The sequence below is a fragment of the Lacerta agilis genome, chromosome 5, assembly GCF_009819535.1.
Source record: "Lacerta agilis isolate rLacAgi1 chromosome 5, rLacAgi1.pri, whole genome shotgun sequence".
Lineage (NCBI taxonomy): Eukaryota > Metazoa > Chordata > Lepidosauria > Squamata > Lacertidae > Lacerta > Lacerta agilis.
In genome coordinates this window covers 33,992,515-34,136,693 of record NC_046316.1, presented here as the reverse complement: position 1 = coordinate 34,136,693, position 144,179 = coordinate 33,992,515, and the positions used below count along the sequence as shown (strand labels likewise).

General features: G+C 41.8%; 2 protein-coding genes and 1 pseudogene across 6 annotated transcripts; 1 reads left to right on the top strand and 2 right to left on the bottom strand.

The window, feature by feature from the left end:
• Nucleotides 1-44,168: 44,168 nt before the first annotated feature.
• Nucleotides 44,169-121,629, bottom strand: MYOF (myoferlin). The gene is made up of 54 exons (XM_033149271.1): nt 121,434-121,629; nt 114,462-114,517; nt 112,679-112,770; nt 105,218-105,326; nt 104,713-104,803; nt 98,928-99,088; nt 98,092-98,220; nt 97,537-97,599; nt 97,397-97,447; nt 96,230-96,260; nt 95,560-95,675; nt 93,706-93,832; nt 92,065-92,168; nt 90,663-90,731; nt 90,522-90,565; nt 89,227-89,309; nt 87,778-87,816; nt 85,641-85,765; nt 84,597-84,713; nt 84,070-84,247; nt 83,623-83,747; nt 81,218-81,324; nt 80,753-80,945; nt 79,256-79,408; nt 76,966-77,097; nt 76,243-76,406; nt 72,204-72,318; nt 71,410-71,515; nt 70,655-70,794; nt 70,312-70,485; nt 69,060-69,171; nt 68,211-68,288; nt 67,265-67,446; nt 67,013-67,171; nt 66,797-66,895; nt 65,688-65,849; nt 63,965-64,130; nt 62,516-62,592; nt 59,130-59,141; nt 57,572-57,670; nt 56,977-57,102; nt 56,654-56,809; nt 55,317-55,408; nt 54,472-54,642; nt 53,228-53,376; nt 52,687-52,826; nt 51,700-51,788; nt 51,290-51,385; nt 50,538-50,679; nt 49,027-49,126; nt 48,699-48,892; nt 47,947-48,056; nt 45,608-45,755; nt 44,169-44,831 (listed from the first exon to the last, which is right to left on the bottom strand). Exons 1-54 carry the CDS (start codon nt 121,519-121,521, stop codon nt 44,787-44,789), a joined length of 6,186 nt encoding a protein of 2,061 aa, XP_033005162.1. The 5' UTR covers nt 121,522-121,629; the 3' UTR covers nt 44,169-44,786.
• On the bottom strand, nt 96,055-96,162 carry LOC117047686 (annotated as a pseudogene).
• A 7,384-nt stretch (nt 121,630-129,013) lies between the features above and the next one.
• On the top strand, nt 129,014-143,593 carry CEP55 (centrosomal protein 55). Of its 5 annotated transcripts, XM_033149268.1 has the most exons (10): nt 129,015-129,113; nt 132,217-132,398; nt 132,711-132,995; nt 135,055-135,114; nt 139,210-139,351; nt 140,512-140,816; nt 141,794-141,865; nt 142,365-142,490; nt 142,625-142,854; nt 143,252-143,593. In XM_033149268.1, the coding sequence occupies exons 2-9, from the start codon at nt 132,240-132,242 to the stop codon at nt 142,832-142,834; spliced, it is 1,359 nt and encodes a 452-aa protein (XP_033005159.1). In that variant the 5' UTR covers nt 129,015-129,113; nt 132,217-132,239; the 3' UTR covers nt 142,835-142,854; nt 143,252-143,593. The 5 variants fall into 5 exon arrangements, with proteins under 5 accessions (XP_033005161.1, XP_033005159.1, XP_033005160.1 ...); XM_033149270.1 differs by having other exon boundaries at nt 129,014-129,113; nt 142,628-143,593; XM_033149269.1 differs by having other exon boundaries at nt 140,515-140,816; nt 142,625-143,593.
• Nucleotides 143,594-144,179: the final 586 nt, after the last annotated feature.

Below are 144,179 nucleotides of genomic sequence, written 5' to 3'. Positions count from 1 at the left end.
AGACTGTTGCCATATTGCGGGCAGGACTCAACTGCATACCAGCAAATTCAGGTTACACAACTTGCTCACAACTCGCAGTCAAAACCACCCGTCAGCTGACAAGGAGGTAAAGCTGAAGCCCTAGGCGCTTTAAGGCACCACATGTCAAATTTGGCCCACGGGGCTAGGATCCGATAAGGATTTGGCCTGCAGAGCCAAAATGGTTCCCCAACCTTAGATGGTGGTCTATTACAAAAATCAAATCTTCAAGTAGACCACAGTCAATACTCAAGAGGTTAGAATCAACAGGTGGGGCCTACGACATTATCTATGTACATATTAGCAGCTTAAAATCCAACAAGGTCATCCACTGCATCTCAAGCCACTTTTTTAATGTTGCTTTACAGACCAGAAATGGAGCAGGGACGTCTTCTCCCCATGCACATTCCTTGATTTGTTTCCCCAAACTCCTATTCAATGCGGCTGTCAAATGCACATTCACAACAGCTGTCTCAAATGCACACACACCTCAGCTTAACTGCGGCTTACACTGTCAAATTCATCTTTTAAGTGGCTGTTATTATTTTAGAACATAATGATACTAGGAGTCTAGGTTATGGAGCCATGACAGTTATGGAGCAGCTCTCCCAAGGTTTTTGTCTTTCAGGATGCATGAACACCATATATTAAAAGCACATGGCATCCCCCAGAGAATCAAGGGAATTGTAGTTTACCCCTCACAGAGCTACAATTCCCTTAACTACAGATTCCAGGATTCCTTGGGTGAAGAAGCCATGTGCTTTAAACATATGGTGTGGATATGACCTGAATTTGAACTCCAGACAAAATAATAATTCGAATATTTCAGCCGTTGCATCTAACTTTAGACACCTGGTTTTCAAACACAGAACCACCTGTTCTTTCTTTGAACAGGACGGACGTACAGTGGAAAAAGGGGAAACCCTTAGGTGAGGTCTGACAAGAGGAAATGTGTAAATGACCCATTCTGAAGCAGACTTCGGAGTTCCCAAGAGTGGTATGTTTTGCAGAGAAATGCATTAAAAAGCAGTTGCTCACAGCAAGAGTTATACTTTCTGGCTATTAGAGTGAATGGAAAGCATCTTGGTTCTTCTTGCCAATGGCAGAAAACAAAGGTCAAGCAAAAATAACAGGACTAGGATTGCATGGTTAGTCCACTCTTATACAATTGAAAACATCAGTTCACAAAAATATGAAAGAAAATGTATTACTAAATATAACAACTGCTAAATTAACTTTTGCAAGAAAGTGGAAGGACTTGTTTTTTTAATGGTCCTTTTGATACCAGGTGAATACTTAAAAAATAAATTTCTCCCAGGCTCTTTAAAATAGAAAACCCCACACACTATGGTTTAACTGTTTTGAACCACTGTGTTATGTGCCATGATCATAGCTGTCAACCTTTCCCTTTTTTTGCAGGAAATTCCCTTATTATAGCATTGGGAAACAGCAGGGAGGGTTGACAGCTATGAAATTGTTGTCATCTAGTACTATTCATGTGTTTTCTTGCATTTCTATTCCACCTTTCTCCCATCATGGAACCCAAAGCAACATACATGAGGTGCCAGGTGTCTCTCATCCAAGCAGTAACCAGACAAAAATGCACTTACCCTCAGCAAGTTAGTGGCTGCATTGCCCTCAGATTAGAATAACTTGTAGGAAGTACCTGATCTTAGATGAAAGCACCAGAGGAAAGATGTATCTTGGTTGTTAGGAAGAAAGGAAGAGCAAAGGGGGAATCTAGTAGATCCTTAGAACTACAGAGATTCCAAAAACTAGAAAATGAAAAGAGGCAGGAAGGAAACGTGCACTAAAGAGGAGGTGACAACACTAGGCCTTAGGACCTCAGGGATTTCTGTAGTCTGGTATCCAAATAACTCACTTATCAGTCACAGTTCCAACTTCACTCATTGGCTAAAAACACTGAAAAGCAGTAGCAGCCAGGCTGGCTTATCTCATAGAAATTGCTCAGAAGGTGCCTGCACATTTTGCTTTATAACTTTTCTTCTAGCATGTCTATAGTAGGCCTTTAAATACGAAAAAAGCTCAGAGTCATTCACACCATTATAAATCCTGCCATGCTGGCAAAGGATCATGGTTTGGTACCTCATCGTTCTATCGACATTCTGCCACTATACTGTATTGTTAAGCAAGTTGTGGTTGGTTTTGTAAGAATCTTAGAACAAGAGTAGGAAAATGTGAACAAAAACAGACTCTCCAAGTGTCCCTATTTTCCAAGTACATCCCTGATTTAGAGAAGCTGTCCCAGTTTCTGATTTGACCCCAGAATGTCCCACTTTTCCTTGGCATGTCCCTATTTTCATTGGAGAAATGTTGGAAGGTATGGAGTTATCTGACCACCAGGCCATCTGAGGCCAACCCTGTATAGGGAAGTTTTTTAAAAAAATGTTTTTTAAAATTATTATTATTATTATTATTATTATTATTATTATTATTATTATTATTATTATTATGTTGTTGTTGTTGTTGTTGTTGTTGTTGTTGTTGTTGTAGTAGTAGTAGTAAGCTGCCCAGAGTGGCGGGGGTAACCCAGTAAGATGTGTGGGGTATAAATAGTAAAATTATCATTATGGAATGGGATGTACCTATTTTCATCGGAAAGGGTATTTCACAGACACAATTGCCTAAGGTGATTGAAAAATTCACTGGAAACTTTCAGCATGTCTGGAGTTTTAAGTTGAGGAATGCTGCAAAAACAGGTGTTGTCTGACACTGGCAATCATTACCTTTCACCTTGATGTATGGGAGTTTAATCTGTCTTTTATATGATAGCCAAAAGCCAGCAAAGTCAATGTCTGAAAGCAGATGAGGTACTTAGTGAGTGCTTGTAGGTGACAAGGAACTATCCGCTTTTCTCTTACAAATGGCATTTTTAATGATCTCTACCATTTCGCCATTAAATTTTAAACCATGATGCATTTTATATTACACTATCAATAAATGCATATTCCCATTAATGGGCTTTTTAATGAGTTCATGATCAAATTAATGGGTTTTGAAGGTTTTACCAAAAACAAACAACCTCATTAGCTAAATTCTGTAGGGAGGCTTTGCAGTTGTTCAAGACAAAGGGCTCCTTGTGGTGAAGGGCAAAGTGTCGGTCACAAAGTCAAGCTGCAAGTGCTGATAACTTTCTTGGCCTGGTGTGAGGTGATGGGTTTGGGTGGGGTAGGCCCCATGTTGAAATCCCCATGGAACTCATAGAATCCTACACTCATAAGAAGCAAGCTACAGTAATGGCTGCCACCAGGGAATAGGCAGTGGTGGTGCACACACCATAGATTAAAGCACATTTGAAACACATTTCCTACCCTCCAAAGAATCATGGGAACTGTAGTTTCTTAAGGGTGCCTGGAATTGTGGTTCTGTGAAAGGCAAACTACAGTTCCCAGGATTCTAAGAGAGGGAAGTGTGCTTTCAATGTACCTTAGATCAGCCTTCTTCAACTTTGGGTCTCCATACGTTCTTGGGCTACAACTCCCATCAGCCCGAGCCAGCTTAGTCAATGATCAGGGATGGTGGGAGCTGTAGTTCAACAGTGTCTGGGGACCCAAGGTTGAGGAACTCTGCTTTAGATTATGGTGTATATACATAAGAACATTAATGGCAGATAAGCCTAACATTGGGTACTAGTTATTGTGACTATATTACCTTCCAGCATCTGAAGCTGTATGTTGCTGAATAACAGCTGCTTGGGGACAACAGTTGGGTGATGATGGCCATTAAGCAAGTGTCCTGCTGATGGGCTTTTCATGGGCAATTGGTTAGCCGTGTGAGAACCAGGATTAGAGAGGTGCTGCTATGTACAACTCTGCACAGAATGGTTGCGAACACAAGCCAAGTAAGAAGATCCATCGAACACATTGTGCACCTAAAAGAATAAGAAACAAGAAAAAATATGGAAGCCTTGCTTCTGTCAAGGTTCAGGGAATCCTATACCTCCCCTAGTGGCAGCCCCAAAAGCAGGTAAACAAGAAGAGTCCTTACCATGTAATGTATTTAGTATTCACAGAGAGAGACAAAGGAATGTAGTCCCTATTAAATAATGGTGTTGTTCTGAGTAAAACCCAACCCCCTCCGTCTCTTTTATCCTACGTCATCCCTGCGCCGGCTGATCTGGGCTATCTGTCTCAGAGCTTTCTGTTTTGGCTACTCCCACTGTACACCTAGTCCTGGGAGAGGGGGGCTCAGGAATGCTCTCCAAAGACAGCTCTCTCTCCCCTGGTGTTTCTTCTTTCTGCTGTTCCTCTCCCAATATTTCCCAGCTTTTACCCTCTGAAGTCTCTGAACTACTGTATGTCCTTCTGCAAACCACTGTTCTAAATCTATACTGTCCTCCTGTTCTCGGGAAGGTTCAGGAGAAAGGGGGGCGGCCCCCACCTTTCCTCCTCTGTCCAGCCCCTGACACCTGCACATGTACAGTAACCAGTCCAATGCCCGCCATTATCTCTATTATCTCTATTGCCAGATGGAAATACTTGACACAAGAAGCACTCAGTCTCTATAAGCTTTCTGCAAAGGTTCCCTCCCTTGGCTGGGATCCAAGGAGCTACTTTAGGTGTGCCTAATGGCTTGGGTATGCCTTGAAATTATATATACAGTATATATGTAATGTGCATTGAGGAGGAAGAAATAGCTGTGCCTCTGTAATCTGCTCCCAGAACAACGGCTTTACTTTAAGGGTGTTGCTACCCCCTGGTTAAAAAAAAGAAAAAGATGGAAGAAAATGATTTAATTGCTTTATGATTTCTATCGATTTAAACTTCTGTAGAAACCTCATGCAACTAAGTGGAAATGGCTGTCTTCTAAAAATAAACTAAGAGCTAGAATGATAAGTGTACAAGTCAAAAATCACCGTTGCTAGAAAATCCTGGAAAAGGATAGAGAAAGCATAGGTGGACCAGAGAGGTGGATGTAGGGATCCTTGCAGTCTTGTGGCCATTGCTGGCCCAGCCACTGGGGCTGATAGAATGGGGTGCTATGACACTTTGCTGTGTGTTATGATGCAGGGCAGCCTTTGGTCCTTAGATGTTGTTGAACTGCAGCTCCCATCATCCCTGACAACTGACCATGCTGGCTAGGGATGATGGGAGCTGTAGTCCAACAACATCTAAGGAGCCGAGGTTAATAAAGGCAGATGCCGGGTGCATGCTGGTGTGTAACCCCTTCATTATGAGTTCATTGGCTCCCCTTGTGTATGGGTGGCATTGTTAGCACAATCCCTGATTGGTTGCCACTTGAGGTGTTTCCAAAGATGTCCCTGTCATTGTTATTCCTTTTTGCAATTTCTAGCTGTGTGTAGGATACTGATAGCTGTTCTGCCAGCATGCCCCCCCCCATCCCAGCACAATTAGAGGATATAATTGTTCTTTCCATTTGTTAATTTGAATTGCATTGGATTTTCAGTACCTGTGGCTCAAGTCAGGGACAATAACAGGATTTGTCTGGAAAAGAAATGTTAAGAAAGATGCCGCCTTCAGGGGTGGAAATGTATTTTCCAGTCTTAAAGGAGGTGCTAAAACATTGCTAAGTGAACACATTTGGTGTGTATACTTTGCTTCCAGCACATTTCAATTCAGTTATGGAGATAGGACATTCTGGCATTCCTATGAAAGGTGGGAATGTTTAAGGGATGAAGAGAAAAGGATGTTTAATCTATTTTCTGCAGTACTTTACACATGTTAATTGCCATCATAAAGATGCCAACATTTGTCCTTTTTGGGTGCCAAAATGAGAGGACAAATTCTCACAAACACATAAGAAATGTTTAAGCGTGTTCCTTTGTAGATAAAATTGTAAGGTTAAATAATATGACCTAGTCATTTACGTAAGTTTTACTTCACACTTGAAACCTCAATATTAATATGTAGCCTGTGCAGGAAATTCAGGTCACAATCCTATACACACATACCCGGGAGTAAGTCCCTCTGAGCCCTAATTAAGTTTATCTCTGAGCAGATGGTAGAAATTTAGAGGATTGCACTCTCCATCTTAATATCAAGACTGTATTTTGAATTTACCTTATTTTCCAGGGTACACATCATCAATGGCCCAGGATACAAAAAGGTTCCCCACTCCTGTGTTACTTGGTTGTCCCAACAAAACTGATTTGAAGGAGGTGTCTTTTGTCACCAGGCCATTGGAACATGGTGAACTGTCACACAACTATCATGAGTTGATGATGCAGGAAGCTACATTAGAAGAGTTGTTCTGCTGCTTCACCTTGCTATCGTTTGGAGCAGATTGACAGAGACAATGTGTGTCTAGACAGATGTGTGCCAAAGAGGAAGGTATGCAGTGTGTAGACATGCTTACTCAGAAGTAAAACACACTGAGTTCAAGGGAGCTTACTCTCTAGTAAGCACGTCCGGGACTTTTACCTTGGAGGCAAATTGCATGTCTGTTGAGGTGTTTTGCATTTAATGTGACTGCCTTCGAGAAGCAAAGTAGCTGGGAACCCTGATACAGCACTTGCAGTGGAGGAAAAGGGCATTGAATGCCTCCCACTTTTGCACCCACAACGTAGAGGTATAAGAAAAGTGTTTGCTGTTCTCCTAGCTGGGCAGTGGCAGGAATAGGGAAAGGGGGAAATATCCTCTCAAAATTAAAACTCTTCAGCCCCCCCCCCAAATCTCAATACTTACTTTGGAAAACATTCTGCATTAAAATCAGATGAACAATCAGTAAAACGACTGTCTGATAATCTGAAATGCTTATGAATTCCTTCCAATACTGTAACAATGACACAAGAGATAGGTATCTGTTTCTTTTTATTTTTCTTTATTGTGCTGCAACATGCAAAATAAAGTTATTTATTTATTCATTAAACTTATCCTGGAGTTCTAGCTGTGCAGGCTTCACACTGGCCCTGCCAGCAATGTGAGAACTGAAAGTTCTGGTGCGTCTCTCCCCCCCCCCAAAGTACTGATATTGCGAGTCAGTGTGGTGTAATGGTTGGAGTGTAGGATTAGGACCTGGGAGACCGGGGTTCAAATCCCATGGAGCTTCCTGGGTGACCTTTAATTGGTCACTACCTCTCAGCCTAAGCTGCGTCACAGGGTTGCTGTGAGGGTAAAATGGAGAGGAAGGAGAACCATGTATGTACCCCACCTTGAACTCCTTGCCAGTGTGGCATAATGGTTACGGTGTTGGACTATGACCCAGGAGACCGGGGTTCGAATCCTCATTCAGCCATGAAGCTCACAGGGTGACCAAGGGCCAGCCACTTCCTCTCAGCCTAACCTACTTCACAGGGTTGTTGTGAGGATGAAACGAGGTGATAGAAGAAGCATGTACACCACCGTGAGCAACTTGGAAGAAAAAGGTAGTCTATAAATGCAATAAATAAAATAATAAAATAAAATAAATATGGGGTATGAATGTAATACTGATAATAATAGTTTCCGCTTTGCTTGGGTAGACAATAAAGAGGAATGTACAAATGTGAAGAAACCAACCTACTACTGCATAAAAGGTAAAATTCATCTTTATAGCTCTGGCCACTTCTGCCTCTTGCCCTGTTTGCCACTGGCATGTGCCCCTGCCCGAAGGTTACCCAGAAGGGAAGATGGGCCTTTGGTCTGAAAATGTTTGCCAACCCCAGTCTACCCCTGATTAGAAATGGCTTTCCAGGGTTTCAGACAGAGGTCAAATCCAGGTTGAGATGCTGGCAATTGAACCAGGGGCATTTCACCTGAGAAGTGTGATTTCTGCTGCTGAATGGTGACCCTTCTCTGTTTATGTAGTTAAGGCATATTCTAAAGACATAGGACCCAAAACATAAACTCTGGAAAAGAGTGATAAACACAGCTATGAAGGTGGTTATGGAGAAACCTGTGATGGAGGGAACTGAGGCGCTAGGTGCCATGTTTTATTGGGGCAATTGAGTCACACACAGAGGGCAGGCAAGAGGAAGCGGTTGTTAAAAGTTAAATAGAACCAATGGCTTTTTAACCACATACTAGAGTGAGCAAGTCAGACCCCCGGACTGGCAGGGATTGTGATCAAATGGAGAAAGACTGTAAAGCCAAGGTGTTAAAGGAGCAGGTGATACAGCAAGCCTGGAGTGGGAATCTGAACCCCAGGTACATGCGGATTAAAGATGTAGCAAAGGGGCAATAAATATTGATACTACCCTTTTGTAATATCACCCCATGGGAAAGAATCTTTGCCGGATGTTCGGGCCTGAGAACGGTTGGGGCTGGGAGAGCTGTTTTGACAGCAAACAATGCGCTGCGAGCCTGAAAGAATTATATGTTCTGCAAGCAAACCGGAACACAGGAGGGAGAAGGCAGGCAGACCCAGCCGCCTGGGAACGCCAACCTCCTGGGCGCTTTGAAGAGGCCTGAAACATAACCCTTTTATATAGAACCGACTAAAAAGACACAGCTGGTTCAGCAGTGTATGTCTTAAATAAAATGAGGAGTAATACTTTTCAGAGGAGAATTAGGGCGAAAGATTAACAAAAAAGGATCCCAATAGCTCGAGGGTGTTTTGTTTTTAACTTGATGGTGCCCTTAACCAATAAGATAGCAAGGAAGTGTTTGGTTCCCAAGGTGTTCAGAGAGAATAAATGCAGGTGGGGAACTAGATACCCCGAGAAACTTGCAGTGGAATCCTATACATGCCTACTCAGAAGTAAGTCTGCTGAGTTCAACTGAATTACTCCTGAATAAGTGGATTGCAGCCTTACACCACAAGCGTGAGGACACCGTTTCTGTGACTCAAAAAAAAAAAAAAAAAGGTGGGTCATTTGGATTCAGAGAAGTACAGTAAAAGTGAGCATTTTTTTTTAAAAAAATATGTTTTTATTTATGTTGGAAAGCACCTAGAGTGGCCAGTCAGGTGGGCGGAGTACAAATAATAAAATTATTGTTGTTATTAAAATAAAACAAGCTATAATCCTCTGGCAGCTCTCACCTGGGCTATGTTCCACTAACTGCAATCTAATGCATGTCTGCTCAAAAGTCCAAGTGAGTTCAATGGGGCTTGCTTCCAGGTAGGCATGTACAGAATTGCAGCCTGGGAGGGGGGGTGGTATGTGTGAGAAATGGGTGGAAATGCTTTTAGCATTGTGCTCACAGTGTAGGTTCCTCAAAACCTTTGGTTGTGTACTAGTAGTTCGAACTATAGGAGGACAGAAGGAGTGGCAGATTCTCAGCACAAGCTTTTGCATCATTGCATGTATGAGTGACATGATTTGATCCCTGGCATTTTCCATTAAGCAATCTTGTGCAGTCATGCTGATGAGTTTTGAGCTCAACCCTTCCAATGAGCATGTCCACGTGTCCCACAGTTGTCCATTATAGCACCCAAACAGCAGACTGAATAGGCATATAGGTCACCATGTCACAGCTGTATTCCAATGTAGATTATGGTAAGGTAAAGGGACCCCTGACCATTAGGTCCAGTCATGTCCAACTCTGGGGTTGCAGCGCTCATCTCGCGTTACTGGCCGAGGGAGCCGGCATACAGCTTCCGGCTCATGTGGCCAGCATGACTAAGCCGCTTCTGGCGAACCAGAGCAGCGCACGGAAATGCTGTTTACCTTCCTGATGGAGCGGTACCTATTTATCTATTTGCACTTTGACATGCTTTCGAACTGCTAGGTGGGCAGGAGCTGGGACTGAGCAACGGAAGCTCACCCTGTCGCGGGGATTCGACCCACCGACCTTCTGATTAACAAGCCCTAGGCTCAGTGGTTTAACCCACAGTGCCACCCGCGTCCCTGCAGATTATGGTAGCTATTTCTAAATTTGCATATAAGGCAAAAATATACAACACATAAATGCAGGTGTCATGCAAATCTGTGTGATCTTTTGCCCCCTTTTTGGTGTCACACTCCCAATTCCTAGAGAGTGGTCCAAACTTCACTGAACTAGGTGGCTCACTGATATAATACAATATCAACAATTCTCTACATACTGTAGGCCAGAGGTCGGCAAGGTTTACCTTGCCTGGGCTGGTTCACTCCAGCGGAGATCCCTCCATGGGCCGGATTGTGCAAGCGCCTGCACAGACGTGATTTTCGGCGCAGCGGAAGCGAGTCCCCATGCTGTGCTGCACCAGTTTAGCGCAGCACGCAGGGACTTGCCAAATGGGCGGCTCGGTTCGGAGGCAGCTCATGGGCTGGTTAAACGACCCCCGTGGGCTGCTTGTGGCCCATGGGCCTTGGGTTGCCTACCCTTGCTGTAGGCTGGCTAGGAGTTCCATATCATTGAAGAGGCTCATCCTATTTGAAGAGTTTAGAGTATTTCCCAGTGGTCAGTTTCAAAGTGCAGAGGCACCTTATGAGAACTGCCATAGCCACAGTCTCAAGGGCGGTCCAAAAATGCAGACAGCAGCACATCCATTTTCCTAGGATCAATGCAACTGCAATTCTGTGCACAGTTGATTTGCGGTAAGCTCCATTAAACTCAGTGGTCCTTACTTTCGAGTTCAACTTGTAAAACACTTTGATTTTAACAAGGAATTCTCCAGTGAGCTTTTAATTAGTAATGCAAACCATCTTTGCAAAGAAGTGTTCCCATTTAAACTGCTAAGGTGAAGTAAGAATCCCATTGAAGAGAAGAAACCTCTGGACAATTATTTCCCTCATTCTCTTCTTACTTCCTCTGTGCGAATCGGCCTCTTCAACTTGAAAGCCTCATTATCACTGCATCCACTTGCCAGAGCAAAGGAAGGTTCATCCATTGTCTCGGCCCTCTGACAGATGATGTCATTATTCCTGCTCTGAAAAAAGTCACGGAGCCGAACTTTCCTGCAAACCCCCCACCCCACCCACCAGTAGTTCCTCGAACAGCTTGCCCATGAACAGTTGTAGCAGGAACAAATTTTAAAGCCCACCGTCTGATGATTGCACGATGAAATCATAAGGAGCTGTAATGTTTCTCTAAATGATTAAATGGTAGAATGGATTTCTTTTTTTAAAACCACCAGAATTTGGCAGCTGGGTATTTATTTGCTTATTCGATAAAGATTTTCATTAGCTGCCAGCCCACTGTCTGCCCCGTTTGTTTCCTCCATATTACGGCTTTTATTTGGAAAAAGCATGCTGGAACAGAGGTAGCCACTCGTTTTTATGGCTGTATCTGATTGAGGCTACTGTAATAAGCTGCTAATGCTTGTCCCAGGACAATTGAAAGGGTGGAGCAGGAGAGGGCAGGAGGCAAGGTCGGAGGTTGGCTTCCTGAGTAGGATGGAGAAAGCAGCAGTTTCAGACTGGAAGTGGCCTTGACACGCAGGTCTCAGTCTCCACAGAGCATTACGAGGGGGGGGGAAGGGTGTCCTCTATCCAGCATTAGTCATTGTCAAGTTGTCTGCCTTAGTATTCATGTCAATATGACATTTTTTAAAAAAGAAAAAGAGAAAAAAAGGACAAGGAGCTCCTTCTCAGGATATTTGAACAAGTTTCCATCCAAAACTCCTGGCTCCAGATGAGTGCCGGATTTATGTATAAGCTAAACAAGCTATAGCTTAGAGCTCCACTGTCTTGCCCCCCCAAAAACAATTAAAGGAAAAAAACACTGGATGTACATTTCCAAAATATAAGATAAAAAACAAAATAAAACCTGCATACAGCAACAGTGTTTTGTGATGTGTAGGCTCCTATTTGTTATGTGCAAATGGCTTTAGATACCTATTAGGTCCATCAATTACCATATAGCATATATTTAACACACAAAAACAGCAACAATTTGTTGTTGACAAAGGACAGCTGGACATATAAAGGGCCCCATTACCTTCAGTAGCTTAGGGCCTCATCAAACTAAATCTGGCCCTGCTCCAGACAGACAGTCAGGCCTAAGATCTGTCAACATCAAAAGCTCAGCTAAGTTGCAACTAACGTGCTAAAAGCAAAGGGGCTTGGTTCTCATCAAGATCTTTATTTTAGATCTTTGAGTCAATGGAGCCACTTTGTGAATGGAAGGAGTATCCATTCACAGAAGGAGAGTTACACTCCTGGAAGAGGTCTTTCCAGGACTGTAAATGTTCTTCCATGAATGGAAGCTCCACACCATTGTATCCCTGCCCTTTGTTCTGGGGTGTACCTGCCGACATTTGATGGAGGGAAAAGTAAGTACATGCTTGTTAAATACAGTAAGATTGCATATATCCATCATGAGCCAAAATCATCATGAATGCACAATAAAAAGGACGTTGGTGTGTGCGTGCAAAAACTATCTATAAGCCTCCTTTGGATAAAAATCTGAGCTGATTTGCTCCAATAGCTTTTGCCTTTGAGTTTTTTAAAATAGGACTTCTAAGAATCCCATATATACGGTAGTAGCTGGCTGAGCAATATAATGTATCAGCAATTTGAAAACAACAACAGCTATTGATTTTGATTTATTTTCCAAACTTTTTCATGATGAGGTGTTTCCTCTGAAGTGTCATACTTGTGCTATAAGTTTACCTTTGAAAAGGACAAGTTCATAGATTGTTTAAATGCTTGCCAGGAATAGTTTGATTTTTCTTAAAGAATGTGTGAGTAACTATGTGTTATGTTATGTGACTAATACTTCCAAATTTATGCCCATACATGTCAGTTCAGAGACAGGTCATGAACTTGGATGACTGCAGAGAACTAGATTACTTCTCATTGTGATATTTCCCCTGTATTGTTACAGTAGCAGTAGTGACAAAGGATCCTAGATTATGTATTCATTTAATTCAGTTGTACATACTCAAACACACATTAGCATAGTAGAAAATGTAAACCAAACAGATTTATTTAGGGCTCTGGGGCCCATGTTAAAGGTTGCATGGGATCATATGGGAGCAGGCAGTTTCTGAGATAGGTAAAAGTAAAGGTAAAGGACCCCTGAATGGTCAGGTCCAGTCAAAGGAAACTATGGGGTCCAGTGCTCATCTTGCTTCAGGCCGAAGGAGCCGGTGTTTGTCCACAGACAGCTTCCTGGGTCATGTGGCCAGCATGACTAAATCGCTTCTGGCGCAACAGGATATCATGACGAGTGCCAGAGCGCATGGAAACACTGTTTAGCTTCATGCCGCAGCGGTACCTATTTATCTACTTGTGCTGATATGCTTTTGAACTGCTAGGTTGGCAGAAGTTGGGACAGAGTAATGGGAGCTCATCAGTACGTTTCCAAGCACAATTCAAAGTGTTGGTGCTGACCTTTAAAGCCCTAAACGGCCTCGGCCCTGTATACCTGAAGGAGCATCTCCACCCCCATCATCCAGCCCAGACACTGAGGTCCAGCGCCGAGGGCCTTCTGGCGGTTCCCTCACTGCGAGAAGCCAAGTTACAGGGAACCAGGCAGAGGGCCTTTTCGGTAGTGGCGCCTGCCCTGTGGAACACCCTCCCAGCAGATGTCAAGGCAATAAGCAACTATTTTACTTTTAAAATACAACTGAAGGCGGCCCTGTTTAGGGAAGTTTTTAATGTTTGATGCTGTATTGTTTTTAATATTTGGTTGAAAGCCGCCCAGAGTGGCTGGGGAAACGCAGCCAGATGGGCTGGGTATGTATAAATAAATAAATAAATAAATAAATAAATAAATAAATAAATAAATAAATAAAATTATCACCGTTGCGGGGATTCAAACCAAGAGGCTCAGTGGTAGGGATGTGGGTGGCACTGTGGTCTTTCTGCGATATCCTGGTCCTAAGTCACCATTGAGTTCTGAAAAGTCAGCATCATGTTAAATTGTTGTGGTTGCATATATACTATAAATTTAAAGCACACAACGTCCTCCTGCCAAGTCCTGGGAAGCATAGAAGCCAACTCCTAGGGGCTGAGGGGTCTTCAGCCCCTCCAATAAAATATTTGAGCCCCCCCCCCAGTTGATGGGCATTGCCATTCAAATGATGTGTGTGCACTGTATCGTGTGATTGATTATGTGGGGCGGGGCTTACCTGCCCCTCTATTTTATTCAAGTTGGCACCCCTGCTGGGAAATGTAGTTTACCCAGCACCCTGAACAAACTATGGGTTCCATGATCTCTTTGGGAAAGTTGTATGCTTTAATGCCATGTGCTTTCAGTGCCTGGTTTGTACACAGTCAACAAGTGAGCAATCAGTGTAAATAGAATGCAATCAATTACTGTATATGCTCCTGTATGGATTGTGGAAATTAAGCAAATTGGCATGTATTTCTTTTTCTTATTTTGGTTCTCCATTAGTTGTGGGGAGGGGGCTAGGGAGATTGCATGGAGAGAAGATTGCAACAAGCCTTGTTTGGACATACTTTCATGCCCATCTTCACTTCCTTCAGAATGCCTCTCTCAATGCTAAGTTCCAACATAAGGGTTGGAGAAAGGCGAGGGGAATCATTTACTAAGAGATGTTAGCAAAGCAGATGACAGTGCATTTTGTCCACCCGTTCCCCTTTCATTCTGTCCCCCAAAGAGAAACTTTAGGACAGTAAATACATGGAATTTCAGCACTAGGCAATTGTGATTAGTGTGTACATTATTTTTTTTTTAAAGGAAATATATCATTTTCCATTAACTTCCAGGCCTGGAGCATTTGAAATAGGATAGGAAGATTTGGTCTTGTCACAAATGCTGCTGCAACTTGTCCTGAGGAAGCCTTCATAATGGGGTCAGGTAGAGTTCAATGATCTACCAGCCCAGCACTATTTCAGAAATGCTAAGGTGCTCTTTCTACTGATCTCCTCTCTCTCCTCCCTCTCCCTCTCGCTGCCTGATATTAAATGGGTAGTTTTTACAACATCAATAAAGAACTTTCCTACCCAATTGCCCCAGACAAAGAACTGAAAGCCAGGTTTTAAAACTATGAAAACTTTGTGTTAGGTTCACATTAGATTGTTTTGCTGTGTCAAATACTCATTTGAGTTCAAAAGTTCAGATGAACCATGAACTTTGTCATTTCACAGCAGGCTGTTCTACAAATATAGCCCCAAAAGCAGGGCGGGGGGGGGGGGAGGAGAGAAGGTGAGATGAGATCTCCTGCAATATTTAGGGTGCCTTTGTTTACTCTGTGCCTTTAATTGTTTATTTAACTTAAAGATGGTTTTGCCAGGTCAAACTATGGAAGAAAGAGCAGGTCTTTCTAAAGAACCCAATAACCTCACAATGGTTTAAAACAACACACATTCAGTGGCTAGTTCTTAATGCACAAGCTAAACCCAGTTAATCTTCTTAATAAATTGTGAAGTCTTGTATGCCTCACGGGCTCAGCGATGGCTTCCCTCCTGTCTGGGACAGCACAGAATATCCAAACAAACGGGTCATGACACTGTGTATTTGTTTAAAACATTTGAATCCATGTTTTGTAGTGATACAGTCTCTTGAACCGAACAGTTACACAATGGTGTATGGAGCTTCAGTCAGGAAACTCAGTCACGGGACACCCTTTTTCTTTCACCATCATCATTTTTCTAAAATGTGGAGGAGACAAAAAAAAATCTATTGAAAAAAGCAATTTGTGAGTTGCATTTTGTTTTATTTTTTTAAAAAAGAAATGAAACCAAATCTCTCAACACTTGTGCCAAGATTTTCACTGCCTGGAACTTTAATTCAGTTCCAGGATGACCAGATACATTCACAGAAGAGGAGATGACAGCAGGGTTAGTTTTCTTCATCCCTGCTGCATCTCAAGACACACCTCTCTAATGTCTCCTTCTCCATGACTGTGCAGAAGAGCCATGTAGTCAGCTAGAATATGTGATGGAGAATCTGCAGCCCTCCAGGTGTAGCTGGACTACAGATGCCATCATATCTGGCCATTGGCTATGCTGGCCATTGGCTATGCTGGCTGGAGTCAAACAACATTCCAGTTCTGGGCACCACAATTTAGGAAGGATGTTGACATGCTGGAACGTGTGCAGAGGAGGGCAACCAAGATGATCAAGGGTCTGGAAACTAAGGCTTAGGAGGAGCACTTGTATGTTTAGCCTGGAAAAGAGGAGATACGAATATCTTAAGGGCTGCCACATTGAAGAGGGAACATGCTTGTTTTCTCCTTCTCTGGAGGGTAGCACTCAAACCAATCACTTAAAGTTACAAGAAAGGAGATTCCAACTAAACATTTGGAAAAACTTTCTGACAGTAAGGGCAGTGGAACAGACTCCCAAGAGAGGCGCTGGACTCTTCTTCTTTGGAGGTTTCTAAGCAGAGGTTGGATGACTTTTTTTCTTGGACTGGTTTTCATTTGGCTCTCGTTTATTATGCACTGCGCTTAATTGCCATATGCTTAATTGAATTCATTTCTTAAAACTTGTGAGGCACTTTGGAAGAACTTTGTTCCTAAATGTAGGATGTAAACAAATGAAAGATGCTGGTAGCATCTTTCTCAGAGACAACAGCGAAGCGCTAGATTATGTCAAACTGAGTATTGTGCTAGCAGACATGGGAGCATGTTTCTGCTTTAATCTCACCTCTGCCACAAACACGCCTATCTTTCACTGCCTCCCGCAGTTTGGCCAAACTCATGCCAGTCGCTTCGAGAACACTGTCCATTGTCCAACCATCTCATCCTCTGTCGTCCCCTTCTCCTTGTGCCCTCCATCTTTCCCAACATCAGGGTCTTTTCCAGGGAGTCTTCTCTTCTCATGAGGTAGATGTTTTTAAAACCTGCTTTTCCCTATCAGGTCCCAGTGTGGATTATAAAATCCTGAATATATAAATATATAAAACATATTTTTAAATGATATAGCATAAAAACACAAGATTAAAACAGGGTGGCTTCATTCAGATAGATAGTTAGATAGATAGACAGATAGCCAAATAGCAGGGTAAAGAGGTGCATTTTCAGTACATGGCAAAATTTGCAAGACACACCTCTATTGAGAGGGCAGTCCACAGGTTTGCATCTGCCAGACTATATAGAAAGTAAAGAACCACCTTCTGATCCTTTGATTTTACGTCAGGCAGCCAGACCTCACCCATACCATGGTTAAGGTGAACTTGACCTTCCCAGTCTGCTGATGTTTGGGAAGCAATGCATCATGACTTTTTCTCTCCCTCACCTTTACTGTTTAAATATTACTCATCTGAAAGATTTGACCTGGGGAATGCCAAGTTTCATTTCTGTGCTGCTTGTGTGGGGAATGTCCTTAACAGTTGCATGTATGTGTGATCAAAGCCATTTATGGGTTCCCCCCTCTTTCCTTTGACATTTTAGCCTATTTCAACGTGATCCATATGTGACAATAGAGCAGCATTTAGAATCCTAGAGTTGGAAGGGACCCCGAGGATCATCTATCCTGCAATGCAAGGAACCCTGCCCTTGGCCATCCATAGGTGGGATTGAACCAACAACCTTCTGGTTCACAGCCAGGCACAAGGACCCATTGTGTCACAGGAGACTTGTACAGTAGCAGTATGAATGCTATGTGTGCAGCCACATCCCAGTCACATGACTTCAGAATGATTCTACTATGAGATCAGGTCTGAGCAGGGCTGGCCCAGGATGTTTCGTTGCTTCAGGCAAAACAGAAAAAAGCCCCTGCCTCCTCTTCTGTCCCTGGCTGCTCCCTCTGCCTCTGCATGTCACTGTCCTGAGGAGGTAATTTTTGTGGTGGTGACAAGTTGTGGCAAAGGGAACGACTGGGTGTGGAGGAGGTGGCAATGAACCGGGACAGAGGAGGCCAGATCTACTGCCTGAGGTAACCAAGCAGTAGATCTCACTTCATGGGTGGGGCGGTTCTGAGTCTGATTTTGTGCAGATCAAAGTCCTATCACAAGTTCCCCACCCCTGATTTATAGTTATTTTTACAAGTTTTGTAAAAATCATTTTTATTAAAGTTTTTCTTGTGTAACAAACAAACAAAGAAATAAAAGTACATATAGTGTCCAATTATGAAGTGCTTTTTCTTTACCAATCTAGTTGAGTCCACTGCACTTAGTTCCCACTGACCTCAGTAGGGTTAACATTACGTAATGATGAAGGGGAGTATCCAGCTAGCCCATTCTATCCACAATGGAACTTCGTCCTTCTCCTCTCCCCACTCACACACTCTCCCCAAAGCTGCTGTGGAGGGTTGGGGAACCCCCAGAATGGATTGAGGAGGTGCATGGGTGAGGAGGTAGGGATAATCCTTGCACTGGCAGAACAAATCATGTTGATTTCAATGGGATCTAAGTGCAGCTTAGTCCGGACCCAACTCAATATACTTCACATTTCATATCATTCAATCCACCATGACAGTTCGTTGGCTTGGTAGCATGGTAGAGTGGCAATGAATCCTGTAGAAGCTCTCTTTCACTTTCTGTCTTTCTTCCCCTCCATCTTTCCATTAAAACTATTTATATTTTGGTTTTGTTAGGCCACTTGACTTAACACCTGCGCAATATTATACAGTCAGATCTTGGAAGTCGAACAGAATCCATTCCAGAAGTCTGTTTGACTTCCAAAATGTTCGGAAACCAAAGTGCAGCTTCTAATTGGCTGCAGGAAGCTCCTGCAGCCAATCGAAGCCGCGGAAGCCCCATCAGATGTTCGGCTTCCAAAAATAGCTTGCAAACCGGAACAGTCACTTCCGGATTTGTGGCATTTGGGAGCCAAAACATTCAAGAACTAAGATGTTCAAAAATCAAGGTACGACTGTAATGTCAACTTCTCTCTCTCACTGGTTATGTATGTATACATGGGGAAAGGTTGTCACTCGGTGGTAGAGCATCTCTTTTGCATGCAGAATGTCCTGGATTCAATCCTCAGCATCTCCAGTTAAGGCCGGGAGAGACCCCTTTCTAAAATGATAACAGTGAACTGCATGGAGCAATGGTCCAGGTAATGTATATGCAGATGTGTATATGTAACTCTCTCTCTCTCTCTCTCTCTCTCTCTCTCTCTCTCTGTGTGTGTGTGTGTGTGTGTAGTTTTTTTTTTTTTTTTGCTGTGAATGCTTACAGCTGAAGAGGAGTTTTGTGGTACATGGAAGCTTGTTTCCAGCCTGCTGAACGTTAGTTGATTGCAAAAAGTTACTGGTACTACTTTGCTTGCACTGTTCTCTTTGTCCGTGGAGAGCAATGCAGCTCTTGTGAATTTTCCTTTTCAATTTGGTATGACACCGGTCCACCCAGATTGGCTATTTCCTTCTAAAGCTTAAAAAAAATATTGCTGGCACAAATTCTCAAAAAGGCATCAAATTATTTAAGATAAATATCTGCTATTGTAGGCAGCTGCTAGAATACAAGTGGAAATCAACTGGTGAAAGGAAACTGCCCAGTTCATGGAAAGGGCAGCAAGGATATAGTGCAGAAAGCCCATGACACTTTGGGATACACATGCTGAAAGAGTTCTCCCGGCTGGCCTGCTACAAATCTCCCAGTAATTCATTAAGGGGAAACGCTCCTTGCAACATTTCACCCCTGTTTTAACACTCTTTGTCTTTACCTTCCATATTTGATGGGTTCATTCCTATGTCAAGTGAGCCTCAGAGAACCAGTCTTTCATTCTTCATAGAGAAGCCCACTGTTTGGCTGAAGGAGAAGATGAAACTAAGGCTTTTACTGTAAGTAAAATGGTCTGCTGAATTTGCCAAGGTTTGGGGTCAAAGAGAGACAGAGAGACAAGCATTTTTTGACCCAGTAAATATTGCAGGAGGGGGGAAACACACCCTAGCATCTCTACTGGCCTAACAGATGTCTGTAGCGAATACATCTCTTGTCACTTTTTTGTTGTTGTAAGGAAGGACGAAGGGGAAAGCTTCCGAGGGAGAGCGTCTGTATTGGAGGATCTCTGTGAATTGCATTAAAATGAAAGAAAAGTCGAGACCATTTTGCAGTTTCAAAATCGGAACCAGCATTGAAATTGAATGGCAAATCCTTAATGACACAAATGTTTTCCTGTGATATTTGGGTGAAATACTGGTGAAGAACTGAATAAGTTCTTGGGACATTCCTGGATTGTTCTAAGAGCAAAATATAATCTTAAATCATTGTGGTTCTAAACAAACAAACAAAAGAACCACCCTTGATCTTTTCGCTTGAAATTATTCAGATGTTTTTCCTGAAGAAGAATCTCTAAATTCAAATTTCACTTTATGCAAAATTGGATGACATTTTAGGGATCAGATAGGGTGACTCCAAATTTAATTAGAATTTTGCTTCAGGCAAAATTTCAGTGAACATTCTGATATTCAGTATTAAAATATCAGATATTCTGATATTAAAAAGGGGCTTATGTTGAGTGACGTCATGTTAGAAATTTCCAGAATTCTTTTCTGCTCTACTCCTCTAAAGGGAAGCAGTTCTTGGTCTGGTTCACATGCCATAGGAAGGCAAACGATAGCTTACTCACCCTAGTCCTTTTTGCTTCCATGCTGTGCTGGGCCTGGACTTGTGGCTAAGATCTAACCACAAGCTGTGGCCAAGAGAGAGCTTAACCATGACAACACACAAAGCCAAACATTGGCTTACCCCAGTGAGGCACAGCATTAAAATGGACCAAAGAAGAGCAAAGCACCTGCGAGCTCCTCCCGGAGAGCCTTCACATTTGTACAGTCTCAGTAAACCATGGTTTGGCTTAACATTATGTGCAAACCTTCTCTTTGTGGCTGACACAGACATCCTGGCAAGACCTTCTTTATTTCTTTGGGACTGGGAAAACTTGGTCCTATTCGCTTGAGCCGTTCGTATTTTAACAATACAATCGTACCTTGGTTTTCAAACAGCTTAGTTCTTGAACGTTTTGGCTCCTGAAGGCCGCAAACCCGGAAGTGACTGTTCTGGTTTGTGAACTATTTTTGGAAGCCGAACGTCCAGCGGGGATTCCATGGCTTCCGATTCTTCTAGAATCTGTATCAGTAGCCGCACTTTGCTTTCCCAACGTTTTGGAAGTCGAACGGACTTCTGGAATGGATTCCGCTCAACTTCCAAGGTACGACTGTACTATCAATGGACTTTGCTGTTGTTTTTACTGCTCTCTGATTGGTTACTTCACATCTCAGGCTCTGTCTTTTTGTTATTTGTACTGATGGTTTTAACTGCCATTGGTTGGTTGTTTCCACTAATGTTTTCAAGCTCTGAAAAATGCACATATTTTGGGTATGAAATAAGACCTGTGTTAGGAAGATCATGCCTCTCTGGCTTTAAGTAGTTTTTTTCATATAGATATCTATAAAAAATTAGGCACGCTACTGAACAATCGCAGATACACTAACATTCTGGATATCTGTTCCCCCAAATCTTCTTCCTCCTCCAAGAAGTTATTTCTCTCTAGATTATGTACCTGACACTCTGACCTGTCCTTTGTCTAATTGGCTAGATCTGCTTTCCTAAATGTCAGCCATTGTCAAGACTCCATTCATTGGCTTAAAAACACTGGAAGGTGGGAGCAGGCTAGTTTCTCATAAAGCAAGTGAGGAACTTCTGGCAGATCCCTTCCACCACTGCCAACAGGTCCATCAGTCTGGCTTTTCAGTGGCCCTCCAGTGAATCTGAAAGGGGGAGTTGTTTGAAGGCTCATTTCCTCCCCTGTACCACAAGATGGCTGATTCATCGTGCCCCTTGTTATAACAGAGAGGCTTTGAATGAAGTGGAGCTTTGCCATGACTAAGTGCATATTTGAGGCATGCATAATGAATGTATGGCCTGTATCATCTCCATAATGTTTGTGATGGACCTGTTCCAAAATCCTAGTTGGTGTGTTCTAGAGCACCATGAATAAATGCAGATTAGTCAGCCCTAGGGTTCACAATAACAAAAATAGAGAAGAATTAGGATGGGGATTGGCTATATGGGTGTGATGCTGTCAAAGGCACAAACTCTCGAATCTACTGGCCTTCCTGAAAAATCATGTGTTCGTTGCTTTTGGGGGGGGGTGCATGTCCCTCTCCCCAACCTGGTTCACCTGTGTCTCCTTCTCCCACTCCCTCTCAGCCACATAACCAGATTAAACATGCAGTTGGCAGAGTGCATGTGCTATGAACCACATGTTTAATTAGGGTTTTAAGCACCCATTAAACACATGGTTGGCCAGCCACTCCTGTTTCAGCAGCCCCAGATCACTCTGGGTGGACCCAATCTGGGGTGATCCAAGGCAACCTTGACCAGTTCCAGGTACATGCCAGATTGACCAGTTTGGTTTTAGGTCTGGGATTTGTCTAAAGCCAGTACATAGCCCTATTGCTTTCCCATGACACTCCAGAACACAATGAATCATGTGATGCTGGTCAATGAAATGGCAACTTTCTATTCTATCCTGCCCATCACTTGGAGGATTGATGGGTGGAAAGATGGTTGTGGGAATAACCACATTTTCAGTCTGGTCCCTTTGATTTCTTGTGTCCCAGAAATAAGTGATGCCAATGGAAAGCATTGCTATGTTTTACAGGGGTGGTTTCCTTACTTCCTATTCTGCAATATTTTATAAGGAAATCCTATGAATTACACCTTGCGATTGTATCCTACGAGCAGGTCTGTGCTCTACTCCCCCCCCCTTTATTTCCTCTTCCTTGCCTACTTCAGATGGTTTCATCAGGGGACCTTATTCATTATCCCATGGGCAATGGTAAGATGTACCATTCTGGGCTTTGGGAAGCACAAAAAGATTCCAAAAAGAATGTGTGCAAGCAGGGGCGGACGGTACATCCCATTTTGCCACCTGAGGCCCCACAGAAAGGTGCTGCCTCCCTCTCCCAGCTGACACCTCCCTTACTGGGGGTGAATGGCTGCAGATGTAGCTTCCAGGTTCTCGCAAGATCTCCCCAGAAGCTCCCATCAGCTTCAGGTATTAGACACACACATTATAATATTATATGTATACATAGTATTTTGAAGGTTTCATGCAGCCCTTAGGAACAATGAGCTAGACCCTTGGTCTGTCTAGCTTTTCGTTGTCTGCATCGACTAGCAGTGACTCTCCAGGGTTTCGTACAAGTGTCTCTCCCAGCCCTCCCTGGAGATGGCAGGGTGTGAACCTGGAAACTTCTGTGCAGAAAGCAGATGCTCTACCTTTGAGCTACAGCCTTTCCTTAAGGTTCCTTAAAGTCTTTCTCAGGAGTATCAACTTCCACAGTATCGTTGAAGTTCTGATTCAGTTTCCCACTTCTCAATGCAATCCCAGTGGCACTACTACCACTGCCACACCTCTGCAAAAATGCTTCTCACCCCCCCTCACCCAGCCCCTCCTCCTGTTAGCCATTTCTTTGTAAGGCTTGTTTATATACTTTGCAGACGATACAAGCACCATCAGTTTACTTTTTTAATGTAAATAAAAAAGCCTATGAATGTATTAGTACAGTGGGTGGTTCAAACAATATAAATGAATGGGTATTTTGGAGATGCTATTTGTGGAAGGGGTTCAACCCAACCGATTCACTGTAAAGCCATGCAAATTCAAAGAGATCCATTTGAATTCTACTGGATCTGACTTCCACCCAGATCCCATGGAAAAGCAAAGTGATTGTGCATACTCTTCCTGTTGGCAGAGTCGGGAGTGCGAGCCAGAGGAAGGGGGCAAGAAGCGACCAGAGAGGAAATATGCTCAGGGCATTCTTTCAAAAGACCAAATGTGCCCACAAGTATCGCAAGCAAGTGTCATGATCTCATCATTTCTGGACATCAAAATCCCTGGGGCAGTTGATTTTGGCTCCCTGATAAACCAGCAAATGCTAGCAGATCTCTGCTTTTATATCTATGCAGTCAAGATAGCGTGGAGCCTGGGCAGATTGGAAGAGGCTATATCACTAGCTGGGTCAGCCACAACAAAGGAATGGACTGACTCAACTTTCAAAGAGTTTCTATAAAGTGACAACAAACTTGATGTCCATCTAAAAGGCAGTGCTCATTTTAGGAATTGTGTAACTACCGGTAAATGAAGGCTGCAATCTTAGATGCTTTCTCCTGGCAGAAAGTCCCACTGTACTCATCATATTTTGATATATTTAATAATGATTGGACATAAAATAAGAGAGCCACGATAACAAATGGAAGACCTGTGCACCCTCCAAAGTTTCAAATCGCAGGCAGAATGTTATACAACAAAAACAATCGGAGGACCCCATTTTATCTTGAACCTCTGCAAATGTTTAATGTGAAAAATGTGTTAATTAGTGTTTCTATACTTATATGCTTAAGGATTCATTACAATTGGCCTTTGTTCATCCCAGAGTTGGCAGCACAGACTTACTACATTTGAGAAGGGAATGTTTGAGGGTCACTTAACATTGTATCGCCCTCGGTGATACAAGAGCTGTTGTAACTCTGCCAAAAAAGTATACAGAGTTCCCTCCAGTCAGGTTTCATCCTGATTTTGATTATTGTTTATAACTAGACCACGTCTGAATAGTTGTAGTAAAAGGGGAGGAAGTTTTACTCCTGGATTCGAGGTCAGTTTGTAATGAACCATGGTTTCAATTGCAAGAACAGCTGCTTCTTTTACAAGCAAAACGGGTTCACTTACAGTTCAGGGTAACACAGTAATAATTTAACAAGGAAGTGCCTGTGTGTGTGTGTGTGTGTGTGTGTGTGTGTGTGTGTGTGTGTCTTTAGCAGATTCCATCCTGAAGCTGAATCCATTTTTAATGGTGCGGATTGCGAAGTGAAGGGATTAATAGGATGATGACCACTTCCATTTTCCTAAAACGGAGGGCAAAACAAGACACAGCTCTGCATACAGTTTTCATATGCATAGATGCAAATCTAGGAATAATTACTGTAATTTCAATACAAACTACATTGCAACCTAGTGGGATGACTGTAAGCAGGTGCCCTGCATACTTTCTTCCAAGAGAGGAGATGTGAATGTCTTCATATGGCTTACATTTTCAAATAATATTGAAGCTGGTTTGGGGAGAAATGCATCAAAACACAATATTTCTCAATAAATTATAGGATTGGTGTGGATTGTGGCTAAGTCATGTATAGTCAGCTTTAGACCTTCAAATATAGGGCTTTTCAAACAGAGGACTGTCCTCCCACAGCCCTTTGAACAGAATATTGTACTCTATAAAGTAGGACACATGCTTGCTGTTGAAACACTGTACAGCTATGCCTTTCAAATGTCTCTCCCCCCCCACAAAGGTGGCATTTATGATTTCAAAATTGTTCTTTTTTTAAGTTGCAGAATAATTTTTTTTAGTTTACAGTTTTTTATTTCAATAAATAAATAAATAGATTCAGAAACTGCTTCTGGGTTTTGTTTTGTTTTGCATATGCAGAGTCACATATTACAGACATTATCTTCCCATTCGCCTCTCTTATTTTCTTTAAACAAATACTGCCGTATTAAAATTGTAGCCAGATGTCATAAAAAAACACAAGACGAGACAATGCTTTGAAAGATGGATCAAAAGCATTTGGATCAAACTCAGCAAGTAAGATCCACAAACTTCGAGCCACCTATCTTTGCACCTGTGAATTTGCTAAATGCAGTAATAAACCAGATTTAGCTCTGAAGCTAAACATTTGGTAGTAAACTTTAGTTACAAAATTTAACAATAAATTAAATACTGCTAAATACAGTAGTTTGACAAATCCCTTCTTCGTGCTTTGTACTTTGCAGATAAAGAACAAGTACAAGTGTGCCCTTCTAAAATGCCACCTTTAGAAATGGAGGAGGAGTAGAAATTCCCCCACTCACTGTCATATGCTGTTGGTTTCCAGCTCAAACTTGTTACCATACACAGTTAAGTCAAGCGGGTTTAAAAGGTGAATGTAACAGCTTTTGAATATTTGTTATCCCTGTGCATTCTGGGTCACTCTTTTTGCCAAAACCCATTGTAGCTATTTAATCGATGTGTTTGCTTTTGGCAGTGTGTAGTTCACCGGAGGGTGAGCCAGCAGACCTCATCTGCATGTTCTTGGCTGTGTCAGTCATCATGAGATCTGAGACAAGTCATCGTGGGCTAGATTACAGAGCTCCACGTTCATTCCAGGTAAACCTATTGCTTTCTTATTAGTTAGCAATTCACACAGCACAAGTGATAGGCTTGCAGGCATTCTGAAATGCACATCATTGGCAAAGTGGCGATAGCAGCTTCTTGCCTGTATTATTCAGTCTCTGTTTTTAACATCTTTGTTATATAGACTCCAAGCCGCACACAGCGCCGTATAAGGTCTCCAATGAATTCACAAAAGAACTGATGGATGCATGCACGTTGCACATGGAGAGAATAGATACATCCTATGAATCGACCAACGTATGGCTTCATTTTTAAGTCGAACATGCTTTTTAAAAAAACAACAACCACAACACAACATGGTATGTCTGAAGATTGGGTAGGCATAAATCAGTTTCTATGAAAGCAGTTAATTAGGTGAAGATCCTGGTGTGGTGAAGTGGAGGACTTGGACTCGGGTAGAGCTAAGTTTAAATCATTGACCTTGAACCTTTTAGTCTATCCTGTCCCACAAGGAACATGCCAATAGATAGCCCGAAGCATGTCACTTTGAGTTTTGTGGGCTGAAGTCAGGGACTGGCTTGCCCAGCTGGAGGAATGGGTCTTTGCCATGAGCGTTGATTTTGTATTTGTTTTTTTTAAATATATCTGCTGTATTTTTAAATTTTAACTGGGGGCTTTGGTTTATGTTTTTTGTTTTTTTGTTTTGTTTTTGCTGTTTTTTACACTGCCTTGATATCACTGTGTAGAAGGGAACTGATGATGGCGATGATGGTGGCAGCAGCGATAATATATGAGACTGCCTTACATTAAATTGAACCATTGGTCTGTCAAGCTCGATACTGTGTACTGTGATTGGTGGTTCTCCAAAGTTTTGGACAGGGTTCTCTCCCGCCCCCCAGCCCATGGGTGTAGCCAGGGGCACGGGGGGGGGGGGGGCAGCTGTCTTCCCCTAAATCAAGTAAAGAAACAAAAAATTCTTAACTAAAAATAGAAATAATCAGAATATTTGAAATTGAAATGCTCGCTGAGGTCACTTGGATGATGTTGTGGAGCATTCTAGGAATGCAACTGGCAACCTCACTGAGCAATAGGTATGGCTTCAGTGAACTGACCAATCACGTCACAATTAGCTTGGTTCTGGCTTTGCCAATGCCCCAGCCTTGTTATTTCTGGTCATTGGGACCTTCTGCATGCAAAGCAAATGTCCTTCTATTGAGCCATAAGCCTGGGGGTGTAAAAAAAAAAGTATATTTCTTCTATTTCTAAAATTCAGAGTTGAGTGTACATCCTTATATAGCTAAAGTGAAACCATCCAATTCACAACACACAAGATTTCAAAGTGGTGTCTCCCCCCCCCTTTAGGGGGGACAATAAGGTGGGGGGACGTCTTTAAACAAACAGTCAAATGATGTGTTCAGTGATCATGGAATGCTGATGGACAGTTGGAGGAAAATCATAAAAAGTCAGGTGGGAGAATGGAATGGTGTGCCTTGAAAACAGGCACGGCTGGAATTCTGGACAGAAGTCCTCCACATTGCAATGCTTTGTTGCAGGCCCCACTTGTTACTATATATTTTTGTTACTGAGCCTGCAATGCTAACTAGGGTTGCCATACACCCAGAATTTCCTGGACAAAGGTGTAATATGGCAGTCGGAAGCAGCATCTGGGCAGAAATTGCTGAAATGTCCAGGAAAAACTAGATGCATGGCAACCCATGTTGGAAGTCTAGATGTTTCCGAATTTCCTTAAAAATAGCTCAAAAACTCTACAAAGCTCAACAACTTTGGCAAAAGAAAAAAGAAAGCTCAACAACTTCTGTCTCCAGATTTTCACCTTGCCAATCAGAAGGTCGGCGGTTCGAATCCCAGCGACGGGGTGAACTCCTGTTGCTCGGTCCCTGCTCCTGCCAACCTAGCAGTTTGAAAGCACATCAAAGTGCAGGTATATAAATAGGTACCGCTCCGGCGGGAAGGTAAACGCCGTTTCCGTGTGCTGCTCTGGTTCGCCAGAAGCGGCTTAGTCATGCTGGCCACATGACCCGGAAGCTGTACGCCGGCTCCCTTGGCCAATAAAGCGAGGTGAGCGCCACAACCCCAAAGTCGTCTGTGACTGGACCTAATAGTCAGGGGTCTCTTTTCCTTTACCTTTAAGATATACTTACCTGGTAGTAAGTCCTATTGAATTAAATGGTACCTTAGTTGTCCTCAGACATGCATAGGATTTCACTGTACAAGTTTAAAAAAGAAGAGCTATTTTAAAACAACAACAACAATTAAATACATTTTTTTAAAAAAATCCAACATCCCATTTATGGGATTTGCAAGCATATAAATTCTAACTTGGAGCGAACCACAAAGTGAACCAAACTGTTGTCCTGGCAAAGACAAATGTCACCCCCCTGACTTCAAGATTTGGGAACTGGCAGGAATCAATGCACTTGAACGGGATTTTCTGCTGTTGCTTCTGCACTGCTGTCACTTCTGTTTTGATCATGCATTTGCTGTAGGAGAAAAGAGACTGTGCAGTGGGGAAATTTGAGCAGGAGCTAAACCAAGCAAAGAAACAAGAGCTGGAACTCCTACTTGGTCAAAACAAATGTGTCAAAAACAAGGCAGCGGGGAGCAGCTTTACAATTAACCATCTTGGAATTGCTGTGAAAGCAGCTCACTGATAACTGCAGTGTTTGTAATATTTACATTTTCTTTGCAGAGAGAGAGAGAGAGAGAGAGAGAGAGAGAGAGGACCATGTTCTCATACATGTGCAGCCTACTTCTATTATGATGGGTGAGCAAAGGAGTTTCTATAAGATCAGCTCAACTTTCCCCTATTTATTATAATTATTATTATTATTACTACTAATACAACTGAAGATCCCAGGGTGGGTTACAATAATTAAAGCACATATTAAAAACAGTTTAAAACAACTTAATATGATCTTGACCAGAACCTTTACTTAATGCTAAAGTAAAGTGGAAATAATAAATCTAGTAGATTGACAGTTATCCTCCCTCCTCCTCCTCTTCCTCCTTTCTTCTTTGGAGATCATTTGTAGCCAAATAAGATTGTCTTCCATAAACACATTTTTAACATAGAAAATGGTTAGGAATGATGGGAAGTTTAGTACAAAAACAACAGGGGGGCTACAAGTTCCCTCACCCATACTTCAACCCTGAACCATATGATTCTTTTGCAAAAGGTACAATTTTTAATGGCATATAGTTTTTTAAAAAAATATTTATGATTTTCAGCTATATACATTTCAATAGTTTTACAATCATTATAACATTTCAAAACTTGACTTCCTTTCTCCTCTTTCTGTGGTCTCTTAAATTCATTTTGGACATTTCCTGCATATTCTAAATTAACTTCAATAAATCATTTCCATTCTTTTATAAAAAGTTTGTTATCTTGATTTCTTATTTTCCCGGTAAATTTCACCATTTCTGCATATTCCATAAGTTTTTGTATCCATTCTTCTTTCATTGGGACTTATTCTTCTTTCCATTTTGGGGCAAGTAACATTCTTGCCGCTGTAGTCACATACATAAAAAGATTTCTATACTGTTTAGGTATCACCTCATGAGTCAACACCCAGACGCTGTTCGAGCACAGTGTTTCTTCTCTAACAAGGAAGTCTAACAAATAGAGCCTCTTTCTGTTCTTCCCTTGGGATATATGCATACAGGAACACATTTGCCCATTTTTCTAAACTATTGATTATATACAGTGGTACCTTGGGTTACAGATGCTTCAGGTTACAGACACTTCAGGTTACAGACTCTGCTAACCCAGAAATAGTACCTCAGGTTAAGAACTTTGCTTCAGGATGAGAACAGAAATCGTGCGGCGGCGGCATGGTGGCAGCAGGAGGCGCCATAAGATAAAGTGGTACCTCAGGTTAAGAACAGTTTTGGGTTAAGAACGGACCTCCAGAATGAATTAAGTTCTTAACCCGAGGTACCACTGTACTGCTTAGACTTCATTGTACAGTTCAGCAATTAAGCCCCTTTGTGGGAAGAAACATTGATTGTACTGAAACAGTGTCTAGGTGTTGACTCACAAGTTGTTGTTGCTTCTACCAAATACATGAGTAAAGAAAAAGACTACTTCTGTAATTTGTTTGTTTCTTTGTTTATACTCCTAATTGTGCAGCAGTTGCCTTTGGCGATACAGTGGTACCTCGGGTTACAGATGCTTCAGGTTACAGACGCTTCAGGTTACAGACTCCGCTAACCCAGAAATAGTACCTCAGGTTAAGAACGTTGCTTCAGGATGAGAAGAGAAATCGTGTGGCGGCAGCATGGTGGCAGTGGGAGGCTCCATTAGCTAAAGTGGTGCTTCAGGTTAAGAACAGTTTCAGGTTAAGAACGGACCTCTGGAATGAATTAAGTTCTTAACCCGAGGTACCACTGTACATTTTTGTGTGACTTTGGCTGTAGGAGTTGCCAGAAGGGACTCAACTTCTTAGCCTTTTCTTCTCCCGAAGATGTCCCGCAAGGCAGTGGGTACAGATTTTTCCTTGGGGTTTACTCCTGAAACCTTTCTCACAAATTAGTTTAGCTACAAGGCAGTGGAGTTTTAGTACCAGAGTTTTCCTTCTCCTAGATGGGCTACCTTCTCAGGTTGACGAGCCCCATCTGCCCCTCACTTCCCTCTACAGCATGTGCAGCAATCACCTTCTTGATTGTTGGACCCACTATTGGTCTCGTCCAGTGCTATTTTTCTAGAAAAATTGGTGCTGGAACTCACCAAGAACACCTCCCTCATTCTCATAGAATGGCAATGGCGCCCACCTGAGAGGTGCCAGAACTGAGTCCTGGCAAGTTCCAGCTTAAAAAAAATAAAATAAGCCCTGGTCTCATTCACTCAATCTGTCGGAGCCTAAACAAAACAAAACAAAACAAAACAAAACAAAACAAAACAAAACAAAACAAAACAAAACAAAACAAAACAAAACAAAACAAAACAAAACAAAACAAAACAAAACAAAACAAAACAAAACAAAACAAAATAAATTCCTTCCAGTAGCACCTTAGAGACCACCTAAGTTTTTCTTGGTATGAGCTTTTGTGTGCATGCACACTTCTTCAGACAGAAGAAATGTCATCTTCATCTTCAGATAGATGAAGAGTCGGAGCCTACTGTAACTCTTCAAGGGGTTGAGACCCATCAGCTACCCTCACCTGGTTTAGCCAGCCAGTCGAAGCAATTCCCAAGCTGTGGCCACTGTCGCATGCTGACAACTTCTAGGACCCACAGGTGAAGGCTGGATGCAGGGTGGGGACCAAAGGTGGACATACTACCCCAGAAGGAGCACAATGTGTCCCCCATCAGAAGTACAACCACTCCCTGAACACTCTATACACTGTTTGAAATATACATTGCTTTCAGAGAAATATGAGAGGAGTTCTATCTACCCTGTACTTTGTTTGCCCCTTCCCTCCATAGTCCCTTCCAAGTCCCTCTAAAACTACTCCAGAGGGTCAGGGGACCCTTCAAAATGCCATAGGGGGCGGCACTGGGGTCTGTTGCAGGTAGAAGCTCTCACAGTTTGATGCTGACCACCCACATGTTATAAAGCCACTGAGTCACGAATGGAATTGATCACAGGATGCCAATGTTCTTATAAGCACCCTGTAATTATCTTTCCTGCCATGTTCTGAATAAAGCAATGAATATTTGGGCCTGCTTAGAATAGAACACTAGTTATTTATTTATCTGTTCATTAAAAGGGGATCGTGGTTTGAGGGGGGGATTGTTTTCCACAATGCAGACACATTGTCACATCTGATCAAGCAGGCCTTTCAAATTTTCAGAAGGACACAAGCCAAATCTGTTGAGCGGAGGTCAAAGTGGGGTGGCTGCACACACTCTGAGCAGCAATCCTCCTTCCAAACTGTTTTCAACTCTCTGAAAAACAACAACAACTGCCACCTGTCTGCAGCAGCCTACTATTCAGTGTTAATGGAAGTCAGTTAGTAACAAAAAAAATCCTGTTTCTGAGACTGCAGAGCAGCCTGCAAATTAGCATATGTTTAATTTGCAGGTTCGACCTTGATTTCAGTTATTCTTCTTTTTCTTTTGCAGAGATTTCAGTTTCTCTCTCTTTCTCTTTTTTCAGAGTTCAGGAACTGGAAGAGGTGTAGAGAGAATAAGTAATGAAAGCTAGGTTGAGGCAACCGATTATAGCAGCAGGGACTCGGAAGAGGCTAATAATTGTCCACAATGAAGTGCCATCCTTTAGCCATTGAAACTCTTCTTTGATCTCCCCATCACTTTAAATAGCCTCTAGTTTACAGGAAGCAGAAGAAGCAGTGGAGCTATTGCTAGCTCCAGTGTAGAAGGTGCAGGAGAAATGTGACAGACATGATGTAATGTCTTATATTATAATTTGGCAATTTATAATGGAAGTTTACTGAGAGCTTATGATCTAAACCTTGAAAGCAAGGGGGGGTGGCGCAAGGGAGGAAAGGGAAATACTGTACAGAGGTTTTCTATGCAGACGTATCTTCTGAATTAAAAAAGCTCAATTTAAAACACCTTTGCAGAGTTCCCAAGGTGTGCAGTTTTAGTTCAGCCAACTGGCTACAGCCGGAAAGTCAGCTCCTGTATGCTAGATGCAAATAGTGAGAAAGTGGGCCTTGGATTTAGTACTTGGTGGATTAGAGTTTGATGTTTGCATCTCTCTATATAGCACTATTCCTGCAGGTTGTTTGTGAATTGATATTCCACACTAATTTGTGGGTGATCTGTGCAACATTACTTGTCTGCAGACTTTGTTTTTGCTGCCGGATCTGAGAACTAAAGTGTGAATCAGTTGACTTCCCTATATATATATATATATATATATATATATATATATATATATATATAAACACACACACACACACACACACACAATGAGGTGTAAAGGTGTGATTTGCAGACCATTTAGCTTGGTGGGACACCTGCACAAATGATCAAAGAAACTGCTTTAGAGTGCTTTCTATTTATCTTCCTCCTGTTTCTTCCCTGGTTGCAGTGCAGCCCCCACCCCACCCACCGCCATTAAGGAATGAATTGCTTCCTACCCGACTTCAAAAGGAGAATTACAACAGCATGTCATCAAGTCAAGGATATTTCAATTTCATCTGGTAATTGCGTTAATAATGGTGTGTTTAGTGGTTTGTTTACTGTGCTATGACTTCAAACCCAGGTAACCTGAAAAGCACTGGTGCAACTAAAGAGAAAGGAATTGTAGGTGCTTCCCTGAAAGATTATGCCTCTCTGTTGGTGAGATTAGCCTCCCCCCCCCCAAAAAAATAGTGTGCCTTGCTTAAGACTTCTGCATTTTTCAAAAGGATTCTGCTTCATATGGTTTCCTGAGAGGTACCTGTCTTAGTCTGCTGCAGAACAAACAACAGAGAGTCTGTCACGGAAGACTTGGAGCACCTGGCATCTCCAGGTAAAAGAGCCAATCAGTATATTAGGAATGGGAAAATCTGTGGCCTATCAGATGCTGTTGGACTACAACTCCCAACATCCCTGACCATTGTCTGTGCTGGTTGGGGCTGATGGGAGTTGGAGTCCAACAACTTCCAGATTCCTCATCTGTGCAGCAGGAATAGGAAAGATTCAATCCTGCAGAGCCAGTACTGTATTGTTATAGTCGGGAATACTGGGCTAGAGGGAGAAAAACAATCTGTCCAGGTACAAGACAGCACTCCACATTCCAGATTTCTTTCTCTGGCCTTTTAGAGAACTGTCTCTTTGGGAATGGGCGATGGAGTGCAGGACCCACACCTCTCATTTCCTGCTACTATGTTGGAAGAACGAGCAAGCTGGCTATTATGGCACCATTCCTATTCCCAATCACAATGCAAACAAAGAGGTCATTTTGTAGGGTGATGGCAGGTTATTTATTTATTTTGTCCACAAAATTTGCTGAACATGAACGCTGAGCTTTTTTGAGTACATGGAAATCCCCAGGTGTATTGTTTGCACAAGCATGGGGTGGTTTCCAGAGATATACCAATCCCCTACCATGGGTAGCTTAAATTCAGAAGTGTGGATCTGCATCCTGGGTAAGTATATCCGTGTGACCTGTTATTGTTAAGGTAACAGATTTGCTGCTTTCTCCAGCTAATACAGTGGTACCTCAGGTTAAGTACGCTTCAGGTTAAGAACTCCACTTAAGAACAGAAATCGTGCTCTGGCGGTGCATCGGCAGCAAGAGGTCCCATTAGCTAAAGTGGTGCTTCAGGTTAAGTACGCTTCAGGTTAAGACCTCCGGAACGAATTAAGTGCTTAACCCGAGGTACCACTGTACAAGCATTTGGGGTGAGGAGATTAGCTCTACTGAACCCTGCTGAAAACATGTGCAGAGATATGGAGATGCAGCTGAACTAGGAGATGTACCAAAGGGGCTCTGTGTGTTCAATAAGGCTATGGAGGAATAGCAGAAAATGGTTTCTGTCACTGTGTCCCGTTGCACCAGTAGCAGTTTAGTCATGCTGGCCACATGACCCAGAAAGCTGTCTGTGGACAAACGCCAGGTCCCTCGGCCTGAAAGCGAGATGAGCGCTGCAACCCCATAGTCGCATATGACTGGAATTAACCATCCAGGGGTCCTTTACCTTTACCTTTTTTTTTTTTACCTGATGCTACTATGTTTTCCACATCTGTGCATCATAAAGACCTAGCAAACAATTTCCTGGCGACAGATCCCCGAAATCCTTCCCATTCCATTTTGTATATCTGAGTTGCAGAAAACTGAGATTTCATCCTAAACCAGACCACATAATCTGACTTGAAAATCGAATCATATTATTAAGACCTAGAATGTAAACTGCCAATTTCTTTCCTCTTGACTTTGCTTTTTGCCCAGGAGGCTAAAAATATGTTATCTCATGATCATGTTAAAAGAAAGAATGACAGACAGAAAGACATAGGCAAAGTTCTGCCAACAAGACAAGCTGCAATTCAAAAATATTTGTGCATTGTGAGGTTTGGTCTTAATCTTTCTCAATCTAATTGGCACACACACATGTCTACAGGTAATCCAAACTGTCAAGTATTCTGGATGGTGAATTTAATAAGGTCTAACTAAATTGCTGTGTGAAAATGCTGATTCTGGAACACGCTGTTTACCAATGCATTGGTAATTTTAATTAGAGAATGCAGCTCGGGGTTTAATGTGGCCGAGAACTGCATTAAACCAAGTTGAACCAAAAAAGTCTGCTTCCTGGAGTCCAAAAATATGAATGGTTATAGAATCCCCATCCTTGTTATACACAAGAATCATTCTGTTACACATAGAGAGAAATATTCCACACAGAGGATTTTTTTTTTGGTGGTGGTGGGGGGCTTTCTTAAACATCGGGTGATTTTTCTACATTTGCCGTTGCAGCTGATTGCTTATGCAGCTCTTCAACTATGCTTGCATTTGAATTTTCTCTCATCTTGTTCCGTAAAACAACATCGCCTACCACTAATGCAGCATTTGTGATAAACCCTATTTCTGATTGGTTGTGTCATGTGATTCTGTTTCCCAAGCACGTCAGCTGGAGTCAACAAGAGGACCGTGAATGTATGTTGGCGTAACTTGGTTCAGATTTAAAACTGTGAAGGTAATAATAATTCTGCTTTGTAACAAGCAACCATGCGAATCTTTTAACAAAGTTCCAGAATATGCACAGAAATATCTTGCATTGTTTCCCTCTTCCTTGCACTAAACACTGTCAAACACACTTTATATTGTTGGTTCTGTAAATTCTTCACCCCTTTGTCTAGCTTCTCCACTAGCTCTGGTGGCAACAGTGATGACTACAAACCCCCACCCCAATTTACAATAGTGCAGACATATGACCTTAAGTGGGTCAGAAAGGTGGGGATGTCCTCTCTCAGAAAGTAAAAAAACAAATAGTTCTGCCTGATCTGTGATTATTATAGTGACTCATGGTAATTATAGCAGGTTGGAATTGGCTGGGTTGTGCTTTCCATCTTTTGGCATATCTTTGCAGTACAGACACATTTTGGCAACAAAACTATGTTAAAAAAACAGCATGGCACCAAAGCTGTAAATAAAGTGTTACACCCAGGAAACATGGTGTTGCTAGTCCCAGATTATTGCATATTGGTGCTCTTCCAGGACCACCCGAATCATAAATCAGTAGGTTCTGAAATATTTTGTAAACCTTGGGAGGTGTTAAAATCGGCCGCAAGGCAGCAAGTCATCGCTAGGACTTTAAATCTCTCTGCTGCCTGTGAACTTGCTGATACTCTCTTCCTTCATTCTGTGCTATCCATTATCTGTCTCACTTAGCAGCATACACAGTTTTAAAAGAACATTGCAAGGTGGTATGGCCCCAATCCAGCAGGGTTTAGTGCACTTAAGCTCTGGTGCTCTTTGCGGTGTGGCAAATGCTACTCTATATCTGCAGCAGTGACGGGTGAGAGTCAAGTGTACAATTCAGCCAGGTCATGTGATTTGATCCTACAGCAGTGCTAAATCTCCACCAAATGTATGGTTGGTACTTACATTATAATTGCAATATGGAGCCCCAACCACTTTGTTGAAACAATGAGTTGTATTAAAATAAATTTCACTCTGAATAGTTCCAGTTACAGGTAGGTAGCCGTGTTGGTCTGCCATAGTCGAAACAAAATAAAAAATAATAAAATTCCTTCCAGTAGCACCTTAAAGACCAACTAAGTTTGTTCTTGGTATGAGCTTTCGTGTGCGAGAGAGAAAAACCTGCGAGAGAGAAAAACCAAAAGGGGGGATGGCTGGGCGGCTCCGCTGCTTTTACCTGGCCCTTGACCCCACCCCCGGCCACTGTCCTTTGTCCTCCTTGGCCAGGGGGGCTGGCCCAAGGGCCCACCTGAGTTGGAGGAGTGAACCTGGCCAGGCGATTGTGCCCGGTGCCGCAAACCCTGCCCACCTGAGGAAGGGAGGGCGGAAATTGTTTGACTCTGAATAGGTTCATTGAAATCAATGGCCTTGACTAACTTAGGCCCACTACTTAGGGGTCTACTCTGAGCAAAAGCTTCTAGAATGCAACTCAATGTTTGGGCACTCACTGTGGGAAAATACTAATAGACTTAATGGATGAGCCTAAGGCACATGAATCTAAGTCTAGATGACTATGCAAATATGGCCACACATATTCTTTTTTCCTCCCCCTAGGGGTTTACAATGTAAATCATTTGTGCTTAACAGTTAGAGCCAACTCCTTTCTTAATGGACATTTGTGACCAGGTGTTTGACTGAGCATACAAGCTTTGTATTTGCAGGCACACAAGGGCAGGAAGTGTGCATGAAAGCCCCACCTATTAACTCATAGACCCAGTCCCTGACAATCCCTGTGTGTGTGTGAATGTGTTTTTATTAAAAGATTTTCCATAAGTACATTCATTGTCTCTGTTTTCAAATTGTAGAATGCTTCATACAGGTCAACTGCAGCTAGTTTGAGACGTTTTTTGTTGTAGGCAATAATGGGGTTGAGATGTGGGGAGAGAGGGAGGAGAAAATAGAAAGAGAGAGAGAGAAAGGGAAGGAGGGGAGGTAAGGGAGACAGTAAACTTTTATTCTGAGGGGTGTATGAGTTGAGCTTTTTGTCAGTGTCATGTGGCTAGGAGTCTTATTTTTGTTCGTGGAGCAAGATGTCAGAGGACCCAAAGCAATGTTAGTTGCAGCTGATTAGTTGCAGTGTGTTTTGATTGTGTGTGTGTGTGTGTGTGTGTGTGTGTGTGTGTGTGTGTGTAGCATTGCTAGGTTAAGGTAGCCATATTGATTTATATGTTGTGTGTGTTGGTCACTGACTTGTTGGCCTGTGTATGTGATAAAAGATATCCACACTGGGGGACAATTCCTGTATTGAGTGGCTGGGGCAGAGATCCTCCATGGGTCGTGCCCCCCCCCACAGCTCCTGCCCATACCTGATTGCATGAGGTGTTCTGCTCATATTCAATAAAATGTCAATGGAATCTCACCGCAGACCATGCACCATTTCAGCATTCATGTATTCAGGCAAATGCCCGAACCAGCCTTCTGGGTCCAACAGCTTTGTGTTGCAGACAGTTCAAACTTTCTTTGTTACTCTAGCTAAGGTCTGCCTGCATTGAAAAACAGTAGCTGTTAAGGCCAGGTGAGACTGTCAATAAAAAGTAGGTTTCTGCTTTAAAAGCTAGCAGGTATGTTCCCCCCCCCACACCATTCGCAGCACATTTATAGTGCTTTAAAAGTTTGGTTTCCCCCCAAAATCATGGAAAATGGAGCTTGCCACTCACAGAGCTAAAATTCCCAGCACCCTCAACAAACTACAATTCAATTCACAGCATTCTTTCCTGGGGGGGGGGGTCATGCGCTTTAACTGTATGAGGTGGATGAGAAACAACTCAGAGACAGTGTAAGAAATGTGACAGTCTATAGACCTGAGGAGTCATGGAAAAGAGAATGTTAACTTTTTAAAAAGATGATTGCTGTTGTTTAGTTATACGTCACTTTTCAGTACAAAGGCTCCCAAATAATGATAGCATATTGATACAATAAAAGATACAATAAAATGCAACAAATCCTCACAGGTGTCACTAGTCACAAAATAGAAGGGGGGAAAATGGTTCTGTTGCCCTTCCTTCTTGTTTGAAGCATTCCCTCACCTTTGGTTCATTTTTAAGTTGTGCAGTAGAGGGAAAAGTAGGATTTCATGTTGAAGAGGACTAGGAGGTGAGGTCAAATTTACATGAAAACATTGCCTGCAGATCAGGCTTTTACACTTGGAAATGAGATGTTTTCAAGTCTATTTTATTCCTATTGTTATGGACTTTAATTTGAATGGTACTGTGTTGTGAAGTCAGATTGTCTGCTTTTCAAATGCATTGCCATGGGGTTTAGTGGAAGAATGTTTACTAAGTGGAAGGTTATTATTTTTAACAATTTCCAGAGCAGTAACTATGTTTGCTGGTTGCAGCAAAACAAAGAAAGAGCCTTGCGGCTTTGTAAAGTATTGATGCATTCATTAAGATAAAGTTTTCATGGATTACAGTCCATCAGATTTCTAATTTCACACATCTGCACACATGCATGTTGCTGAAAAGGGTTGTTGTCAAAGCTAAATGCTATCAGATGAGACCTGATCTCATTTCGTATTTTTATATTGTGAACCGCCTTGTGATCTTCAGACGAAGGGCGGTATACAAACTTTGCTACAACAACCAATACTGCTTCTACTTCCAGGAGTCCAAGGAAGTTTAGACCTTGTTTACTTGAACAGTGGCTGCTCCACGCTGTTTGGCAAATTATTATTTTTTAACACTGAGAAATGTTTCAAAAGCCAGAAGGAAGTGGTTGATTTTGTATTTGTTTGAGGTGCACACACCTCTCTCTCTCTCTCTCTCTCTCTCTCTCTCTCTCTCTCTCTCTCTCTCTCTCTCTCTCTCTCTCTCTCACACACACACACACACACACACACACACAGAGAGAGAGAGAGTACTATCAGAAGTGCCAGTTTGGATCCCCTCATGTGATTATAGTATTCAGGTTCCAAATGCCTAAAAATTCCAAAGGATGCCCTATGAGTCACAGAATAGGCCACCTCTTTCCAGGTGATCCTTCTAGGAACTAGTCTGCAGTTTTGGAGCAGTTGGATACTACCACCTAGAGACAATGGCAGTTCCCTTATGTATTGGCAGGGCTATCCTTTTAACTTCAGTGATTCAAAGAAACTTGCTTTTGCTTTTCAACATTCAAATGATTATTTGATTGCCACAACCAAAGCATTCAGTTAGCTTCTTAATAATGCATCCTAAGAAGGACATCTATTTTCAGTTGAAGAAAAATGAGCCCCATTGCTCTGGATATAACTATTGTATTTTATCACCATTAATTTCTATTCAGAGCAACCCATTGAATTTAATGGGACTAAGTTAGTCTTGCCCATTTATTTCAATGGGTCTGCTCCAAGTAGGACTATCATTAGATATTGGAACATTTAAAACATTGAATATTTCAAAGCACTTTTCAGCTTTCATTATTGTAATGTGCATGCAGGAAAATTGCACCTTGAACTGTACTGGTTCTCTGACTGTCACATTAGACAGTTACAACACCACACATCCCCCTCTGCATGGGCACTGGAGTCTGTTTATGCATACACTATATCAAAGTCATTTGACTGGAATTTTGGTGTGTATACTGACATCTTGTGACTGGCAGAAGAAATACAAGCAGATGTCAGTAGAGCAAGGGGTCAGCAAACTTTTTCAGCAGGGGTCCGGTCCACTGTCCCTCAGACCTTGTGGGGGGCCGGACTATATTTTGAAAAAATATATATGAATGAATTCCTATGCCCCACAAATAACCCAGAGGTGCATTTTACATAAAAGGGCACATTCTACTCATGTAAAAACACACTGATTCCTGGACTGTCCGTGGGCCAGATTTAGAAGGCGATTGGGCCACATCCAGCCCCCGGGCCTTAGTTTACCCCTGGAGAGCGTTGTGTATATTGTATTTAGGAAGGGCAGAGGCAGGTGGATGGGTATTAGATATTTAAAAATTGTGCTGTATACATTGAGCTGGTAAAGAGAGAGGAAATAATCTCAGCACATTGCTTTGTCTAGACTTCTATTCAACATAAATGAACTCTTCCCACCAAAGGCTGGTATAGTTGAAAGAGAAGTGGCGGAGGGAAGAACAGAGCACAACAAAAACATCAGCACAAAAGAATTGAGGAGGGGTCATGGCTCAGTGATACAAAACATGTTTTGTTACATTAGGTCAAAGGTTCAGTTGCTGGCACCTCCAGTTTGAAGAAGCAGGAAGCAGGTGATGAACCTGAAAGGTGTCGCTAGTCACAATACCTTGCGATGCAAGAAGTCCATGTTTCTTTGAAATGAAACTGGGAGTGTCCCAGTATGAACTGAAGCCATAGTGTTGGGGGAGAAGCTTTCAACCAACCACTTTTCCTAATTTAAGGCCATCAAGCTATTTGCACCACGGAAGAAAACATTGGAATACCAGTTGCCAGGGTGCGGGGAGGGATCAGTTAAATTGGAAAAAAAAATTGTACAGAGAAAAAGGATAGATCCCTATCAGTTATTTTTAATTGCAGTGTTTGTTTTGTTTTTTAACTTAAACAAGCAAAGCGGCACACAATCCGAAACACACGAGGTCTGCTTTGGCTCTAACAGTAAAGAGTTTTAGCTTGATTTAGCTAACTGTTGGGTATGGGGTGGGGGGGTTCAAAAGTGATTTTGAAGCATTTTAAAATGGTTTCTAAGTAAATAAGATTGTTTATAAACTAAGAAGTCATATGGTTGCCAGTGCTGCTGGAGAATCTTGGATCCAGATATTGCCTGCAGTCCTCCAGGCCTATTTTCCCCCTTAGGACTCTCCTTAGACTACATTCCCTCCCCAGGCTGCCGGCCGCTCTCCCTATGCTGCATCCCTCCTCAGCCCTGCACTGCACCCCACCCTCCTCAAAGCCTTTTGCATAGCTGGAATGTGCCTCTTGCTTGCCTGAATGGAGGTGGGTGCAGGTATAGAAATCTCTGAATCTGACAAAGTAAGAATCACACCTGTTGCTCCCCCACCCATTTTTGCCTCTGACCCCATTTCCACCCTGTGGTTCCCCCAAAAGACTCCCAAGAGGGAATGCAGCCCTAGTACTGAAAAAAAATATTCCTCTCCTGTCATAAAGGAATTCTATCCTTGGCAACTGCTTACAGGAGTGGGTTCACAAAAGTTTATTAAATGCTCTTTCAGTACCCGCAACATCTGTTAAATAGGTTAAAATGCCAATCTCAGCAGAGAATAAATTTTATTTTCACTCCACTAGCTTCTTCTTTGCTTACTGTTCTTCCCCTCTCCCTTCCCTTTCTTCATCTTCACTGTCCATTTAAAGCACATGTATATCATTGTTATGTACTGAGTTGAATAGGATCCAAAATGCACCAGTCTGATTGGTCCTAGAACAATAGGATTGAGATTGCAGCAGTCTGACTGGTCCCAGAACAATAGGATTGAGATTGCAGCAGTCTGATTGGTCCGCAGGAGCCACCCAATCCAGCTCCAGGTGGAAGTGAATCCGCATTCCGATTGGCATACAGGAGTATCCCGGAATTAGCCAATCACGTGGGGCCCATTGTGTAAATAGTGTATATAAAGCAAACGTTTTGGGGGAACTGGATTCCTCACTACTATGAGCTGAATAAAGAGCATGAAAGTCACACTGGACTCCGAGTATCTTTCAATCATCATAAGGGTCATGGCTTCCCCCGAAGAATCCTCACAGAGCCACAGTTCTAAGTCCCCTTAACAAACTATTTGGGGGAAGCCATAATCTTTAAATGTATGGTGTGGAACTCTCTGCCTTCTCTCCTTCTCCCTTTTCTTCAGTTCTCTCTCAGTGGCCAGCAACTGTCTTCTTCCTCTTTTTCACTTACCAGTTGATATTCTTAGGCCTCAGGCTCCTTCAGTCACCCAGCGTTTCACTGCTTGCCAACTGTAGACATCACGCTAACCATAAAGCACAGACTATGGGGTAACTCTAACAGCTTAAGTTCCAGCTTTTGGTTATTATAAGTTTATGACGCTATAGCTGTTTTAGCCAAATAGCCTTTCTCCTGCAACACATTTTCATGACTGAGGCTACAGGAAAAGCTACGTAGGGATGGCTCACTTGCGGCAAGATACTCTTACAAAGCATGGTGCTTTTAAAAGTGTTTGAGCAAGTCGTAGGCATTTTTGCTGTAGGCTTTGACGAGCAGTCCTTACATATTTGAAAAGATCTGCTCAATGGTTTTAGGGCCGTGAGCAGCTGATGCATTGCCAGTTCAAAAAAAAAATCCTTGTCACCTTCACACACCAAGTGTGAAGGATTGCTCAGGTTCTGTTTTCATTATTGTTTCCCCCAGAATGGCACTGACCAAATCTCTCTTTAATAGTATTTTAGCCTTTGGATGAAAAGCAACTCTTCTGTGTTTTCCATCCCCTGTTAAATTTGTGTCACCGACTGAAAGGCCTTAAATCAGGAGTGATCAAACCTGCATTGACACAAGTTGCTGGTTGCTGGCAGAGTATTACAATTTCAATACTGAAGTGACAACCCATGTGTATTGTGATTAGTTCCAGCTCTGAGCTGTCACATTTAGGTCATGCCTCTCAAGTCGGTTCTTTCCAATCCCAAATAAAAGGCTATTATATCTTGACAGCACAACTGCTCCACGCTGGCACATAACACTCCACATTATGGAAATAATTTCCTGAAATTATACCCACCAGCTTACCTCAGAAAAATTTAGCTGATTATCATTTACCCACAAAAAGGTGCAAACTGACTGAAATCTACACAGGTCTGCCCTGTCATGACTCATAGCAATGGCAAAGAGAACCTTGTAACATCTATAGCTGCCATATTCTTATTGGTAGTGACAGGGCAAGTTGGGCTCCAACGGGAAATAAAGCCAAATTGCAGAATCCTAAATGTTTGCTCATAACCACCCTTCACATATAAGTATAAACATATGTTAAAACTACAGTTTTGGGTGCCCTACAATAGGGGTGACCTGACTAAAACATTTTCTTTATTTCGTTAGTGACAATTGAGGATGATTTCAATTTCAAAAGGGGGGTGGGCTGGTTCACATGTGCACATACACCATCTTGGTTATACAAGATTTGATTACTCTCAACTGCATGTGTGGACTTGCTCTGTTTTAAAAGATCGTACTAGGTGTTGGTGGGCATGAAAGTTCTGTCTGTGATGGCTCATTCACACATATAAGTTGTAGAGAGGACAGGATGGACTCGGAGGATGCTTAAGGCAGCAATGCTATACACTTAACTGGCTAGCAGCTGTGCTTCCTTAGGGAGCAACAAACCACACCCCCAGGTACAAATGTCATGGGAAGCCAAGGTGATTAGATTGTGTACCCTCAACCCCCTGGCTTGCTGTAGCAGCTAATCCTATACAGTGATATCTCGGTTTAAGAACAATCCTGTTTAAGAACGATTTGGTTTACAAACTCCGCAAAACCGGAAATAGTGTCCCGGTTTGAGAACTTTACCTCGGTCTAAGAACAGAATTCGAACAGCGGAAGAGCACTGGCGGTAGGAGGCCTCATTAGGGAAAGCGTGCCTTGGTTTAAGAACGGTTTCGGTTTAAGAACGGACTTCCAGAACCGATTAAGTTCATAAACAAAGTTACCACTGTATAGTTAATCCCCACCCACCCTATTCACTGATTTCAGTGGGATTATGGGTATCTAACTGCACAGGACTGCAATTATGATACTACCACCACCTTGACACCTGATTTTTGCTGTCACATAATTAAAATTAGAAATAACTATAATAATCACAATGATAACTCATGAGTTTATATTGCTTTATTTCATTGCTATGCTCATAAAGTTGAACCACAGAGAATGGAAGCTTAGTGCTGTAAATATGACCTTTTAAAAACATGAGGTTCACACAGCTGGTGAACAATTTTTATTGCACTGGTTTTTTTTTTTTCATTTCTAAAAATGTAAGTAGTGCCTGCTTTTTCCATAAATCAAGAGGCAGGATTTCAAAGTGCTCATGATAAAAAAAAATACTTTAAATAGAGTGCATCTTTAAAAAGAAGAGAGAAAGAGAAAGCTTTCTGGAATAATGTTTTTGGAAAGTATTTTTTTAAAACAAAGATGATAACAAAATGAGAAAATGAACCGTTGTAGTCAAAATGCTGAACTGTAGCATAGTATCTTACAGTTGGCACCACCCAATACATCATACGTAACAGTTCAATTCTTAGAAATGACCCTCTTCCTGGTTAAAAACACAAGCAGCTTGATTTATGCCACAATCCTATCCAGGGAGTAAGCTGAATTCAGTGGGGCTTGTTTTTGAGTAGATATGTATAGGATTATCAGGTGGTTGTGTTTGGTCCAAAGGTAGAGGTTTCAAAACCTTACTGGAATGTAACATTTTATAGAAAAGGATCTTCCTTAACCAGCTGGAAATGGATTCACGATCTTCATTGACAGGTAGTTCTACATAAAAAAGAGAAGGAAAAGTGATCAAAGTGCATTCTGAATTTAAACACACACTTACTTCAGTTGAAGAGTGTTTCGCTAAAACTCAGTTCAACATACTTTTAATTTAATTTAGGCTCTTTATATCCTGTCCCACACCCACATATCTCTGGGCAGGTAACAATAAAACCCATAAAACCACATTATCAATTAAAAACAACAACACAACAATACAATCAAAATAGCAATTGAAACCATTTCATATGGCAGTGAAGCTATTGTCAAAGACCTGGACAGGACAGTCTGGCATCTAAAGGTCAGCAGTTTAGGCACCAACTAGATTTCAAGGGGGAGGAAATTCCAAAACGAGGGTGCCACCATTGATGTCTGCCCTTGTTTCCCAGCAAAATGTACCATACTAATGCTGGGATGCTAAGGATCATCCTCCCCAGATGCATCATCTGTAAAATTTGGATTTGGCTGGGAAATGTATTGGCAGAGCTTTGAGAACTGGAGTAACTCTGGCTAGTGGCCTCCTCAGTCAACAAAGGAGCTAGCTGCTACATCTGCATTACATCTTGTTCCAAGTTATCTTTAGAGATAAACCCTCCAAAGATATAAAATACCCTTAAGGGAAATGACAGACAATTTATTTCCTTCCCTTTCCAATGATAGTAATTCATGCACTGCTCCCTGGACAGGAGCATCAGGCTTGTATCCCGAATATAAGCCTATAACAGACAGACGCAATGTCACAAGCAAAAAACACTATCACACATTTTTTAAATGCTTACCGGCAGTGAGTACAGAAGAATTGCTACAAACAAGATCACAATCAGGAGGAGGAGGATGCCAATGAAGACCCACTTAAATCTACGCCACACAATGAATTTCATTGTCTTGCATGGATTTGTGAACCAAAGGAAGGATGTATCTGGTCGGCTATATTTTGGAACAACAACAAAAAAAGTTGGTTACCTTAGCAAGGAACATAGGATACCAAGTAACTAGCACATTTATTGCTAATGGGCTGTGTTCTCGATTTTGTGCAAGACAAAGATTGCCAACCTGGTAGGCTCTGAACAATTTGGACTACAATTCCCATCAACCCCTGCCAGCAATAGTCGGGGATCATGGGAGTTGTAGTCCTGGAATATCTGGAGGTTATCACATTGGCTACCCCATTATAGCTGATCACGCTTATAGCATCTCATACAAAGACAAAAGGCAGATGTTTTAAAATAAGACCAGTTTGAGCCAATTTGCTGTAAAATCACATTTCTACTGCCCGTATCTTCTTGTATGCAGGGTAGGAGTCTTCAGGTGAGAAGTCTTCAATCTATTCACTTTTATAGAGCTGAGGCTGCTATTCTGAAAATTGAGTTGGGGAAAGAAAACTGGGTTTCTCCCATCCAGCATTTTCCTAGCTGCATGGTGCCTTTGAAATTTTGCCAGCCCTGCAGTTGGGTCAACCTTGCTTCTAAATCTTCCACAGTAGTTTTCTATCCTCATCCTTTTCATTTTCTTGCAGTGTTTGCCTGGCCTTTATGTTTGACCAGACCTACCTCTCTTGGTGCCACTACCAGCTGTGCTCTGACCTCACACAGTTGTTATGGTTCCTCCATGACTTCCATTGCTTACTCTGCTCTAAGAAGGTTTGAACAATTTCAAGAACTAGGGAGCCGAATCCCAATATGAAATATGAATGGCAAGTTTCATTGACAATTTTTTATTAATGAAATCACATTACTATTACCCACATGTTGTCATGGGCTTTTACATGACTCCTTACTGGCAAATCAGTCAAGTGGGGTTAAATGAAAACAGGCACATGATATTTGCTGCTTATGTATAAAAGTTAAATTATCTGGAAACTTAGTAAAGTCTAGCATATCATGTCTCATATTTATAAAACTAAAGACCAGATAGTTCAGAATTTTGATTATGTGCCGCAGAGAGGGCCTATATATTATGGATAGGTTCTATAAAGCATCCAGTATATTGTTGATGCTAAATGTTTTCAAATAGTTAATTTGTTTAATTCATGTTACAGTCTGTTATTTCTTGAGAACACTGTGTTGGATCCCGACTTAGTCATGCTTGGAATAAAATCATTTATTTCAATGGGTTTACATTAAGCCTGACTAAGGTCACACCCACGTGATACATTTAAAGCACTCTTATATCAATTTTAACAGTCATGGTTTCCCCCATGAATTGTAGTTTGTTAAGGGTGCTGGAAGTTGTAGTTCTGCGAGAGGTCTCTTAACTCTCAACACCATTGTTGTTGTTGTTCAGTCGTTCAGTCATGTCCGACTCTTCGTGACCCCATGGACCAGAGCACGCCAGGCACGCCTATCCTTCACTGCCTCTCGCAGTTTGGCCAAACTCATGTTAGTAGCTTCGAGAACACTGTCCAACCATCTCATCCTCTGTCGTCCCCTTCTCCTTGTGCCCTCCATCTTTCCCAACATCAGGGTCTTCTCTAGGGAGTCTTCTCTTCTCATGAGGTGGCCAAAGTACTGGAGCCTCAACTTCAGGATCTGTCCTTCTAGTGAGCACTCAGGGCTGATTTCTTTAAGAATGGATAGGTTTGATCTTCTTGCAGTCCATGGAACTCTCAAGAGTCTCCTCCAGCACCATAATTCAAAAGCATCAATTCTTCGGCGATCAGCCTTCTTGATGGTCCAGCTCTCACTTCCGTACATTACTACTGGGAAAACCATAGCTTTAACTATACGGACCTTTGTCGGCAAGGTGATGTCTTTGCTTTTTTAAGATGCTGTCTAGGTTTGTCATTGCTTTTCTCCCAAGAAGCAGGTGTCTTCTAATTTCGTGACTGCTGTCACCATCTGCAGTGATCATGGAACCCAAGATCATGGAACTCAACACCATTAACAAACTGTAATTCCCAGGAAACTTGGGGGAAGCTACGACTTTTAAAGTGGGTGCTTCAGATGTATGGCACAGACGTCTAGATTTGGCATAGCATTCATTCATCTCCCATGCCTACAACTTCCATCATCCTCAGCCAGCATAGCCAATGGTAAGGGATGCTGGGAGTCGTAGTCCAACAACATCTGGATAATCAAGGTTAAAGAATATTGAATTAAAATATAGGAAAGTATCTTACTTTGGTTGCTCTAATTTGGGGTTCATATTAGGTTCATCTCTGCCTTTACCAGCTGGCCGTTCATCAATGTCTTTTTCACCAAGGACTTCCAAAGTCATCTCAATTTTACCCTTCAAATAAAAGAAAATACCATCAAGGATTTCACAATGAAAGTAAAACAGACCTCCAGCGCCAAGCATTATAGATGAAGAAGAGGAATTACACAGAGTGGGCTAGATTCTTAATGCTTCCCATTAAGTTTTAAGAAACAAAACTGAAAATTTGTGTGCATAGAATCCTTGGGTTTATATGCCACAAAACACTAATTATAATATATTTTCAAACCATATAAAATGGGGGGGGGGCATGCATGGAGATATAGATCATAGCTATTGAATAAGAAAATATTATGAATGCATTAAAATAAATGGAAGATAGGCTATTCATGTCAATTGGTCCTGGCTGCAATCATTGGATCTTGTTGCGCACATCTGGGGCAGGTTAATGGTAAGTTATTTCAGCCTCTTCCAACTTGGTGCCCTCCAGATGTTTTTGACAATAGCTCCCATTAGCCCCAGCTCTGATGACGGTCACAACATCTGTAGGTCATCAGTTTGAGGAAGGCTGAGTTATGCTATTATGATATTTTGCTCATGATATTTAAGGAAGGCGGAGAAGTGCTGGAGGGGGAGGGAGTTATAAGAGATTTAGAGGCAAAATGAAACCCTGGAAACTAATGATGTAACTATTTATGCATATTAACGGAGACGTACAGCCAAAACACGGGAGCCATCTTTTTCTGCATAGCATGGCCACCATCCTCTCATGGATTTCTGTTCAAAGAGTGAAGCAATCTTAGGGGTCTTGAGAGAGTTAGTTGGCTTGTATTCTGGAATCATGTCCAAAGAGCACTTTTCTGGAGACTTTGCTGGCACAATTGCATTGTGTAAATCAAGTTCAACAAAACCTATAGGAAAAGACAGAAGGGTGGGTGGGAAATCTGGTCACACACTTCCGTTTCTCTCCAAATGAAAACTTGACAAAAATCTCTCCCTTTGCAAAACTCCCCACCCAACCCGTATTATACTTTAAAGGGCATACCGAGATAGTCATCCAAGGAAAACTTATCATTGTCCCATATTTGAATAAGCAGCTTGGGTGGAATTCGGAATTCTGTATTGTCAAGGCTCCAAAAGTGTTCCTAAGGAGAACAAAAGCAATAAAAAGAAATTGTAGTTTTCATGCCTGCTGCAGTGCCCCAACCTTCCTCCCGCTGCTCCTAATTCCACCTCTCTATTAGCAACCTTTCCAGAAATGGAGTTGTGACTACAGGAGAAATGTGTGTGTCTAAAGCTGGGTTGGGCAACCTTTTGGCCCACCAGAGGACCCAATTTCCCAAACCATATCTACTTATCAATCAGCTAATGTTTGGGCAGGTGATCTCAGATGATGGACGGAGTTAAATTCTGCGTTGGCCACACTCACCAGTTTCCTACAAGGAACAGCACTATGCAGCCACAGCAGCAGGTTTTAAAGCACTTGCTCAACATCAGCTAATGAGGGAAGAGTGAAATCCTGCTCAGTGCTCATTTGCTGCTTACTATCTCCCCCCCACCTCTGCAGGCCAGCTTTGATGAGTCAGAACCTGACATCATCATAACTGACAGTGAATGGCTCCACCCACCTGTCAAAGTCAGCCAGTAGAGGTGGAATGAGATAGAGATCTGGTCTGCTGGCCAGAAAGGATCACATTCAAAAGCAATTCATTAGAAGGTCCTCTGCTTGCCTAAGCTGGTGAAAACCTTTGCTGCTGCACTCACAGCAGACAAGTAATCGGTTTCCTTACATCTGAACTGTCAAAATAGTTCCTTTTTTTTTTTTAGAATCCTGAAATTTTCACACTATGAAGCACTTTAATATTATGCAGGTTTGTAGTTCTGGAGCCAAAAAGGTGTGGGGTTTATTTTTTGTATCTTAGAACTCATTATCAGACATAGTGGAAAGAAAACTGTATCTCAGGGATATGCAAAGCAAGGTTCATAACAAAATATTTGCATTTTAAAATATTCAGGTGGCAAGGAGTGACAAATATTTGCTTAAAGTGTGAAGCTGGTGAAGGCCACAATCTGACCTACCTACGGGCCACTCTAGATATGACATTACAGACACCTGTAACATTTCTTCCAATATTAAGGCTGTTTGTTTGTTTGTTTTTTAATGAAAAGCAGATGTGGGAGGCTGAAAATTTCAGTGGAAGAACAGTAAGTGGGAAGGGCTTCTTAATCCTTTCTACTCTGGTCATTTCCTTCTCAAAATCATGTTCTTACACTCTGTTACTTTTCCACCCTGTGTCTTTTCTTCTATGCATGGAAAAGCACCTAGGCAGGGGAACAGCAAATCTGAGCAGGAAAAAGGAGGGGAAAGAACTTTCCTTCCATCCCAAACAGATCTATCATAACATGTGGATGTGGAGGCTGCAGTTTGCTGTGTCGTTTTTTTTTTTTTTAAGCTTCGGGAAAAATCTACACATAACTCAGTGCCCTGCTGCAAGGCTTTTGGCTGTGAATGGCCAAGCTTAATTTTTATTTTTCACATAATCAGAGAAGAATCACCTTTTTAGAAACTGTACAGAGCTGCTCAGCTGGAAAATACTCAAAAGGAAAAATAAATCTCCAGTTGAAATTCCCTTCCCCGTCCAGGGACCTGTAATGCACATCTGTTTTCTGCTTATTTTCTTCATGGCCAGGCATCCATCTGAAAGTCAGAAACAATGACATTTAGCTGTGCACAGTGAATAGGACTGATGGCATTGCACAATGCAGCAACACTTCACCGCAGCTTCGGAGCTGTAATGTTTACGTTGCAAAACACCAGAACTGAAACAGAGACCCTGGCACTCTACTGTCTGATTTCATCCCAAATAGCTCCACTAATCTCAGTGGAATGTGGCCAGTTCTGCCAGTTAGATATATTGCCAGTAATCGGTCCCAATGTCCCCATTAAACATCCTACACCCAAGGTAACAAAGAAGTCATTTGACAGGGCCAGCTCAAGACATTTGGGTGCCTGAGGACAACATTCCAGCCTTTCATTAATTCCTTCTTCCATTAATTACATCACAGGCAGCTGCCTTGTACCAAGTCAGAGCAATGGTCCATCGAGCTCAGCTCTGTCTACTCTGACAGGCAGTGGCTCTTCATGCTTCCAGACACGGGTTTTCCCCTCCTTGAACTGCTGGGGATTGAACCTAGAAACTTCTGCAAGCAAAGCTCAATGCAGTGGTACTCTTAATGAGAAGCAGACCTTTAAAATGATCTTGCAGTTTTGTTCCTCATTAACAAGATCTGGGATATGGGTCTCTTACCCTTTCACGTAGATATCACTCATCTCTTCCCCTGTGATGCTTTTTTCATCCAGGATGACATCCTTTGTGTTCCAAACAATTACCCGCAGTTCATACCTGTAATACAAGATTTGCCCTTAGGTTTATACCCAGCAGATCAGAGGGAGCCAATATGGTTCGTTCCTGATGTTTTGGACTACAGTTTCCATCATCACCAGCCAGCATGGCCAGTGGTCAGGAATGGTTCAACTTGTAGTCCACAACATTTGGAGGGCTCTTGGTTGGATATCCCTGTTGTGGAGTATAAAGAACACATTTGTATTCTAGTAGTGGAAAGGACTGGAACAGAATATGAAGTAAATGCAAACACTGTGCTCATAATCATCACGGCAGTTAAAGAGTCAACATTAATCCTTATTTACTTTACTTACTTCTTAGCTTTGCGAGGAGTGATGTTGAAAGGAGGGCCGGGTGGACCCATGCTTTTGGGAAAAACATCCACCCACATCTGAAGCTTCCCCTGTATCAAGTAAGGCAGTCGTGTCAGGTCTTTTATATACATATATATATATATATATATTAAAAAACCTGTTATATCACATTATCAATATTCTAATTTGATATCATGGCCTGAATCCAAAGAACCATGCAACTTATTGCACATGCACAGTTAGGCCTTGGGCTTGATTCTGCTAAACCCCCACTCTTACACCTGCCTATCATGTAACATGGCAACATAGGATTGAAACACATAAGACCTTTCAAAAATAATTTATCACATGGCATTGCTGGGTTCCCTGTTGTTTCAAGGTGAAGATGTCAGAAATTTCACTTGGAACGCCCAAGCCCTTGCCACAGCCAATACAGCGCTTGAAGTGCTGTGAAAAATTACAGGTCTTTACCAGAACATCAAGAACAGAATATTGCAGTGACCCATGAAACAGCCTTCTCATACTACTTCATATAATGACAAAACAACAAACAAACAATGCTTAACATGCAGGAGGGAAACCAGAAGCTCACCTTGCCCCCAAATGACAAAATACGATAAAGATGAAAAAATCCTCATCCAGCTCTAGTTGTGGGGTTTTTTTGGGGGGGGGGATTGCATAGAGCTAGAGGTCCCAGTGGATACATATCTACACATTGTTCCCCCCCAAAAAGGTTTAGGGGTACTGTCATTTTCCTACTCATATTGAAATACTGCCCCTCAATGAGGCCAAACTTAGATTCACAAAATGTTTAGGGGTATGTGTACCCCTGCATCCCCCCAGAAAAAAGCACTGTATCTACATCAGGTATGTGATGCCAAGCCAATCACCAGGAGACTTGGTGGATGTAACTGATGTAGAGATGAGCTCCTTGAAAGAAAAGTGGGATATAAATGCAGTAATAAATAAAATATAAATGTACAGTACTTGTGAGATGTTTGGCTGGAAGGTACTGCACAAAGTTCTTGTCTCTACATGCTCAGGCACCAAGCCCTGAGTTCTGAGAATGTAAAGGGCAAGCCGTTCTTCCCCAGGCCCAAGGTGTTCATGCAGTTTTTTGTTGGCCTCTGAAGTAAAGAAAGAAAAATATCAATCAGTAGGCACTCACAGCCAAGTACTGAAATTAGCAAGTATCCACATTTGTATAAATATATACAATCATTCAATAGATTTATTGTGGACCAAGAACAGCCTGCTAGATCTATGAGCACATGGGGTTTTTATTGCTAGCTATGGAAAGGCAAAATTCCACTCAGTCATGCATTGCATCTCTTTCACTTTCCTATAGCGAACAATTGGAAAGCCCCAATTTCACATGCTGATCTGGTTTTCCACGTCAAAACTACTATCTACAATTGACAATGCAGTTTCAATTCTATATTCTTATAAATATAAATGCTCAAGGAAAACACAGTGGGGACAGCACAAACACAAATCAGCGAAACTCAATGACGAGGAGAAAACTCACCAAATTCTTCCAAAGTGTATTCTCTTCCTCCATAATTAATCCTGCTCCCGTTTTCAGAAAGGACTGGGGGAGAGTAGCCTTTAACCCTGGCTAAATTTTGCAAGAGTTGTGTTGGCTTCAGTTGGTCTCTCCATGTATTGATACCTGAGCTTTTTTTTTTAGGAATTAAGAGTAAATTTCAGGATAGATAGACCTCTTGGATACAGGCACATCATTTCTTAGTAACGCTTTGCCATATTCCTCAATATGATGAACGTATGGATGGGATTATGGTGAATTTAAAAGACAGGAATTAGACACCATAAAAGGGTGTTTTGCGAAACTAAAATATACTAGGCTGTTTTGGAGCCTATGAGAACTAGTTTAGCCTTCTTCTGAGCCCAAGTGATTCTCCCTCCATTGCTAATCACCTATTTCAGACCTGGAGAAACTGTGCTCAGTCAGCTTCAAATCATAGTTGATAAAGCTGGCTGTTTTCAATAAGCATAGTTAAGATTAACCACATTTTATGGTTTGGAGGATACACTAAATTGTGGCTAATCTAAAATGGAAGTAGAGCTTCTAATTTCTTTCTAGCCATGCTGGAGGAAAAGAATGAAGTGTATGAGTCTGGGGCAGGGGCGTCTTGTCCATAGAGGCAAGTGGCGTGGGGTGCCAGGGCGCTAAGTTCTGGAGGGCGCCAGGGAAGGGGCAGAGGCTGGACACGGCGCCTCCTGGCACCAGCTCGCTGCCCTCGCCCATCTCTGCCATGCAGTGCCACACCTGGAGCCTCTGCCTGCCATGGCCACCACAGCACGGGCGCCAGGGAAGAGGCGGAGGCTGGGCGTGATGCCTCCTGGCATCAGCTTGCCGCCCTTACCCGCCTCGCTGAAGCAGCGCCACGTCCAGAGCCTCTGCCTCTTCCCCGCCAGAGGAGCCGCCCTTCAGCCGCTGCCCACCTCCCGCGCCGTAAAAAGGTCGACAACTCTGGGAAATGGGGGAGGGGGGTGCCGCCAGAGGCCCTGGCTTCAGGGGCACATTGGCATATATATAGGATTCTGAACTGAGGTAAGTTCAGTGTAGACAATGCTTTAATTAGGAAAGCTATAGCATATCCTATCACAGTCTGTTAAAATGCAGTAAATATGAGGCGTTAAGTCCAGCCAAGATAACTGCTTCTAAGGAAAGTTGTTTTCACAGGGAGGCATTTAATCATGGGTTTAGGTTTTCCATGTTTTTAATAGCTATAGTAGTGAGCAACTTACACACAGTACTGCTGTGGTATTCCACATTGAGATCCAAAGCGGGACAGATATCTGTTTTCCAAATCAATGATGGTTTCACCAACTTTTTCATCTCGAGTCAGCATATCATAGTCATAAACAGAAATTTTCAGATCCTTCTCTTGAGGCAAGAAGCAACTCAGTTCGTACATTCTAAACACAGAAATATTTGGCATGTTTGAAATTCAGAAAACTAACCACCCTGAAAACATTAGCCACACTCACAACAAATACGATCAGCATTGTTCGTAAACCAGTAAGCCACTGCAATTGGAATTACTAGTTAAACTCACTGCAAGGGTTACTATGGATCTGTGGGCTGATAAAGATAATTGGCTGATAGGAAAAAAGAACCAAACAGCAAATGAGTACTAGAAAAATGCTTATTTCTAAATTATAAATACATCTTAATTCATCACATTCTGAGGACATTAGCGTATCATTAGCATAAGGATTAAACTCTCTACCTTCTTCCAAAATCCCTCCCCCCTTAAAAAAAATGTATACAATTCCAGGTTATTAACTGGAATATTAGTACTATCAGTAGAATATATAACCATTTTTAAATGGGAGAATTTTCTTCTTCTGTAAATTGAGGTGAGTGTTCTAGTCCATCCCTCATTGTGTTCTAATCCAATTCAGGATCCTCCCATAACAGAAAACCAGAAGTAGAGTGTGCCACACTCTTTCCCCATTCCCCTGACTTTTTTTCCCCATAAGTAAGAGTAAGCTGAAATAATGATTTCTTGAAACAAAATTAAGGCTATGACAAGGCATAATTGTTCTTTATGAGAGGATTAGATTAATAATACAGTCTTAAAAGTTACCTGCCAAAAATTGGATTGATAGTGTTGGGAATATAATGATCTCTGTCTTCCACCACTTTTTTGCCCAAGGTGATTTTAATATAGGGATCACACTGTTTGGAAACAAGGGTATTGTTAATTCACGTGCACTGTAGGATTGATAATTAATACATGCCACATTTTCTACGAAGGTCCATGTCCATACATGGAGCTCCTACACAAGGAAATTTCCCAAGGAAATTTGGCAGACGGAACAGCTCTGGGCATGCAGCCTTTTGTGCAGATAGAGCTGGCCCTTTCACCTAAGAGGTTGGAGAACCACTCCAGCTCTTCCCAGCAAGGAGCTCCATTTATGCCTTGGTGCACTGGTCCCCACAAGTAATTGCTATGTCAGTCATTACAATTCTTATCTCATCTATTGCTGCGACACCACTGTGAAGCAGGTAATAGACGCTGCCTTTTAAGAGCTATAGATGGGGAAGTGACTTGCTTAGGAGCACCTGGGGGAGTCTATGTCTACCTGAAAATTTTGGCCCAGATTCTCAATCCCAAGTCATGGTATTATTTTAAAAAACATTTCAGTATTTGTAGCTCTGGATCCCAAACACCTTGTGAGTCGAAGGTTTTGGCTGCCGAATGCGGCAAACCCAGAAGTGAGTGTTCTGATTTGCGAACGTTCTTCAGAACCTGAACGTCCGGTGTGGCTTACATTGGCTTCTAATTGGCTACAGAAGCTTTCTGCAGTCAATCGGAAGCTGTGCCTTGGTTTCCGAATGTTTTTGGAAGTCAAATGGATTCTGTTTGACTTCTTAGGTACCACTGTATATATCTGCCTATTTCTTCCTGCAAAATTATTGCAAAAAATTTATTATTAATTATTATTATTTTATTATTTATTATTTATTATTACTGGAAAGCGCCTAAACCAGAATCATGGTCCAAAGCTGTACTACAACTTGTAGACCAGGGATATCATTCTGGTTGATTGTGGGCTCCTTTTCCTTTGCAGTGGCATAGGAGCATCTGTCCCGCCCCCTCGCCCTGTCCTCCATTCGTGCATGATTGTTAGAACGGAAGATGGAGTTTTCGCTGTGAGGCAGATTGTTTCCTTAGCGATCTTTTGGTGAGCGACTTTTCCCCTTTCCCCTTTAATAAATTTCGGCATTTTCCTCTCCAAAACGGGACTTCCCTCCCTAAAAAAACGTCAACAACTTTGAACTGAACCCCCCAAAAACGGGGTAGATCACTGCCAGTTTTTTTTAATTCTGTGAGTAGATCGCAGTCTCTTGGAAATTGGACGTCCCTGTTGTAGACAACAGTGGTCTAATCTTAACGCTCACCTGGAAATGTTAACTCACCAGTCCATTGTTATCCTTAGGCTGGAGTTCTAAGCCTCGGACTATATAAATCCGAATGATACACTCTTGAGGCCCGCTGTCTGGAAGCTCACGAAACTGCCGAGGAGGAGGTGGTACGTTAGGGTCATCTGGTAAGGCATAGATCCTAAAAGAGCCCTAAGAAGTTAAACAAAAATGAAAAAGTAAGTCCAAACCAAAACAAGCCTTTTTTACTTGGTTATTACATATTTGTTCTGCCCTAGGAATGGAGTGCTACGCAGAACAATACCGCACTTAGGCTTGGCTTTCTGCCTAATAATGTAATTTAAGTGTGTGTGTTTTACCTTAAATTCTCCCACAACACTAGGGTCATCATTTTCTTCAGACCTGCCCCGATGCAGCTTGAAAGTATCACAAAAATCTGTTAAACCCCTAAAATCGGGTACATTCTCCAGTTCACTCTTGTACACCTTGAAACAAAAGTTAGGTAAAATTACCAAAAAAAGCATTAGAAACAAACAAGTGGCATGCTTCAATAAATGCACAACTTTCAAAGCATCCCTAAGTTTTAAAGAAGGTGACTGTGTGAGTGTATATATAATTCATGGTGCATGTGAAAGAAGTTTAAATTGCCGGGGATAATAATACAGTAAGCCTCAATCTGTTATTTGGTGGCGTGGCCTTGTCATTTTCCCACAGCACTCACGCAAAATGTGCAGCGACCATGCAAGAGAATATGCCTCTCTCAGGGTAGCTTTGGAGTCGTCCCCCCCCCCCCGGGACCTATTTCACAACCGCTTGTACAAAAATAAAAATGCCTCAAGTTTTTAAAAATTGAGGGTGGCAAGTTCAACCAAAAACAGTACATTGAACTAAAACCTGCTTATTTTTAAAGTTGGTGACATCTTTAAACAACAACAACGCACTCAAAACAAATACCTTTAGTGTATCGTATCCCTTTGCTATATATTGTCCACATTTCTCAGTATCTCCTATTGAAGCATAAAACTTGCTCCACCAGTCGACAATTTCTTCCTCCTATATAAAAACGGGAGATTATAGGTGGAAGTGACAACAAACTGAAATTATAGGATGATTCTAGCCATCATGGATGGGGACCCTGTGGCCCTCCAAATGTTGCTGAAATACAACTTTCATCAGCCCTATCTGCTGATTTAGGAGTCCAGCAATACCTGGAGGTTCCCCACAGGCTCCCCACCTCAGATCTAGCCCTTAGGTGTGAAAGCTAGGCAGCACAAATGTATAGCAGGGGCCAAGCCTTAACCAGTCACAGCAAGCAGAGGAAGGGGCACCTTAAGCTGGAAATGTGTGCTGTAGACCTCACCAGAAGACATTTTGATTAAAAGGCCCCAAATTCTATGATGTGGCCAAGAGAGATTCACAGATCATACGGTGCCTGTAGCAAAAAGTTGCAAGACAGAGAATGGCTCTAGATCTAACAGAGCCTCAAAGCCTCTGGAATGTTGCCAGATCACATCAGATATGACAGAAAACTCTCTTGTATGAGATGTCATTTCGTGGCATAGAACCGCTTCCCCCACAATCCCAGCAAGGGCTCTTCCCAGCAGATCTCTTCAGAGTAGGCACACTAAACTGGCAGGCTTGGCTCTGGGTGACTTGAGGGGCACAGAGAGGCCTCCAGTGGTTAAGATTCACATTGGCAACTCTACAGCAAGGTATCGGGAGCTCCACACATTTGCAGTTCCCTGACCCTACATTTCGGTGCTGGTGACACTCAACCTGCTTTCCATGCAACTTGTGCAGGGAGTGCACTGCGAATAAAAGGCAGAATATGTAAGAAGCTAAAGATTTACTCCAAAATACAGAGCAGAAAACTGAAGTGGCAAAGGTGCACCCAGCCAATTGCTATTGCTTTGTTATATCTGTTCATTTCAACAGAGCTTCAGTGGTTCTCTTGTGGATATCTCATTAAAATAAATACAATGAGGAATGTGGAACTTTTCCTCTGACAGAACCTCTTTTCAGAGCTGCTTTTTCAGAAGAAATAGGTGGGCAAAACTGCATGTAGCTGCACCCCTTTATTAATACAGTCGTACCCTGGAAGTCGAACAGAATCCATTCCAGAAGTTTGTTCGACTTCCAAAGCGTTCAAAAACCAAAGCATGGCTTCTGATTGGCTGCAGGAAGCTCCTGCAGCCAACCGGAAGCTGCGTAAGCCCCGGCGGACATTCGGCTTCCAAAAGAATGTTCAAAAACCGGAACAGTCACTTCCAGGTTCCAATCATTCAGGAGCCAAAACGTTTGAGAACTAGGCTGTTCGAAAACCAAGGTATGACTGTATTCCTCCTTCAAGAAACTTAAACTCATGCAGCTGCCACTGACCAGGTTGGAGCTGCTTAACTTTAACAATGTAAACTGTGTGCTGTATTACCACATATTTTAGAACATGGTGAGACTTCTTAATAAGTACAGAGGGAATAGTTTACATAACCAAAATCAGGATATATTTCATTACCTTTTCTGTGAGCTGCTCAGGAGGACACATCCAAAGGGATGGGGGAAGGAAAAACCAAAGCAGAATAGTTAAAATTCAACCAATATTTTTCCCCAGTTCTGTACACTGATTAAAATAAATTGTGGATGTTTAATGAATATATTAAAAGTGCAGGCAATATATATTTTTATTTGTGTCTCTGCATATTGACCAAGTATTTATTAGGGTAATATATCAATTTCATAACCAACAGACCTGTTAATCCAACAATTTGATACGCCAGAAAATTAATGCAGCAATTTGATACAGTTGGAAAATAAAGCATCTAATGGAACTACCACAAGGGCTCAACCTGATTATCAACCCGACAGTTCCAGGACTTATTCATATGTTCAGAATCTCCCAATAATTAAAACTGCACTGGTGATCTGTTACTGTCAAAAGGTGACTAGGATGTGTTATATAAGAATTCAATTTTATTTTTATTTTTATGAAGATTGCGGTCATACGCAATGTGATTCCAAATCCGTGCTTTAGATAGGCTTACATTATTTTTAATTGCATTGTTTTATCACGGGGCTCCTTTGGGAGGGTGGTCAAGAGAGAAAGTTAATAAAGAAATATCTAAGCACTTTACAGAACCACCGTATGCATGTCTGTTGAAAAGTAAGTTCCAGTGAGTTTGATAGGACTTATTTTGGGGTTGCATCCTTAACATCTGTTTTATTTTATTAGTTTACCATGATGTGAAAGCCAGTCTTTGTGCAATAAATACTTTTCACACAATATTGTGTCCTCAGCACCTGGTAAAGCTCTAACCATTTGGCTGTTGAAAGTTGTAGTTCTATGAATTAGTCTATATTGGGCCGGGGGGGGGGGAGAGAAACTTTTTTTTTCTAGAGTAGAAAACTTGTCATCTCCAAATGTTGTTGGATTCCAACTTCCATCAGCCCAAGCAAGCATGGCCAATGATGAGGGATGATGGGAGCTGAGGTTCAGCAACATCTGGAGGAGGGTCCCAGATCCCCCAGCCCTCCTTCAGAGCTCGAAACAGAGAGAAAGTACTGTGAAAATTATTATTTCGATTGGCATTCTAACAAAAGAGAGAAAACACACACGCAAAATGAACCATTATGTTCTTGCTGCACTTTGTACAGCTACCACCACCACTTCTGCCCTGATATTTTGAAAATATAAACTTGATGATTCTTTATAAGTCTGTAAAACAAATTCCCATAACAAACTACAATTATAATCTCTAGCTGTGAATGCCACTGATTATAGTAGAGCCCATGAACACTCATTGTGCCCCCAAAACCAATCAGTTTGAGATTTGGGAGAAAACATCCATGTAAAGATCAGAATCATCTATTGGAGGGGTCGGCAAGCTTACCGGACGATGGGCCGGTCCACGCTCCGTTCGCACACGCTATTTCTGGTGCACAAACGGGTCGGAGGAGCACCTGTGCATGCGCACAGGCACATCAACCCGGAAGTCAGTCCCCGCGCTGCGCTGTGCTGCACCGCACCAGTAAGAGCAGGCGGCGGGGGTCGCCATGGGCTGGACAGAGGAGCCCCGTGGGCCACTACCAGCCCATGGGCCTTAGGTTGCCGACCCCTGATCTACTGCATGTAAAGATAAGAATTTTCCTTCAATATCCAACTTTTAAAAAATATTTTTATTATGTTTTATTTGTATATGATTTCATATTATCCCCAACATCCAAATCCGCACCCTATGTGAATTGCCAATGTGAATGCAAGCTTTCCAGTTCCAAATGGAAATACTGCTCTGTAAATGTCCAAATGTGAATGGAAATTTATTTTCTAAGTTATCATTCTGCTTTAAAACCTGAAACTTGGTTTTCTCCGAAACCTCCCTGCAGAAGATTCAAAAGAGGAATGAAAGTTCAGTGAACCAAAGCACCTAAGGCCCCAGGTGAATAGTGCTCATGCGTTTTCTTCATACATACATGCACTGTTGTTGGAGAGGCCATTTTGCTGAGTGCAGTTGACATACTGCTTAAACACTAGAAATTGGAATGTAGTTTAGGAAAGTTCTACATCTGTTATTCCAGTCTGTTAACTGCATACTCTTATTTAATGTTTGCCTCCCTAAGAAGCCTTTATTTTGTCTTACCTTTAAAATATCTCAAACAATTGAAGTCCATATTTTATTGATATATTGATTTTTTGATTATTATTTTTTAAGTTTGCTACGTTGATCTCTTCAAGATCTGGGCATACCACTTCTTCCTTTTCATTCATAAGTGTAATCATACAACCTCTAGGTAAAATGTGACGTTATCAAGTAAAATATTACAATCCACAGGCAGTATACCTGTACAACCCTACAGTCCTTCATTTCCCCAATCTTTCTTGATAGTGGTTAGTGAATGATGACCTCTAATTATTACAGTTGAACAGGAAGACTGAATGATACAACAAACATATGTTATTATCTGCAAGGAAATGGACCTCTGTGGTTTACTTTATCATCACTCAGTGTGTTTACAATAACACAATGTTTGCTCATCTAATTGGCTCTCTCCATATGGTGCAATTAAAGGGCAGCTACACTACATCAAAGACTAAATGAAATGGCAGTCAAGAGGGAGAAGGGGCTTCTCAAAGCAAGACCAACACAGTTTTAAACAACCTGCAATTACACAGAAACAGATAAATCACAATTTTAAAGCTTTTGTATTAAATGATGAACTTCAAATATGTTCATCATGTGTTAGCACGCAAGCTAAAAAATGCATTAAGCATTAGCATTTGGACTCATATTTGCCACTGATGAACAATCTTGCATATTAGTTAACTGGCAATACTCAGTTTACAGCAAATAATACAGGAGTACGTATTGATGTTCAAAATTACTTTGAACTTGCTGAATGCAAATGTGCAGAGCCATTCATCTTGCTATGTAATTGAGGAAATAACAGGTAGGCCATGCAACTGACAGGTGTTTTGTTTAACAGCACCTGCAGGAAAATGCTATTTGGGCTCCCTAAATTCAACCAAATCTAATTAATATTTCAGATTTTGAACCTCAGGGATTGCCAGTGAACAGGATAAGAGTTCAAACATTATTCATCAATTTATTCACTGAATAATTTGGAACAGCAAATATGTGCTAAAGCTGCTGGCAAACAATTCACAACCAGCATGAACATATACAAGTAAGAGATTTTCATTTACACAGATAAATAAAATAGTAAGACTGGAGAAATAACAAAGTATATGCCATAACATATACTTCTACATTGTATTCACAGAGCTCCCGCCAACTTTTACAGACACTTTGCCTGGTTAGGTTTGTGTCTGCTGAAGTTGTAGGCTCAAAAGCCAATGAACTGACCACAAAAATGGAAAGAACTGAACCTGCAAATTAAGGAGATTACCTGTGCCGCTAGTAAAGGTTGCGTGTCTTCCACTTCAATGACCACATCTCGCCGAGGTGCAGCTGACAGAAGAGTAACTGCAAATCAAACATTCCATGATGATAAGCAACTCATGGGGGGAAAAATCACACCTGTAAACTTTTTTTTTAGTCATAATTCTAGCCTTTATTTTCCCCAGTTCCTCATGCTAGCTCTCTTTGTCTAGAAAAGTCTAGAGCCTGCACCATGTTGTCAGCTGCCTAGAGCTCAAACAAACATGTACACACAAAAGTATTCTTGAATATACAGTATTGTACTTTTGTGTGGATTTTATTGTACACCACTTTGGGAGAAAATCTTGCCTAAGAAGCAGGGTAAGTCAGGCTTTATATTAGGAGGAGCAGGCTTTATGTTGGGGGGGGGGGCAGAACCAAGTTATCTGTAATGCAATTGGTCAGTTAGTTAAGTATTTTTATTTATTTCCTTGCTATGCCCATGTAGCCAACAAGGTTATTCCATTTGTACAATGGAATTCCCCCCCCAAAAAATCTGTTCTGGGAGGGGGAGGAGAAGTTCTACTGCCCTACTGTGACAACTTTATTGGATACAACCCACAAGAAAGATAGATGGGCTGAGTCATACGTAGGTCTCACTGAAATTAATGTAAAAAAATTAGTAATGACTAACTTCAGCCCTGTTGATTTCAATGGGAATGTAACTGGCTTAGGTTTGAGCCAACCCGTTTGCTTTCCATCAGGGAGCTGAAAACTATTAACTCCATAATTCAGTGTGCAGAACAATTAAAAAGGTGGGACTGGGTCACAGCAGTACCAAGGGTGACATTGCAAAATTATTTGCTAATATTCTTGCTGCTTTCTCAACTTTCTGTCATTATGTGTGAATACTAGGGATGGACTTATCAGTTTTGTTTCAAGACTGTGACATGTGTTCCTTCCTTTGCATGTGTTCCTTCGTAAGTATACCCTGTCCTGTTTCCACATTAATCTACATTTTTTTAAAAAAATTCACACAATAACTTGTTTAAATACATATTTTGTCTCAAAACATGTATTCCCTCAAAGCACCCATTTCTAAATGCATCCCCCAACATGCAGAGAACTGCACCACAAAATCTGAAGAAGTACAAAAAAAAACCCAAAGGAAAACTGCATTCAGGTCCCCACACCGGTCCAGAAGATATTGGTACAGTCAATTTGAATCAAAATACATGAATAATGATTTCCTCAAGCATCCCTAGTGAATACTGGTTCTTCAAAAGCGGTACTGCCAGACGTGCTGAGTCAGTCCATGTGTGAATCCAAGGGAAAAGTTGCTTCTACAACCTTCACAAATGAATGGAAGCTACAGAAAAGTTGGTGTGCAATGCAATGCAATATTTCCCACAAATTGTGTTGATTGTAAAAAGAACTACATCCGATAAGAAAAATGTCATTATTATGGGAGCTCTACCTTTCATCTGTGGTGCAATGTCGGCTTTTGTCGCATAAGGATCACAGCGAAAACGCTCCAGTGCCCCAATGGTACATTGTCCCACGATAGGTTTACGGCCAAATTGCCTGTGGTCTATCACTTTAATAACTAGTGATGGCGTGTACATTTCCTCTTTGGGCAGCGACTAGTTTAAAACAAAAAACAAAACACAGTTCCTTAACTTAAAAAAAACACACAAATACACACTTCACAGGATTGCTTTGCTGCTTTCGAATGAGCTGTACTAACCTGCTCCAGTTTTGGCAACTCTTAAATGTATGTAGGTCTGTACCAAAGCGGGATGTGGGTGGGCCAACTTTAAGAACAAAAGGGATGCATGGATGGGGATGCTAAGTGTCAGGGTAGAGTTAGAAAAAGAGTTAGAATGTTCACAGAGGCAAGGGTTAAGTTATGACTCCAACTCGGGGAAGGGGAGGTACAAGCCAGTCCTCACTAGGAGGTTAGAAAAAGAGCGGAAAAAGCCTTTTGAGAGTTGCTGGTCAGGGGAGAAGCAGAGCTCAGAAGGTATCTGAACTGAATGACTCTGTGGAGTGATAGTTGAAGTTAAGAACTATTTATTAATACTGTTTGTGAATTCTTAATAAAAATTATAAAAGACCAAGAGATGTTTGTGTGGTAATGTGAAGAGGAATCGACCAGCCCTGACACTAAGCTTCCTCACACCCAAAACTTATTTCTATGCAAACTACCCCTGAGTGTTTCCCTTTCAGCTGGTCTCCAGCACTGGATAATGGAATAATAGTTTCTTTCTTTCTTTCTTTCTTTCTTTCTTTCTTTCTTTTTTTACTTGAAGGCACCCACAAGAGAGAGCTTTATACACCCATAGTATAACCTTGAATCTAGCTTGGGAGCAACTAACAGTCAGTTTGTGAGTTTATGCTGCTGAATGTAATCAAGAATGGATGGGAAATCCATTGGGCAAAATGTGCAGCAGTCTTGCAGTAGGCATGCTATATGTGTTATGTGAGTTTCCCACCCTCTTACACAGCCCTTCCCTGGATGACATGCAAATATACATCCACACCTAATGTCAGTGCCACTGCACATGGCCATCCATGTGCAACAACGGCTTTACACAGTACTTTGCTGTACACAGGACTCTCTAGAAATATTTAAATTACCTCAAAGGTAATTTCCAGGGTGGGTTCATTTACTCAATCAGAACTGCCCCCCTTCATGAGGTTGGGTGATGCGTTTGCCTCAGGCGGCACTCCCGAAGAGGTGTCACCTCATTCTGCCACCCAACTTTGCCACTGGTTTCCCTGGCCTCTAGGGACAGAGAGAGACTGGCGGCAAAGCATGAGTCAGCAAGAGGGGATGGGTTCCGCTATTCAGCTTTGCTGCCAGGTGTGAGGGGAAGATCTTCCCCGCCTGGTGGTGTGGTGTGGTTTTGCAGAGCTTATACTGAAGGAACGGGTTCAAAGGCTCACTGGCAGGCAGGAGGGGGAATCTAGAAAGACTCTCCCCCCCCAATCCGTCCATCAGGGAAGACTCCTTATGGAATCTGCACTCCCATTGTGGGGATGACAGCGGGCTGTTTAGCCTCAGGTGCCAAAACGCCTCAGGTTTCCCAATATCCACTGCTATTGCTCTAATATGAGCATACTAATTCAAATTTCCCCCTTTACCAGTACCACAAGTGTGCTACAGATCTTCAATAAAAGAGAATTCAGCACCATACCACTGTCATGCAGAGAACAGATCCAGGAAAATTTGGTGTCTTCTTCAGGTTTTTAATCACAACAGATTCTATCATTTCACCTCCACACTCTACAATGAGACTAGGGGAAGTAACAGAAGCCATTTGGTAGCTTTTCATGTTGCGCAGTCCCCAGGCAAGGATCTGTTTCAAACAAAAAACAAAACAAACGCTGTCAACATTGCTGAAGGAACACATGCTCTGTTGCATGGGTTTCCAACCTTATCAGACCTGGGAGCACACTTAGAAACCCGAGAAGCGGTCATGAGCACCACCTCAAAACAGTTCAATGATTAAATCTCCATTTTTTTTTGTCATTCATTTAAACCATGAGTTAATTTACAGATTTATATCACTGGGAATGTTCTCAGCTGCATGCACTTACACAGAGCTTGGTGCATACAGTGCTTAAACAAGCCATACTTCATGGCATATTGTCATGTCTGCTTGTGACCACCATATAGAACACACACCTGTCCAATATAAGGAAATGGGGGGCAGAACTCATCCCTTCCCATTTGTATAATGAACAGTGTGCTGGGGCTGGGTTCAAGGAAGTAGAGGACCCACAATGGTAAGACTACATTGTTTATTAATTCAAATACATTGTATAAATGTCATCATTTATGCAACACTTTTTGTAAGCACTCAGAGTCCATCACTCATGGGATCTCATTGCAGCCCTGTAAGATAAGCTGGTACTGTCATACCCACATCACATATACAGGGCTGAGAGACATTTGCTAACCGAAGGCTAAGTTCATGACTTTGATTACATTTGGACAAGGAACTTCCCAACTCACTTCTCAAGCATTCCTTTGGCTACACATCTGGTGACAGTTTACCATGAACATCCACCTGGGGTAGAAGCTTGCACAAATAAAGCCTTATCCCCAAAAACATTCTGAACACCTTAATGCTTCTTGATCCAAAACAGCACCTGTTGTTTCCACACAGCCTTATGAATATCTCACGTTTTGGCATGGCTAGCACCTGGCCTTATACATGCAGGTATCTATGAATTATTGTGGATCTTATTAAGCACATAGCCCTGTGCATCATTGTCCATTTTCAAGTAACAACAACAATACCTCAATAACAGTCCGTTGAACCACGGGTCTGATTCCTTGTGGCACCATATAAAGGTTTGATGCTTTTTTTGAAGGAAGAATTGGAAGGTTGGTTCCACCCTGCTCAAAGATACAAAGAAAATGGTTTCTTAATGTATATAAAGCCTAAGTCGTACATAGCAATCATCTCGTCAAGGTGGCTTTAAGTCTGAAATCAATATATTTGTTTTCTGTTACCTTTTCACTCAGCAAAAGCTCAGCAGCTAAAAGCACATCCCCACAAGGCTTGCCCCCATTCATAACTGGATACCAGAGAAGTTTGGGACTGATGTCAATATCTGGGTTGAGCTTGACCATAGGACAGCAAGAGGTTCTTCCAAGGAACTCATCTTTGCCCTGCAGAAATGGACAAATCCAAAATGGTGAATTTGTACTCACCTGCTGTCATTATATAGTCAAGAGGAAATCTGGAAAAAAGCTGCCACCTACCACTTGGTCACTATCAAAGAGTTCAACAACCACATGAGGAGGGTTTTGTTCTACTGTGTAGGGATCTCCATAGATTTCAATTTCATCAAATATGACAGTTTGATCCCATGTTGGGTTCAATGTTGACTTGATGGTTTCAGTTGTTTTGCTTCGGTGAAGGAATGAAACATGAGCATATGGATCTAAAAAACCAAGGGAGAACAGATAAGGGTATAGTGATCCATTTTAAATGACTGGCTTTTAAATTCCCATTCTCTCTTTCTTTTATAACTGGCAAACAAAAGTTGATCTGACAAGCCGGGTGTCTGCCAACCCCCGCTGTAGACATGATACACTTAGACAATCCAATTTAAAATTACTCTTGTGCATGGTAACCATTCTTTAATAGCTTTGTATCTAAGGCACAACACCCAAGGACACATGAACAATAGAGGAGGAGTCATTCCACCTGCAACTTAAACAGTACATCCCACAAACTGAACACACAGATCTGACATGAGTCTAAAACATGCTTATTTATGGCCTTATTATGAAGCAGAGGTGAATGATTAAAGAGCTCTAGGCCTCCTATTAGAAAGACCATCAGGGCCTCTGAAGAAGGTACCTGATTATGCGTATTAGCATTTCCTGTGCAAATTGTCATTACCCAGTGCTCAGAGCAATGTAGAATGTTGGATGGAGGCCATTGTCCTAATTTCATTTAACTTTTTTTTGGACGTTAACAAGAAAAGGTGTTAAATAAATTCTTTGAAGAGACAGATTTTCAGAGGTTTTAAGGAAATAAAAATGGGATTGGGGAGTGGACATGAAAAAAAAAAATCAAGAGAAGCTCATAAAGCCTTGAACACTTCAATCTAACTACTGCAGGGAAAAAAAAGAATAGACTTGATTTGGCAGACAAATGTGTCCTTTGGATTTAATAGATCCCCACCTCCAGCCTAAGTACCTGAAAAGCTGTCTTTATCCAAAGCTATTAGATTTCTAGCTTGATAGATATAACATCGAAGGTGGTAACTGTAGACTCCTAAAAAAAGAAAAGAAAAAATCAGCTAAATCAGAAGGCTGTAAATGAAATAGCAACTTCACCCTTTCAGCTCTAAACTTCAGCATCCCTGCTTCTTCCCATCACTTGACTTTTGGTGTGCTTTCCATGGCCATTCCCCCACCTCACTCCGCCTGATTTTAGTGGTCCACAAACTTCATTCAAGTGGTTGAAGATGAGAGGTGACATATCCAATGCATTAAATATTCACATTGATTTTTAATTGTATTTTTATTATTTCTTTAATTTCCTACATACTGCATTGTTTTTCATTTGTTCAATGGAATTCGAATAGTAATGCAATGAAATACAACATGTAAGAAATTAAAGAAGCAGTAGAATTAAAAATCATCCAGCACCTAGGACAGCGCATTGCAATTGCTACAACACAGAGAAAAATCATGAAGTGGTTCGCCAAGACCCTCAGCAATTTTCAAGTGGTCCATGGGGAGAAGATATCTGAGAATCACTGGCTTAGCCTATTGTGCAACCAAAATCATGGTTAAGGTATCTGCTTCTTAACCACATTTTGTAGCCAAGGTTTGTCCAGGTTTGTTACAGGTTGTGGTTAAGGATGAAAGATCCACGGAGAGGCAAAAATAGTTATTAATATTTTGATCACACAGAGAAAGCTGTATCAGACGATGAAAAGGGTAAGGCGTTTAGAAAACTAGTCACGCAGCCAGAACAAAAAGTCTTGCAGCACCTTAAAGAAATATACAGTCTCAAATAAGGAATTTCACATGAACTTACTGTCAAAGTTGCAAGAGATTATAGGAGTGCTTGCACCGAATATACGTGTTGCTGCTGCCTCTTTCGTCTTCTCAGAAGATTTATCTCCCTCATCAATGCTTGTATCTGCTCCCTAGGATTATATGAATATTTTTATTGTTTCTCATTTATAAAACTTGAACAGAAAGCCCAATTATTGATTCAGATATTCCTGGAAGGAGATGTACTTGCTGTTTTAAAAAGTACACTAATATTTATTCACTCGTGTGAGTTCAAAAGAGTAATGTCAGGACCCTAAACCAGTCACACCCAGAACACTTCAAAGAAAGGGAGAGATGATCAAAAGTTTTTCTTATACGCTATGACAGGGGCGAGACTTCTGCTGGCACAGGTCTGGAAACAAAAAACAATACCAACTGTGCAGCAATGGCAACAGAAAATCACAGAATATATGGAAATTGGAAAAATGACAATGAGAGTCAGACAACAGGGGGATGAAACGTTTAGAAATGAATGGGGAAAGTTTATGGAATATGTAGACAAGTTGTGCAAGACATAAACAATGACATATAACTCATGGCGTGTAAGATAGGAGAAGGTATTATAAATGAATTCAGAAGGAGGATAGTAAAGGAATAAGGGAAGACATACAATCTTGAAGTGGGACTGTAAAATCAAGAGAAATCTGAAGAGAAAATAAAAGTAAATGAGTGGAAAAGAAGTTGATGTGCGAAATATACCGTAGATGTATGATATAAGGAAGACATAATAAGAAAGAAGGGAAGTGAACAGAATTTGTAATTTGAATGATTTGTGTGGTATAATTTTTTAATATAATTTTTTGTTTGTAAATTTCCCTTTTTGTTATAACCAGTTATAAAATCAATAAAAAATATTTACAAAAAAACAAAGAAAGGGAGAGATTGAAATTCACTTCTACAGGCAATTGATTATCATAAATAGTAAAAATAAGCAAATTGACATTTGCTCAAATTCAGTGGTAACGATGGGGTTTTCTCAGGGGAAAGTGGCAGGGCAAGTCTGGGTGAGCCCCAACTGACACCGACTCTCCATGATTTCCAAAGGGGTCTCCTTTCAGCCCTACCTGGAGATGCCAAGGATTGAACCGAGGACCTTCTGTTCAAAAAGCAGATGCTCTGCCACTGAGCTACAGCCCATTGCACTTGATGATTCTCATTTAACTTTGAGATAATAATTAATGCTGAAGTTAAGTGGCATGAACAAGCCAGCAAGTTAAGTTCCTCTTACTTACAAGAGCTCCTTCAAGCTTAAAGATGGCTGCTGAACCACATGTGTCAGAAGGAATCATTTCTCTCCTCCACCGCCTGCGGCGGAAAGTGTCGGAACTGCGCTGCTTCCAGTGAAATTTCCATCCAATCAGTGATGCAAATTCCCATCCTTCTTGATCTTCATAGGGTGTGGTTCCCTAGAAGGCAATTGCAAAAACTCAATCCACAACGGCCAGAATGTAGGGTTAATGACAAACTCTGTAATCCATTCATGCTTTATTTTCTGACACACCATTATTTTTCTAAATAAACACACACAACATTCTAGCAAATGCCAATTTTGCAATTTATATTTAGCCATTTTACCCTTGATGAAACTGTTTGGTTTGGATCTTTTCTGCGTCTTCGAACCAGCCTTCTTCTTCTTTGAGTATGATACATTTTCTCTGCTGCAACCCAAGACTTGGGTTTATTGTCAGGGGGAATGGTAATTCCATATTCCCAAGCTAAAATAACACAGATAAAATAGACACTGGTTACCATAACAGGATTCTGACTCAGTGACCAATATGGTAGCTGATTTATCGAATTCGTAGCTCTGACAAGCCAAACCACACTAATTCATGACTCCTAATTATTCAAATAACTTATTGTATAATGTAGTTCCTTGATGTAATTCTATAAAAAAAATCATCATTTACCCCAATGTTTTCAGTTCATCTGTGTCTTGTACATTTCCCAGAGGTTATACTGTTTTTCTAAATATTTTGATTAGACTAAAAATCACACCAAAAGTAATGTAACTTATTTCTTTGGGGTACAGTGGTGTACATATTCAATAAGCAAAACCAAATGTGTATTGATGCCCCAAAAGCTGTTTGTGAATGCCTATGAGACACACTGCAGGACTTCTGATTTGTCCCCAATAGCTGGCACTTCACCACATGCCATCATGTTAACTCTCCTCCAACTTAAAACAGATTTTGCCATGCAGCATAGAGGTCTGCATTTTGAGGAGCAGAAGTTCAAAGAACAATTTGGTATGCAGAAACAGTTGCCTGGTGCTAGCCCAAGGATTAAGAATCTGACATGAGAGCCATTCTGTCCATTCTAACCCTTACCTTTTTCATCCACTGCTCGGTTAATGTCATATATCCAAGCATCATCTTCCCACATCCAACCTGGAGGACAGGTTATTTCACCTGGTGGTGGTGCTTTTTCTCCATTCTTTGAAACAGAAAAGGTAACACACACTTACACACCCCAAGGGAGTGATATTTAAAAAGTAGTAATGACTACACATAACACACATCTAAACTTAATAGGATTTCACACAAAAAAGAAAACAAAAATTTTGGACAACCTTTAAGACTTGTATCTAGTCCACAAGAACAAGACTTTTTGTCGTTTTGGAGGCATGAGATCAACAAAAGTTGACCCTCAAAAGTAGCCTTGTTGTTTTTACTCTAGGCCTGCACAACTTGGGGCCCACCAAGCCACATGCAGCACACCAGCCATGAATTTTGGCCTGTCAGGTGCTGTCAATATCTGTTATTCCAATCCCAGGCATGCATCTAACACAGAAACTATATAGATCCCCTGATGGGTGCTTAGTAGGCTGTATTTGGCTTGGTGGATCAAAAGGTTGTACCTGTTTTACTGAAATGATGCTGTCCTCTGTAGGAAGTGCGAAGTTGCTATTAAATTGTAATTCCACTTCCACTTTGTGTAATCAGGTCACTCCATTGCCTGCTTTAAATTTAGTGGCGTGCATTTTTATACTGCAATTTGGATTTTAAGTATATTTTGCCATGAAAACTAACCAACTGCCTTAACTTACATGCACGGCAGCTGTAACCTAAAGAGAAGCTATTGAAATTAAAACACATTGGCTCATCAAAAGCGTGATCCTCACCACATCTGTAAAAGCGTCTTCAGCTGCTTTCCATTCTCCTCCAGGATAGCGGCTTTCATTTTGATACACTTCATCAGCAAACTCAGTGTGACCAGCATCTGCTTCCGTTAGCAAGCTGTGAAACCAGAAGCAGACCTTCCAACTATTGTTAGGCGCCAAAAGATGTTCACTGGACACATTGCACTGACAGAATCACGCTGTGCCCACCTGTCAAAGTGACTCACTGGGGTTGGGGAGTTCAGGATCTGACCTACCAGCCAGATCCATTTCCCAGAGTCCCACAACCACTTAGGAACCACTTATCCATGAGCATCTGCCACAGAGCTAGAAGAACGTTCCAACAAACCACGTGGTCCCATGTGGGTAAGTGCCATGGGATCAGACCCTTTAAATTCTCTTCCAGCTGCCAGGATTTGAAGCCAGTTTGACACCCTGATTAAGTGAGAACTTTTACGAACCTTTGACTGCAGTCAACAATGCTGCCAATGAAACGCTTACAGATTAATGCAGGGAAAGGCAAAAATTGTTTCCAGGAAGGGAGGGAAAGGCAGCATGTGCTCTTGTGGCTTATTCATGGTGGCTTATCATAGTTAAGAACATATTTGCAGCTAGGAATGCAAGGATCTGCCAATTAAAGGTGGTGGCAGGGGGACTTACTGGTTTGTGTGTTCTTGTTTTTATTGTGTATTTTGTGTTTTTATTGTTTATTTTTATGTTATGAACCAGCCTGAGATCTGTGTATGGAGGGCTGTATCCAAATTTAATGAATAGTAATAAATAATATTTTAGTTCTCACATTTTCTCGTATTGTTTTCTAGTCCTAAACAGCAGCGGAGCTTCATGCTCTGGCATCAGTGGGGCGGAGAGCAGGCAGGGGGGCTGGTGCGCTTCTCGGGGGCGGGGCACACCACCCACAGGGGTGTGGTGCGTGTCCTGGGGCATGGTGTGCCGCCCGCAGAGGCGTGACGTTCGTCCTAGGGGCGGGGTACACCGCCTGCAGGGGCATGGTGCCCAACGCGGGCGGGGGACAGCTGCAATGGCACCCTACTGGGATCACGCTGCCAGGGGCGGTGCGCTCCCCCCACAATCCTCTTCTTCCGCCAGTGGTCCTAAATTCAGTCTCCTACATTTGGCAGCAATTTGCAATTTTCTTGTTCAACATTTTAGTATGAATTTCTCCCGTGAGACACCTTTTAAAATGCACTTTGTCTATATTATTATTATTACTATTACTATTTTATTATTTATACCCCGCCCATTTGGCTGGGTTTCCCCAGCCACTCTGGGCGGCTTCCAACAGAACATTAAAATGCAATAATCTATTAAACATTCAAAGCCTCCCTAAACAGGGCTGCCTTCAGATGTCTTCTAAAAGTCTGGTAGTTGTTTTTCTCTTTGACATCGGGTGGGAGGGCGTTCCACAATGTGGGTGCCACTACTGAGAAGGCCCCTTGCCAGGTTCCCTGTAACTTGGCTTCTCGTAGTGAGGGAACTGCCAGAAGGCCCTCGGCACTGGACCTCAGTGTCCGGGCAGAATGATGGGTGTGGAGATGCTCCTTCAGGTATACTGGACCGAGGCCATTTTGTCTAACATATGCACTTCTGCAAGCACTTTCCCCTTATATAATGCATTGTGTATGACATTTTCACAAATATCTTTAGTTTTATGCACATTTCTCCAACTAACCAGTGTTTACAAAAATATGCACATTTTCCTCCAATATATGCATATTTTTGTAAACACTGGTTAGTTGGAGAACTGTAGTGCAAAAGTTGGATGTGTGCGCATATGTGTGTTTCAGAAAGTGGGGGTTTGACAGATTCAGTTTTAATTGCATATTGAATTGAATTTCTCCTTCATTTGTAGCCAATGAAAACTCTGACATAGTTTTTTTCATTTTACAGTCTTGATCCATTGGGCTGTGTTAGAGGAGAGTTTTAGGAGAAGAGGCTGTTGGATCTAACACCCTTGTAGGCCAACTTCATGGGACCTAAGTTATGTTAATAGCATGGTATACAGCCACATCCGGGTATTTTAAATAATAGTAACCCCAATTTTTATTGGGACCACAACATGTGGTGAGGAGGAGAGGTTTAAGACCTTACCTTCTCAGCTGTGATCCCACTGGAAACAAGCCCTCATGCTGCAATTAGCATAGTGGGTTGCGGAATTTGTATTAGGTTTTTCTATTGTTAATTGCAGCACAGCTAATTGCTAAGCACAACAATTAACACAACATATAGTCAGGTCCACAGATTACCAGGGTGGCAGTCCTGGAGAAAGTGGGCTGTGTTGGAGTCTACCTAAGGGTGTTAGCTGATTGGGGTTGCCAATGTGACCCAGGCCAGTGCTAACCACTCCAGTAAATACTTTATTTTGGGGGAAATGATGTTTCTCTGCGTGGTTAGACTTGGTCCAAACCACGTTGGCAGTTTGTGAATAGTCTCACTAGGTAGGAATCAGTGGTAACGTTTTTAAATATTTTAATATTTTGAAATCACAAAGCTATTCCAAAGTGCTGAAATGCATAGTTGCAATCCGGAAACTATTATTCCTTTCCTGTCTCCTAGGCATCGTCTAGATAAAGAAACGGAGGAAGAAGGCAATTAAGCAGGCTGCCAGGAATAATTTGTGGCACTGAATTTACAATGAGCTATAAATGATCTGCAGCCAGTACTGTAAACTGTTTCTTCCATGGTACAGTGGATCACATTATTCCATAAAGCACATTATCACTGATGTAGCACACTCTTGTTCATATATGCCTTTTAAAAACACACACAAAAAACACATATATGCAATGTTATTAAAAAATACTACTACAACAGAGGAAAACACTTCGTACCAACTATTTATAGCGGGGATCAAAAAGAGCCTACAACTGTTCTATACTGCCATCTGTTGACCAAAATACAGTTTGTAGATTATTTTCCACCCATTGAAAGGCTGCTTCTTATTACCGGTACCTCAAGCTGTCTTTCCGTGGGGCTTCCCTTTCCTTTGAAATAGCATTTGAGAGACACTTCAATGCAAATGAACATTCCGGCCAGCATAATTTTTCCGAATTGTGTTACGAATTGGATTGGAGCAAATTTCACCTCAGATGCGGAAAGCATCTTAAGGCTGTAATCTTGCACTCCAAAATCACCACCATCCTCATAATGGTTTATTGCAGAAGATTTATTCTTTACGCCTCAGAGGTTGAAATCCCTGCTCAGCCACAGAGTATCACCGGGTCATCTTAGGCTAGTTGCCATTCCTAATCCAATTTGCGAGCATAAAAGAGAGGAACGATGAGCTCCTTGAAATTCAGGGCATGGGATATTATTAATAAATATTTTGCTCCAAGCACTAATTAGAGCTTGATTAGCACAAGGTCATTGAGAAAGCCTCACGTATCAAAGCTACTTCCAACCTGATGAGGAACCACTGTGTCAGAAAAGCATGTATTTCTGTATGGAGCACGCATAGGAAAACTCGGCCCTCCAGATGTTTTGGGACTACAATTCCCATCATCCCTGACCACTGGTCCTGTTAGCTAGGGATCATGGGAGTTGTAGTCCCAAAACATTTGGAGAGCTGAGTTTGCCTGTGCCTGGCATGGAACATAGTTTGGGTGTGCTTTACACTTTGTTTAAAGAGGGAGGGTGGGACTCAACCAGGAAGTATGAAACATCTGTCCAGACTAACTGTGTAACAGCTTGTTAAAATGCTGTTCCTCTTTTTTAAATGGACTATAAAATAGTGACACATCCTGTAATATAGCACAGACTGCCTTGCCTCCCAAAATATGTCAGTAAGGTTATATTAACGAAATTACCAGCATGGACATATCCAAAGACAGGACTGACTCCACTGTTACTCATGACAACTATAAACATCTTCACTTGGGGGTTCCTAATGGAGCTGCTTTGTACTGAAACTTGGCATTTTATTGCCTCCCTCTTTTTTCGCAAGAGTTTTGAAATTTCCTTAGTGGGAAATTACATAAGCTCCTCCCTTTGTCTTATTTTTGAGGAATCCAAACAAAAAACTGACCTTCTTTGAGGATCAACGAACCAGTCGCCTTTCCAGTCCCATCCTTTGGGAGGCAAAAAGTACTCTCTTTTCAGTTTTATTTTTCCTGTGACATCGGAAAACTTGTGGCGGCCAACAAGTCCGGAAGTTCCCCACTTCCCAAACATAAGTGCCTGGTTTTCATACTGTCGAAAAAGTAAAATAAAAAGTAAAGCAACTGCACGAAAAAGTTCTATAAATTAAATATCTATCTCCCTGACAGTGTATGAAGCCTTCTACTCAGTTAGACAACTGGTTCCTCTGGGTCAGCACTGCCTACACCAGGCTAACGATTTTTGGCACTTTTGAAATTTTGAAAGAGTGCCTTTAAAATAGTCTGAAAAGAGGTGATATACCCACAATGCTAATTATGGCACCAAAGGAACCATGGGTGATAAAAGTGATACAAAAATCTCTTCTCTTTGATGGGACTGCTGGGGCAAAGGTTCTCATGTACATCTGATCTGGCACAAACCCTTGAGATGCTCTCCTCTGCAAACACCTGTGAAATGAGTGGGAGCTGCACCAGCACAATTGAAATGGGCATGCTTTTTGCATGATTCCCATTCATTTCAATGGTGCTTGTGCAGGAGAACTTCCTGGTGGACTGTACCATTACAATTCTTTGGGGAAGATGCAATCAATCAATCAATCAATCAATATCCCTGGGACCTTATCTTAAATAGTAATCTTTACTGCACATACCATTTCAGCAAAGACGCTAAATGTTCCTTCTGCGAAGCTATTAAACTTCTTTTCTACTGCACTCAAGCCAAGCCAAAAACTAACTCGCAACTGTGCGGGTATTTTGCTGCCGTTGTTTTTGTCCTGTGGATACTAAACAAAACACACACACACACAAAAGCGGTTACTTTCCGATGTGTCAGAAGGACTAATAAAAGATACACAATAGAAATATTTGTAGCCTGTGCATTTATGTGCCTGGCCAACATTTCCCTGTGCCAGAGGTGACTTCATAATGGTAGGAAAACGTAAGGTGTTGAAAATTCTGCAGTGTCCCCAAACCAACTTTTAAGTAGAGCAGTTTCCCTACATTTAGGAGACAATCACAGCCAGATTGTTAATTCTTTTCCTGTTATTCCATTCTTGGCTCTTATCTAACAATGTGTTTACTCCTGCCTATTTCTGAGAACTTGGCAGTACCAGTCGTTAGTATTTCCTTGCCATAAGTGGTCTGAAAAGCAGTTGTGTGATGTGATGTTTGCTTGAGTGTATCCACCACTACAGATAGCAGAGAAGCATTTCCCGCTCTCCAAATTATACCGGTAATTGTAGGCGCGCCTTAATCTTACCCTGGACTTTTAGAATGTGGAGTGTAAAAAGGCCCTTTCAGAGGAGCCACACCTCGTGTATCCGAGTGGGTTGCTTTTCTGAGAGGGAGCCCTGACTACAAGAGGTCAACCCCAACAGAAATGACTCACACAAAGGTGGGCAGCCATATGTTGGGGATACCCCAGCTCTCAATTTCCTGCACCGGGCAGGAGGTTGGAACAGATAGCCTAATTCTGTGACTCTGCACAGAGCTACAGCAGGCAGTCTTCATGAGAGAAGATAGGAATGAATGAATGCAGTGCCAGTTAATGAGGCACAACATGGTGCCAGAAGGATAGGAGCTTTCCTATCCTTACTGTTCAGCATGGGGAGCTGGTGAGTGATGCAGACATGACCATGCAAGCATATGGTCACTGACCCCAATGACATTGGCAGCCTGTGCCCATGCCAGGACGACTAACAACAACAACAACAACACATTATTACTTATACCCTGCCCATCTGACCAGGCCTCCCCACCCACTCTGGGCAGCTCCCAACAGAATATTAAAAACATGTTAAAACATCAAACATTAAAAACTTCCCTAAACAGGACTCAGCAACCGTTGCTTGCACAGCACTGGCAGTTCTACCACCATCTTTCCCAGTGATGGAAGCTAAAGGCAGGAAGCCCCCTTTCCTCTATTTTGACATGCTGCACAGGTTTCACCTGGCAAACCGCTTCAATGGCAACCACTGACTGAATCATCAAGTCCCACCTGAGGCAAAGACACTATTAATAATAATAATAATAATAATAATAATAATAATAATAATTTATACCCCACTCATCTATCCAACAAGCATTAAAAGCTTCCCTAAACAGGGCTGCCTTCAGATGTCTTCTAAAAGTCTGGTAGTTGTTGTTCTCTTTGACATCTGGTGGGAGGGTGTTCCACAGGGCAGGTGCCACTACTGAGAAGGCCCTCTGCCTGGTTCCCTGTAACTTGGCTTCTAGCAGTGAGGGAACCGCCAGAAGGCCCTGTGTTGCAAAGCCGGGTTGGATAAAGGTAGTCCTCCTGAATACAGGCAGAGACAGTTTTGTGTGGGGGTTCCGTTCTTGACCCCGTGTGCAGATGGCAGAGTGTGCATAAGCCACCCCCCCACCCCACCCCCCTGCCCTGGCACCCCGGTCCTAAAGGACCCGCACGTTGGCAATTGCGCATCAATGGAATGCACCTAAAATGGCTGCCACCTGGAGTCAAAACCAGGGGTGACAGAGCTTGGGAAAGCTCCAGGTCAGTGGCAGCCCTGAAGTCCTCCAACCTTGCCCTGTCCCAAGGAGTACAGCATTTCTGCCACCAGCAGAATGCAACTGCCTCTGCCTCTTGCCCACCACTGGTAAGAACTAACAGAGACACAAGCAAGCCCCTTCATTTATAGATGAGTGCCTTTGGACTTAGAAGCCTCTGTTCGTTTATTTTATTTTATTTCTCACAATCCATTTGGTTATTGCAAATTAAGAGGAAATAGATCTGTACATTGTTTGTGTGCATGTACATGGAAAGCATAAATTTATTTCAGTGTTATGCTTTCAAGCATCTCTGCCAGGACTACAGTATTTCCAGTAGTGGCATTCTGTACCAGGCTGACTCTGAAAAGGACTGCTCTCCAGGCCACAGATTTGAACAAGCACTGTAGACCTAACCATGGCTTAGGTTACCTTTAAGAAGATGGTCCGGGACTTCCCACAAAATTTCCCAGATGCCCCAGGACTCGTGGAATATAAAACCTCGTGGGCAGGAATGCGAGCGTAGGCAAGCCTCTTCTCCCCCCGGATCATCCAAACGATCACATCAGGCATGCTGTTCTGTGGCTGTTGTTTTGCAATGAGACCAAGTTTGTGTAAAACAACATTATTTCCTATTAAAAGCATTCGTAGACTCACATTTAAGAGGGGGAAGGCACTACAGATAATTTTCTCTAAAGAATTATATCACATTATACAGTAGGAGCCCTGTACACAGGGCACCAAAAAGATACGGCAGGCCAGCAGGCATTCTGGTATATTTCATATATTGCCTAAGTTTGTTATTGAGTATGCACTCAAAAGGGAGTTACAGCCAATCCCAGGTCTCTGATGTGGGTGGCTGAATTAAACATGTAAAACAATAGGCACAAAAATTCTAATACACAAGAGTTTCTGTCTTCAGCCCAACCATATGCTATATGGCAGGCATGGCCAAACTTGGCCCTCCAGCTGTTTTGGGACTACAATTCCCATCATCCCTGACCACTCGTCCTGATAGCTAGGGATGATGGGAGTTGTAGTCCCAAAACAGCTAGAGGGCCAAGTTTGGCCATGCCTACTATATGGGAATAGAATATGGAGAATATAATGTTTTTATTTCAAGACCACGACTCCTGAGTCACAGAATACCTCATATCTACACTGTTATTCTTCTTGTAAGTTGCCATGGGAATGCAATTTCACAAGCAGTTACCACTTCCAAAAAGTCTCTCTTTCCTGTCACTACCAGTCACATCTCAAATACCAGGTGACTCATGAAGATCCTCCAAAGGTGACCTCGGTATGGCCTAGTTTCCATGTAATGCTAAACCATGGTTTAATAAATTACAGTTTGTCAATTCATGGTTTGTTGGGTCGTCTAAACCCTGACCAGCACTTTAACTGTGGTTTGCTTACTGCCAAAACATCATGGCTTGTTGTTTACTTACAAACCTTGGTTTGTTTTAACTAAGGCTTGGTATTGCATATGACTCCTTCCTTTTTTCTTGAATCCCAAGACCTTCTTGCAGTAGTAATTCCTGATCAGAGGATGAAGAGGCACATTTGCAAGCTAAGAAGACCTTTGAAAAGCCTTGTGCGTTCTCCCTATTATAGTGCTAGGGTAGGACAAGAGCGCTGATGTGGGAGGCAAAAATGCTTCGGTTTTTCTCCGCAATACAATATTGAAGCTAGCACTGTAGTGGGGAGCAGAAACACTGGGCACTGCTGGTCTGCCTGCCTGCCTGCCTGAATGTACGAGTTTGCTTCTGCTTGCCTGCTGGAGCCTGTCCGCCTCCTGCTGTATGAGTGATAAAGCATGTGGCCTCTATGTACCTGTCTGCCTGTTTGTGTCCTAGCAATGCCCACCGCTGGCATGCGACCCTCAGAAGAAAGAAAAAGTTAGCCCATTATCAATACAGAGAGAACAACCTCTTCAGATAGTAGTATTAATTTTTCCAACCAATCCTCAATTTCTGTCAGTGTGGCCTTGATATCTGTGGCTTCGCCCCTCATTTTCAGAGCCGCCTCCTGAATCTGTCTGATTGATTTCTCCCGCAGTTTGTAGATCTGTGTATCGAGGACTGTGACATTGTGTTTGCCTTGCTGGCATGGGAATTCCTTGCTGAAAGAAGAAATGAGAAGGCTTTCTTAGTAACAAACACACCAATCGACCAACAGTTTCTGGGAACGGCTGTGAAACCTGGCGTCAGTTTTCAAATAACATCACAAACATTGGTGTGTAAGCTACCATGGTCCCGAAGAGACTCTGGCTCAGGAGCTTTGCTACCTCCCTGAGGAACTGAGGCACTTCTTAAGCAGAAGGAACCGATCTCTGTAAGCAGCACTACTGAATTTCTGGGCAGCTGTGAAGAGGGAAGATACAGGACAACTTACCTCAAGTCCTCCATAAGCTCATCTATTAGCTTCAGCCACATTTCAGTCAACTGGTTTTCTGACACCTTTGCTTGTATTCCCGATTTTAAGGCTGTGAGGTTTGTTTGCTATGGATTTAAAGAGTTGGGTAAGTCCATATGTGCTACTCATTTGCAACCTTTACCCCCAGTGAGGTTCTCTCATCGGTGTTAGAGAAAACTATTTGCAAAGCACACCAAACACACAGTCGGATCCAGATTTAGACATATTCAGAGCTGACCCACTGAAATCAATGGGGCTTAAGCTAGCCATTGTGACTAACTTAAGTCTCATTTGTTGCTTATTTTAATTTTCAAATACTCATATACCATATTCATAATACCAGAGAGGTTCACAAAATACACATTAAAACTATACCAAATACCTTTGGCATGGTTTTGTTCTGTTTTCATGCTGTTACAAGAATTAATACTGCTGTGACTGTTGTTATAATTGTCTTTGCTGTAGGAAAATTATGGAGAAGTCCACAATGATAATTTCTTTAAAATTTCCAGGAAGGTTAAAAACTTGTATTAAAGGTATTGAGGGGTGGGGGTGGGCAATTATTCAGCTGACATCAAACATGACCTCACGGCATGTGCCAAGCAAGCCTCCCAAGAGAGAGCATTCCACAAATGGGGAGCCACTTTCAAGAAGGACCTTACCCAGGTATCTGCTCACTGCACCTCAGATAATGGGGATACCTGGAAAATGGCTTGTGATGATGTACTTATCAGATCAACAGTCCCAGCATATGCCTGTTAATACACTGCCATATGTGGAGAAAAGTGATCCTTTTGTAAGACCATAATGGGCTCTTGAGCTCTTGAGTGGTGGATTCAGGAACATGAAGAGGCAAAACACCATGCAGGGTTCAACAGGATTTATTTTGAGTTGCATATGCAAAGCAAAAGGCACAATCCAAAAGTTGGACTGAGCACTGAGAGACTGGCGCGTATTCCTTATAAAGACAATACAGAAACCAAAAATAGAAACCGAAAATTGGCTCAAGGTTCACATGTTCCCTAGGAGGGTAACCTCCCTAGCCTCCCAACTCGCTCTCCCCAGTCTGGGAATGTGTACCTGGCGAGCTTTGAATGTACTTGGCAGACTTCCCAGAAATATAGCAACATAAGCAACAAACAGTCCCCTATTGTATGCTGAAGATTGAATCTATTCATAGGACATGTGTGTGTGCCTAATCAGCAAGAAAGCATAACTTCAGTTAACCGGCAATAATACTTATTGCATTAGATAGGAAATACAAAAGCATAAATCAATATTACCCATGCAGGGGGATGAGTCTACTAACTAGGAAATACCTTACATCTTAATGGACTGAATATAATATTAATACAGCTGGCAGGAGCCAACTCCAGCTGCATTCCTCCTGTCTGCTCAGAAAGCGCATACATCCCGTCCAAGGCTGAGAGCCCCCCCCTTGCTCACACAACTCAGAGCTGCCCCTCTCCCAAAGACCCAAAGGAACAATACACAAATATGCAATCAATACATACCAATACATGTAAGGATACACAACTCCAACAAGCCTGATGCCTCCAGTATGATCAATCAACAAGACCAGCTCTTAAGCCCATTAAAGGCTAACCACAATTAATATTAACGGCACATTCCTTAAAAGGGGCTTTCCGTCCCCCTCTCTCGTGATGGTGTTTCTATGGTAACAGCCAAGGTGCTAATTTTAGACAGCTTCAAAACTTCTCTAAGGTGCTTTGTTCTAGCCCAGACAGTGTACCGTTATCTAAACCTTGAAGCTGCTGACTAGTTTTGGCTGATTTCCCAGAAATAGTTGAAGAAGCAACATTAGGCACATTCCTTTGTCTCTCTTAATATTACAGAAAAATACAGAAAATATATTAATGCACAAATGCTGTGAATGATACACAAATAAACAAGCTTAGAAAGCAATTAAGGCATTCATAATCAATATGGGATATTTAGCTATTTGAACTGTCCCCTTCACTTTGAGTGCCCTCATTCCATGGTGTAATGGACTTAAAAGTCATGAAACAGCTCTCTGAATTGGGCCTGGAAATGGACCAGGATCCAGTGCAATGTATGAGGCATCAGCATAATATGTTCATAATGTCCAGGCCCAGTTAACAGCCTTGCAGCTGTATTTTATGCATCTTTCATCACACAGAAAAATGTTTCTTGCATTTTTCACTGGCCGAGACTGAAATTCTGCCTACTGTGAAACCAGAAGCCCACTTTTTGCCACAGTTTTGATTACATTGCTGCATGCAAGAATACAAATCCAAGAAGAAGCTTTATTACTTACTTACTTACTTGCTTACTTAATATACAGCCACAACAACATTTTATATATGAGTTATGGGAAAGAGAAACAGTTGTGATTAACTTACCAGTTTTTCCACTATGGCAAGAAGAAGGTTCAAAGGGTCCAGTCTATGACTTATATCCTCCCAATATGAGGTAAGTGTCACCACTGGCTTCATGTTTGCCCATGGCAGGTAGTAATAGAAGTTTCCTGGAGTGAAATATGCAAATTATTTGGGGGAATATGTCCTCTTACAAAAATATATACAGTATATCTGTTGGATTCCAACAATCTTTATTCACATTATTTAAACCAAGACTGGGCAAGCTATTTTTCTGCCTAAGGTGGAAAATGCAAATGAATATCTCAGGTTATTAGATATATGTATCTAAAAATAAATAACTAATAAGCTGTTGCCCTACAATGGCACCCAAAATCTGCCTCGCTCTGCCTAATCGTAAGTACAGATTTAAAAGTTACAGCCCCCCCAAATATGTCTTTATTTGTAGTTTTGTGCAGCCGTAATACTCGCCATCAAAGACAGCCCGACTGTATTGAGTTGTTGATGCCAGCGGTTTGCAGGTGGTATCCAATTTATTGCCATAGTTCCCAATGCTGACTTCAAATTGGACGGCTTCGCCAATATCTTGCAACATGGTGGCAGAATGGAACACGGCGCTGAGGCTGTACTTTCTTCTCCGCTGATATTTCTGTAGGTTCAAACAAGAACAGTGGTTTAACAAACAGTGGTTTAATATTTGAAGCAAAACCCCACCTAAAATACATATAGGCACACACACACACACATTTACCAGTGTGGAGAAACATTAAATGTCAAACGAAACCACACATTTTAAATGATTTGCTGGCTACCAATATTTAGAAAATAAATGCAAAAGGAGGCATAGTATTCTTTTCTGCCCACTCCAAAGATATGTCTAGGGGCGTGATTCGCCGAACCACCCCGTGAGAGCAAGGACTTCTGATTGTGCCTTGCCCAAAACGAGTAAGATTGAAATATTTCATATTTCACATATTGGGGAGCAAAATAGCACGTACCTCAACCACTAGTACATCATCACTGGGTATCATTTCAATCTTTTTAGAAAGGGGTTTGCTGTCAAGCATTGTGGTTAGTTCAACCAGGATCCGGCCTCTGTAAGCTACTCCCTCTCCCTGAAACACAAACACGATACTTCAATCTATAGTACATAAGCTGCAAAGTTAGTATATTCTTTTAAACTGTGAGTGTCATCTGTACCCTCCAATTTTCATGCTTCATCACATCTCAAAATAAAATAGGCTTCCTCCCCCCGCCCCGACATTATTTAAGTTAACAATCCCAGTTTTTCTACTGATACTAATGAACATGGGTCATTGGGTACAATTTTATAATATTGATCTTGAGCTTATTTTTTTATTTGTTGGATTACATCATTTGAAGACCCCTGGGTGGGTTACAAATAAGCTCAGTTAAAAGCAATAAGGTCATTAAAGTAAGTAAAACAGAACCACTTCTTTCGAGGCAGCTGGAATTGGGCCAATTAACCGCTTGGCAGGAAGGAGTGGGAAGATTTAATCCAGGCTGTTTTCGAGCCTTCCAAACAGTTGATTGATGTAATTCCAGCTTCCTTTACAGACCTAAGCACGCACAATCTTAGCTGCTGGGGAGAGAAGCAAGCAGCAATTTGTGTGAGTATCTCCCAAGCCTGTTTCTGCATGCCCAGGGCCCATAGATGGACTAGACTTTGCAAGGTGACAAAGGGCCACAGTGGTTTTCGGTACCAGAGAAATAACAATATTTGATGCTTAGCACCAATACAGTTTGCACGTTATGTTTGAAGACTACAAACACTGTGTTTTGAGAGTCGGTACTATTGTTGCTTGAAAATGACATCACCAAATCAAATTCTGTTTAAAAGGTACACATTATTTTATAGATGTGATGGAGTGTTTAAAAGGACAACTGGTGAAGGAGTCATAACACTATATTCTCAACGGTGAACTCCCTGCCAACGTTCTTTTTCCTGCCATTGCGCGGAAGCAAGAGAACAGCAAAAAGCAGATATTTTAACTAAGAGATATTCCAAAAGATAAACCAACCTTTCCAGAATTTAGATCATCGTACGGATCTGGGAATCCAGTATATTCTCTTGGACTTCCATAAAGGTTTAGATAACAAGGCCCAAATGTTGGTAAGAAGCCCACTTCTGTCTCTCCGGTATTTACTGATAAGCAAACATCATGATTAAAACATGTTTTATTAGGGGCTACCTTAGGGGGCGTGAACATTAACTCTGGATGCAGCAAACTAAAATGTTAAATGTTAGTTGTTAGTGAAATAAGAACATTTTATTCTATGGGTATAAAGAAAATTCAAGTGCCGGGAATATCTCTCAATAGATTAACCATGACCCATAAACTCTTCGTGACTGGGCCATCTCTAATCCAAGGTGACTAACCTGTGGTTCTCTACATGTTGTTGGACTCCAAATACCCTCAGTCCCAGCTATGCTGGGAATTGTAGTCCAGCAACATCTTGGGGCCCACAGTTTCCCCACCCCCTCCTCTGGGGTGCACTGGGATAAGGAACTGGCTGCCCCGCCCAGGAAAAATCTGGCCTCCCAAACAGAAACAGTGCAAAAATTTGGCTTGAGTGAGCAGGATCTATGGCAAGACAGTTATGTATGTGGAGCAGCCATATACACAAGGATGTCTCCATTCACTTCAATGAAAGGAGCCCACTGCACATGACACTGTCTGGAGAGCTCTGGGTCAGAGAGATGATGCATAAATCTGAATTTAGTCAAAACTTTATGGGAAAAGAACCCCATAGAATAAACTGGCTGTGCTACCTTCATGCTAACGGAACTTTATTTATTCAAAAGAACCATAGCACTGAGAAATATATGTCCTGTATTAACATCTTTTTTCAGGAGCCAAAGGAAGGCTATGTAAGCATAGGAGAGAACTACAGGCACAACCAGAGCTTTGCCAGCGGTTATTATCAGCGTAGATTCCTCTGCAGAAAGAAACATCCAGAAAAAACTCCAGCTATACTCATAGTTCTCTCAACAATGTGCTTTTCTCTCTTCTTTAGTTCCTGATCATAAACGTTAATGCATGACTGCTTTTCGCACATTAATAAAACTGAAAGGAGGTATTAGTCACACATTCTATCTAAACTACTGTTACAATCACAGGTGAAAGGTTAGTGTAGAACAGTACACAGTTGTAATAATTGAATTATTTAATTGTATCAGATGTTGTAGCAGAAGACTAGTAGAATCAGTTGCTGTTAAATGCTGGGAACAGATATCCAAACCAACTCATAGCCCCCTAGAACCACAACCACAGCTTGTCTCCAGACTACAGAGTGAGAGCAATCTACGAAAAAGTGAGATTCAGAACTCTTCCTTTTTTGCATTTAACATGGGCAGATGTGAAGGAGGTTGGGGCTCCTGTAGTCACTAGTTGTGCAGAAGCAGGAAGTTCAGCAGGTGTAGTTTGCCACAAAATAATCCCCTACATTTGCCATGATAAAATCCCAATTATACATCACTATTAAAAGGAGTGCACCCTCCTGTATTTCACCCAACCATCTTATTCACATTATTTCCGTTGTAGTGTAGAATTAGAAGTGTGAATCACTCTCATCCCACAATTCTTTGTAATGTGAAAAAAAATCTAATCTTTTCTCCAAGTAAATGTACTGAGGTCAGGCAAATATAAAAGTTACACGCTTTTTAATATCTAAAAAAACGTAATTCCTTTTAAAAAGTATTCACTGATCAGGCAAAGGTTTCTTAGAAATTTTCACAGTATAATTACTGTTGCATAAATAAGGCACAGAATCTGAGGCAAATGTATACAGTCTGTGATAGTTTTCATAGATAAAATCTTTTTATGTGCTCTCATTAAACACAGCAAGCCATTAAGGGCCCAAACCACCAAGCACTGTCTCCAAAGCTCCTGCATATATCTTTAGTACAACAAGTTCGGGTATAGAATAAATTAAACAATTGCGTGCAAAAAATATACAGTAAAGCCATCCAAAAGTAAAGAAAATCTCATGCAATCCTGATCCAATGCCCAAACTGTTAAAAATGATCATCGTAAGTATCATCGCAGCTGCTAACATTAATGTAAGTGTATGGGTTACATATTTGGGTTTAAAAGGAAATATTAGTTTGCAGAAAGGGCAGGAATTTGCATTAAACTCCAATATATGATTATGAACCTTCATATGATGAAGCCCCAGTTCCCGAAGATGAAAACTCTATAGATTATAAAAGAAAACACATTATTTGGTATGTAGCATAGAGCATGTACAACATATAAAACATTCAAATCAAAGTGAATCTGGAGTCTTGCTCTAAAAATAAGCTTTGTCCTGATCCTAAGACTTGCTTCTAAATCACATAAGTACTTAGGATGGGTTGTGCCGATAGGCTTTGTCGGTATCAACCTCACAAAATAAGAAATTATAGCAGCATTTTACAGCTATTATGCGGGCATCACAGGATGACAGACAAGTGCAAACATTTAAGATCACAGGTGCCACTCTCATGCAGTCCTCAAAGGAACTAGTCCTCAAGGCTAAATCAGCTTCAGAAGAAAATATAGCACCCCACAGTGGTAAGGAAGCTCAAGATAGCACGTGGTATGCATAGACCTATAGCAACCGGTTTTCATTTTTCAACAATAGCGTACTACACACTCATTATGAAGGATATAATGGATTGGTTTACGAGAGACACGTCTGAAGAATAGTAACTATTCTACCTAAATGTGAGAAGTTTCACTAGGGGGGAAAAAGGCCAACCAACTTTCATCAGGGCAACAACATCCATGGTGGGAAGATGACCACCAAGACCACACTATTCCTGAAATAGTCCCTGTGAAGAACAAATGACTACTCTAGGCAAGCGTAACATGCAGACTCTGGAACTCATATGGCACTTTGGACCAATCAGGTAGCAGGATAGATGAATAGGAATGTCAGAAGGAACTGAGGTGCTGCTTACCAGGAGGAGGTGGGACAAAGGAGCGGGGAGGTCAGTGCTGTGCAGGCATATCAGCAGGAGCATCAGATTGGCTCTGCTGATGTGTCTGCACAGCACCCAACCTTCCTAGTGCCTGGTCTCTCCCCCCTCCCTGCAAGTGGTCCTTCAGTATACCTGAAGGAGCGTCTCCACCCCCATCGTTTTGCCTGGACACGGAGGTGCAGTGCGGAGGGCCTTCTGGCGGTTCCCTCCCTGCAAGAAGTGAGGTTACAGGGAACCAGGCAAAGGGCCTTCTCAGTTGTGGCGTCCGCCCTGTGGAATGCCCTCCCATCAGATGTTAAGGAAATAAACAACTACCTGACTTTTAAAAGACATCTGAAGACAGCCCTGTTTAGGGAAGTTTTTAATGTTTGATGTTTTATCATGTTTTTTAATATGTTGGGCGCTGCCCAGAGTGGCTAGGGAGGCCCAGCCAGATGGGTGGGGTATAAATTATTATTATTATTATTATTATTATGCCAGGAGGCCTGGTATGTGATGCCACCACTCCTCTCCAACCGCTCCGTACATTGAACCTGAGTGAAGAAATATGATTTCTCACATTGTCCTTCCTTCTTCTTTCTTCTGTTTTGAACTTACAGGTGTTCCTTGAAGAAACAGCATTGGAGAAGAAACTAGCTTACCTTCAACTTCTCCCCCCGAAGCAGCAATTTTGGAGAGGCTCAAGTATGTGGTGCCCACAACATCATTTCTGGTGAGGCGATCCCTTCATGAAATGTTGTAATCGTCAGTATTCATTTTAAATATTCAGATGTGGGTGTGGTCTTAAGCATATAAAATTGTAGTACTATATAGGTCCTGTTTTAATCATGTTCTGTATCGAAAATTGTGGGTGTATAAATGTATATTTATCACTAATACTACCATTATTATTTGCTGCATTTGTAAAGAAACTATATATATATATATATATATATATATATATATATATATATATATATAATGCCATTGGCAAATCAGTCAGTTTCAAGTTCTCTCAGTTTCTCATTTTTCAATGTTAAGGTTCACCACATTTCTGCAAGAATAGCCCCCCCCCCAAAAAAAAACCTCCTCACAAAATCTTTTGGCACTTTAGTACAAATTTCTCCTAATATATACATTTTTATATACTTTTGCAAGTAATTTCCCCAGATACGATGCATTTTGTATGTTATTTTAATTTAAAAAATACATTTTTATGCACACGTTTCCCTAATATATGCATTTTAGTACACTTTTTTTTTTTGGTTGGAAAACTGCATCACAGAATTAGGAGAAATCACTGTGTCTCGATTCACATTTTGTTTCAGGAAGTAGGAATTAGGCAGGCTTGCACTAAAATACAAGCTGAACCAAATTTCTCCCCATCCCTAAGCCCTGGTCAACAAGGTTAGGAGAAGACAACACAGAAGGTTATCATTTGGATATGGCTGCTACATTCACCTATATGCTAGTGACAAAATTTCACTTCCACCAGTAGCCATCAGATGGCACAATGCGCACTACTCAATTGTTAAAGGACATACACATATATTTTAGCACCTTACAGAAACACTATGTGCCTGTATTTCCCCCCTGCCTTGACAGCTGACAACCCTGACAGCAGTAAGCCTAATGGACATAATTATCCATGAAACAATTGTAATGATCTCTATAATCTCTATAATGGTTCAAGCTGAGTAGCTAATGTATGAGAACCCATGGGAATTTTAAACAGGCAGGCTTGTCAAGCTCCTTAACGGTGGCAATTATTAAGAACACCAAGCCATAGCCAACTTCATTACAAATAATCTGAGCACCGCGCTGCAAAGAGCACTTAATTAATTCTGCGAAAGCTTGTGCGGCGCAAGTCACCAACGAATGTTAAAACCTTTTCGTTTTTGCAGCATTGTCATTGTTGCTTCGCATGCAACTCTATAAACAACAAAGGAGAACTCACCAATCATACACCACCAGTCTTATTTTTTCACACATCGAAGGGAACTAGAAAAAAGAAGACTCTACTAATTAGCCAAAGTCTTATTTCTAAATTAAAAAATAACATTCTAATAGTTTTTTTTTTGTACAGCAACAAACCAACCTTGATCTGAAGATTAACAAGTTGATTCCACACTGGGTTAGCATTTTTTTCAACTATATTTGTGCAAACCTGGAAAAAAAGACCCATATGAAAGTTATGAACAGTTCTATGTCTAGGAATAGCTTTTATTCAGACATAAGGAAGATTAACAAATGCTCACAAAATATAACGGGTGCTCTGCATAGTAACTGTTGGTATACAATCGCACCTTGGTTTTTTGATCAGCTTAGTTCATGAACAACTTGGAACTCGAATGCCACAAACCTGGAAGTAGATGTTCCAGTTTGCAAACATTGCTTCGGAAGCCGAATGTCTGGCGCAGCTTCCACGGCTTCTGATTGGCTGCAGGGTGCTCCTGCAGCCAATCAGAAGCCGCACCTTGGTTTCCAAACATTTCGGACGTTGAATGGACTTCCAGAACACATTCTGTTCAGAAACCATGGTACGACTGTATTAAGTTTTTGGCAGGCATTGGCCCGAATGCTAGACCAGGAGTCACCTATATGGCCCCAGAACATAGGAGCCAATTCCTAGGGGCTGAAGTCCCTTAGGCCTCCCCAATAAAATATTTGAGAGGGCTGCCCCCCCCCGCAAGTTGATGGACGTTGCCTTTCAAATGGTGTGTACACACTTCGTCTTGTGATCAATAATGCAGGGCGGAACTTACTCCCCCCCCATATTTTATTCAAATTTGCACCCCCTGCCCCAGAAACACATATGCAGAAGGTGCAGACAGATGCCTACTCTGGTGCCCACTGGGTTGTCTCCTCCCACTGTAATCAGGTTTAAAAGAAACATTTCATTAGAACCAAATGAATGTGCTGTAGTCTCTCTCTCTCTCTCTCTCTCTGTGTGTGTGTGTGTGTGTTGGGCTAATCTATAGCACAATGTGCACAAGACTTGGGTTTGTGTGCAGCTGAGGGAAGTTCAGGAGCATCTGCTTGCATTTTCAAATAACCACAGTTTGTTATTATGTTCAAATCAGAAGCTATGGTTGGCGTTAAATGGTTTCTTGAAACAAGCCTGGATCATTAAACATGATCTGAAGTTGGGTTGTTCCAATATCCCACAAGACCAAGCACATTTTGTCCAAGTTCAGATATAACAAAAAAACAAAAACAAAAAACCCCAGCACTTAGCTGAAAACATATCACTATAAATGTCTGACCTTGAGGCCATACCAGAGGTAGAGAGGGAGGGGAGAACACATGAGCTCAGGGGAAAGTGTACAAGTCCAAGGCTCTTCAGCACATAATGGGAAACTGTGTTGTGTCTCTGAACCCAGGCAAGCTGTGACTATTCTTATGGCTTATTAAAACAAGCCAACTTCAAACAATGATAAATGATCCTGACTTGTTTCAAGCACATTTATTTATATAGTTCTGTTATTAGCACTGAATACCTTTTTCCCAGCAAAACAAACTTCCACAAATGGATCCACAAGGTTTTTCTTATCTGCTTCTCCACCAAATATTTCCTTTACAGCCTGTGCAAAAGCATCATCCACTGCACAGAAAACATACAGAAGGGGGGGGGGGAGAAATGGCAATCATTTTTCACAACCAATATTTTGGAGCCACAAAGTTGGCATATTTTATGAACATGCAGCAATGTGGCAGCTGAGTATGGTATTGTGGAATTTAAACAGCATGATAGTGAAAACTGAATCCAGAAAACGAGGGATCAGCGACCAGAGACATGGGGCTTAGATATGGCCCCTTCTGGAGTGATGTCTCGCCCTGGAAACACCAAACTAGAGGTAACAGAGAAATGCGCAGGGATGGCAGCAGCTAAAATGACCCCAAATTCAGGGGCAATATTCACTACAATAGCAGAGAGGCTTACCTTTAGGAGGGGTGGCAACTTTTGTGCTGCTTTTTTTAAAAAGCTTTATTTTGACATCAAAAACATGGAAATCCCCACTTGTGGCTGCCATTTTTTTGCAGAGACTAGCTAGCCATTTTCCTACAATGCTTCATCCCACAATGCTTTGGAATGAAATAAAATGGTGGCTGGGACTGGTCATTCCTGGGTGGATTTGAGCCCTGTCAAAAGCAGCAGTGCTCAGGGGGTTCCAATGGGGAGCTCCAAATTAGTGGGGCTTGCATTTGGCACCAGATTAAAACAATGCTGAACACAAGTCAGAGCTGCAAAGCAATCTGGAAGACACTCTAAGGCTCTTGATTTTCCCTTTGATGTCACAGCTTTACCTACCCTGCCTTTGATGTCGTATAGCATGTGGGTGTGGCTAGCCCCAAATGACCTTGTAGGCCAAATTGGGCAGTCTGGCAAGCCTTATTTAGCCTATGGACTTGAACTCTACACCCATGGTAGAAGAAGAAGAATGAATCTTTATTTGCATCAGCCATCGGCCATAGCAATAAAACAACAATACGACATACAAAGAATAGAAATAAAAAGTCTATTATATAAAATACCGGTACATTTTAGGGTTTTGAATCAATAGTCAAATAGTGGGTCTTATTCTAATTTCCCCAGCTAAAAACCTTGCAACCTTTGCTGTCAATTGCTCATCTTGATCTGCCAAGAGAAAGGACACTGTGGCAGTGGCTGGGCGACCCAGAATGGACAATGAAAGAGGGGTGATAACCTCATTCCTCAAGTCTTTATAAAGAGTGCAAGCCAGAAGAACATGCGCCCCCGATTCGGTCCTGCCATCTCCACAGGGACATAAGCATTTTTCGTGTGGAATCTGTTGGAATCGTCCCTCAAGTACAGCTGAGGGCAATACATTCAATCTTGCGAGAGCAAAAGCGTGTCTATATTTTAGAATTGCTAGGTTTTGCAGATAGGGGTACACCCTTCGTATATGTAGAGGATTTTTTAAAAATTAAAAAGGTTATACAGTTATATGAGCCCCTAAATGAAGTCTGAAGCAGTACAGCCCAGACACAGGCATACCACCTAGGGAAGAACTGAGTCTTAAGCATCTCTTGAGCTCTCCATAAACTAACATTAGTATAAAAAATTCAGTTGCACACAATTCCAACTTTAAGAACGTATAAAATAAAAAAGTTTATACTCTGAGGAATATCTTCAGCTCTGTAGATCTTAAGAACGAAAGTGACCCATCGGAGTACTATCCCAGCTGGTAGCAAAAGATTACTTTCTACATCATCGTTTTCATTCTCCCGTTCTCTATTTTCCACCTGTTGGAGACACATTCAAATGCATTATTCTTCTTCCCCTAGCAGGCAGCAAGCAAACCCTTGTTAAATACCGGTAGCCACTACCAGCAAACATTTTAGTGTTAAGTGCAGAGTTGTGTGCATACAGGGCCCCGGCATAACTCTGGTAACTTCACTTTGAAGTGATTCCTCTTTGCCCCTAAACAACCACAGCTTGCAATAAAGCTGTGCCTTTCACAGACCATAGAATGCTGGGCCATGAGCTTGTACTGGAATCATGCATGCATATAAATCTTAGAAGACCACACCCAGGGTGTTTTCACACAGATGATTTAGCCACCACATGTCACCAATTCTCCTGCAAAGTGGCATTGGGAAGGAGTAATCAGTAGGGCAGTGAAGCTAAGAAGAGGTTCCCCTACTTTCCCCTGCCAGCTGTTTTTCCTCTGTATCACAAACACAAATCCTATGCAGAACCCATAATAGCAACAATGTACATCATACAGTGTCCTGTGTTCTATTCAGCATTAGCTGAATACATGGTACAAAGTGTGTAAGAGGCTGCAAGGCACTTTTTAGTGTCTTAGACAATGGTCTAAGAATTGGAGGGTCGAAGTTTTGAGGAAATATTCTATAAGGTCAGTTTCACTAATCTTCAGTACAAAAGAATGTGAGGATTATCGGCACAAACCTTTAGGCTGGCTAATATGTCCAACAATTTGAATTTTGCAGGCCAAGACTTGCACATAAGATTATGTAGCGCACATTTAGCTAAAACATGATCAGCATTTTGTTTGCAATATATATAATCCTAAGTGGATAAAAATGGGCTCACTTCACACTGGATTCTTTCCAAATTACAATCTTTTGACATTTTCGAAGTCAAATTTAATGTGAGAATATTGTCATAAAAGCGTCAACAACAACATTCCAGAAGCAGGTAGGTAGCCGTGTTGGTCTGCCATAGTCAAAATAAATAAATAAATAAATAAAATCCTTCCAGTAGCACCTTAGAGACCAACTAAGTTTGTTCTTGGTATGAGCTTTCATATCTGAAGAAGTGTGCATGCACACGAAAGCTCATACCAAGAACAAACTTAGTTGGTCTCTAAGGTGCTACTGGAAGGATTTTTTTATTTTATTTTGTTTTGAACATTCCAGAAGATTTTTGAAATGATATAAATTATTGACCATGAAATATCGCATTTACCACACTGGCTGGCCTTGGGCTAATCAGAATCCTTCAGCCTGACCCACTTTACAAAGCTATTGTGAAAATAAAATGGGGGGGGGGGAGGAATGGCATGCATCCTTGCAGATTTGTACATTTTCCCATTTTAATAACACTCCCAAGAGCATCTGGAGGAAAAACCCAAGATACTCCTGCAAAAAAAATAAAAAATATTCACAGTCTTTTCTGTGACTGAATGAAGCATCTGGGACCAGCAGAGAGGAGAAGCAGTACCATGAGCAAGAAGAGGCTGTACCCCAAAGATGAGAAACTGGGAAAAGTTAAAGGGAGATGTACCTTTGAAAGGCAGCGATGCAGAAGGCCATGGGAGAGAAGCACTGTGGCGATAGGGCGGAAAGTAGCGGAGCAAGCAGAACTGGGGAAAAGAAACATACAGTAAGCAGGTTCGGTCATTAAAGTACCTTCAAATGTAATTTCTGGCACCAACATAAGCATAGATTAACCCATGTGAAGCATATTAGTAGAAGGAAAGTATCTATTTGTGAATGAAACTTACAGGTGGCTCATCTCCTGTTCCGAGAACGAACATGCTGACTTTCAAGTACCCTTTGGCACCTGAATTTGAATCTTCGGGGTCATTTAGAAGCAGCCATTTCCTCATAGCTGCGTGTCCTGAAAATAAAAAAGAGAAGATAGCATCCCTTCAGGAAATAATATTCTAATCCTCTCAAATAAGGCATACGCAGGAGGTGCTTTTTCTTTCTTTAAGGAGTCACATTTAAACTGTGATGATAACTAGTGACAGTGAGAAGCAGGAGTATCAAACGTGGAGGGGAGAGGGGAGGAGGCCATAGCTCACTGGTAGAGCATCTGCTTTGACTGCAGTATGTCCCAGGTTCAACCCCCAGCATCTCCAGTAGGGGCTGATAAAGGCTCCTGCCTGAAACCCACTCCAGAGTCTTGCTGCAAGTCACTATAGACATTCCTGAGCTGGATGGAACAACGATCTGACTTGGTATGAGCAGGGTGGAGTAGGTGGAGTGGAGCAGACCAGACCAGACCCAAAGATTGCTGCTGTTGCAGGGGTCAGCACACCCTAAGTACAATGGATGATCCACACCCTGGGAAAACCACCTTCATAATCATGGTCTGTCCCCTGCCAGCTATTCCCTTTTTTCCCCTAGGAGGGAAATACAGAAGATAGTGCCTTAAAGACACATACTCACCTGGTTCATCGTAGACATAGCCAATGTCAATCTGAAACAAAGGTTTTTAGCATATTAACACTCCAGAAAAACAACAACAATGAAATGTTACATAAATTTGGCTTTATGGTCTGTTTGCTTTCAATCACAGAGCTAAACATAATTGTATTTATTTATTGTCCCCATGCCCTATAAAAGCAGGCAGCACTGGCAAAGGAGTGGGGGGTGGGGGAGCGCACCGCCCCTGGCACCATCAGGGAGGGGGTACCATCACGGCTGCCCCCAGACTCGCGCTATGCAGATCCTCCACTGCGCTGGATGCCACGCCCCCGGGATGCACGCCAGCCATGCCACGCCTGCTCCACCCCCAGTGCCAGAGCATGCAGCTTCGCCACTGGTAGGCAAAGAAATCCTAATGCTTAATCTGCCATTAGAAAGGTGGATCCAGTGAGCTCTGTAAGGCTCTGATGTGTGGGGGGGCCTCCACCAATACAGAGGCCCATGCTGTACATATTGAAATGGCGGGCAAGCAGAAGCTACCGCTAATGATAACCCTGTGAGCAAAAACTCGCCAAAAAGGATGTTTGAGGGGCAGAGGTGGAACACCCAGTGGTCCTAAGTTGGTGCAGCTACCAGTAATGGGCCTGATACAGGATTCTCAGCCTGGGGTGACAATTGACGGTTTTACTGCTCCATCTCTATCCTCATCAGCGCAAGGAGCAAGGCTTCTTGGTGCTCTACGATTCTCTGATTCTGCTCAGCCCTGATACTCCCGGATGGGATTGTTCCCTGCGTCTACATATGTGTAATGCATATTCCCCCCCCCCCTGCATGCTGCATCCAGGTAATTTTCAGGTTAGGAAAGTCTCAGCAGGGCTGCCCAAAGGCAGCTGTGTTGTTGCTGCCCCTACTGCCTTTGTGACAAAAGCAGAATAAAAGCTGGTGTGAGGTACTCAAGGCAGCTCACTGCAGATCTAAAAAACAAATATAAAAGTAATATTTTAAAAAAAAAAAAACCAAGCAAAGTAAAAAAAAAGTACCACAGCAGGAAGTATAACAATTATCACAAATAAAACATCCGAGGCTCCATCTTTTGTGAGAAATGTGTTCCCCTTTCCCAACATTTTCATTACAGATCTGGTAAGAGGGTAAACAGAAAGCATGTGGTGAGACATCAAGAATACTTACTTTAAATTCCCCCATTAGACTGTCGGCACGTAAAGAATAAGAGTCATATACCTGTAATTGAATGATAGGAATGGAATAAAGTATTACTTTTATTCAACAATAATGAGGCAGTTATAATGAACACTGTTAGTTTTACTTACCCGAATGCTTATTGTTTCATCAAAGAGCTCTGAAGGGGTCATGTGGACATTGTAGTAAAACATCTGTTAAGTCATGGGAGGAAATAGCTTGGTTATTAAATCTGAATATTCATGGGAGTTAAAAGATGCCAAGGATTCAGATGAGGCATTTTATTTATGATGGAGGAAACTCTCCGTCTGAATCCAGCACAAATGCATGTTACATTTCTTCATATGACTTTCAGTCCAAGTTCTTTAATCATTTCACAGCACAAAACAGAACTTCTCAGTACAGGAAATCCCAATGATTTCAACAGAGTTTACTTCCAAATATGTTTGTTTAGGATTTAGCCATCTTATCCTTCTCTCTCATAAAATATGGCAACTAGACTTAGATTGTGCACAGATAAGAAAGTAGCTTTGCTTTAATATGTTTATTGAGAACTGCTAGCCACAAGGGGTGGATGGGGTGAGAGTTAAAGATAGAAATAAATAAAATAAGTTTTAATTTTTTTTCCAAGGTAAAAAACCTATGCCTTTCAGCCAGGAGATTATCGAAGATGTGTATTACAATACCTCATCAAAATAAGGATTGTTGCCTCTTTTGATTCTTGTTCTGTGTGTCTGGCCACAAATGTGTACTTTCACAACTGGCTTTATGTTATTCCCACAGAACTGACGTCCTTCAATGACCCTAACACGAATCTAACGCAGGGAGAAAATAAATGCAAATATTAGATCACTGTTCCTTTTAACAGCTGGTTTCTCATCATGTCACATTGACAAAGTGTTTCTTTTATTTTATTGTTAAAATAAACCAATCCAGCAGTACTGGAATCTATCAACCAAAGTTAGACAATCCAGAAGAGCATCTCATTCTAATGGGCAGAAACTCGTGTTTCCACTGGCTACATGTCGCCTAGGCAAAGGAAAGGGTGTGTATAAGGTGCACACATGGAACATTCCTGGGCCCAAACAAGAAAGGAAACCACTAGATCACAGTGAATGTTTATGGAGTGCTGCATCCTCACTTTTAGCTCTGCTGCTTATCAAATATTGATGGGGGGGGGCAGGAATACTCCAGACTTCACTTTTAAATCCTGAGATTTATTCATACCACTCCTTTGCTATTCTAGATGGGAGCCAAGAGACATTACACCGGGGGAAAGAATCTTCCAAGATTTAAATGAGAGCTTCTGAAACGTCTGGAGATTCCGGAACAGAAAAGTGAGCATGCTTACTATGCATGAATTTTCCTTTTCACTGATATTTATCATGTAATCCTATGCGTTACACCACTGTGTTCAGTGAGGTTTACTCCTTGGCACCTGTGCACGGGATTTCAGCCTGAGGTCATCCTGAAATCTGGCATATTAGGCCTTGCAATGCATATGATTTATCAGCTCTACAACCTGGAAGTCTTGAGGCTTGTTAGAAAGCAGCCTCCGGTTTTGCTTTCCTTTGGCAATTCGACGAGCAAGCTGAGTTTCGCGTGTGCCACGTGGACCGCCCTGGGGGACGGCACCAGCTCCACCGTCAGGCAACTCCTCATCACCTCCGTCTTCCTCGCCATCTGCCAAAGATATAAATCAGTGCGGTCACTGTAGAAACAAGATGAACATATGCAAAAACAACAAGGACCAAGAATAAACTGGTGTGCTCACTCCTACGCCTGAAACTACACAGTGTGACCACGACTTTACCCAAATACAATTGAACGTATGCTGCTTGAAGGTGCAATTAGGCAGTGACCTCATTTATCTATTTTAACCAACTTTTCTATACCAGGATATTCAAGGCAGTTCACAGCTAAATAAAAAAAGCATCTATCTGAAAACTAAAACCATAACAAAAAAATGCATAATATAAAATGTTATATGGGCTACTGGGAAGGGGGGAATAATACCGAACATTAGGATAAAATACACATTTCACAACTGTTCCAACTAAAACAAGGAGGAATATAATGGGAGGGTTGTTTTCAGCTATTCCGCCCCCCCCTCCCTTTGCCTTTGGAAGCTTTATAAGAAGTTCCTGCAGGAGAGAGACTCTGAGCAACATCATGAAGGGCTATTTCTAGGACCAAGGTGGAACTGTCCAGCTCCCTTGCTTTTTTTTTTTTTTTGCTGCTGAGAATTGCTAGTGTAAACTTGCTACATTTATAGTACTGAAATGTTGCTTTTCGTATGTTATTCTATTTGCTATTGTGTTGTTTTGCTATGTTATTATGAAATTGCTTTTGTTTTTGAAATGCCTTCCTGTTTTCTTTGCTGTAAAAGCCACTCTGTGGCTGAGAAGGTTTTTTTTGGGGGGGGGGAAGTGGCACATGAATAAAATTATTAAGTTAATTAAAAATTGTTATCAGTAGGCATAAGACCCAAAGCATTGTTGGAATAGCCGTGTCTTCACATATTTTACCTCCTTTAAAAAAAAATCTTTATTGAGTTTATAAACAAAGAAAATAATAAGAAAAAAGAAAATACAAATAGCAAAGAATTATACCTCCTTTAGAAAAGTTTTTGTTTGTTTTTTACAATTTCCACATCACTTTCACATGCACCTAAATAGCTCTGTTCGTGGTGGGCTAGAAGAGCAGGGCATTTGATGTTCCACTGAGATATAGAGTCAAATAGGAGGTTCATAAAATATCCGACTCTCTGGCAATTTAGGCCTGTAAAGGTCAAAAGCGGCACTTTGAATAGGAATGGAAACAAACAGGCGACCAGGGAAGATGAAAAAAAGTATCAGAGTGATATGTTCCTGTTTGTATGCTCCATTTAGCAATTTGTCAACTGCATTTGACCCAAGTTTTGTTCCCACATTGTCATCAAAGGCCTGGTTATCACAAGGGGCATGTTACAACTGTCTAATCCAGAGGTTTTCAACCTTTTTGAGTCCACAGTTCCCTTGAGCAACTACATCCTTTCTGCAGGACCCCTGTGAGGCTCAGGGGGCCAGTTATGTCACTCCTTGCCTGCCGAGTTGGCAGGCTCTCACGCTTTTTCGAACACCCTTCCTTGTGGAGTGTTTCCCCAGCCTCTGCTCCTCTCCCCTCTCCTTGGGAGTCCTCCAAGCAGCCGCCACAGCAACCCCTGGTCTCTGAGCTGCCTCAGCTCCTGGCAACCAACACCCCCTGATCCTGAAGCACCATTTGCCTGGGGAGCTTGTAGCCAGGGCTGCTGCAACAAACAGCTCTGCAAGCCTTTGGGAGGCAGAGATGCGAGAGGGCATCAGAGGAGGGAGGGAAGGAAAGAAGGGACAGAGGCCAGTGTTGCCCATGGCACCCCTGACCATCATTCAAGACACCCCAGAGTGCCACGGCACACTGGTTGAAAACCACTGGTCTAATCTAACTCTGCATAGAATATGAATGACAATTGCATAATCTGCACTACCATAACATTGCACTACTCCATGGGAAACCATTTTACTTGGAATAGGCTGGGCTGCAACACAGAATAATAATAATAATAATAATAATAATAATAATAATAATAATAATAATAATAGAATTTACTTCAGGATTCTGGTTTTGATATATAAAGCCTTAAACGGCTCAGGACCCCAATACCTCTAGGACTGCCTCTTCCCATATGAACCTACCTGTTCCCTGAAATAATCTTCCAAGGCCCTCCTTCGTGTGCCTCCTCCTCAAGAGGTCTGGAGGGTGGCAACATGAGAATGGGCCTTCTTTGCAGTGGCTCCCCGTCTATGGAATGCTCTCCACAGGGAAGTTCGCCTGGCGCCTTCATTGTACACCTTTAGGTGCCAGGCAAAAACGTTCCTTTTTAACCAGGCCTTTGGTTGACCTGACTGACATCCAACACCCTTTTAGAATGTGATTCTTTTTTGGGGGGGTTGGGGGGTTATTGTTTTTGGTTTGATTTTATATGTTGTGGTCTTGTCTGTGAACCGCCCTGAGACCTCCAGGTATAGGGCGGTGTATAAAATGAATAAATATCTAAAATATAGATCCTCTCTTCTAGGTAAATATTATATTGTGCATCCATCTTCAAACAGGAATTGAAAATGTGACATTCACAATGGTGTAATAAAATGTGGTAAATCCTCAGAAATTCTGAATTACAAAACTTTACCACAAATAATTAACCCACAAAGGACATCTCCTATAACGTATTTACTCATGATCCCTAAATAGAGGAATAAATTTAGTAAGACTTTCTCAGGAACTCATATTGTTTATTCATACAATTTTTCTCTTTCAAAGTAGATTTCATCTTCACATACTTACTGATCAGAAAAGTAGATTTCATCTTCACATACTTACTGATCAGAAACCAAATTGTTAATTTAAAAAAATCCTAAGTATCTGCTTATGGATACAAGATACAAACAGCTGCCTCAGAACTTCCTAATAATAATAGTAGTCAATTGTTTGATTAAACTATCTGTAGGCTGTACTTCTTCAATGTATAGATGAGGGGTTGCATGTTGTGTTGCAAAAAATACCTTGCAAAAGTAAACTATTATTTTCAAGCACACATCTGAAAGCAATACCTCCTTCTGTGTCACAAAGCACATTTTGCATGAGTGCTTTTCTGATTTAAGAGAAGTTAACTAAACATTTCTCTTGTTTAGGCCGGTTCCTACCTTCCAGCATGTTCCGTTCCTGGGGAAAACACAAGAGCCTAGCAGATTCACTTTTCACAATACAATTTAAAGTTTAAAGGTGACGCTACTTGATGAAAACTGGAAGAACAGGTTTCTGTAGCTTGGGGAAAGGTTACACCCTGGCCTCTAAGTATATATTTTAAACTAGCAAGATCCTCCTTTCTCACCTGGGAGTAAAGGCCATACAATCTCTGACAATACAAGAGGCTTTCTGTAAACTAACAAATTGGTTTTCAAGACATAAAAAGCTAACATTTGGGAGAGGCTTTAAATCATAACAGTGACTATCTTCGGCAGTAACTACTGAAACAGAGAGCTTCAGGCATGAATTTGATTTATAGAGGCAAGCAAGGTGACACCTTGAACGTTTAGTGAAGTGGAGTGTGTCATAACCCTGAATTAGAAGAGTTAACATAGACATTGGGATGGGGCCGGCCCAAGGCATTTTGGCACGTGAGTCAAGCCACAAAATGGTTAGAAACATAGAACTGTAGAGTTGGAAAGGACCCTGAGAGTCATCTAGTCCAACCCCCTGCAATGCAGGAATCTTTTGCCCAATGTGGGACTTGAACCCACAAACCTGAGATTAAGAGTCTCATGCTCTACTGACTGAGCTGAGTTCCCCCTCCTGCCAGGGTACAAGGGGGTGAGCAAAGTTCTATACAGGGAACAAGGGAGGGAATATAATCAACCTTACCCAATGGTTGAACTGCAAATCAAAGGTCATCATAGGGGGAAAGAGGCCCACTCTGAATCATGCTGGTTGGATGCAGAGCCTAGGAGACCCCAGAGGGCAGACCCTGCCATTTCCTCCCTAGGGGTGGGCACAGACCAGCAGTGCTTCCTATTTGCCAAGAGGCCACTGTGGAGGCAGCATGGAGGCTGCCAAGGAGGCAGTAGTTCCAAGGAGCATGTGGCAGTTGCAGCTGGCATCACAACATCAGGCAAGGTGTTCCTTGGAAGCTGGATTTGTCACCTTGCCTCATGGGTGGGCCGGCCCTGACTTTGGGGGTTTACAATTTGGACCTTTGAAACTTAACTTGAGGTACGATTACGGGCAACTTTTTGAGGGGAAACATTTGCATCCAGGAAAAAAAGCATCACTTTGAAGGAAGAAAGGAAATGGGGGGAAGTTGAACTCCTCTAAAATACCAGAGAAAGTAATTGGAAAGGATAAAAATTGGTTTGCAAGTATCTAACTACCACCACTAAGCAGCATATCCCAGGTAGCTCACCTCCTACATTCCATCCCCACAAACAATTTTCTCCTCAGCCGGGTTGAGCTAAGGAAATGTGCCGGTGGTTGGGTGGAGCCGAGCTAAAAAAAAAAAAGTGCCTGCACCTATCATATCCTGTGTAGTTTGGCTTTGAAGGACTATCATAGAATAGATAGGCTGTTTATTTGTTTCCTATCAGTTCCATTTGGATGTAATGGTAACTTTATGGCCTCTTACACCTTGACCTGCCCACTTTATGGCACAGCCACAAGGAGGTAGGTTATACTTCCACTAACCAGAGTTCCAGTTATATATGTACACATAACTGGCTTAAAGTGCAACAAGGTCTTTCCCTCCCAGCTGTGCTTCAAGCCACATTTGCGTGTTGCCGAACACACCAGGGAGGGCGGGCAGATGTCTCCACCTGATGCACATCAAGTTGAAGTTCCGGCTTGAGGGCAAATGCTTCAGACAGCAGTATTTCTCAAGAAACTGCAGGATGACTCTGCGTCATGGGTAACGCCTGTGTACACCGATTTGAGAGCCAGTGGTGGGAGCACAGTGGGTCCAGAGTAAACAATAATGTGTACACAGCCTGGTTACTCTGACTTATGGTTAGTTCACCCGTGCCTGGTAAGCCTGGGCCTGGGCCTAGAAATGCAGAGCAAAGGTGAGTGTGCAAGAGCCCTAACTTCTGTGTAAGCTTTGTGCAAGCAAATCAGCCTGAATGCTCAATAAACAGGGTTGTCGGAAAGGGTCTGAACTGTGTTTTATGGCCCTGGCATGTCCTGCAGAGTTCAGATGAGATGCGAATCCCTGGTCAGTTTAAAAGCAGAAGGATATGCCCCAGAGAAGGAGAAGGAAGAAGACAGGCAATCTGTGAGCCCAAGGTTTGTCAATTCTCCAGAAGAACCTCACCCCCTGGCTGCTTGGTTTTCCTTCTGGAGGCTTGTTGTCTTGCTGTGTGCTTGCAAGAAGGAGATTATTTACCTAATGTTCTTAGCTGACTATTGAACTCTACTGGTAGTTAGAATATGTAGGAGTTATTTCTTAATCTTATGGGATACTTACCTCTGCTCTTTTAAAAAATAAATCCATAATATATAAAGGTGAGAAATGGCGGCTTTTGCAACCAGTTGTTTTTATCTTAATTTCCCCCCTTCCCGGCTTTATGATGTATTGTAAAGTCCCTTTCAACCTCAATAAAAATACATTTTAAAAAAAGGAAATAGCTAGAAACTCTCTCTTTGGTGAACAACTCCTAGTGACCTTAAAAAAAACATTCCTATGGGGAACAGAAGATGAGGAAGGATTGGGGTGACGGGGGGAGGGGGGGAGAGCTGAATACCTTCAGTGCCTTGTGCATCAGTTCCCCCTGGGTCATTTGGATTCGGAGGTCCAGCTGGTGGCTCGTACCCCACCACCAAATCAATTGTTGCCTAAATTAAAAGAAAAGAAAAATCACAAACATTATAAGAGCTACTTAGGTTCATGCAGAGGGGTCGGCAAAAGCCTATTAGGTCCCCAGCCACTAATTTCATGTCACAATAACACTTTTCAGATTTCATTGTGCTTCAAAAGAAACATAACCCAAACTCTTGTTTGATTGCAGAAACAAATGTGCTTAATGGATAGGAAATCAAATTGCACCGGATGCCCAAAAAACTGTGCAAAATGGCACTCTCCTTACCCACCTTAACACCCGTCTCCATGCACACTTTTCCTCTCTATAGCAATTTTTTAATTGATCGTAGCAGCTTCCATGAAAGATATGTTGCCAAAATGTTTCCTGTGCTGTTGGAATAGATTATACTGTAAAACATGCAACTACAAAAAGTAAGGAGGTCACTCACGCCGGTTTCCAGTCCCTTTTCATTCAGCAGTGGAACGAGCTTCAATTGATGCGATCTGCTTTGTGTGCCTACTAGTTCTTTGAGGGATACAGTTGCTGTGCCAATTAACCTGGAAGACAAGAGGGAAGGACGTTGCCCAGGGATATGCTTAGAGTCTTATATAAAGGACAGAAAACCTTTCTTTGATCAGTTGCCATTTCTTAACTGGCATTTTTGGCAGGAGCGATCAAGTCAGTTCTAAAAGTTTAGGTGTTGTAAATGAAGATGGTACAATTTATTGCATTAACAAATAGATAGACATAATATATCACAAGGACAGGAAGAAACATTATGGACAGAATAATTGCCACATACAGGAAGAACAAGGAGAGAGTTTGAATGCTGCATCTGTAGGTGTATAAATCATTTAATGTGTAAATACAAATGGAAGTTGTTAAAACTGCAGTGGCGATATAAGGGATTGTTATTTTGATGGGAGCGTAATTGTAATTTATAAGATTTATAAATTTATAAGAACGCAGAAATAAAGTAAATAATCAAACCATCAATTCTAGCATGCGGGGGGTCACTTAAATTGTATAATTTGGCATCTCAATGATTGGTATTATTAATTGTATTATGATTTGGCATTGTTATATTGAGGCTTTTATTGGATTGTTGTAATTGACAACTAATAAAAATATTATTAAAAAACAAATAATCACAATGTGTTAAGTTTCTGTTTTTTTGCATTCATATGCATATGAGATATTAACAAAATCTGGAAGATACTGGGCTGAGTTTAGCAGCTTTTATCTGTACAAAAGAATTATTCTTTTGCTTCCAAGGTCATCAGCACTGATCACCTTTTAACAACACCTGTCCGGGTGTTGGAAAGAGAGGGGAATGGCATTCCTATCCTGGTCTGGGTCCCCAACCTCCACAACATTTATCAGCTCTGTCAAAGCTGACATAATATATTTTCTGTTTGATGGTATTTTCACTATGCAAGAGTAAGTCCCCACATGAAAAGCCTACATGCCCCATGTGCAAATGAGACCTAGTTCCTCTCTCCTCCTCCTTCTCCTCCTCCTCCACCTCCTGCAGCCCCTGTACCCTCCTAAAGTATTCTAGAGGGTCCCTCAATGCTCCAGATTTTGGAGCAGCACAGGGGGTTGCATGGAAGAGGGGAAGAAGGCTAAGTCTCATTTGCACAATTGGACTGTCACAGCTGGATGTTGCCCAGCAATTTCCACTTAATGTTTGTTACTTATGTACCGGTACATGTAACTGAAATACTGTACTTACTCGAATATAATGCTCACTTTTTTGGCCGAATTATGTTGTGAAAATTAAGGTGCGCATTAGATTTGATGGCGCATTAGACTCGAGTAAACCCGGCAATACCTATTCTTTCCTAGTCTACTCCTCCCCTTCCCCTCTTTTCTCCCTGTGGTGAATTATAGTATTGTAAGCTCCTTGGAGACAGGGACCTGTCCTCTTGTACTGTGCAGAGCTCCACACCCAATGATGGTGCTATAGCAATGAACAAATAAATATGAAAACAGGATTCATGTGGAGATGTAACCCTAATGCACGAACAGTTGCAAATTAAGATGGCACTTCATATATTGCTGAAACTGTTGTCCCCATAATTTTAAGCGTCACTGAAAATGGAGGCAGCATGCAATTAATTTCATAAGTATAATTTGGTTAGACAGTCCCTCACACTATGAGGAAATTGAATCAAGAGTTGGAAAATTTCAAAACCACCCTGGCCGTAAATCTGTTCTTACATGGCTGTCATAAGGTACAAGGGTGTGGTTGCTCACTGTCAACAAGATGAGACAACTTCATTTCCATTGTCTTTGTTTAAAGTCATTTCCTTACAGAAGCCTGCTTGTATTCTCAGACACAGAAGTGACATAACTGCTTTTAATTTGGGTGGGGGGAGATCACTTCAAGCTGCATTTGTACCACTTCTCCAAGAAGAATTAAAGGCCCTCGGCCCTCATTCTCCACATCAGTCTCTTGTTGAGGCACATGAAGGGAGAAGTGACGAAGCAGAGATTTCAGACTGGCCAGTTTCTCCAACAATGCAAGCACAAGGACCATCAGAGAGGCATGTGTGGAAAAGGCAGGTTACAGGTTGCATGGTGACCAGTTTTACCCTTTCAGCTTCTCCTCCTTTGTGTAGTAAAGTGGGCAACTCAGCTGGTCCTGTGTGGGGGTGAGGGCTTCACCAGGATGGTTGCCTTGGGGAGAGAAGTTTTATTCTGGGTTTCCATCTATTTCTGTACATTTTGGAATCGGAAGTCTGTTGTGCATCTCACTTCCTCTTTTACAGGGTAGGAGCCACAGTTTCCATTTTTGGACAAGTCTGTTTGAAGCTCCTTGGACATGCACATTCCTGCCAGCTCTTATCACACTACTGTACACAAGGCTGTGAAAAAAAGTTTGCAAGAGTTTTGGGTTCTCCCTGGATTTAGCTGACTCATTTTGCATTATACATTTGTGTGGGCTTATCTATAAATTGCCTCTAATTGCAGAACAGAAGCTCACTTGTGCATTCTATTTTATAGTGTTAATTTAGAGCTAAGGACATTGTGTTTCTTAAAGGCTGTATTTTAAAAGAAAGAAAGAAAGAAAGAAAGAAAGAAAGAAAGAAAGAAAGAAAGAAAGAAAGAAAGAAAGCTTATACAAAGGAGCCCTCCTAGATAACTATAGCCATCCCCATTTTTCCACCACACACTTTAGGGCTCCAAGAGCAGCTGTGTTTAGAATATTCATTTCAACCACATTTTCCATTCCAAAGTTTTTCCATTAGGCTGCATGCACACCACACATTTAAAGCATGTGACTCTCCCCACCCCCCGGAATTTCTGAAACTGTAGTTCACCCCTCTCAGAACTATAATTTCCAGTGCCCTTAACAAACTGGACTTTCCAGCATTCTTTTGGCATGTCATGTGCTTTAAATGTATGGTGTGTACACAGCCCAAGTCTCAACAGCTGTCTTTAGGGAAATTGCTTTCATGACTGAAGGATTGATCACTTTAATGCTCTTATCTAATATGCATAATCCTTCCCTCCAGGCATCACAGATAATAACAAACTCTTCCGTTATTGAGTACTATTGTCGCTATAGATCATATTCTGAATTTTACATTACATGCATTGCAATCTGTCCCTTCGCTGCCACTTATTTTGTTTGACACTAATGGGACTTAAGCAAACATTGTGCCAAGTAAACTTCTAACCAATTTCCCTTCCTGCCAATCAGTTTGTTTTCCTTTTGCCCTGCGACTGCATTCACTAGGCGAGGTTATGTGGATGATCCCACAAGATGCATGGCCAGGATTGATTTATCTCCAGATTGGGTTTTTGTTTAGTTTGTTTGTTGGTTGGTTGGTTGGTTGGTTGGTTTGATCTACCAAAATAGTTGCATTATCAAACAATTGTGAGGGATAACAATAGAACAATTATGTCAAAGCAAATTGAAGAAGTGAGGTAAACCTCAGCACAAAGTGGTGCCTGTAAGTGGCATTTGCAATGTTCGTTTTATGAGACCCCAATTCACACAGGATTTCCTTCACTTAAAGCAGGTAAAATCTAAACTGGGGTATCCCTATACCAAGATGTATAAACTCCTATTGCCTACAGTTGTTGAGCGGCAACTTTTTCCTCTACCTCCTGCAACATTAAATGAGTCCTAACAAAATCTCTCATAGGACTGGAGACAGCACAGAATCTCTACTACTTTCAACACAGGTGAAAATTCAAGTGGTGTTTCACACACCATTTCTGAGGCTAGTGAAAAGTTATGTGCTTACCCAGGTTTGGTTTTCTTTGGGTGCAGCTCTCTGGAGGCTTGTTGGTGTGTTGTATTTATTTAGAAATATAAAGGCTGAGCACATCTTTAACACTCTTACCAAGCAGCTACTCATATTTCCAGAAAGACGGACATCACCTGACATAGCTTCTTTGGGGGAAGCAATGGTATGTAGTATGGTATGGGATGAGGAACTGAAAATTATTTGAATAGTTTCATTTACAAATCTAAGACTACAAGCTTATGGGCAGTTTCCTGGGAATCTATCCCATTAAATGTTGGACTTACTTTGGACTAAACATGCAGAGCAGGCACGTCCAACAGGTAGATCCTGATCTACCAGTAGATCACTGGATGTCTGTGGTAGATCACTGGTAGATCACCAAAGAAGCTCAACAACTTTGGCTCCCCTAAAAAAAGCTCAATTTTTTGCCCTGCATCCCCCCAAATGGGGCTTTCCCCCTCCCTAAAAAAGCTCACCAACTTAGACCTGAATCCAAAAAAGGGGGTAGATCACTGCCAGTCTTTAACTGTGTAAGTAAATCGCAGTCTCTTGGGAGTTGGCCAATGCAGAGGATCAGAGCTGAAGAAGTTAGCTGTAAATTTACATTCCTCACTGTGAAGAAATGACTGTTTTCTTGAGTAAAAGTCTGAACTGCCACTTTTCTCTTCTGTTGCTAGGCTACCAACCATTCAGTGCCTGGAAAAATATGTACGACTGTTCATTTCTCCTCCCACTTATGGAATAAAATCACATGACACAAATTTTTGGTGCAACTTGCTTTCTGTAGCATGAACTTCTATTCTATACTATGCAGTAGCAGAAAATACTCCCCCTGTGTTACACTTCTTTTGTATTTCTTTTTTACATGTAAAATAAAAGAATAAGAAGCTGCTTTAGCTAAATGACGGACTTCAAAGTGGAAGCTAACATAACAGAAAGCAGATGTCCCCCCCCCCCCCGGCGCCACGCTTCTCCATCCTCTCTCCCGTTTTCCTTAAAAGGGGAAATTTAGCTGAGCAAATTGTCACGTGAGCTGGACCTTCAGCAACTATTGTATCGTGCATGTTAACATTTTTCAGTCAGGGCTTTTAAAATTACTTTTCCATTGATCTAAAGCTTCTGTTACCGCACCTGCACATTAAGCCTGGCCTGATCTGGAGGTATGGTAAAAGTTTCTGCAAGTCAAAGCATGTTTCAGCTTCCAGGAAAAGTGGGGGGGGGGGAATATGAAGTGGCTGTGTTGGCTTTAAATACTGGGACAAACATGCCACAGCGATGAGTAGTTTGCTGGCAGTACACAACTGCAAGGAAACATTTACCAGGCTTATTCTGCAAAGAGCAAACTCAGTAAAGACTTTTTTTTAAAAAAAATACCACACCCACGAATACTCCCTCCACTCTGGGTTTCTCTGCAAGGAATTTCCTCGACTTGTGTTGCTTTGGCAGAAATGCAGTTTGAACTTCACCAGGAAGTTTTTCTGCACCAACCCCACCGGAATGAGAACATCTTGATAGATTTTGCTCAGAGAGAGCAAGTAAAACAAGAACTATGACAGACCATGAGGAAAAGATGTTCCCCCAATCACAACATTCATATAGCACAGATGTGGGGGATTTTTTCAGAGCCCGGGGGCCACATTCCCTTCTGGATGGCCTAAAAGGGACCAAATGGTAGTAGTATGCAGGGCCCTGAGGCAAAAGCGGGTGAGGCGAAAACACTCAGGGCACGAAGCAGGGATAGTGAGAGGAGTTGCCTGAGGAGAGTTATGAGGGTCAGATAGAGAAGTCTGGGCCTGAAGTTCCCCACCCCAATGTAGCACTTATAGCAACTCAATTTAATGCAGGGCACAATACATTCTTCTTTTAAAAAGAGGTTTACAACTATAAAAAGAGAGAGAAAAGGTGGTGTGTGAGAGGCCTAAGTGGGCAGGGAGAAGCTACTTATTCCCAAGAAGTTTTCTTAGTTTGCTCATTATTTTTACTTAGCATGACAAGCTGGAAGCCAACTCCCTACTCATAAATAAGAGAACCAATATTTGTAATGATCAGCACTGGATCATCATGTGAAACACAAACAGAACAAGTGGATAGCTGCAAACATGCCCTTCATCTAGAAACAGATATATCTGGTTTAGAGGGGGGAATATTCAGAACTGAATGCAGGATTAATTTACGGTAATCTCATTCTACCTCTCAGGCTAACAGCACAATTTTATGCACGTGTACTCAGTAATAAATCCTTCTGTGGTCCATGAGGCCTACTACCTAATAAGTGTGTTTATGATTGGAGCCTAAGGTTAAAATCTCATACAGACTTACCTGAGAGTAACCCCTTTGAATTCAATGGATCTTACTTCTAAATAGACATGTGAGGAATTACACTGTAAACATATCATTATTATTTCAATCTGTGTGTCTGTTACCAGATATTAAAAGCTCTAAGTAACTGGGAATTGCCTTTTTCTTTCAGAAAGTAGAAATTTTGTGATTTGGTTCCCTAGCAGCAAAAGCATATGCAGTTTGCTTAAAATGTGTTGCAAAGGGAGTGAAAGAAAAATTGTTTGCAGGAAGTGATTTTTTAAATAAACATTGCTTGGTGAACTTTTAATCATTTCCCGTGTATTTACCCGTGAATCAGAAAGCAAACTCTACAATATGTAAAAGTTCTAAAAGAACTTTGCTTTCCCTTTCAGACATCCTGAAATGAAAGGGTGTGTCCATAAGGACTAGATCCAACTGTCTCACACACCTACGCTGGCATTCAGAGATGAAAATCACAAGCATAAACACATCTGTGACGCCTCCAGCAACATCTCCATGCATATCTCCACAACAATGGGAAAATATAGGGAAACACACTTTGCAAAGGTAGCTGTTTGTGGCTGTAGTCCTCCATACAATTAGGCTGTTTAACATCCCACTGAAGTATATCCATAAGATGTATGGCCTGGGTGGGCTACTCTGATTGGATACCTTGGACACAACTGCAGTCCTGACCCAAAACATACGGAAGAAAGCTACTCATTGTAGTTTCTCATCCCTCTTCCAGATCTTTTCAATGGGCTGCACACAAGCGAACCAACCTCTCTTGCCACACATTGACAAGCTCCATGCCTTTTGCAAAGCATTATAATTAGAACAGCTACTCCACCCACAACTTCAAAACTCACTTCTTCAAAATCTTTCCTGAACAAGCCTCATTTCCTGGGCACTTCTCAGTTACAGATTAACTCTCTCCTGAACACACCCACCCTTCCTATACTTTTATGAGGCCACCTCTCAGCATCACTGTTGCCTTGCGACATTATATTGTAAGCCCTCTAGTGTGGGCTCCATCACTCTTACATTGGGTGCAACACCAAACGTATTGTCCGGATGCTGAATAAGAGAACATTATGTTTACAGAGATCTTGTCTTCCCATAGTTCAGAAATACGGCTGAAAAGTTAGCTGAAGTACAAGGCAGAAGAGCCAACAGTAAATGATCCAGAAAGATGTCTGAAGTCCTTTAAATTTAGCAAATCCAACCATACACATGTGCTGCAAAATTATAGCAATTAGTTTTTCAAGGACACCTTTTGCACGAAGCAAATTGCACTGAAAAAGAAATATATCCCTCCCCTTCAAAATTTCAAAAAGTCAACATACTTGTTTTGCCCTATAGTTTCGAAATCTTTCACAATAATCAGCAGGACTGATGAAATATCCAGAGCGATTCCTTTCAAATCAAACTCAAGAATCTGCGCAAAAACAATTAGAGTAACTCTTAGAAGCTGAAACAACAACATAACCATGCAATGAACAGGCAATAAAAAAAATTAAGGAATCAACATTTTCCATCAGTAACACAATTAAATAGATAAGTGCAGACTATATTTGTATGTAGTGATCTGGGTTGAAAATGCCTGTAGAACTCCAGGCCAGTTCAGACAATATCAAATGTGTAACTGCTATATATGTGTATCAAATGTACATTCATGTGCGCAGTGGGATAATCTACCAAAGGTTAGTCATGAGACTCATGACTATGTCCCATTGAAAAGGGATGCACAGTGGATGCAATGGAACCTGCTTCCAAGTAGACGTGCACAAGATTGGGCTACCCTACGGCATGACTAAGAAAGTCCCACTGATTTATCTATTATTAGTTCTGAGTCTAACTAACCTTTGCTAAACTGTCCCAATATTCTGTAGTTTTGCAATCTTTCTAACATTTATAAAGTGGAAGGTGACAGGAAGTTGACAAGAACCAGCTGCAGAGGAATACACACAAGCTTGTGTTGCCCTGCCCTGCATCTGAAGTATGTTGTTACTTTAAAAAAAAAGTAACCCAAAAGTCTGGAAAAGACTTAAAATAATCCTCTGCTGGCACCTTGACATCTAATGTTGAGCAAGGTCTTAAGGTTCATATATGTCATTACAATATGTGTAATTTTGGGTTCAGTTCAGCAGGCAGAAATCAAGATATTAGACTAGGTTTTAGATGATAATAATAATAATAATAATAATAATAATAATAATAATAATAATAATAATAATAATAATAATAATAATAATAATTTTATTTATACCCCACCCATCTGGCTGGGTTTCCCCAGCCACCCTGGGCTGCTCCCAACAGAAAATTTACAGCACAATAAAACGTCAAACATTAAAAACTTCACTAAACAGGGCTGCCTTCAGATTATTCTAAAAGTCAGATACTTGTTTATTTCCTTGACATCTGTTGGGAGGGCATTCCACAGGGCAGGCACCACTATCGAGAAGGCCCTCTGCCTGGTTCCCTGTAACATCACTTCTCGCAGGGAGGGAACCGCCAGAAGGCCCTTGGAGCTGGACCTCATTGTCCAGGCTAAACGATGGGGGTGGAGATGCTCCTTCAGGTATACTGGGCTGAGGCCGTTTAGAGCTTTAAAGGTCAGCACCAACACTTTGAATTGTGCTTGGAAACATACTGGGAGGTCTTTGTGTAGACATTGCAGCAGATGATCTGGGAACACCAAATGTTCCAACATTAATGAAGCTAAGCAGTTGTGGTCTTGATCCATGACGGAAGCTCACTTGGAGATCCATGAAACACAACATAGAATAAATCAGGCTGCAGGTCTATCTAAGTCCTCATACATGGCAATAAATGCTATTGAATTCAGTGGGAGTTACTTCAGCATAGGGTTGTATCCAATAAAGTTATTCCACCTACACAAGAATTTCTCCCATTAAAGTGAAATACGGAAACTGTGTACCAGATATTGCACATTTCCCTTTAGCAGGAAATGTGGAAGTTTTGTTTCTGGATACAGAGAATCACAAGAACAGTCGGTTGTGACATGTGTGTTTCTTGTTCCATAATGTCATGCAACAGCGAATAGGGCTGAACTTTGTCACACATGCTATGCCTTATCACATACAACAGAACCAATAAAAAAGTCACCTCATTCCAAACAGGGTTGAGTTCACTATCAATTTTCTTTGTTTTCTTTTTTTCATCTGCAAATAAACAAAAACATGCTTACTTATTGGAACATATATAAAACAGCAATGACAATATATTTAAAAAATATTTTTTTTAATGCAAGAGGGCTGACTTGATTTATTTGGTTGCTGGCCATGGTATCTAATCTATATAGAATGTTTTGTGCTTGTGTACATAATAAACCTGCCTTCCAATAAAGTTGTTTTGGCCTAACTATATTGCCAGCTCCCCCCACACCTTTCAAAACAGATATTTTCTGTAAGTGTAGATTCTGCTGTGTCTGTGGTGAAGCCGCTGTTTAAGACACACCCTGATTTAACCTCATTCACCACAAACAAGGGGCAGAAGAACCAGAGACCAAATTGCGAACATGCACTGGATTATGGAGAAAGCTAGAGAGTTCCAGAAAAACATCTACTTCTGCTTCATTGACTACGCAAAAGCATTTGACTGTGTCGACCACAGCAAACTATGGCAAGTTCTTAAAGAAATGGGAGTGCCGGATCACCTCATTTGTCTCCTGAGAAATCTCTATGTGGGACAAGAAGCTACAGTTAGAACTGGATATGGAACAACTGATTGGTCCAAAATTGGGAAAGTAGTACGACAAGGCTGTATATTGTCTACCTGCTTATTTAACTTATATGCAGAATTCATCATGCGAAAGGCTGGAATGGAAGAATCCCAAACCGGAATTAAGATTGCCGGAAGAAATATCAACAACCTCAGATATGCTGATGACACAACCTTGATGGCAGAAAGTGAGGAGGAATTAAAGAACCCTTTAATGAGGGTGAAAGAGGAGAGCGCAAAATATGGTCTGAAGATCAACATAAAAAAACTAAGATCATGGCCACTAGTCCCATCACTTCCTGGCAAATAGAAGGGGAAGAAATGGAGGCAGTGAGACATTTTACTTTCTTGGGCTCCATGATCACTGCAGATGGTAACAGCAGTCACGAAATTAAAAGACGCCTGCTTCTTGGGAGGAAAGCAATGACAAACCTAGACAGCATCTTAAAAAGCAGAGACATCACCTTGCCGACAAAGGTCCGTATAGTTAAAGCTATGGTTTTCCCATTAGTGATGTATGGAAGTGAGAGCTGGACCATAAAGAAGACTGATCGCCGAAGAATTGATGCTTTTGAATTATGGTGCTGGAGGAGACTCTTGAGAGTCCCATGGACTGCAAAAAGATCAAACTTATCCATCCTTAAAGAAATCAGCCCTGAGTGCTCACTGGAAGGGCAGATCCTGAAGTTGAGGCTCCAGTACTTTGGCCACCTCATGAGAAGAGAAGACTCCCTGGAAAAGACCCTGATGTTGGGAAAGATGGAGGGCACAAGGAGAAGGGGACGACAGAGGATGAGATGGTTGGACAGTGTTCTCGAAGCTACTAACATGAGTTTGGCCAAACTGCGGGAGGCAGTGAAGGATAGGGGTGCCTGGCGTGCTCTGGTCCATGGAGTCATGAAGAGTCGGACACGACTGAACAACTGAACAAACAAAACAAAAACCACAAACAATGATGCAGCAGGGTGTTGTAGGAGGATAATAGCTCAGCAACAGAGCATCTGCCTTGCAGGCAAAAGGCCTCAGGTTCAACCTCTGACATCTCAGATAGGATGGGAGAGACTCCTGGCCTGAAACCCTGGAGAGCTGCTGTCAATAAGTGTAGAGACAACACTGAGATAGATAGACCAATGGTCTGAGTTTATATAAGGCCATTTTCTAATGACTGCGACCGAGTGATCCAGTAACACTGCTTTACTTTCAGGAATTGTTGAACTATAACTCCCAGCTCCCTAAGCACCAGCCACACTGGCTGAGGCATCTGGGAATCTGAGTCCAGCAACAACTGGAGGGGCACAGGTTCCCCATCCCTTCATTACAGTCTTCTTAATCTCTAAACCTTTAATGGATCATGATGAATTAAGGCTTACATGGGTCTCAGAGAGTAAGCCCCATCGAACATAGTGGGGCTTACTTCCAAGTCGGCACTGACAGGATTGCACTGTGTAGAGGAGGAACACAAATCAACAAGTTTCCCCATCCCTTCTCTGCCTAACACTGAGTCAGTCATCTCTGATGTACTCTGATAGTTCTCTGCTGGATATATGGGGGAGGCGATGACTGTTAGCCCTTGTGCAGGGAGTGGGGAATTGACTCACATTCCTGTAACAGGAATCATTTAAAAAAGACTATGCAGGACAATGACTCACCCCAGACCACAAAAACTGTAAATCTGCAACTCCTACAGGAAAACATCTACCACAATGCTATCAGTCTAAACTGAATGATAGTGTAGCTCGCTGTGATTTAACATATATTTAATATTACCAGGCATTGGTCCAAACTAATTGTTTCATGTAGAAGAAATGAATAGGAAAAGCGGCAGTAGCCAAGGATGCAATTTTCCTTCAGCAAGGACAGGGGCTTATTGTGTGGGGCCGCCAAGGGACATGGCGATGCAGTATTCTTTGTTATCGTTCTTTTAATTCAGGGTTAGGGATGCTGTGGCCCTCCATATATTGGTAGATCCCAGCTCTGGTCAGACTCAGCCAGCATGATAAATGGCCATTGCTTTGAATAGGGATAATTATTATTATTATTATTTATACCCCGTACATCTGGCTGGGTTTTCACAGCCACTCTGGGTGGCTTACAGCATATCTAAAAACATAATAAAAGCATCAAGCATTAAAAACCTCCCAATACAGGGCTGCCTTCAGATGTCTTTTAAAAGTTGTGTAATTCTTTATTTCCTTGACATCTGAGGGAAGGGTGTTCCACAGGGAAGGTGCCACTACTGAGAAGGCCCTCTGCCTGGTTCCCTGTAACTTCACTTCTCGCAGTGAGGGAACCAGCAGAAGACCCTCAGAGGAGGACCTCAATGTCCAGGCTGAATGATGGGGGTGGAGACACTCCTTCAGGTATACTGGGCCGAGGCCGTTTAGGGCTTTAAAGGTCAGCACCAACACTTTGAATTGTGGTCGGAAACGTACTGGAAGCCAGTGAAGTTCCATTGGCCACTCCCAGTTACCAGTCTAGCTGCCGCATTCTGGATTAGTTGTAGTTTCCGAGTCACCTTCAAAGGTAGCCCCACGTAGAGCGCATTGCAGTAGTCCAAGCGGGAGATAACCAGGGCATGCACCACTATGGTAAGGCAGGTAGGGTCTCAGTCTGCATACCAGATGGAGCTGGTAGACAGCTGCCCTGGACACAGAATTGACCTGCACCTCCATGGACATATTTGGTCTAACTCAGTATATGTTCCTATATGCTTCCTATATTCCTATTCACCATTATCATCTGGCAGGCAGAAGGGCAAGCAGGACCTTCAACAGAACCTTAACCAATGTGAAATGTTTCTTTTCAGTATTGCCCTCAGTCCATCATGACCCACTGCAGGATTCCCTGTCCATTCCCCCTACCAGTTTTTCTGGTTTTGCCCCAGTCAGTCAGCATTCCAAGGCTACTGCTCAGTGGTTATTGGGCAGTTTTGGAGATTCAACTTTCCCCATCCCACATGAAATGCCCCTCTTGTGCTGCAACAACACTCATGCCTTAATATCAGAATTATTGTAACATATTTATTTATACCCCACCTTCTTCCCTGATGGGATTCAAGGCAGCTTACAGATAAAAACAAGAATTTCTAAAGACATAGAAAAAACAGAAATGGATGGAATGGTGATGATACTGCTTCTAAATATTCTGCTGATCAACCTATCCCCGTGATTGCTGCTGGTAGGATATTCTCCTGGTTCCCAAATCTCTCTCCTTTGCTTGTTCTTGACTTACTTCTACTCACACTTACGTTTGGCTCTGATCCTGTAAATACCACCCACATCCCAGGCCCTTAGAGGCTCTAGAATTACTGCATCTTTGGACTACTTTGCTGTTTTCCCTCTCTATTGAAGCCATTCACTTAACATTTTCAAGAAGAAAACGGCATTTGGTGAAGAAACATAAGGATAAACCTTTGATCTTTTATCCAAACTTTTTCTCCAACAATCTGATTCAAATTTGCATGTGGAAAATCAGTAATCTGCCTGGTCCACCATGAGCCCAGAAGGTCTAAAAGTCTCTCGTTCTGTGACTTTATGCATATGGTTCAACTTCATGAAGGCTGTGGGCTTGAAGAACACTGAAAAACCCATAAACATGCCAACACATTTTTGGTGACTGTATTTTAAGTAACCTAACTTCAGCTACAGAATTGTAGAGGAAGACAAATAATATAAAACCTGCATTCAACCAGGGTGAAAAAGACACAATTAAATATAACAATTAATTCACTGCCTCAAAATGTTTTTTATATAAACTATATTAGAGCATGCAAGGGAAAGTTCAAGTAGAAGAGAGGAACACATGATTGAAAAGAGAGATAGGTGTTTATTCGGCATTTGCGCCCGTCATACAATACAGTCATACAATACAAAACAAGCAGTCAATCAAAAATCAGATAAAATCAAATAAAACGATAACCCAATACAGGCCGCGGATATAATAACACAACTCACAGGGACCAATATTATCACTTCGATAAAACATATATAAAAAGAATTAAAGTTAAAACATATATAAATTTCGATAAAACATATATAAAGACATGATTCAAGGACTTTAAAATGATTTTTTTTTAATTCCTGCTTTCAGGAAATCAGGCCTTCCTACATATATTTGTCTACTGGGGAAATTGGGGCATTCTGTGCCATGTTCAAAACAGGAAGTTGGCTGGGCCGTGGTCCTACCGTCACTCTCGACAGACCATTCCCTGGGGCTAGGCATTGGTAAAACTGAGAAAGAAGTAGTCTCTCAAAGAAGGATGTCAGCAATTATTGAGCTTTGCATTGTGGAACTTCTGTGAATCTTCCAAAGAACCCCAGGCGTGCTTTCGAACTGCTAGGTTGGCAGGAGCAGGGACAGAGCAATGGGAGCTCACTCTGTCATGGGGATTCAAACCACCAACCTTCTGATCGGCAAGCCCAACAGGCTCAGTGGTTTAGACCACAGCACCACCCGCATCCATTACTAATCCAGATAGACCAAAGTATGGGGTAGCTCTTTATGTTTCTGTGTATTTATTTTCACCTATTTTTAGGCAGGCCAACAGGCAGACAGAAGGGAGAATTAGACTGGGACTGAGAGGATGTCTTTAATCCTTACCCCATGCGGTTTTTTATCACCTAACACACACTACACCCCTCCCAGCTCTGCCACCAAGGTAAGCTGCTTTTTGTATTGCTGAGGGGAAAATAGTAAATACAGATAACGTGCAATATATCATTTGACCCCTATCCTACGATTAAGCTACCCATACACTGCCTCATGCAAAAATCCAGCCAGCTAAGGTTTTGTTTTTTGTTTTTTTAAAGGTAAATACACCTTGAGCAAGCTCAAATATGGACTGTGTAAACTATGAATGAATCACAAATAAATCATGAATATTATATATCAGCCTTTGGCTTTTTCACAAAGCGATGTCTCGGGAAAACCAAGAAAGGTCTGCAAAAGTGTAGTTTAGGGGTGTAATCCTAGGCTGCAGATCTACTGGTTGAAAAATTATGGGGTTCAGCAGAAGCCTTGATTGTCCAGGGGAATACCAAATGCAATACCACCAGGACAGATACACTGGCAGAACATCGTTGATATGCTGGTGGAGTAGCCAGAGCGGGGGGTGGGGGGGGTGGAGATGTGGGTGGGTTGTGGGAAGAACAGGGGAGGAGCACATTCCACATCCTATACTTCATCAGTCCATAGCCGCACCCGCATAGATAGCACAACTTTGCACTAGTCCCAGGCCTAACACCAATAATTTCCCTTCTATTGCTTTCAAAGAGCTTTTAAAAATACCTGAACAGCAGTAGTGTACAGTGGTACCTCAGGTTACATACGCTTCAGGTTACATACGCTTCAGGTTACATACTCCGCTAACCCAGAAATAACGCTTCAGGTTAAGAACTTTGCTTCAGGATAAGAACAGAAAGACTGCACTGAATATCCTAAAATATGGCAAGAAATAGACCAGGCTTCCTCAACCTCAACCCTCCAGATGTTTTGAGACTACAATTCCCATCATCCCTGATCCCTGCTAGCTAGGGATCATGGGAGTTGTAGGCCAAAAACATCTGGAGGGCCAAGGTTGAGGAAGCCTGAAGTAGACGGAAACCTTTTTTTAAAAAAACCAACCCAATTAGGAGTAGAGGAAACTATGGTTCACACCTTTCCACAATGCCATTCAAATATTCCAGTAATAAGTTTTTCTAGTATTAAGGTACAGACCTTATTGCACTGTATTTCCTTATTTAAATAATCTTAGCCTATTGTAAACTCAGTATCCTGCAGTTATTTTCATCCTCAACAACTTCTTTCAGGGTGTCCTGGTTTTTACTTTTTGAAACATGGCAACCCTACTTTAATGTATGTGATGAGCTATAAGGCAAAAGACTCTATATGCACCTTGACATAACAGCATTACAACCATCTACTTATGAGGATAGGAAGTAGCACAAACTGAAATTCGCCACAAAGTTTACACCAAAGAAAAGTGGTATACCGTAAATCTGTCAGTTATGGACAAATGCAAATGAGCTTCCTTTTTTTCTCTCCCTCATCTTTTATACTTTGCTAAGCACAAAGTCTGAAAAGCAAAAAGCCTCCAAGGAGGGGGAAGGAGTCTAACAACATAGATGATTAATGTTCAAAAAGTTTTTAAAACTATTTTAAAGCAAACAGGAAAAGGAATTTTTAAAAAGATGTAAACACTCAAAATCACTATTTGCTGTTGCAAAAAAAAGTTACTACTTTCTTCAGAAGTATGTCATTTGCAAACTACCACAACTGTTACACTTTTTATCATGGCATCTTGGCACATTGAAAAATATCCTTGCTTAAAGTAATCTTTCACAAGTTTTCTTTCCTTACCTTTAAAAATAACGGACACAATAGGATCTGGTTTTCCGAATTTGTGTCTAGGGATATCGGCAGCAGATTCCACAATTACCCGAAGCATGGTTTTCAGTGTTTTTTAAACTGCAGCAGTTTTCAAAGAAATGTGTACTTCAGGCTCTCTGCAGCCTCCAGTCTGAAGTGCCAGCAGGAGGAGGCTGGAAATGGCTCTGTTACAGTAAAGTGCAGCTGATGGGTGGATCTATGACGAGTTTAGTTACTAAAGGCGGGGGGGGGGGGAGAGATTTGTGTAAACTGACTCCCTGTGGTATTAGAGAGAGTTATGGTAGTTACTAAAGGCTAAGTAGGGGGAGGGTTTGTGTAAGCTGACACCCACCATTCCTGTGGTATTAGACAAAACTGGTACCAACTTGTGAATTCTGGCAGTGCAGAGTAAGGAATTTGCTAAGTATGATGGTTTATAAAGAGGTGGGAATCTTTTTGCATATGAATTATAGTCAGGAAAGAAATATGAATGTAACGCACAGAACTCCCCCCCCCCTCATTTTGCTATTGATGTGTAAAGAAGTTAATATAACTTTTGCAATAAAACATAGCAATATTTTTCCTTTTTAAACGAACTTCTTTCCACCTGCCATCAGCAGGTATACTCCTGTCAATTTTTTGTTTCTTTTTCATTCAGGACTTCAATCAATCAAAACAGCCTTAGATTGCCCCCTTCTGGAGGGATCAAAAACAACCTGTGAAATAAATTTGTAAGATGGTTATGTAAAGTAAGTGTATTTTCACCAATCAGTATATTAGGAAAGAAAGCAAAAAAGAACATTCTTTTTTTAAAAAATGATTTTAATTTATAACAAATAAGCATTTCAGCAAAAAGGAAACATTTCTTACATATAAATCTTCAACTTCCACACACCCCTCTTTCTGCGGTTCCATAAATGTGTTCTTTCTTTTTTCCTGCATATCCAAATTAACTCTATTTATTCCTTTTCTAATCCATTTCCTATATGTTTTAGAAACTGCAAGTTTTTACAATAATCTTGCTAATGTCTTAATTTGTTTGCAATTTGTAATTCAACAAACGATTTCCATTCCTTATTCAAAGTTTTGTTTTCTTGATTTCTTATTCTTCTGGTAAGTTTCGCCATTTCTGCATATTCCATTAGTTTCTGTAACCATTTGTATACATAAATAAATTTATTTATTGTTTAGGTAATTCTGATCTCAAAATCCCCAAGAAAAAAAAGATTCTGATTTTTTTTTTACAAATGTTATCTTAAACATCTTTTTCAATTCATTATAAATTATGTCCTAGTAAGCTTTAACCTTAATACAAGACCACCACATTTTTGCTAGTCTACTAGGTGTTAGGTACCATCTATATAACATGTTCATATGATTTTCTCTTAAACCATAACATGCTGTAGATTTTATATCCATTTTCCATAATTGTTCCCATGCCTGCATTTCTATGTTATGACCCATATCTACTGCACAATGTATCATTGAAGATTTCACTTGTTCATCTTTTGTCTCCCATTCCAATAACATCTTACGCATTCTAGACATCACTTTAACATTACAATCTAGCAGGTCTCTCTCTAGTTGAGGGATGTAACCTTCAATTTAATTAGTCATCACTTGAGAATCAAAAGAGCCATGGCAGGTCAGGCCACTGGAATAAATGGCATTTTAAAGTCCATTGACCTGTGCAAGGTAAGTACAGCCAATTTATCCCTCCATGTTCTTGCATGCCATGATGTCAGAATTCTACGCACACTAACAATAGAGACAGAGATTAAATTATAGTTATATAATCATCATCATCATCATCATCAGGATAAAGGCTTTTCTTAAAGGTCTTACTTAACTTACCAGTGCCAAGATGTCTGTGTAATCTCCAACGACTGTTTTTTTTGGGGGGGGGGCAAGGCAACAAATAGCCTTTTTTGATGCTGATACATAGAAGACACAGCAAGTTTGTTTTCTCCTGCTCCAAGTTATAAGAAAGGAGATTCTGGCTAAACATCAAGAAAAACTTACTGACAGTAAGAGCTGTTTGACAGTGGAACGGACTCCCTCAGAAGGTGGTGAACTCTCTTTCTTTGGAGGTTTTTAAGCAGAGGTTGGATGGCTGTCTGTCATGTATGATTTAACTGAAATTCCTGCATCACAAGGGGTTAGACCAGATGACCTTCAGGGTTCCTTCCAGCTCTGCAATTCTATGATTCTACTGTTAATAGATGGGCAGAGCACTATCAAGAACTGTACTCGCTGGAAAAAATGGTCTCCAAGGCTGGATCTAGACACGTCAAAGAAGCGATTCAGTTAAACGCATTTTAAACTTATATAGATGGGAATGCAGGTGACGCTGTGGTCTAAACCACTGAGCCTTTCGGGCTTGCCGATCAGGAGGTCAGCGGTTCGAATCCCTGCAAAAGAGTGCTCGGTCCCAGCTCCTGCCAACCTAGCAGTTCGAAAGCACCCCAAAAATTGCAAGTACAGGTATATAAATATGTACCGCTCCAGGGAGAAGGTAAACGGCATTTCCATGCACTGCTCTGCTTTTGGTGTTCCGTTGCGCCAGAAGCGGCTTAGTAATGCTGGCCACATGACCCGGAAAAACTGTATGCAAAGCAGACAAACGCCGGCTTCCTTGGCCTGTAAAGCGAGATGAGCGCCGCAACCCCAGAGTCATTCACGACTGGACTTAACTGTCAGGAGTCCTTTACCTTTACCCAAACTTATACTGTATAGAGAAAGACGGGACTCCACAGCACCATCTTGTGTCACAGTGTTATTCATATACAGTGCATATAAAATACCTTTTCTTTACCAATCTAGCTGAGTCCCAACACAGCAACTGATCGCATCTGGATTCTGCCTGTCTTGGAAGAACTGGATTTCCCTCCCTCCCTTGACAAGCTGAAGCTTGTCATCAGCTCTCAGGAATGTAGTGAAGACCCAGGACAGGATGGAACCCCAACAGAAGTGCTGAAAGCCTTAGGTCCTCCCTCATGATGCACCTCTATAGCCTTTTCTTGCAGTGTTGGGGGAAAGTCTCTGCTCCATAAGACATGTCCATCCCATCATTGTGACCCTATAAGAACAAAGGTGACCACCATGATTGTAACAACTGTGGGATCCCCCTGCTGGGTACTTGGGGAAAGCTTTCGCCTATGTAGTTCTCAGCAGATTAGAGCAGTGTTTTTCAACCACTGTTCCGCGGCACACTAGTGTGCCGCGAGATGTTGCTTGGTGTGCCGTGGGAAAAATTGAAAAATTACTTTATATATAGTCAATATAGGCACAGAGTTAAATTTTTTTAACATTTTCTAATGGTGGTGTGCCTCGTGGTTTTTTTCATGAAACAAGTGTGCCTTTGCCCAAAAAAGGTTGAAAAACACTGGATTAGAGTACTCACTGACAGGATCTATCAAGAGCCACGAGGAGTTCCTCACAAGGAAGTAACATGGAGTCCAGACTTTTTATGATGGTACAGGATTCAGGCTATAATCCTGTACCATCATAAAAAGTCTGGACTCCACTTTACTTCCTTGTAAGGAGATATGTGTCACTTTGTTAGTGCCTTGTGGTGCTATTTGTATTTTCCAACCTTGGGTACCAAAACACATAGGAAGCATGTCTATTCATCTCAGTAATGTCTACACAGGCCAGCAGCAGCTGTCTAGGATTTCACACAGGGCTCTCCACCAGCTCTAAGTGGAGATGCCCAGGGTTGGAATCTTCTCCATGTGAAATGGGGGCTTTGCCATTGATCCACAGCCCTTCCCACACCTCATGCAAGTGTAACCAAGTGAGCAAAATCTGCACCATATGGCAAACCTGGTCTCTGGTCAAGATTGCTCGAGAGAAGCTCCGTCTATTATTATTAATATTATTAATCAGAGTTTTTTTCTGGGGGGACGCATACCCTTAAACATTTTGTGAATGTTTGTACTTTTGTCCATTTACTGTATTCATTTCCCCAAGTTGAAGTATAAAATGGTGATTTTCTTGAGTCAAAATGAAAGTACCCCTAAACATTGTTTTTGTTTGTTTGTTTGTTTGTTTAGAAAAAAGCACCGATTATTATTATTTGCTTTGCTGTGTTCTTTCGCACGAGGTTACACACGAGCTAATCAGCGTCGATCCGCTCAGACGTCCCTACCATAGCTGTCAAGTCTCCCTTTTTTTGCAGGAAACTCCCCTATTTCAAGCCGTTTCCCGATGCTATCCCTGATTTTTTTTATATTCCTTAAATTTCCCTTATTTCAAAGGGAATATTCCTCTCTCCAGGCACGTCTCTACCCTGTGGCGCCAGTGGCACAGGGAACCAGGGCCGGGCGGCAAGCTGAGTGTCCAGGAAGGCGAGTTGGAGTCAGGGGAGAGCAGAGCTTCTCCCCCTCTGCAATCCTAGAGCGCCGCTGAGGGAGGAGGAGGAGCTGGAGGAGGAGAAGAGTCCACCACCCACGCACCTCCCCGCCCGCGCAGCTGGAGGACCATGCTAGGGAAAGAGGCCGCACTTCCCAAACTTCCTGCCCCACGTTCCTCAACATCCAGCTGCCGAGTGCGCACCAAGTGTGAGGAGTGAGGAGAGAGCCACGTCAGAGACTCTTAAAAGTTCTCCTGGATCTGAAAGTGAGCTATCGTGCAGCGCAAGAGAAAAACACCGAGAGGTGGGCTCCGTGGGTTGCCCGTGAAGTCGCCTGGACCTTTAACTCCCACCCCACCCGCGCGGGCCTCTTTCTCACTCCATCGCCCCCCCCCCCATCATCTTCGCAGGGACAGCAAGAGCCGCGTGGCTCATCCGGGGAAGGAGAGGGGGGGCAAAGCAGGCAGAGACAGGAGGAGACGGTGAAGGAGGCTTTTTTTTTGATGGGGTGACGTAGAGAGCTTTCTCTCCTTCCTCCGGTGGGTCTCTAACCCCCACCCCCACCCCTAGATTTGTTCCTGGTGAGTTCTGGCACCTCTTTCTCTAGAAAAATAGCACTGGGAGGACATTAAGCATCACATTGTTTGGTCTACATAGTAGGCAGAAGACCAGAGGCCTGCCTTAAAAGGAGTGGTGAGGGACTTTGTTGTCCCAGAGTGGTTGCAACTCAATGTTCTTCTCTGAGGGGTTGTCCACACTGGAGTTTATTGGGAATTTAAGGTTGCTTATGTCTCTGTTTATTTAGCAATCCCCTCATGATGCCCTTCCCCACTCAGCCCCTATCTCACACAAGAGGAGAGAGGTGAGAAGCCGGTTGCAAATTATGGTCGTCGTCCCCCCAATCCAGCTTTATAGGTGTAGAGGTCCCTTATCCCGTAAGAGAAAACCTTTTGGGAATGACACATGCAGAAAGAGAGGAGAGAAATCCATCCATCCATTTGACCAAAAATAGCAGATCAAGAATAAATATTTGCTTTCCTTTTTATTGTATTGCCATCTGTCGGCCATTCCTTGAAACTACAGGCTGGGATTTAATCAGTGCCATATTTATGTATAGGCTAAGTAGGCTGAAGACTAGGGCCTCTAAATCTAGGGGGGCTCACCAGCCCTCCTGCTCCCCAAGACTTCATGTGAGGGCAGGACCACTCGGGCTTCTAAATCTAGGGGGCCTCGCCAGCCTGCCCGCTCTCCAGTGCCGCAGTCTCCCCACTCCCAAAATTGTAAACCCAAGACTTGATGCAAGGGCAGGGCAATTCAGGCCCAGCAACTATTAGACTCAGGGCTACCCAGTGGGGCCCAATTTGAAGCAGTGGGGCGCAACTTGATTTTTTTTTTGTAGGGCCCCAGTTCACACCCAAAGTCTGCAAAATCTTATAGATATAAATAAAATCCATCTAGATTGCCTTGGTGCAGGGGACCCCACTACACAACAGCATGACCTGCACCCAAGGTTGTTTTTGTACAATCTTGTTTGTCCTCAGTAACCAAAATTATATTATCAACGTATACAAGCAGAAAAGTTGTTTTCCTTCATTTGCAAGGAATCGTACAAAACAAAGTGGCAGTAATAAAGAAAAGTTCCAGGGTGGCAAGAGAAAGCAAACTAAAAATGCTTTTGCAGTTGATCAAAACTATCCAGCAATATCAAGTTATAGGAAAACTGGTGCTATTAACAGTAATCCTTCTGTTTGGTTAATTGGTTTGGCAACTTCCAGGCACATGATGTGTGATGCTAATTATTTCCCCCAAGAGTTAAATGATAACTGATCAGAGGTAGCTGCTGGAGAGCTATGAGATTCAGGTGAGGGTCAGATGACTTGTCAATCCCAGCAGGTATATAAGAGGGTCAGGTGACTTGTCAATCCCAGCAAGTATATAAGAGGACGACCCGGCCTCCCCAGGCCTGTGGCAAAGCCCATCACTTTCTATTTCCGTACGTTGTTGCCCACGGAGCACAACTATGCTCAAATTGACAAAGAGGCATGTGCCATTCCCTCTGATGCAGATCTGAATATATATATATATATATATATATATATATATATATATATATATATATTGGGGGGTGGGTGGGGTGGGTTTGCACATGTGCCCATCAAGCTGTGAGTGGGAATTATCCCTCCGTGTGTGGTGCTGTCAGGAGGGGGTCGTGCAAATGCTGCGCATTGTGCAGAATGGAAATATTTAGGTGCAATGTTCTATCCATGGATGCAGCTTGCAGAGGGGAAATTCGAGAGCGCGAGGGAGCATGGGTCCGCTGTGGGCAGCGGAGCGCATTTCTTGCGCATGGGTGCCTGCCTGCAGAAGGCTGGAAGCCACCTTAAGTTGAGGCTGCATAGGCCTTGTGGTGCATGTGATTCATTCTATTCAGTTGAACCTCTGGTTACAAAGTTGACTTTTTTTTAGCAATGCCCCCCTAGTGAGCCTTATTTTGTTCACTTCTTTTTATTTCGAGGCAGTGCACACCTATGTTTGTGGAACTGCAAACCTTTCCATGTGTTACCCCAGTCAAGTCCCACATATGAATGTGGGGAAAGATGATGGTGTGTAGCCTGGTGTAAATTAATTTGTAGCCTGGGGGGATTACCACAGCGTGGACTGTCCCTGAGAACCGTACTGACCCCGGGACAGGTGAGGGTGCTGATCCCTTATTTTCAAATCCGAAACTTGAGAGCTATGGTCCCTACATTGAAAACCACCCATGCCATACCAGAATTGCTTATGGAAATTTTTAAAACGCTTCTGCAGCGGCGAAGGATGCTAAAACTGCAAAATCTACAGCCGGGAAACGCATTCCATTAAAATACACCCAAAAAGGAGGGCGCGCAAAAAAATTGCAAGCTTCCAACGTCCTCCTCCCCACTTCTCTTTCTCCGCCTACTTCATTCAACCCCACCCCTCTCTGAATCACCACCATTCGCGCCGCCTTCTCCGCGCAAGCTGCAGCTCCGCCGGCGTTTCGTCTCGTTCTGACTCTTCCCGCGCCCCGTCGCTTTCCAACTGAAACGGAAATGGCGTCGAGGGGAGCCGCGGCATTCAAACTCCCGGAAGCAGCGCTCGGGCGGGGCCGGGTTCGAAGAGGAGCGGTAAAGCGGTGGAAGGAAGGGAGGGGCGGCGCCGGCGGCGCCGTTGTTGCAGCAGCAGCAGCAGCAGCCTTGACGCTGCCCTGCCATCCCGTCGCCGCGCCGCCCGGACTCGCCCAGCGCTCGCCGGGTCTCTCCACAGTTTCGCGACCATCCGAGGCTGAAAGAAAGCGGGTAAACGGAGCGGAGTGGGCGAAAGAGAGCTCGGCTCGGGATGGGCAAATGAAAGGGTGGGTTAGGGTCAGGTACTAGTCCCCAGAATATCGTGTTGGCTTCGCTGCCTTGGACCTGCTCTGCTTTTCCATAAGGCGCTCCAGGCGAGAGGGAACCCCCTCACCCCAGTTATGCTTTTGTTATTACAGCAGGGACAAAACAGAAATACTGTACTGTACATGCATGCATGCAGTGCAAGCTATAGCTTAGGGTCCCACTCCCTTGGGGCCCCCAAAAAAAATTAAAGAAAAAAATGTGTTTCTAAAGGAATTATTTAATGCCAAATGCATTATTATGTTTGCATTATTAAGTTTCTTATGAATAAAACATCATTTTAAGTTAGAGCTTAATCATTATTCCACTACTAATATACTTCTTCTCAGTTGTATTTCACTATTACAGAGCTGTCAACCTTCCTTTTTTTTGCATTGGGAAACGGCCATAGCTGTCAACTTTCCCTTTTTTTGCAATGGGAAATGGTGCTGGAATACGGGAATTTCCCGTTTAAAAAAAGGGAAAGTTGACAGCCATACTATTAATATACTTCTTAATTATATTTCAGTTCAGCAGTTACTTTGATAAAATACATACTGTATTTTGTTAAGTGCAAATGGCTTTAGATACCTATTACCACATAGCATATATTCAACCCAAAAAACAGCGACAATTTGTTGCTGACAAAGGACAGCTGGACATATAAAAGGCCTCATTACCTTCAGTGGTTTAGGGCCTCATCAAACCTAAATCTGGCCCTGTATACATCCACGGACCAAACGCTGTGTGATCTACCTTATCCAGCTTTTGCCTGCCCACATAGCGAAACTTCCTCCCTATCCATCTCTCTTTTGACTCCGTTTTCAAGCCACTTCAAGTTTCCTACCAAATACAGTAAACGACCCTACTGTGCTGCGTGGGAGATCTGCTAAATCTGGGGTGGGTGGGTGTGATTTCTCTCCTGGAGATGAAATGGCTGTAATCTTTCCTCTATGGGACAAACAATAGTCGAGGGGCCAGTTTTCATTGGAGAAGTGGCAACACAGTGGGGGTTTAACATGATGGCTCTGAAGAAATTTGCAGCCCCTTGCACCTGCACTACATTTCCGGTTGTTTTTTTTAAAAAAAACAAAAAACACAACAAAGCGAAGCGTTAAGAAATTATGCCTGCAAGTAGGGAAGGGAAGGGGGAAATAGACTATATTGTGCTTGAGCTTCAGATGGGAGAGGGATCTGACACTGGGAGTAGCATGCTGCATAAAATATCTGAGGCTTGATTTTAGTACATATCATACTTTGTAACATTGTAACGCACCCTGGAGTTTCTGGTAGGTAAGAAATTCTAATGATAATAAATCATAATAATAAGGCAAATGCTTTGGGGTATTACAGAAGGCAGCAAATTGTTATTTAATTGAATTGCTACTGTGCTGTTGTTGCCAGGGATGGAGGGAAAGTACTTGTGGGATTTTGTGCCCCAGGTATCAGCATAACTTGACTTACCTTGCGTACTATACAGCTCGACAGGCGGATTTTGCTGGTAGCAAAATGTATTGTGCGAGCCATTCTCCCAGAAATCTACTAGTAGTTTCACATAATAATAATTTTACAGTATATAATAAAACGTATTAGTCCCTATGACATATCAGTACTTCCTATTTCCTTTGTGCCACATTTTCCAAGCATCACATGATGCGGCAGACAAAGCTGCATTTTTTATATATTCCGTTGTAATGTTTTGTTGCAGACTAGCTAAGTATTATAATTGTAACGGATCATAATTTTTTTTTTTTTTCAGTTACCGGTATTGTTGATTCTAAATATCAGCCCACAAATTCTGCACATTTTTAATTTTGTTGCTCTTAACTTTGGAAGGAGCACTGCCCATTTCAGTGGAAATATTATGTTCTTTGAATGGGGATTTTTGTTCTATTCAAAATGTTTGTGAGTTACTGCTATAATCCTGTTTTATGCATGTTTGGGACCAAGTGTGGAATTCAATTAAACATTTGTGCAAAAGGATTATGTAAGGTTTTCAGTGATTGCTCATGAGTAACCAGCCTGACGCCGAGGTTTCTGAAACTAAGTTTCTTTATTGTGCAGATATGTACAATGCAGCTATAAAAATACGTCTAGCTCATCCTTCGGCAGAGTCCGGGAATGGCCCCTTCCGGTTCCTTGCCCAGTGTAAAAGCTGTGGGATGCGGAACCCCCGCCTATCCCCTCTGCGTCCGTCCCCCCTGCACAAGTGGGGAGACGGAAGAGGTGCCTCTCTTCCCACCTCTGCTTGGTGCGAGGGCTCTCCTTCCCTGTCAGAGCCCTGACTCCTACTTCCCGGTCCCGTCTCCCGCTCCCCAATAGAGGAATCACTGCCTTCCTCGCTGAAGGAAGATGAATTGCTAAGCAGTTGGGGTGGGGGCTCGCGATACCGAAACAGCCCTGGCAACTCTTTGCCTTGAGGTGAGGGCAGCACCCTGGCAGATTAGTTGTCACACAGTGGTACTTCCCCCCCCCCCCACCACCACCTTTTCTCCCTTGTGCACCCTTCATTGCCTCCAAATCTGCTTTGGAGGATTAGAGCAGGCTTCTTCAAACTTGCCCCTCCAGATGTTTTTGGCCTACAACTCCCATGATCCCTAGCTAGCAGGACCAGTGGTCAGGGATGATGGGAATTATAGTCTCAAAACATTTGGAGGGCTGAGTTTGAAGAAGCCTAGATTAGAGGAACTCCAGAACAGATTTAGGGAGGGGAGAGGGAGAGAATATTCCTTTGCCCAGTGCGAAATCCTAGCATTGAAGGAAAGTTCTCCATATGTGCTACATTGACTACAGCTCTATGGCTCCAAATTTTTAAAATAATTTCTATAGAGTGAATTTGGTTAGACTTCTGAGTAAGCTTGCTTAAGATCAGGCTTGGGTTATTCAGCTTATTTAATGAGACTTGAATTGAGGCATTATTACAAGCCACTTGGGACACTGCAAGGAAACATACATAATGCAAGGACAGAAGAGGCTGTTCCTTCAATGGCACCTGGTTATTTATTTATTTATTTATTTATCTATTTATTAGAAAATCTGAAGGACATCAAAGAGATGAATATCGGCAAGTGGGGATTGAAGTCTGGTGATTCCAAATCTGAATCTGAGTTGCAGGTATATAAGAAAGAGAATGCAGCCCTGAAAAAATCTTTGGAAGACCTCATTAAGGGCAAAAGAAAAATGACGCCAGAAGAAAGGAACAGATTCCTGGAGGTGATATAAACATTTCTGCATGCAAAACTTCCTGTCTTGCGCTGTTAACTTTAAAGGAATCAATTTTAACAAATGGAGTGATTTTGTATTGCATATTACTTAAAACATTCAAAATTAACATTCAGATTTTAAGTGTCTTCTCTCTCAAAGTCTGAACTTGGGAGATAATAGTTACTTTGTCACAAAACACCAATTTTACCATCATAGTTGCTAACAGTACCGGTATGATTGCTTGCCCTGTACAATTAAGAATATTTAATTTCAAAATTGGCTTGTTAACTCTGATAATATGCTTGCTTACATTTCATATAGAAAATACTTGCCCTTGAAACAGAAAATGCAAAATTTAATAATATCCTTGGAGAGAAAAATCAAGAAATTCAGCTCCTGAAAGACAAGCTGAAGATCAAAAGTAAAAATGGTGATGTTACTTCTCTGCTTAGTCAACTAGAAGAGAAAACACAGGAAGTGGCAAAGAGAGAACAGCTACTTCATTCGCTCTCTGAAGAGGTGGATCGGTTGAAAAACCAGTTATCTGCCGTTACTACAGATTGTTCAGACCTTGAAAATAGAGCCAATAATGTGCAGATTTCCAAGGTAAGATATTATGGCTGTTGCTATATATTTATTACCCCACCACTTTCCATGACAGGACAAATGACAGCTTACAGATAAAAATGAGAAGTGTTTAAAGCATAGAAAACAATTTTAAAATAATTAAACATTGATAGAATTAAAGCTATATACATATATAAAATATATTACAGCCGTACCATTTACAATTAAAACAGCATTAGCTTAATGTTCTTGATGGTAAGAGCAGTTTGACAGTGGAACCAACCGCCTACAGTGGTGATGAGTTTTTTTTTGGGGGGGGGGGTTGCATCAGGCCTTCACATAGAGGCTGGACATCCATCTATTAGGGATGCTCTAACTCTGGAATTCCTGCACTGAGCAGGGGGTTGAGTTAGGTGGCTTACAAGGCCATAGTCGCAGTCGACCGGTTGGACACCCCTGTTCTGATTGATGCATAGCATCAGCTTAGACCAAATTCTTTTAACATAAGAAGCGTAAAAAGAGCCTGCTGGATCAGGCCAATGGCCCATCTAGTCCTGCATCCTGTTCTCGCAATGGCCAACCAGATGCCTGGGGGAAACATGCAAGCACTCTGCCTACCTGCTATTCCCAGCAACTGGCATTTGGAGACATACTGCCTCCAACAGTGAAGCTAGAACATAGCCATTGTGGTTAACGGCCTTTGATAGGCTTGTTGTTGTTGTTCAGTCGTTCAGTCGTGTCCGACTCTTCGTGACCCCATGGACCAGAGCACGCCAGGCACGCCTATCCTTCACTGCCTCCCGCAGTTTGGCCAAACTCATGTTAGTAGCTTCGAGAACACTGTCCAACCATCTCATCCTCTGTCGTCCCCTTCTCCTTGTGCCCTCCATCTTTCCCAACATCAGGGTCTTTTCTAGGGAGTCTTCTCTTCTCATGAGGTGGCCAAAGTACTGGAGCCTCAACTTCAGGATCTGTCCTTCTAGTGAGCACTCAGGGCTGATTTCTTTGAGAATGGATAGGTTTGATCTTCTTGCAGTCCATGGGACTCTCAAGAGTCTCCTCCAGCACCATAATTCAAAAGCATCAATTCTTCGGCGATCAGCCTTGATAGGCTTATCCTCCGCCAAATTGTCCAATCTTCTTGTAAAGCCTCCTTTTCTTTTCTTTTCTTCTTATAAAGCCTGTCTCCTGCTGGAGCAAGTCCCGCAATTTAACAGCTTTGCTAGCCCGTTAATTATCCCATTGCTAACATCAACAGATTTTTAGCATTGCTAACATCAGCAGATAACTTTAGTAATCTCCAGTTTGGTAAATGGACTTTTGGTGAGTCTGATTCCTTGCAAAAGGCTTTTGATACAACACAGAATATTGTGGAAAACAATTATGGCAATACCATGAAGAGAAGGTAGGTGGCAATAGAACATCAGCTACATTGTGTGAAACGGCATATATAGTGGTACCTCGGTTTACGAACTTAATCCGCTCCTGAAGTCCGTTCTTAAACCACGCTTTCCCTAATGAGGCCTCCCGCCGCCAGTGCTCTTCCACCATTCGGATTCCGTTCGTAGACCGAGGTAAAGTTCGCAAACCATAACACTACTTCTGGTTTTGCGGAGTTTGTAAACAGAATAGTTCGTAAACAGGACTCTTCGTAAACTGAGGTACCCCTGTATGAGTTACAGGCTGGCTGTGTGTGTGTGTGTTCTCAATTGGTGATCAAGCATTTACAGGAAAATAAGTTAGTCCTGATATTTTAGGGCCAGCGACAAGTTAGCATCTTGTTTAATATTTCATATTCTTTGGGGGTGTAGTTGATCAGAGCAGTATAATTGGAGCTTAATCAAAGGAATCAGAGAGTTTGGGGGCATACCCCATAGTGAATTTCATAAACTTTTTCTATTGCAGGTAGATCTTTTTTGACCCACAATACAGAAGAAAATAATTCTTCAGAAGATATTTGATGTAGTGTGCATAAGAAATCAATTGGCTTTTTAAAAATGATGCTTTTTCTATTACATAGAACAAGTTGGTCTTAGAAAAATGCATGCTGTGATGTGCTTAACAAAATCAAACTGTTGAACTGTTTTGTGTTTTGCAGGAAACTGCTATAAACTGCACTGGAACACCAACAAATGAAGTTGAAATCCAACTGAAAGATGTAAGATTCTTTTTAAAATGGCACTCTGTGTGTGTGTGTGTGTGTGTGTGTGTGTTTGTATATATATACTACTGAAGAGAAATACCTAACAGTTCAGGCTAATCCCTTGCATGTTTACTTGGAAGCAAGTTCTAGGGACTCGAAACGGGGCTTGCTCCCAAATAGGTGTGTATGGTAGAGCTCAGTGGCAGAACATCAAATCAAATATCTTTATTACGGTCAAAGACCAGAAAACAGATAATAACAATCCATAATCGGATATAGCATTAAAAGTTGAATTGTATAACAAAAGTACAATCCAATTCATAGAATGGATACTTACCGTATTTTTTGCTCCATAAGACGCACTTTTTTCCTCCTAAAAAGTAAGGGGAAATACCTGTGCGTCTTATGGAGCGAATGGTGGTCCCTGGAGCTGAATTGCCCAGGAGCCAAAAGCAGATTGTGCTTTTTATTTTACAAAGAGAAAAGGGAGTGTTGAAAGGACCCCACTCAGCAGCTGATCAGAAATAGATCGGGAGAGAGATAAGAGTCCCGGCTCCCTTTCAGCCCCGCCCTCCTTTGTTGAATGTGCTGCAGAGGGAGGTTGTTTGTTTCCCCAGGACATGTGACTGGCTGATTAGATTATCTGTCTGGAAACAGTAGAAATGGCTCCTTTTCCTTAAGATTTTTCAGAAATGTGAGTTAAACCCATAAAAATGGGGCTTTTCCTCTTTGTTTTTCCCCCTTTGCAAAAGGAGCTTTGCTTTTCCCCCTTTGCAAAAAAAGCTGCAAAACCTTTAGCTGATCCTCAAAAAACAAACAAACAAACAAACAAACAAACAAACCAGGGCTTTTCCCTTTGCAAAAAAGCTGCAAAGCCTTTAGCTGATCCTAAAAAAAAGGCCTTTTGCCTTTGCAAAAACAGCTGCAAAACTTTCAGCTGATCCTCAAAAAAGCCAGGGCTTTTCCCTTTGCAAAAAAGCTGCAAAACTTTTAGCTGATCCTCAAAAAAACAACAAACAAACAGGGCTTTTAGAGGAGGAAAACCAGAAAAATGTTTTTTCCTGGGTTTCCTCCTCTAAAAATGAGGTGCGCCCTATGGTCCAGTGCGTCCTATGGAGCTGGAGCGAAAATACGGTACTTTTAGACTTAAAATTAAGATTAAAATTTCAGATTAATGGATCTTTACCACCTTTTAACATTCCTTCTAAAGGTAAGGCTCGAGTCTCAGTCACTGTTCTTTGCTGACATCACTATTCGTCTGACACTTGTCGCAACATAGCAAAATTTTGCAATGATCCTAGTGGTCTCCAAATCTTTAGTGGCAGAACATCTGCTTTGCAGCTAGAATATTACAGATTCAATCCCTGGCATCTCCAGGTGGGGCTGGGAGAGACACGTTAGAAGCTCTGCTAGTCATTGTACACAATAATGAGCTAGATGGACCCATGTTATCCCTGTGAATAAGGCAGCTTACTATGTTTCTATGTAAACTTAAGAGTGCAAGAAGTAGAACCACCATGCTAGATTAGACCAAGGTCTCTTATCTAGTCCAGATTTACATTCACAAGCATCTGGCTACGTTTGGGAGACTACTCAGAACTTAAAGGCAACAGCTGCAGCCCATTATTCACCCGCAACTTCACATAAGAATTAGTTCCCAGGCAGGTAAAGCAGATATGAAATGGTACTTTACGGGCTGCTTTGCATTAAAATGAAAGTAACCTTTAAGACATTAGCAGTGTTCTAGCTGGCATCGTAAGTTACACTTCTAATTATACTTGTGCCGCAGAAATGTGAATTGGCAATGTTTAGAGTGCTGTGTTTGGGCCATGTTCAGATCTCTACTTGGTCTCCTCACTTGGGGTGGGGGCAGGATTCAGTGAGCTATACCTGCTTCCATGAGTCTCCTTTACTTGACCATAAATCAGAATTATACAGCCCAGCATTTCTTCAAAAATGTTGCACAGACTAGTACCGGTAACTGTGACTTGTGGGATTGTCTCAGCACTACACCACAGATGACGCCCTATCGTTAGGTTGTGCTTCTGAATCGAAGTTTTTTACGGTGTTTTACGATTCCTTCAAAGAAGGGCAAATTTCCCCAATAAAGCTTGATGTGATGAATGTGTTGTGGAAAGAATTGTTGGTTTATTTTTGTTCTTATTATGCATTTTGTGTTTTTTAATATTGTAACTTTATATTGTGAACTACCCTGAGGTCTACAGATGAATCCTTGTATTTAGTCACCAGGGTTTTTACACAAGTTTGTCTGGTCTCTTTGCCATCTACCATTGCTCACTTGCTCAGATGGAGCCAATGCCCTACCTGTGTCATGGCTTCATTCCTTGCTACACACCTGCAACTAAATATGCTTAATACTGTGCATCTTTTAGAATATTTTTTTTTAAGGCAAAAGGGACAGTGGCTGGCGAACAAGCTCTGCCTTTCCCTCCATGGGTGTAAAATAATACAAAATAATGTTTCAAGACTGACATTTACCTTTTGACTGCATATAAGCTACACTCTAAATAAACTAGCAATTAGAGTGGTTAATTATATAGAAATGCATATCTCGAAGCTTAAACTGTTGTATAGAGTTGTAGACGAGCCTCAGGACTGAATGTCTATGATTTTGGGCAGTGTCCAATGAAGTAGTTCTGTTATCACAAGGATTTATGGCTGCACAACAGAACTGTCCCTCCCCACACACCCTAACTAAATTTGCTCTGGAGGATTGGGGGAACACCCAGAGCAGTTCTAGGAGGTGCGCGGAAGAGAGGCAGGGGAAGTCACATTGTTTAGGTGGAAGTCCTTGTGCTAATGGATTACTTTGTTGGATGCTGCCTTTTATGTTGCTGTAGCTAACTTTTCCATATGTCAGTAATAAGCAAAGGCCAATAAACTCACATAGGGAAATAGTACTGTGAGCCTTGGAAGAAAGTATATAATACCCCCTAACTGCAGCAACTGGGATGCATACAAACTACTCCAGAAATTAAAAACCATTTTGAAGACTGTTCAATATGACTTGGGAGGTGGCGGTTCAAGAAAAAGTCAAATTCCACTGCGCTAGCACAAGCCTGTTTTGCGGGCCCAAGTAGTTCTTTGGATCCTGGCCAAAGTTGACGTAGAAAAGAGATTTACCAGGTAGCACAGGTGCTGACTGTTTGGGCTGCACAGAGCCATAAATTTTTATAGGTCTTGGAATAGGAAACACAACCTCGTCCCACGCTTTTGTAACTGCTTTGCCTATCCATAGCCAGCTTCACAGCTTGTTTTGGGTGCCTATTTTTCTTTAACATTCAAAATATGCAATTATATTACAAAATAATAATTTGCTGATCTTATTAAAAGAGTATTATTAACTCTTGGAATAGTACGTTGAAGCACATATCTTGAGACTTCATAATGTGAACAACTGTGGTTTCAGTAGCATTGTCATCGTTAGAAGTGAATCTTAAGAATAATACGTTCTTAAAAGTGCTTTGGAAAATCTCTCAAGTAGCTTCTGTTTCCCGGAATATTTCACAATCTGTATTGTTTGCAAGCGATAACCAATGACATCAGCAGATGGTATGCCTATACTCGCCCTATCTTTACAAGGTTTTCCTAATCTTAAATAAAAACTGATCTTGTTGTTTGATTAAAAGTAAGTTCATTTATGTATATTTAGTTCCTGACAGTCACTTTGAGGAAAACATGTGATGGCAGCACCTCTTAATGTGCAAAGGGTGTTTCTCAGAGTTAGGGGAGTACTAACTCCTTGGTGGTACCAGGCATGTTAAACACCTCTTGCATAAATAACAGCAATTTGATTTCAGTACAAGCATGTGTGAGCGATTGACGGAAATTCCAAGGTGCACTTTGCAGTTAAAGTAAAGTTGAATTTTATTTATTGAAACTTGTGTTCACATGATCTTTAACAGTTAAATATTTCAAAACTGGCAGAAAGCATAAAGTTGAAAAACACAGTCTTCTTTAGGCTAAGGCGCCTGTGCCAAGTAGGATGCTTTTTGTGTACTAATATGCATATGATTTACAGAAAGTTAAGTTATCAATACTTTCCTTGAAACGACTCTTACCAACTTACTTATTATCTTCCCTCTCAAGGCTCTGGAGAAAAACCAGCAGTGGCTGATATATGACCAACAGCGAGAGGCCTACGTTCAGAGCCTTGTGGCAAGGCTCTTTGAACTGGAACAGCAGCTGGAAACTGTTAACCAGCACCAACCAAATGAAACCAGGGCAGAAGGTATTAGCTGGCTTTTCTTCAGGCTTAACAGATTGCACGACAAATTAGTTTATGTGGAGAAAGATATCCCAGATCAGTTTTCAGTTTTTAGCTATGAACACTTGCAAGCATAAAACTAAATTAAATTATCACTCTTTTCTGATACTTATACATGTGCTGTAAAAATAAAAAATGGTGTAAAAATATATACTGATTGTTGCTTAGCTGCAAATCATGGGTGTTGGGATAAACAAATATTGAGTTGTCTTGGGATTGCTCAAGTCACCAGCATGTGACTTCGTTTTTGTAGCAGACTTTAAAGCAGGTGTGGATTTTAAAGCACGGATCATTAGAAAAAAATATGACTCTTGTGGAGTGTGTGCATCTCTTAAGAACTAGCTTTATCCATAGAGCAGAAACCTGTGGAGAAACTTCTTGATAACAGGTCATTGGCACATGTTGCCTTACAGTTTGCTTGCCTGTGCTGATTTCATATCCATCAAATACATAGTGTCCAGTTTCTTCCTGGAAACCGATCGGTTTTCTCTTGTTACTATAAAACACACTCATTAAGCATCTGGCAGTTTTTTAGCCGATTTAGCCGTTGATGATCTATAACGTGGCTGTAGCGCTGTGAGGAAGTCTGTCCCACAATTAGCTCTGTGGTGGTTCTGTGAGTCCTCAGTCGACAAAGGGATGGACTTCGTGGAATCATCAGGGAGTGATGGGGCTAGCCTTGTCCTCTGATAATGTCAGAAAAAGGCATGTTCCTTGGTCCTATTTAAACTTTTGCCAAGTTGCTTGAGGGCTAGAGTTGGAGGCCCTTCATGGTGCTATTGCTGCTTAGCCCGGCAGCTTGGCTGTGTAGAGTCTGCTGAACGTAGAAGGGGCCCTTCTTTCCCCTCCCAAGGAATTGCAAGTTTGCCACATAGTGGTGTGGATTGGATCTGCCCCCTATCCTGGTATAGAATATGTTCTTCTTTAACAATGTATTAGTGTCTTAAATTTCCGTTTGAGTAAGGAAATACAGCTTACTGCGAGGGGCAAGGCAGAGTCTAGAATAAGGCTGTTCGTTTTCCATTTACACATATGTTCTGCGGGTGCAAGTTTGCTAAGGATCTTTGTTGAAGCATCCCCCCCCCCACTCTTCTCTTCCATGTTCTGTTGTGGGTTCCTGCCAGAAGATAAGCAAAGATATTACGAACAGTTGTTGCTAGCCACCAGGAATGACCTAGAGACAGAAAGGCGTTCCGTAGCCCAGCTGCATTCCGAACTCATTGAATTCAAAAGGAAGTATGATGAAGCCAAGCAGGAGGTGATGAATTTAAATAGTCTACTAAAGTCGCACAAGCAGGCTGACATTCAGACTCTGCAGGACGAAAACAACCTCAAAGGGCAGATGCTGCAGAGGCTTACTCAAGAAAATGAAGTGACCAGAGACCAACTTGAGGAAGAAAGGAAACGAACGCAAGCACTCTCATCTCAGGTTGGTATATAGGGGAGTTGCCAAGTTGCCAATTTCACTTTCACAATTTACACATTTATGGAGTTGGGGTAGAAGACTTCCAAGCCCAACATGATCCCTACCCCTTTCCCCCTCCATAATTCAAGGGGCTGTGAGTTATATCAGATGAACATATAAATGTGGTAAGTGCCAGTGCTGATTAGCCACACTGCATTGCTTTCAAAGGAATGTGCATTTCAAGGGTCCTTACCACTGAAATCAACGAAGTGTGGACAAACAGCATCTTTGCTTAGATACCTGTCCTACATTGGCAAGCAATACATGCTTCCATGCATGTGTCTCCTTGGGTGTGAGTTGAGGAAAGAAAGATGGGGGGGGAGGCAGCAGGAAAAGGAGGAAATCTCTGTTCTCTACCCTGTCCCTTTTTCTTAGGCGAGATGCATAGCCAAGGAGAAGCAAAATATTGTTAATTTAATTTATTACCCGTCCTTCACCCTGAAGTCCCAAGGTGGGTTACAACACTTTAAAGTGCAACAATAAAAGCAATATAAAACACAATTCCAATACAGTGGTGCCCCGCTAAACGAATGCCTCGCTAGACGAAAAACTCACTAGACAAAAGGCATTTGCTAGCAGAAGGCTGCCCCGCAAGATGAAAAAATCAATGGGTTTGCCTCGCAAGACGAATCCCCCCCCCCCCGCGAAAACCGCTATTTTGCATTGGTGCTTCGCAAGACGAAAAAATCGCTATACGAAGACACTCGCAGAACAAATTATTTTCGTCTTGCGAGGCACCACTGTAATAGGGTTGTTCCTAAAAAATACTTGTTCACCATGCTTAAAAACTTTAAAAAGCAAGGAACCTGGAGCAGCAGCTCTACCATCTTACCAGTGAGAATATATAATATCAACGAAAACCCATGGTTTTACATAGGTTGATTATTTGAAACCACCTTATAGAATTGTCTTGTTAATATAGTCTTTTACACATTGTATAGGTTGAGATGCTTCAGAGATCTATGCTAAAACAGCAGGAAGAACACACAAGGATAACAGCTTTGGAACAGCAGGTACCAGGTTACACACTATTATTTTAATGACACTTTTCAGTCAGAACTAAAACCCATTGGCATAATATTCATGTTAATATTTTAGGCAGTTTTAGTAAAGTACAAGCAAGTAAGCTGTCCTTCCTGATATTGAGATATATTGTGCATTTTTCATGATAGTGATTTGTCTTGGTACTTACTGCTGATAGGAAAGGTTTGAACTAAGGGAGAATTTAAAATTCATTAATCATTTAATTGGCATCCCTCTGTAGAATCTCTACTCTTTTAATTCTACGGTTGTGGCAGTGAGGTTTTTAGAAATATTAAAGGACTTAACAACTGGGTACATGCACAGTAGCAGAACATTAAAAATACATTGCACGAACCCTTCAAAATAGGCTTTAATTATTTCTTTGCTTAGATCCAACCTTTTGTTTTCCTAAGGGGTTCATATAATTATAGCATGAAATCCGCCGTGTGTAACAGACACTCTGGTTTTTCACCCAATGTTTCTTGCCAGATCCAGGCATGCACATCCGACTTTGAGAACGAGAAGCTCGACCGTCAGAACTTGCAGCATCAGTTGAGCAAAGTCCTTAAGGAGCTGCGCAAGGCAAGGGACCAAATAACTCGCCTTGAGCCCTCAGTGAGTAGTACTGTGCTTCTAGAGTCATTGGGTGGAAATCAGTGTAGTGCTAAGAAGATTGGCTGGACCTATAAAGGAATATTACTAATTTGTAATGGGAAATATTTAGATGCACCAATTCAATTTTTTTTCAGAAGCTTCCAGAGTGTGGAGGATGTACAGAAGTCTTGCACGACTTCCAGGCTGCCTTTGAAGACAAGCTGACAATACAGAACAAATGTCCTTCACCAAAACGTTCAAATCTTCTTGATGAAAGTTTCTTGGAGTGCCCCAAATGTAAAGCACAATATCCTACAAGCCAGCATAGGGAGCTGTTAGCCCATATTGACTTCTGTGCAGATTAAATACAAGGACAAACTTGTAGGTATGTCTTGTCGCTCCATGTATTTTCAACAGAAAATAATGGCTGGTTAAAAAAAAAAAAGCAGCAAGATTCTAAAGGACCACAGTTCCTATTCCCATGATACGTACTTCTATTCTCCTTATTATTATTGTTTTACAAAGGGGTAGACCTTAACAGTATCTATGAAACAGGAAACAGTTTTGTTTTAGAGTGGTAATGTAAATTCTAAACTACTGATTGTGCCATATTTGCACAGCCGGAACCAGTAGAAATGGTTTGATTTTATTTTCCATGACCAAATACCCCATGCAAATAGTCAACAAAATTACTGGCAAGCATTCCTGTTTCGATCTTAAAGATATATGTAGGTTGTTTTGCTGGATTAATATTTTCTGCTTTATATATTGTCTGTTTCCAGAAATGCATTTTCAGAATCTTGGGGCAGAAAGGAAAATGTTTCTAATATATGAGTCTCTGTGAGGATGTAGCCCACCTGAGGGAATGTGTGGCGACAATTGCGTGTAGCAGAAAATTTATATAGTACCTCTTCTACATTCCATCAAACTTTTTGTGTGTGTGTGCAGAAAAAAAGAGCATCAGGGTGCCTCTTAAGACTGTTGCAGCCATTTTGTTTGCTTGAAGTACACTCCTGTTTGCACTCTGCTATCCCACAGCTAAAAGCTAGGGATATAATTTATCAGGGAACCAGTATGAGGAAATGGTTTTTAAATGAATAAAACAGAATTGGCTATGCCACCAACATTCTCTGTGTCTTTTTTAATAGCTGGTGAAAGTTTAGGCAAATCAAACAGCTAGGCAAATTGTATCTATGTATGCAGTGGTGTGTTTCTCAAACTTCATGAAATCATCCTCCCCTATCCCTTAAAATACACGAGATCACCTTCATTTGCCTTCAGTTCCTCATCCCTGCTTTGCCACTTCCTTAACTCTTCTCATTATGCCACCTCCCCAGCCTAAGTTAACTTGACTGTAAACAGTCACTGCTCGTTCTCAGAAATCCCATTGGGGTGTAATGCCTTATATTTTGGAAATTGCTGTGCCTTGTGTTTGCAAAATCGCTACCCAATTTGACATGCAAACTGTTTGCGACGAACCACCTTGCAGGTATTGCACACCAATCTGGAAACAAATATTGTTGGTTGTATGGCACTAGGTGAACAGATGCCAAACTAGAGACCATGCTACAAGAAAAACGTCCTATCTTGCAATCTCGCCAGACAAAACTGGCAAGTACAATTTTGAAGTTTCTTTCCTTAAATTTGGATTTGGCCAGACTCAGGTTCAGACATGCTTTGATCTTGACTGGTTTGTGGTAGAGTAAGCAT

What these genes read in the sequence shown, in the direction of transcription:
- CEP55 (XM_033149268.1), top strand. Translation starts at nt 132,240, where the DNA reads ATGAATATCGGCAAGTGGGGATTGAAGTCTGGTGATTCCAAATCTGAA. An exon ending in ATAATGTGCAGATTTCCAAG is followed by an intron (nt 132,996 to 135,054) that starts GTAAGATATTAT and finishes TGTGTTTTGCAG; the next exon opens with GAAACTGCTATAAACTGCAC. An exon ending in CGCAAGCACTCTCATCTCAG is followed by an intron (nt 140,817 to 141,793) that starts GTTGGTATATAG and finishes CACATTGTATAG; the next exon opens with GTTGAGATGCTTCAGAGATC.
- MYOF (XM_033149271.1), bottom strand. Translation starts at nt 121,521, where the DNA reads ATGCTTCGGGTAATTGTGGAATCTGCTGCCGATATCCCTAGACACAAA. An exon ending in GTGTTGTGGGAGAATTTAAG is followed by an intron (nt 56,810 to 56,976) that starts GTAAAACACACA and finishes TTAACTTCTTAG; the next exon opens with GGCTCTTTTAGGATCTATGC. An exon ending in AGTGATATCTACGTGAAAGG is followed by an intron (nt 50,680 to 51,289) that starts GTAAGAGACCCA and finishes TCTGACTTTCAG; the next exon opens with ATGGATGCCTGGCCATGAAG.